The 144179-nt window shown below is 41.2% G+C and overlaps 7 protein-coding genes across 10 annotated transcripts in view; 1 reads left to right on the forward strand and 6 right to left on the reverse strand.

Moving 5' to 3' along the window:
* Positions 1 to 9240: 9240 nt before the first annotated feature.
* Positions 9241 to 22065, reverse strand: LOC139468274 (activating signal cointegrator 1-like). The gene is made up of 12 exons (XM_071250135.1): positions 21989 to 22065; positions 19583 to 19733; positions 19238 to 19375; positions 18749 to 18869; positions 17938 to 18056; positions 16848 to 17062; positions 16110 to 16446; positions 15081 to 15262; positions 14749 to 14870; positions 14013 to 14110; positions 12830 to 12926; positions 9241 to 11920 (listed from the first exon to the last, which is right to left on the reverse strand). The coding sequence occupies exons 1-12, from the start codon at positions 22063 to 22065 to the stop codon at positions 11850 to 11852; spliced, it is 1728 nt and encodes a 575-aa protein (XP_071106236.1). The 3' UTR covers positions 9241 to 11849.
* Positions 22066 to 28176: 6111 nt separating this feature from the next.
* On the reverse strand, positions 28177 to 51901 carry LOC139468278 (solute carrier family 12 member 3-like). Its single transcript, XM_071250150.1, has 23 exons — positions 51065 to 51901; positions 47836 to 47958; positions 46847 to 47018; positions 46415 to 46554; positions 45938 to 46051; positions 45616 to 45727; positions 44849 to 44973; positions 44097 to 44324; positions 43434 to 43541; positions 41717 to 41840; positions 41181 to 41282; positions 38226 to 38381; positions 37523 to 37622; positions 36898 to 37009; positions 35823 to 35957; positions 34339 to 34445; positions 32990 to 33129; positions 32232 to 32567; positions 31763 to 31877; positions 30657 to 30743; positions 29415 to 29526; positions 28710 to 28777; positions 28177 to 28312 (listed from the first exon to the last, which is right to left on the reverse strand). The coding sequence occupies exons 1-23, from the start codon at positions 51899 to 51901 to the stop codon at positions 28177 to 28179; spliced, it is 3789 nt and encodes a 1262-aa protein (XP_071106251.1).
* Positions 51902 to 69162: 17261 nt separating this feature from the next.
* Positions 69163 to 72092, forward strand: LOC139468287 (5-formyltetrahydrofolate cyclo-ligase-like). The gene is made up of 3 exons (XM_071250163.1): positions 69163 to 69283; positions 69798 to 70053; positions 70987 to 72092. The coding sequence occupies exons 1-3, from the start codon at positions 69170 to 69172 to the stop codon at positions 71238 to 71240; spliced, it is 624 nt and encodes a 207-aa protein (XP_071106264.1). The 5' UTR covers positions 69163 to 69169; the 3' UTR covers positions 71241 to 72092.
* A 1738-nt stretch (positions 72093 to 73830) lies between these two features.
* On the reverse strand, positions 73831 to 91126 carry LOC139469695 (tripartite motif-containing protein 2-like). 2 transcript variants are annotated; one of them, XM_071251977.1, is made up of 3 exons: positions 90992 to 91126; positions 87378 to 87452; positions 73831 to 78773 (listed from the first exon to the last, which is right to left on the reverse strand). In XM_071251977.1, exons 1-3 carry the CDS (start codon positions 91020 to 91022, stop codon positions 76684 to 76686), a joined length of 2196 nt encoding a protein of 731 aa, XP_071108078.1. In that variant the 5' UTR covers positions 91023 to 91126; the 3' UTR covers positions 73831 to 76683. The 2 variants fall into 2 exon arrangements, with proteins under 2 accessions (XP_071108078.1, XP_071108161.1); XM_071252060.1 differs by lacking the exons at positions 87378 to 87452; positions 90992 to 91126 and adding an exon at positions 82866 to 83088.
* A 5834-nt stretch (positions 91127 to 96960) lies between these two features.
* On the reverse strand, positions 96961 to 101316 carry LOC139468292 (immediate early response 3-interacting protein 1-like). The gene is made up of 3 exons (XM_071250175.1): positions 101214 to 101316; positions 99857 to 99952; positions 96961 to 98827 (listed from the first exon to the last, which is right to left on the reverse strand). Exons 1-3 carry the CDS (start codon positions 101302 to 101304, stop codon positions 98772 to 98774), a joined length of 243 nt encoding a protein of 80 aa, XP_071106276.1. The 5' UTR covers positions 101305 to 101316; the 3' UTR covers positions 96961 to 98771.
* Positions 101317 to 104735: 3419 nt separating this feature from the next.
* On the reverse strand, positions 104736 to 123638 carry LOC139469834 (perilipin-2-like). Of its 2 annotated transcripts, none has more exons than XM_071252174.1 (10): positions 123495 to 123638; positions 121713 to 121954; positions 121078 to 121160; positions 120456 to 120545; positions 119829 to 120036; positions 119244 to 119401; positions 118566 to 118703; positions 117418 to 117582; positions 116703 to 116825; positions 104736 to 106126 (listed from the first exon to the last, which is right to left on the reverse strand). In XM_071252174.1, the coding sequence occupies exons 1-10, from the start codon at positions 123521 to 123523 to the stop codon at positions 106016 to 106018; spliced, it is 1347 nt and encodes a 448-aa protein (XP_071108275.1). In that variant the 5' UTR covers positions 123524 to 123638; the 3' UTR covers positions 104736 to 106015. The 2 variants fall into 2 exon arrangements, with proteins under 2 accessions (XP_071108275.1, XP_071108357.1); XM_071252256.1 differs by lacking the exon at positions 104736 to 106126 and adding an exon at positions 109862 to 111718 and having other exon boundaries at positions 123495 to 123637.
* A 10575-nt stretch (positions 123639 to 134213) lies between these two features.
* Positions 134214 to 144179, reverse strand: part of LOC139468303 (PWWP domain-containing DNA repair factor 3B-like) — a 30587-nt gene continuing 20621 nt past the window's right edge. For both annotated transcript variants that reach the window (XM_071250186.1, XM_071250195.1), the window contains exons 10-15: positions 142498 to 142633; positions 142207 to 142378; positions 139585 to 139648; positions 138599 to 138724; positions 137098 to 137193; positions 134214 to 135653 (exon numbers count right to left, since the gene is read on the reverse strand). In XM_071250186.1, the coding sequence (XP_071106287.1) occupies positions 135447 to 135653; positions 137098 to 137193; positions 138599 to 138724; positions 139585 to 139648; positions 142207 to 142378; positions 142498 to 142633 (801 nt within the window). In that variant the 3' untranslated portion in view covers positions 134214 to 135446. The remainder of the gene's footprint in view (positions 135654 to 137097; positions 137194 to 138598; positions 138725 to 139584; positions 139649 to 142206; positions 142379 to 142497; positions 142634 to 144179) is intronic.

Here is a 144179-nt window from a genome sequence, read left to right on the forward strand (position 1 = left end):
ATTGATGTATGACAGATGTACTTCCGAGTTTCTAGCAGCGAATACCTCTGCTAAAGTGGATTGTTATGACAAACTATGTGTATGTTTAGAAAAATGGCAAATCAACAGCGATTTTCTCAGCGTTATGCCGTGAAAAGAGTTTAGAAAGAGCATGCTTTGATATACTTACGAGAAGTTAAAAAAACAGCTTTTGAAAAATTCAGTTTGCAGAATGTGACCGAGTGTAATTCATGAGAGGAGAGATGTAAGCATCTGGTGACTCACTGACGCGGTAGATAGCGGCTTGCCAGTGTTAAACCTGCTTGTGCTGTATCGACTATCTACCTACATTAGATAACGCTAGTGGGGAAAACAGGTCTGGTCAAAATGAGCGGGAGAACTTCAGATATGAAGAACGGTAGCACAATAAAAAAAAATACATGTGTTAGTTTCAACGCACGAAAATATGTTGTCATGTTTGTAAATAAAGCCCAAATTCGAAACCGTTACATTTTCCACATGGTTATAGTGAGGCTTCATAACAAGCTTTAAACCATATATGCCAAATTCTGTTTTACGCATGTTTTTTTTGTAATATAACCTTCTGGTGTGTTTACCAGTGTAAATGATACGAGTATAAATTAGGTAGATTCTTAGTCACCCCGCAAAACAAACTACACCGAATACTTCGAACATAAGGAAATCTATATTAAAATTTATATCACGTATACGTATATAAAACCGATTAAGTTATAAACCCAATTAATCTAAAAAATCTCAAATCACAGTCTAAAAATCCATGAAGAGATTCACAACTTCACAAATTTAAGTTTTCCATTCGGGTATTCGAAATGATAAATCTCTGGCAGATAAAGAATTTTATTCCTTGAATCATTGAATACCTAATGCTTCAGCTAACACCGCATCACGCTTCACATGTTTAAATCAGGAGATCCCAGCAACCGAGCCTGCAGACTGCGGCCTGGCGTCGGCCATACATCTCCCCGCTATATATCCTCTCAAGTCGGAGGAAACGTTATCGGTGTTGCAGACTACCCACGGGAGGGCAGTAAAATTTACATTTCCTCTGTATGAGAGAAACAGTATCATTGCAGAAATGTAACGTGCACTTACACGGGAACGAGATTTTACTGGGCAATAACCAATCATCCTCGGTTGATGTATGCATTTAAAAACTGCCCTGGGCCTCTATGAATAATACATGTAATTCATTGTTGAGTACATTGTAGAATATGGCGTAGATATATTGTTACTTTGTGATCTCTGGCAGAATGGTTCCTGTTTATACAAACGAGTCTGTCTCCTCTGTAGTCGTTTACATGTTCTCAACGGGAAGGTTGTTATATCCAGCTCGCGTCTAGTCCTGTAATGCCACAGTACCGTAGCCTCCCTAACGTACATGATGCAATGTAATCGTCCTCAATGAAGACAGTAGGGGGGTGGGGTGGTTATATACGCCTCGCTAAGTCTGATATTTCGTGGAATCTGTGACGCGGTGTTACCACACTCGGGCCTTATGCAATATGAGACACGTACTCTGAATGTCTTATGTCTACATCACAATATGTATACTGACGTTTATTTTCAAAATGAATCAAGTAATTAAACAAATCATAACGACTTATAATGTGCTTAGCTCAATTGCATTAGTGATTGTGAGTTCCACTGTTGGCATACACATTTCAGCTTTGTGTGCACGTGCAACACGCCCTGTTCATGCATACTGAGAAATTTCATTGTAATTAGATGTTGGTTCAGATGCAACGCCACGGTATTGAAAATTTACACCTCAACGATAGCTACATTCAAACAAAGTCTCTCTCTCTCTCTCTCTCTCTCTCTCTCTCTCTCTCTCTCTCTCTCTCTCTCTCTCTCTCTCTCTCTCTCTCTCTCTCTCTCTCTCTCTCTCAGAGCGCTCATCATGTTTACATTACTGACTACGGTACGTATAAAACGACCTTTAAGCTCTGTGGTGTGTGATTAATGTTTGCAAGCCCAGGGTTCCGATGGTTTACGAGACATGGAAATTACGTTCAGACATAATTGTGTTTGCAGCACGGTTTATGCTCAAATGATTTTAAAAGTTCACTGCCTGTTTTATTCATAACTGCCGGTGTTGACAGAAATATTTTCCTGTGAAATATTTTTTTACGCGTTGCACACGAAGTAAACGCCAAGTGTGGAAACACGCTTCTTAACTCTTCCCCTTTTGAAGAAATGGAAATTATGTTCTAATGCAAAATTCATATCTGCAATTCAACTCGTCTGTATTTTTTAATCTAAATGACAGAACGTGTGATAAATCAGAATTCTCCGGCGTCGTTTTTTTTTGTATTCTGAGAATAATTCTAAATGTAGTCAATTTTCATTTGACACAAATTGATGTTGCGTTTTACTCTATTTATCGCGTTCTCACAGTGCTAGTTAGCAACTGAAATCATTACTGCCGTGACAGTTTTACAGTTTTTCGTACAAGCTTATCTTCATGGCAAACGGCGTGTTTGTTTACTCTCCTCCATGCTATCTTCCTGGCGGGCACCTGTTGAACTAAGAGCTTTTTTTCACAGCCAACAGCTCTGTATATATGAAGATCCAGTGACAAGCGGGAACCTATGAAACAACGTTCTTGCCACATTCGTAGTCAGTCTCGCATGAAGTCAAGCGGTGTGCACAATGACAAACATGTATATATCACATTTTCACTGTTTCTTGAAGCACATGGTGACTACAGAGGGAGGGGTGGGGAAGGTGGGTTCGGGATGGGGGGAGGTCAATACGGACTGCGCACAGGACTTTATAAAGCGCTGAGAACTTTTTCTACTATTTTTACGTCGAGCTCTGAATTGGTACCCGATGTTCTTTGTGCGCTGGACTTGAGTTGGTGGTTTCGGTGGGGGCTCACTTGTCAATCTATGTCCTTTTCCTGTACTTTTATTGTTGCTTTGCGGGAGAGGGTGTTGGGGCTAGTGAGACGAAACGGTAATATGGAATTATAATTTACACACAAAACACTTTATAATGAGGTAAATAATATCTATGAATAAATTAAAGCATTAGTTTCAAAGTGTAAACGGCGAAACAGTGATGAGTGTAAAGTGGTGTGGACAAAACAGCCTCGAGGCAAGTTAAGGAGAGAGAGTTCAAGGAAGTTTGGGGAAAGAAGGGGTTTTACTGATCAAACGCCAAATTGAGGGTTTGGTGTAAGATAGAAAAACACGAGTGGGATTTAAAGTTAAGACTACACATTGATCAAGATTGGATTGATGTTTTTTGGTCTTCTAAAGAGGCGCATTTCAGTGGGTATGAAGTCAGAAGGCGGGGAGACTGAAATACGAGATTTATAACAAGTTCTAAAGATTTAACTGAAAGACGATCTGAACTTGTGTAAAAAAATTTGCCACCACGAACAAGAAGACTACTTCCAGAAAAAAAACACAGCCCTGTGATATATCACATTCTTTTTTACCAAAACGAAAACGCTTTCCATTTCCACACTAGATCTAAGTTGGCAATTTAGTAGTGTGTTACCATGTCAATAAACGCGAGAGAAACTGGCGCTGAACAAAATGGCCCATCTTTGATCTCAAAGCTTACAGGCCCCGACTAAAATTGAGCTATTTGATACCTCTAACCGCACATGAAGGCTAAACTTTTGTACCCTCGAGGCTAGAGAGATTTTTTCCCCATAGCCTCGAAGCAGAGCGTTTTACCACGTCCTTCGTGAACTCTTGAGCGCTGTGGGGGGCCCTTAAGAGAATTTGATTATCAACATATTGCTTTAATGTCTTATTACACCTTTCCTGAGGTTATTGATACAAAAGGACATGCTATGTCGACACCTCTACTATATATTGTTGGTTTGTTTGTATGTATACCGGATATTGATTTCTACAGGAAGACATAACATATGGTTGTGTTACACGATCAAAATAGCTGAAAAGAGTAATTCTCTTCGCTATTCAGACATCATAAGCGCCTTAAAGGGTATTGAATTTAGGTTAGGAAAATAATTCAATACAAGGTGAGTGGCAGCCGGTGCATTAAAGATTTTATTTCGAAAACTTTTGCAGGAAAAAAAGATTTATAAAGGTAAAAGCCCGAAACCAGATCAACAGGTCACATTTATCTCTTTTACAAATACTGCCTTTTCTTAAAATATTTTTGTAACATTTTTATTTCTTTTATCTAAGAGAACAGCTTGTCTCGTTTCTCCGTGGACTTGTCTCTTAATGCATTTGTTGAATATTTCAGTGTGTTTTACGTTTAAAGGCTAGCACGTGCATCCTTTCACGACTAATGAAGGGCTACTCCTTCAACTTGAGGTACATTTTTCTAAAAAAGTCAAAGAATGTTTAAAAATCGAAATACATTATTCAGCTATAATACTCACTATTCCCACAGACGCTAACGCGATTGTTATCGACCGTGACTCCCGCTGTAGTGGGAAAGTTTAGTGATATGGAGAATGTGTGTACAGGGAATCTGATGCATAAAAAAACAAATGTTCTCTCTTCACAAACATGATTAATACTAGATACTCATTTCCATTTACCCCTTGAACACACCTCTTTGATCCGGATGTTGTCTTTCTCAGCTAAAATGTCAAAACAAACACATTGTTCCCATATGATGCCCCTTATACATCTGTGTTAATTCCTCACAGTAAGACCCTTGACGATCCGGGTAGAGAACAGCTCTCTCTTGTCGGCAGAGGTTACAAACGGGATCGGATGGTCAGGCTCGCTGACTTGGTTGATGCATGTCATCGTATCCTATTTGCGTAGATCGATGCCCATGATGTCAATCACTGGATTGTCTGGTCCAGACTCGATGATTGACAGACCGCCGTCATATGGCTGGAATAAGGCTGAGTGCGGCGTTAAATAACAAACACAACAAGGGCCCGGGAAAAGGATATCGCTGCATATAGCAGTGATGAGTAACAAAGCATGCACATAGCTGTGTTTCGCCAGAGTGAGTGAGTGAGTTGGGTTTGACGCCGTTTTTAACAGTATTCCCGTTATATCACGGCGTGTTAGCTTAATGTGGGAGGAAAGCCCAAAAGAATGCAAGTCTCAGCCGTTTTCAACTTTGGTGAAACCCATGAGCATGGGCATGGTGCTTACCAACCTCGAAACAATCGGGGCAAACAGGGATTCGAACCCATGATAATAGGTTTCTGGTGTGACCAGAAGCCTCTCTTAAATCTTGATACGAACGGGCACAAAAAGTATTATTTGATATCAAAATATTTCTTAAATATTGTTATGAAATATCAATATATCTACATACCAAAAACTATATATTCCCCACAACTAGCCTTTTTCCTGGTTATCTATACGTTTGGACATATTTATGATCAAGAACAGAGTTGTGGTAAAATGGAGTGCAAATGGCGATTTATAAAACGTAACTATGAGCAAGTTAGTGGCAAAAGATGAATGTAATGGTTTGGGTACACTCTTTTCGACATCTCCGAACAAAATCAGCTTCAGCGAATATCATTTACACACTTTGGCCTCACGTTACATTTGGTATTGTTTTACGTGCAAAATATGGAAGTGTTGAAAAGAACAAAATCTCAATCACATTCATGTATGTGAACTTTCATTGCGATTTCTTAAATAATGTGGCTGGTGGGTTTTTTTAATAATAAAGACAAACTTGTGTTTTGGACGCCCGAAAGGCAAACAGGTTATGGTCAAAGGGAAGTAACTCGCAGACCAATTCTTCATCGGTAGAGCGAGCGAATCTGCGTATGCTCTGTAGCTCAGGTCGTGTATGCATAATTTATACACTAAAGATAATATAAATAACTCTGTTTGTACTAACATATACAGTTAACCAGAACGACAGTTTTGAAAATACCTCATATTGGAAAATATGACTGCTGTTGGAGAGGGTGATGACACCTGGCTGATCTGTTCGGAGCCTGGTCTAAGGGAGGTAATTCAGGAGTTCAGAGGTAGAGTGAGTGAGTCGGCTTTCATTCAGGATTTCAGTAAATATCACGGCGTGATAGCGTAATAGGAGAGAGAAACCTAAAGTGATTATGCAGTGTTTATCCGTTTACCATTTGGATGAAATACACGAGCACGGGCAGTGTGCTGGCAAACCCAGAATGATCATGAGAACAAATCTTTAATTTCTACCCACGCTCATAGGATTCCGGCACCCAAAAGAAAATAGTCAAAGCGAGAGCCAGTCAGTTTAAAACACCTTAGAAATAATTAAGCATCTCCATGTCCAAGTGTAATTTCCATGTAAAATAGCAATATTCTAAAATCATATCCTGCACTTCCGAAACATATGTGACACTCATATATACAGAAATTTAAATCGTATATGTTCTCTATAAACAATATCGTGTAACAATCCCATGTCAGTATTTATTAGTTATTTGACTCCCTTTCAATTTCCTTCCACTGCTTTTTTGCATCATATGATATGACCCAGTCCTTGTGGCCAGCTGGAGGAGCATTACAGCGTCATTGTTTCCCCAGTTCTGTTTGTTGGTAATCGTGGTGGGAAAAGTAGCAGACAAAATGTTCCTCCATCATGACTGCTGCCTCACTTGGGAGAAAAATGTGCCCCAGAAACATGTTTTTATGCAGCCTTAGAATGAACACTGCCTGAAGTTGATAATTCACCAGAAGATAAGAATTGATTGTGTGGAAGAAAAAACAGCACTAGTTGCTTCTCTGGTGGTTTTATTTTTGAAATGTATCAGCATGTATGGCAACAGTTCCTGGTTGTCAACATTACAAAGTGGGTGGGCCTTTCACATACAGACTCCAAGATTCATTTTCTCAAACAATGATAAAAAATCCCCTTATTATAACCACTGATCAAAATAAGTTCGTAAATTTACATTCATCGTCAAAGCAGGAGCTTGAGAAGAGACAGAAACATTACACAAAAAGCCACTGCCCAAACCCTAGCGGCTCCCCATCCGCGGCTCCCCATCCGCGACTCCCAATCCGCGGCTCCCCATCCGTGGCTGCCCATCCGTGGCTGCCCAACCACGGCTCCCCATCCACGGCTACCCATCCATGTGGTCGGCTGATGAACTGCTTCACTATGTTCACAATACATACCCTATGCTGGGGACAGGTATGTACACGTCTTCTGCATGTGCACTGCCCACACCACATGCACTGGTATGGGTAACTCAACACCCATGTGTTTTTAAACATATTTTTCACGTACATTTACATTGCCAACCATTATGTTCTTATATTAAAGAATGATTTTGAAACATCTGACGTGATGAACAATTTATGTAACTACTCAATATATGGAATGCATTCTATGTTTGAGAGACCACTGATTCACCTCTGAGATAGTTTCAGACACATCTATCAAACTAAATAATGAATATCACGGCACATTTGTGGAAATGAAAATAAATTCTAAAACTGATGTGACTTGAATTCTCTCTGTTGGTCACATTAAGTAGATTCCAGTCCCGTGAGTAGGACTGTAGAGTCGGTGTGGAGATACATGCTATTATTGGAGCGGGATACACGTTGTTATCAGTAACTGTTACTATTCAAGGCATTAGGATTCCCATTTTTGTCTTTGTGACCGAAGTTCACAACTTATTTCATAAAACGGACATTTTATTCCTATCATATATATATCACATATATGGTTGTCAAGAAAAGAGAAACAATCAATAAACAACTTATTATCTCACAACTTATTACAAGTTATCTTCATGTATATACATATATACGACACCACTTTTGATATGGAAATTATTTCCTTGCCATGATACACAAAAATGATTCTCATATGTCAAGTGTATATATAAATAGAATGACATATAATGTCCCTATCAAACATCTTTAACACATCTATCAAAAACTATATACAATATTTATATATACCCCGGGGTAAACCATTTTCTTAACTTTCAGAAACATTTTTCAAAAGACCTTGTGTCTGGCACACAAGTACTCCTAGTCCTACTTGAATATCTGTTACTACTAATGAGGTACCATATTCACTACAGTCTTTGCACTAAGTGGTACTGGCAGATGGGTTATGTACACTTCTATATCGGCTGATAAGAGGAATATGTTTATATCACAGAGAAATTATTATATACAGAATTTAGCCTCAGAAACTAGCACTATTCATGTCAGGAACCAACATGCCCAATGGTATATCTCATTTTATTTTTTTCACATTTCTTTTATTTGTAGTCAGCAGGTTTATAAACCCATGCTTAAAAAAGTCTGTCCTCAAGGTATCAACAGATTTCCTTGTATGCATCATCATAACTGAATTAGTTCTGCATGTTCTAGGGCTGGACATTTCTCTGGGGCCCCTCATCACCTGGGGTACATTCCTAAAAGCGTTTTTAGTGCTATAACTGGGTGGCAGTTCTTGCGCTAAGATCACTTTGTTGAACTGGTACCAGAGATGTTCACATACTGAATATGTTCAGGTACGGGACAAAGGAACACTCCCACGTGCACAGTCCAATATTTTAACATATACATAGCCTTCCTTAGATGGAACTTGTTACACACTGGAATCATGACTAAAACAATGCAAATAGCACATAAATTTGGTCAGTTACTGAGTCAGTTTCATATCAAACAAAACAATTTTTCAGTTGCTTGGGGACCAGTCATTTATTATAGAGAGGGGAGGGACAACAACACTTTTTGACAATTTCTAGTGGAGGGTCATAAAAAATATATATATACATATCTGGGGCTGGTCATGAAAAATAATACTCATATCTGGGGCGGGTCATGAAAAGGTGGACTTTTTATAATAAAATATAAACGTCTTTTCAGGGAGGGTCATGAAAGACAATGTACAACGACAAGGGGAGGTTCATCCAAATATATCCAAGCATTAGGGGAGGGTCATTAATATCTGTACATCAAAAACCTCTGACCCTCCCACCCCGCTGTAATAAATAACAGGCCCTTTAGTACAGAGGAAAAAGGTTATGTTATTAGTGACCATTGACTTTTAACCAAATATACATATTCTTCTGACAATGGATCTGAATATGTGGGTAGATCAGCTAGTTAGATGTGTGGATTTATCTACATACAATCCATCTTATACAGCAGATATCCCAACCAGTTCCAGAGTCATCAAGCCAAGCTGTGGCATGTAAACACAGCAATTGAGGTCTTGTTACAAGCACCTGCTCAATACATACATTCTTTATAACCAAAATCCTTTCAGTTATTTTTTAATGTCTTGTTTAAAATTCTTAAATTCATAAACCAAAAATACACCTGCAATTTTTGTTTTAAAAGAGCTGATTCAAAGGACGAATTTTGTTGCAAAAACTCCACCCTAACCAGAGTGGTTGATATCTGTATGAAAGTATTGTGAAGTTTAGCAGAATATCAATCGTTGTGTTACAGCAGAACTGTGAAGGGTGAGGAGTACAACATGGATCGTCTTACTCCTCATTAGAAAGTTACAGTAAACTATAGGTATAACAAACTCAAAGGGACCACTGACTTTAGTTTGTAATAACCGTAGTTCATTATAAGCATATATACAGCATATATACAACAAATGGCTGGAACTAAAAAATAGGTTTGTTATGTCGGTCAGTTCATTATAAGCGTGTTCATTATAAACATAGTTTACTGTACTGACGAAAACAGTTAACTGCAGAAAGACATATTTATGTATTTTAAGTTGTACCTCCGTGTTTTTTAAATATTCCTAACACCCTGTATATAAACATTCTGCTGCAAAAACACATGATTGTTTTTTTTCCTACTGTCTTCTCATAGCATTTGAAGATAAATACTCGAATAAATCTGTGATTAGTAGAACAGGCATCATGACTAAAAACTCTTGAAATAGGAAACTAGTTTATTTGTTAAAAATATTGCCAAGGATCCGTTTCTCACCGATTTCCTTTCCCAACTGACCAGATCAATGTTTATAATATCTATCATTGCATTGTCTGGTCCAGACTCGATTATTTACAGACCACCGTCAAATCACTGGAATATTGCTTGGTTGTGGCTTGAAACAAAACAAAAATAATGCCATGGTTAAAAAAAGAAACCCACTGTAGAGCATCTTCCCGAAGCAAGGGAGTTAACTGACCATGAATGTCCAGTTGCCACCCTTGCCAAACTAGGCTGGAATTATGGAGTTATATTTGGGCTGGACTAACGAGTCTATGCATAGTCCAATCAAAACAAATAACGAAATTGACATTCCCTTTGTAAACTGCCATGCAGATTTCGGTCGAGTGCAGGATTTGCAAAGCATGCATACTTGACATCAACAGATTTTCCAAATCGTTTCATGTTTTTAATCGAGCTGCTCACGTGATTTGATGCACTTTGCTAAATAGGACTCATTTTATTACAATTATATATCTTGATCATTGATTCAGATCGTCTTCACTGGGCACCATCATTTAGTTTTAAGCAAATACAAGTGATATGAGAGGTAGGATCTGATTGGTCCATAGGAGGGTCATAGAAGGGACATAAATCGTAATCACCACTGGGGGCGCTACGATTGAGCCCTGAAATTCCAGCCTAGTTTCGGCAAGGGTGGAAACTTGACTTCTTACAGTCAGTTATCTCCCTTGCCTCGGTATGATGACTGTGGAGCTACACATCCGACCAAAATGTCAGCTCTCTGGTCCTTCAGGTTAATAAGAAGATAAGCCTCATATAAGAATCATATTTAAATAAAAACAACTACATTTTTCGTTCCAAAGCCATGAACTAAAGTCATATCCTGATCCCACATTGACTTATGTTTCAGCTCTATGGGTGTTTCAGTTTGCTAGCAGAAGATTCTTAAAGATTTTAAATATTTTCATGACATTCCACTAAACGCTTATAGTTCCTAAGAACTATGGTTGGATAGATGGACATAAGATGGACAACCCACCTTGCCATAAGCTCACTTGGGCTTCCAGTCCTAGAGAGCTAAAAACCTACCGAATTTTTTTTTGTCGATATAAAAAGTATATCCTATTTTGTACAGCAAGATTGTCATGTCATATCCACAACCACATGAATCTGTTTGAAAACAAGAGGTTTGAAAGTGACGTATTAAATGTATGATGAGCAATGAGGTTATCCTAGGGTGATACACGAAGTGTCATAGAGGCCCAGGTGGATACACAGGTGTTACGAGTCCCTGGTCAATACACACTGTGTCAAAATGACTCCCTGGTTGATACACACAGTGTCATCGTGACTTTCTGGTCAATACACACAGTGTCACAACAAGTCCCTGGTTGAAACACATAGTGTCACAATGACTCCCTGGTCAATACACAGTGTCACAGTGACTCCCTGGTCAATACACAAGGTGTCACAATGACTCCCAGGTCAATACACAAGGTGTCACAATGATTCCCTGGGAGATACACAAGATGTCTCCCTGGTCGATACACAAGGTGTCACAATGATTCCCTGGGTTCTATACAAGGAGTCACAATGACTCCCTGGTCAATACACACAGTGTCATAGTGACTCCCTGGCCGATACAAAAGGTGCCACAATGACTTCCAGAGTGACCATAAGGTGTCATGATGATTCCTGGGTGCGACCAAAGCTACATATTGGATTTTTGAAAGTTAACAACCGGTTTGTATTACCAGCCATGATCTGTCAACCCATCAACTTCACGACACAACAGTTTCCTGACTGACACAGTGACAGATGTCAGCTAACCTTGAACAGGTCGATCCTGTTTCAACCGCATAGCATAATAACATAACAGTTTCCTAGCCTGTACATGTCAACCCGTTCAAACACATTTTTATACACCAGATGAACCAACATTAATTAAAATAACTAGCTCCTCTCTAAAATCAGCTACTGTCAATGATTTGATTGGCTTGACTGGCGGAGACCTTTCTTAGCAGCTTGGTGTATGCGACTGTCAAGTTTATCTGAAAATAGAAAACATTATATAACTAATAACATTAACTCTAAACTCTTTAACAAAATATACATTAAGAAATACTTAGACTTAGCAACATTTATGGAGGAGCAAGAAGTAGCCCTGAAAACATCAAAAAATAATAAGTGAGTGAGTGAGTTTGGTTTTACGCCGCTTTTAGCAATATTCCAGCAATATCACGGCGGGGGACACCAGAAATGGGCTTCACACATTGTACCCATGTCAGGAATCGAACCCGGGTCTTCAGCGTGACGAGCCAACGCTTTAACAACTAGGCTACCCGACCGCCCTACAATAATAAGGAATCTGTTATTTACAAATGTTTCATGTCTTCATGTTGTTCCAACTTCTAAATGCATATCAACGACAACTACCACACTGTCAGTAATTCACCTAGCCAGACTGCCTGGTCCATTTAGTCGCCTCGTTCAAAGCATGGGTTACTGAGGCCCTATAGTAAGTCTACATCCCCACTGGATCATGGTGGGGTGGGGGGAGGGGGTGGAACACAGTCTACTTACATGCACAACGTGGGGTGAAATGGGGTTTAATGTCACATCCCAGATTATTGCACTTATATGGCTTGTGTGTGTGTGTGTGTGTGTGTGCCTGCTTGTACTGGTCCGGACTGATTTTATAGTGCTAGCCCACTGAGATACCATGCCGCAGTTTCAACATGAATACTCCACTCAGGCACAGTATACTGACTCCAAGCCGACCAGTCCTTGTTTTATCCCCAAGTGCCAGACAGGGTAACAACAAGTAGCATATTTGGTATGACGTGGCCAGGGATCGAACCCTGGAACTTCCACTCTCCGGGCGGATGCTCTACCACTAGACTATGGGGGCGGTCCTCATGCACAACAAGAGCTCTGTAAGGAAGAAAGCCACTACTCACATATTTTGTGTTTTCCCTTGATTGGGAATTTGACGATTAGCTCCTGTGGGTTCTCACAGATGAACACATACGGTGATGCAGACTCGCCATCTGGGAACTGAGTAATGGAAGCAATACAATGAGATCACCTGTACAAAATACAAGTACAAGATAAGCTTCATGAAATCATGAAAAAATGCTAAGCATAGCTCATCTGCTTAATATGGGAGGAACGCTCAAAGTGATGCAGGCGTAAGATGTTATTCACGCTGGTAAAGCCTTCGAAGATTATAATCAGGGAAAATCAAACGATTCTGGCTTGCCTGAAGGACACAACTTCACATATCCTCAACATATTGTTATCATCAAACTTTCCCAAGGAACACATGCAAGTCGCTGCTACAATCAACATACGTCTTCATTTCATTACAATAAAAATCCAACTATCCTAACACTCTAACTGCCCTCTCCTTCATTCTATTCTTTCTGTTCAACCGCTTACCATGCAACGCATCCCCTTTCGTCCGCCATATTTGCTCTTTATCCTATTAGAGTTATCCCCCTTACACTGTCCGTACATGTATGGTAACATAAGTTACCTCCCCTTACACTACAATAAATTCAAACTAAGTACACGGGTACCTCCAACCAAACTACAAATGGCCTACGTGAACCATGCCCAAGAAGTAGGGTACCACAACTCAGCCCTAGTAACGGGGTAGCTCAACCAAGCCCTAGTAACGGGATAGCTCAACCAAGCCCTAATAACGGGGTACCTCAACCCAGCCCTAGTAGCGGGGAACCTCAACCCAGCACTAGTAACGGGGCACCTCAACCCAGCCCTAGTAACGGGGAACCTCAACCCAGCCCTAGTAACGAGGTACCTTAACCCAGCCCTAGAAACGGGGTACCTTAACCCAGCCCTAGTAACGGGGTACCTCAACCCAGCCCTAGTAACGGGGATCCTCAACCTAGCCCTAGTAACGGGGAACCTCAACCCGGCCCTAGTAACGGGGAACCTCAACCCGGCCCTAGTAACGGGGTAGCTCAACCAAGCCCTAATAACGGGGTACCTCAACCCAGCCCTAGTAACGGGGTACCTCAACCCAGCCCTAGTAACGGGGTACCTCAACCCAGCCCTAGTAACGGTGTACCTTAACCCAGCCCTAGTAACGGGGTACCTCGACATAGCCCCAGTGCATACCTGTTGTCTGTACTCCTCCTGAGAGAGGCAGTCTACGACATCCACACAGCCCAGCAGACAGCCCACAGGGTAGTTGCTGGGGAAGGATATGTTGGGATCTGAAACACAATCATGCATATCCTCACTGCAGCTGTGAACATCAACAGATTTTTTTCATTTATATTTTTAGATCATAATCAAGTATCATATTTACCTGAAATAACAAACAATCAACATATTATAAATCAGTATTAACTATTCTATGACATAAAGGGTGTACTTGGGACCTAGTCTGTCCTGGAATCCCAGCAGAGATACAAGCAAGAGGTACTGGGGACCTGTTCTGGAATCCCAGTGGAGATACAAGCAGGAGGTACTGGGGACCTGTTCTGGAATCCCAGCAGAGATACAAGCAAGAGGTACCGGGGACCTGTTCTGGAATCCCAGTGGAGATACAAGCAGGAGGTACTGGGGACCTGTTCTGGAATCCCAGCAGAGATACAACCAAGAGGTACTGGGGACCTATTCTGACCTTGAATCCCCATGGGGAGATACAAACAAGAGGTATTGGGGACCTGTTCTGGAATCCCAGTGGAGATACAAACAGGAGGTACTGGGGACCTGTTCTGGAATCCCAGCAGAGATACAAGCAAGAGGTATTGGGGACCTGTTCTGGAATCCCAGTGGAGATACAAACAGGAGGTATTGGGGACCTTTTCTAGAATCCCCACGGGGAGATGTTGGGAAGATCACCTACCTGTGTAGAGATACTGATACATCTGCTCCACTTCGTGTGTTTCCTGTGTGTTGGGGGACTTTGATGTGGCCGCGATCCACAGGCGGCCTCGGTGGGCTGTGTACCATGTCCGGCCTTCATGACTAGGGAGCACATTCAACACACACATCTCATTAAAGTCAATCTCAAAGTAAAATTGCTACGATATATTTATAGAAGTTTTCACATCAAAACAAAATCAACTATCAAAAAAAATTATTTTAGCTTATATTTAGAAATCACTCAGTGGCCATGGTGCAGAGAATATGACATGGAACATGTAAATAATTCAGAATACAAAAAGACTGACTTACATTTTGATTCCCTTGATGAGCAGTGATGCCCATGGCTGATGCATGCTCATGCACATGCCCTCGTCCGTCATCTCCAGCAACTCACGGTCCTGGATACGAGCTGATTTGGCATGAGGGTCAACGTCCCCAGAAGAACTCTGACCTATAACCTTCCGACTAAATGAAGACTGTTTTGAGACAAACTGTAAAAAAAAATGTAAATGAGATAAATTGAGATATAACCTAATTGTAACACTTTCTTTCATTTATCATATACACGTATCTGTTTTTCATTCCTACATGCTCTCATAGTCAGTCATAGATGAAACATAAAAAAACCTGCCATCTGTCATTCCTACTTTTTAAACACCAACTGTTTTCCTACTGATGGTGTTGTCCGGAGTACAACAGGGGATTATTTTCATCACTTGATGAGTCTGTCTCGACAAATATTATGCCAGGTTTTTATATCAGGTACAATTTATCAGTGTTTTCCAGAATGTTTACTGATCTCTGAATCATGTCTCAAACCTTCAATAAACATGATAAACATTACCAATTATTTAAAAAAAAGAGCAAAAGAAGAAATCTTGGACAATAGAACACATGCATAATAGATATAGTAACACATTTATCATGTTTATAGGCGACAACAAAAGGCACTAAAATAAGAAATATTGTTTGTGTTTTCCAAGAAAATACAGTACTATATATCATTAATCTCTAAGGGAATAACTAACCAACATAGAATTTGTTTGTTTGTTCGTTTCTTGTTTAATGCCACACTCAGCAAATCTGTAATAAATTGAGTCTGGACAAGACAATCCAGTGATTCCATCATCACGAGCATCAACATCATCAATCCACGCATTTGGGATTCGACATGCAATCAACCAAGTCAGCGAGTCTGACCCCCCAATCCTGTTAGTCGCTACTTGTGACAAGCAGAGGTTGCTGAAGACCAATTCTAACCTGGATGTTCACAAAGATAGGATTTGATAAAGGGTAATGTTGAAAGACCATGAATCACACTTATTGTAAGGCACTTACTGTTGGTGCTGGCTGCACTATAGTGGGGTTCAGTATATTCCCAGATTCCTGCAAAGTGTAAGGACTAGGTGAGTGTTTTGGTCGTGCACCTTGGTAAACTTGTTGCACCACCTCATCATTAGCATCATACATGTATTTTCCAGTGTCCGATTCCACATCAATCACTTGACGCCCAGCAAAGTCGAGTGTTATTTTCCTATCTTTCCTCGACGCAAACCTCTGACTGCGGAGCTCTGCCTCACGTTTCTTCAGTGCTTCCCTGTCTTTCTTGCTGAGCCACTTGGAGTCTGATGCAAAGTAGTCGCTTTCATCATCTATCACTTTGGTTCGTCTCACACTGAAGTAAACAAGACAGGTCAACATATATACTTGGATGGAGTGTGTCATAAATAGAGCATAATTTTACTTTACATTACATTACACCAGGGATCCAGAAAGCGATCTGTGAGCCGGACTTGTCCGACAGTGACTGCAAAATGTCCAGTTTGAAATAGGGCCAACCGGACATTTTAAAATTTGCCAACAGACAGTTTCGAAAAAAGTATAAGCCAGACATTACAACCTGAGACCGTATATCATAACAAAGGATACAAAATAAAGAGCTGCAACCAGACTGACATGTGTTTACATATTTGGTTTTCAAAAGGAGGGGTCCCCCCCAACCCCCCTCTGGATCCGCCCATGCACATCAGCCCTAACACCGTCAACCACATTCCTCCAATGCTAATACCAACACACCTGGTCCTATCATAGTCCAGTAGTTTCTCCTTGTGCTTGATTGCCTTTTCCAGTCCGTCGTTCATCTTGACAGCCGCCATGGGCAACATGCCTCCCCCTCCTCCCTCCGTCTCCAGGAACGGCACTATCGTAGCCCCCTTCATCAACTGCTGCCGCAGCTTTTCACTCTTCTTGGACCCTCGGTTCAGGACCTCCAGTTCCTCCCGCGTACACACCTGACAACATACAGCGAGATTACAACCACTACCTCTGTAACCACATAGAAACCCTTATCTGGTGACATTCACCTTCGCCTTGTTAGACTAACAGACGCCATCTTCCCCAAGGCAGCGGGAGTTAACTGACTATAACAGTCCAGTTTCCACCCTTGCAGAACCAGGCTGGAATTTCTGAGATTTATTTTGGCTGGCCTGACATGTATGTGCCATTGTCCAGGCTTATGTTGGTCGCATGAAACCACATGTACCCCTCATGATACTGCTACAACCTATAACAGCCACTTGTGGCACTACGATCGGGCCACGAGATTCCAGTCTAGTTTTTGCAAGGATGGAACCTGGACTTCTATAGTCACTGAACTCCCATGCTTCCAGGAGATTGCAGATGCAGTTGAAGATGCTGATTTCATTGCTTGTCAACAGAATGTGATGTTACATCATAGTCAGCAATATTCAACTACCAGTGTATATACTACGCAAAAAATGTTAAAAACCACCTGATTATCTCATATTAATGTAGTTAATCTGTATTGGCATGACGGATTAACTATAGTAATAAGGAGAACAAATGAGGTGTTCTTTAACTTCTTTTGGGTAGTATATTAAGACAGCATGTAAGTTATGAAGTATGGGCCAGGCGAAAACCAGTGGCTGATATCTCTACTCTTCTTATCAGGGTAACCATGGTAATGACTTACATCGGTATATAATTTTCAACTTTCCATTAGAAGTCTGATTATATACCCAAATAATTCAGCATCTGATCTTTTAACTTTAAACCTTTCCTAAAGTGGAAAGTTCCAGCTGGGTAAACGAGACTCTACAGCATGTGAACATATGCAGAATGGCGGGCCCCTTTCCCAGCGACTCACCAATGTCCCACAAAAGACACAGGGTCCTGACCCCTCCTGCTGACACACCACACGCCCACAGCCGGTACAGTTGTTGACAAGTGAATGCTTGGCGGCCTGGCACTCACATGTGTGACGACCTACAACACAGTGAGGGAATTAATCCGTAGGGTATAGTAACAAGTAACATGTTGCTCAGACCCAAACTAAACCACTAGAAATTGGGAGGTCAAGGTCATAACTCACCAGGCAACAGGAGGGCATGGCCATATCTCATCAGGCAACTGGCAGACAAGGACATAACTCACCAGGTAACAGGACAAGGTCATAACTCACCAGGCAACTGGAGGTCAAGGACATTAGTCACCAGGCAACTGGAGGTCAAGGTCATAACTCACCAGGCAAATGGAGGACAGGGGCATATCTCACCAGGCAAATGGAGGACAGGGACATAACTCACCAGGCAACTGGAGGTCAAGGACATTATTCACCAGGCAACTGGAGGTCAAGGACATAACTCACCAGGCAAATGGAGGACAGGGACATTACTCACCAGGCACCTGGAGGTCAAGGACATTACTCACCAGGCACCTGGAGGTCAAGGACATTACTCACCAGGCACCTGGAGGTCAAGGACATTACTCATCAGGCAAATGGAGGACAGGGACATAACTCACCAGGCAAATGGAGGACAGGGGCATATCTCATCAGGCAACTGGAGGACAGGGACATTACTCCCCAGGCAACTGGAGGTCAAGGACATTATTCACCAGGCAACTGGAGGTCAAGGACATTAGTCACCAGGCAACTGGAGGACAGGGACATTACTCACCAGGCAACTTGAGGACTGTTTTCTCCTGGCCTTCCTGACTGTAGAGAGGAACAAATTTGGATTTCTTTTTCACTGTGTCAGCATGGACACGAGAACTTTCTACAATGGAAGGAACTGGCATCTGAAAATGTAGAAAAACATGAACTGGATATGCATGCACAAGGGATGCAACTGGGCATGGTACATTGCACAGACAGAGATCATTCGGCCACCAAACAATGAGTGTGTACATTAGTGAAAGTTTCATTCAGCAGTTAGTAATACATGTATCCAAGCTCTATCATGGTGGCCTACAAATAATAACTGGACTTTTATAGTCGGTTAACTCCCTTGCCTTGGGAAGATGGGGATACTGTGTATCTTTTATTTCGCTGATATAAGCACAGGGTACCAAACACTGAACAAGACAAAATAGGCCACGTATGTGTTCTCTCTACACGCCGCAACAACATACTATAATGTGTAATGTGCCAAAAAAATTAATCTTACCTGGTTGTGGTCTATCACTCCATTAATATTTTCTGGGGAAGAATTGGAATTGTTTTTATTCTCTTGTTTTTGTTTCTTTTTCTTTGTTTTTTGTGATCCCTGAGTAAACTCATCACTGTCTTTTCCTTTTCGGTAAACCTGCAACAGAGTGAAACACAGCAATTACAAATGTTTCATTACTACAAAACATATGATAACAGTGAAAATGCTGAAAATCAAACTAGATATTGTTTGTGAATTATCACATGCACAATTCTCAATGTATCAATCACAATCAATTATCCTTGGAGAAGATATTCGATACTTATTGACATTCATCATCTACAGAACAGAAAGTGACATTACCAGCACATTATCAGGCACTTGCAGACTTGAAGGAGGGCGCCACCGATTGAGAAGCTCTTTCACAAATCTGCGCACTTTTGAGTCACTTGCATCTAGCAGATCTAGCATATACTCCTCCAGATCTTTGGCAGTTTCAATAGCAAGGATGTACCTGAAGAAATATATAATTGATTGAAATCAATGGAAATGGGCTTTCGACAGTTGTGAAAGTTTTAACTGTAAATGTCATGGTACATATACCGGTACAGTAACATCATCTGCAATCAACTTTAAAATGTTTAAGTTTAACTGTTCAATTTCGTACTGATTAATAATCATGATAATATATCTTGTTATAGCATAAGGCAGTAATTCGGCAAATTGGTTCCCAAGTACCGCTGAATGGGTTGTTGTCATGAAGGATACTACAACCAACTTAGCCCTAAGATCACTTTGTGGAACAGGGCCCACGAGTCACTGGATGAGTTTCAAAGGTACACAAAACAAAACAAGTTCCTCCGCACACTTCTGATGGCAAACAGTGGTAAAACTAAACAAGGCTGAACGCAGTCTGGATTATACATCTATAGTGTATTAGTTCCCATAATCATGTTAATACCCTGTAGACACCACCATAGGTTCAATGTAACAAATGTTATATTTGGGATAACACTTTCTTAGTAAAGTACAGATTCTCGTACTTTATACATTTGACCACTTTCTAAATGGCATTGTGTATTCACACCATAGGTTCATTTCGACCAACTTCTCCTTTTCTCTTATCATGCTTATCATTAAATTAGCACATAACTTCTCTTGCTCATTATATTGCAATCAACAACCATGTTCAGATTGATCCACTTTCAAAGTTGTGGCTAAACAAGTGAGCATGTAAGACTGTACATTACATACCCAACTTAACAAGGGCCCCTTCATCACAAGCACTTCATACTTGTCATATATGCTGAATAACATGGGTATCAGGTGCATGGTTACAAAACATATTTGCAAGGTTTGCTTTTATCGCAGTGTCAAGGCTAGTCACAACTGTGCCACAACTGTGATCAGTGAGTGAGTGAGTATTGTTTTACGTCACTTATCATTATTCCAGCAATATCACGACGGGGAATGCAGAAATGGGCTTTACACACTGTACCCCTGTGGGCAATCGAACCCGGTTCTTCAGCATGATGAGCAAACATTTTAACCACAAGGCTACCCCACCACCCCTAACTGTGATCATGGTCATCATGGTGATAAAAAAGATCAATTATTCAGGAAGTATAAAAGACAATTTCATTGAAAACAAAGTGATCCTATGTGTAAAAACAAATATGTCAAAGATATCAAACTACCAGTTACTATTATTTCACCCTCTAAGTTTATTATGTAACTCATCAGCTATTTACGTTATTGTAATGAACTTTGGGTGACTTACACTATGACGTTAGAGACTAAAGATATACATGAAGTAGTTGGCTGTTCATCATCAGATTATATGTTCGCTGTCGGTTTGGTTTGACTTGGAAAATAATCTTTGAGCTGTTATAAAAACCTCCGCACATTAAATCTTGGACACATGCTTTTAACTGCACAGGGAGATGGAAGCTGGGTTGTTCACATAGTGTGTGTGTCCCTTAGTCAAGGGAACATGTTGTCAGCCATAAGACCATACAGATAATTATGTTGTCATTTAATTTGTCAGAATCTTAAGGTTTCAGTAACATTAAAATAATTATGAATTGATTTGGACTGTGTTGACAGACTGTCCTTTTCTTGCACCTTGAGGTCACCACACATGCATTACGGCTAATATACGCTAGTGATAACACTGAAATACATTGTTTGTGTATTGTATTTGATATATTTAAGTGCATTCCTGAAATATTCTGCAAACATTTGTACCGTGACCCACCTTCAGCTCATTGTCACATTTTCACAGATAAATTATAAATTTGTGTGCAGTATTATTGTGTTTGGGTTATCACTTTTCAGCTCTTGATCAATGCATATGAGAGGGAAGCCATCAGGCTTGCCATGGATTTAACCACAGCCACAGGCTAAGTAACACATGAATTGGGACTTGTAGTCTGGTTAAGAGGACTTCAATACAAACAAGTTATTTGCTAAGTCAGCATCTTGACTAAATTTGCATAATTCTGTCTAATGTTTGTGTTATAGGCTGTATCAACATGGAAAACGCGTGAAGTGTGGATAATTCTTAAAAGTTAGAAACAAACATTGTCAGTTAATCGTTAAATTATATCCAACTTCTGAAGAGATAAATTGAAAGTAGATCACTGACATTGCACAACATATTGATATAGACGTCATAAATTCAAATAGAAAATTGTCAATGCAACATGAATTCAAAACGATACGTGTATAACCCTGATTGTATTTTTCTGTAAAATGTGACGGTCTTACCTTGCACTTTCTTCATTAGCATCAATTCCCAGTTTCGCTAACTCCACACACATCCAATCTTCTGTGGACGCCGCCATCTTGAATTATTGCTAAGGGGGGTAATACGCACACACATATTGCTGACCACCAAAAAATCTATTCTGCAGGGGCATTATCTAATTTGTTTTACCAAGGCCTCTTCGCTGTAGATCGATGTAAAACGCAATGGCGGTTGAACCAATTTGCGTATGTTACACATTCACTTTATAAACACTTAATGTGGAACAGTAATTTTCATATTTAGTTTAAAATTACAATACACAGGGGTTTGTCCTTGTATGTTTATTCAAGCTATCAAATGCCACCTAGGTTGACTGGAAACTAATGATTAGGTTTATATTTCTAATAGGAAATGATTACATAATTACGCAAACACAATTCTGTTTCACACCTGGCACTAATCACAAAGTCAAGACCCACAACGGAAACAGTGGGATTTTGAAAACCAAATGTAGTCTGTTGTAGGTAGGCAAACTATCTGAGAGATGATTTTGATATTTTGGACCCCTCCCCTGCTGGATCCGCCCTTGACAAATGAAAAGAAGTTATAGGACGCCCGATTATGTCATATTACTATGGTTAACCTGTCATGTAATGACACATTAACCATAGTAATATGCAGGATGGGTGTTCTTTAGCTTCTATTTGAGTACTTTATAAATATCACGACCTTCCAAAATAGGTATATTCCGACCCCATGCTTGCCGTAAAAAGCTACTATGCTTGTCGTAAGAGGCGACTAACGGGATCGGGTAGTCAGGCTCGCTGACTTGGTTGATGCAAGTCATCGATCCGAATTGCGTAGATCGTAGTCCATGATGTCAATCACTGAATTTTCTGGTCCAGACACGATTGTTTACAGACCGCCGTCATGTAGCTGGAATATTGCTGAGTGTGGCGTTAAACAGCATACAAACCCAAAACCAAAAGATATGTCAATCCACCTATAACAGTACTGTGGCCAAGTCGTCTGAGGTACCCCAAATCGCTGCGCGGAGTTGCCTCCCCTAGGTATACGTGTCAGAAACCAATGATAGTGGGTTCGAATAAAAGCCTCGCCTCGATTATGTTTCTAGGTTTCACTCCGGGCCTTCCTCCCACATGAAACTGACACGCCGTGATATACTAGTACAGTTCAAAGCGGCGTTAAACAGACTTCACCCGCTTCATAATACCCAGAAAGGGGCGGTGGGGTTGCAATATATTCCATTATCCATTCCATTCCCTGTTATATGTTACCTGAGCCCTCTCCTATCAAAAAAGCTGTATCCGTGGTTGATGAGGGGTGGTAAATCTAGTGTTCTGTTACAAATACATGTTATCAAATGTACGAGGGGCGTTCAATAAGTTTTGCAACTTCAATATAAGACCAAGTCACAGAATATCTCTTGCACTTTTATTTTTCAGTATAATCTCCATTGACTTCAATACACACACATATATATATATTGCCGGAAATAGTCAATGGGGGTTAAGTCTGTACTGTAGGGTGGGTGATTTAACTGTTCGAATCCCCATTTACACATGGCGGCCTGTGCAATTCTCGACTTGTGAACCGGAGCATGTAAGGAATTTTATTACAGCCCGTTGTTCAGTTTTGAGAGAATCAATGATTGTGACCACACGTGTCAATCTGCCACAAGTTGACATTGTTTGTGTAAACACAAATGCCCAAGTTGCAAAGCTTATTGAACGCCCCTCGTAGATGCGTTTTATTGTTGTATCAAGATTATTTATTGACTTTGTGTAAATACAATTATTTACTGTTTCAGTGAGGAATAAGTATTATGTATGACAAAATGTAAGGAGATTTAAATAGAATTCAGGACCATAACTGATACACAAGATGTTGCATTCAAATATTATGATGTATGAAATGTGGATAAATATTTGTGTGAAAACAATGTGTAGTGTCATATGATTTCATTTCTGCTATTCCTATATTTCTTAAGTGCTAAAGAGAGCTAGACTATTTTCTGAAAACTTTACAATTTTTACAGACAAAATCACAGCGAAAATGGAAAAAAGGACCCCGTAATATGGGATATTTGAGATTTAGATGTCGAAACTTGTTTTATTTGGAGGCATAGCATCACAGGTTCAGTCATGGTGGAGGCAAATTATGTGATTCAGGGACTGTGAGACAGACTAATAAATAGCATGTAGATGAACATGTACAGCGACATGTAGGCTGTCACACAGTCCTTAATCACATTATATTTTTTACAAAAGACTTAACTAACTTGTAATGCTATAGCCGAAATGAAGCAAGTTCATATTTCTTTCTGATTTTTAAAAATTCTGAAATATAGGGTTCTTTTGTAATAGTTTTTTTTATGAAGTAATTGTTACACTTTGCAGAGTCTTGGCATCAGTTCAAAGCTAAAAATGTTATCAATATATTATAATATACATGTTGTACACTTTTACAAAAATAAACTTCTGTTCAGAATAACAATAATATGACTGTGCATGGGTTTTTTTCAAGTTTTATCTCTGCCAGTACAGAATTAGTGCTCCAAGAGTCAGCCCCATGGTCCAGCTAGTTGAATTAAAAATAGATATCTCTGACTGAACTGTAACCTGATACAAAAACTGCTGCACGCTGACACTGTTAGGTGGGGGATAGAAGGTGGGGGGGAGGTTGGTTTTAGCACATGTGTGCATTTGTGACAAACTCGTGTTATTCCGGGACAAGCTTCTTGCAGGTTACGGAAAGGGGTGATTGCTGACGAATGGGGGACGAGTCTTCTTCCAGGTTACGGAAAGGGGCGAGTGGTGACGAATGGGGGACGAGTCTTCTTGCAGGTTACGGAAAGGGGCGATTGCTGACGAATGGGGGACGAGTCTTCTTGCAGGTTACGGAAAGGGGCGAGTGTTGACGAATGGGGGACGAGTCTTCTTGCAGGTTACGGAAAGGTTTTCGTGGGTTTCACCAAAGTGGTAAACGTCTGGGACATGCATCACACCAGGCTTTCCTCTCACATTAAGCCAACACGCCGTGATGGAACTGCAATACTGTTACGAAGAGAGGTTTTGTCCACAGGCGAAGGGGGTCAACTTTTTAAACTGAAATCGACCTCTTCTGGAGTGTTCTCCAAAGACCGCTTTGCCAGATATCTGACAAACTTTCTTGCATGGAGATGATGGCAGTGGTAGTGGAACTGGCAGTAGGGGTTTATGGCATTAGGTAGGGTAGAATCTGCCGGAGTATCTGGGTAGGGACTGGCCATCAAATTCTTTAGGCTCCCTCATGAAGGATGAGGATGTCCAATCATTACTGGCAATGGCCAAATCCATACAACTGAAGGGCAACTGATGGAGAAATATCAAGATTGGAGCCATTGATATGTCTACCATGTCCCCAGGAGTAGATCCAGGATAGATGATCAGTTTGGCAAGCCAAATCAGTGCTGTCTGGACCGGATCCAGACCCTTCACCACCTCAGTCTGCCCCTCATCAAAACAATGGGGCAAATGGCTCATCCGGTATTGCCTGCAATGCCTTGTCCGTGTGTATCAACCAGCAACAAAACAAGGCGAACCCTGTGCAGGCAAGACACCCAAGGCGGTAGCTGATGTTTGGGTGTTGTTGTATTGTTATATAGGCACTGGATTGTTGTATCATTTCTCCAATACAAATACCTCTTGTATCCCTTACACAGAACAAAATACACCTTGCGATCTACGTAATAATTGTATTGTTTTCGTGGTATTATTATGATGACGAACATAAGTCTGTACATATACTTAATATTACTATTGACGTGTGTTGCCTTCGTGGCTCTGAGCACACAAAAACTGTTGATCATAATACAACAAATGATATACGGAGGGTAAACAATGATTAACTTTTCAGTCGTGGCTATTGTCCTGTTGTCTTTAACACAGTATCAGACTGCGTAGTGTGTAATGTGTGGCTCGGTGCAGGAAACAACAAGGTAACACAGTAAACCAAAGCAGACAATGGAGATCTACACATAGTGGAATACACATGTACAAGAGACGTTTTTTTACTTGGTTTCAAAAGGAAAGCCTAAAAAAAACACGTTTGATTTACAGCTGATGTATGTCTCTTTGCAGGCCATAAGTGTCCGTTATATACACGATATACACACTATATACACACGATTTACACACTATATACACACGATATACACACATGTCGTCCAAAATACTAGTATGTGGGAATATATTCTTTGTGTACTGCGACTGAGTTTGGAATATGTGTGGTGTAAATGGCGACTTATTACATCCAAGTACTGAAGTAGTTTCAGGGTTGCTGTTTGATAAAGCTAATGTAACATATTTTAATTTAATTATGAGAGTAATTTGTTATATTTAGATTTACTACATGGATAGACTCTGAGAAATGGCTGTATTAACGATGTACCTATATTTTAAATTGTATTCATATTTTTTCAAAATGAATAAATTAAAACATTTTGAATGTTTGTGTGGAGGGTATTTGTGAGTGTTATTCAATTGCAAAGTGATCCGTGAAGGTCCAGCAACCCATTCTTGCCGTAAAAGTCGACTATGCTTGTCGTATAAGAGGCGACTAACGGGATCGGGTGGTCAGGCTCGCTGTTTGTTGTTTAACGCCGCACTCAGCAATATTCAAGCTATATGACGGCGGTCTGTAAATAATCGAATCTGGACCAGACAATCCAGTGATTGACATCATGAGCATCGATCCATGCAGTTGGGATACGATGACATGCATCAACCACGTCAGCGATCAGTGATCGATAGAATCCATGTATGTGAGTTGTTAGTAAACATTTCATGGACGACTATGTCTCCTTACCATGTGAGGAAGGTTTCGCAGAGGTCATCAATGGTGTCAGGAAAAATGGAACTTTCCAAACTGCCCATGTGCAATCGACGGATTGCATATCCCTAAAATTGGCCCAAGAGAGGCACATAGAGATTACCCAAATCGCCAGGCTTGGTATTCATTGATAATCGAGAGTCTTTGCGTTAATCGGTATGTTTTTAGAAACATAAACATAGGATGGCCAGGTCGAGTTTTTACCAACTCTAAACTGCACGTGTAAGTTTAGTTTCACATTTGCAGAACCTCTGGACTTGATGTAAATTTGGCGCAAATTTGCACATATATGCAGTTGCGTTCACATGACAAAATTACACAGACGTGCATATTTTGCAAACGTATGTATATTTACATGGGTATGCAAACAGGTGCGTGCGAAGATGAAGATGAAGACTTCAATGAGGCTGGGGCATTGCTAACGAAGTCAAAGGTGATTATATTGAAAACTAATGTGCTAACAACTTTGCTTCTCAACGATATTCTATGTGAGACCACCAATTTTTTTATTTACCCTAATAAACACGTATTTTACAAGTATTCTATGCCACTGTGTATAAAATATTTCAAGCAACTGGTCTGTCTGTTGCTGACTGGCCTGAAATAACATTCACTCACTCACACGTCATGCCATGGCAATCTTGTTTTGTTTCATGGTCAACAGATTGTCAATGTACTTTGTATTTTATAAAGCATTGATTACGGGGGTTTAATGCTACTTCCCCGAAATAAACAAACCAGAAAAACGACTTCCATTTCTAACGTTTATATGAGCATGGAAATATCCTTTACAAAACACTATGTACACGCACTTTAGTCAAGAGACATGTCAACTTGTCAAACACGTTCAATGTGTTCTCATTGTTATGAGGACAAACATGACCCGGAACTGGAATATCTGAGATCTATACCCCTTCAAGGTCCAGCAAGTCATATATGATAATGAGTGTGATTGAGCTGGGTTTACCACCGCTTGAACAGTGTCATGGAAAGAGCCCATTTCTTGTCGCGATGTTGCTGGAATATTAATAAAAGGGGGGTAAAACCGTACACACCCACTCGGTTACTCACTAATGTGGGGGACCTTGTTGACCCACAAGAAAACAAGAATCGTAATCAGGGCGAATCTGGGATTCGAGCTCATGATCCTGGTACTGCTAAGGTACACAACTCTGTGCATATTGTTCAAATGATAGTCACAAAAACAAATACAGCATGGTGCTTTCTCTCCTCAATAAAAGGACATGTGAATGATTTTTCTAAACGAACTCAAAGCACTGGTTGAGGACATCTTGTTCTGTGTTGACTGCAGTCACTAAGAGAAATAGGTGAGGACGCTCTCCTGGTTTCCGCGAAGTAGTAGTGTGGGAGGGAGGTTGCTCGTCAGGATCTCCAGCCACGCCATGTACAGCCCCGCTGGGCACGACGTCTTGCGCAGCACGGGCAGGGTCCTAGAAACACATACCAATATTTAACAGACTTACAATTGATGGCATGTGGTAGCATTGTATATTAACTATGTAATGTGTTACTCTAGTACCCAACGACCTTTGCTGATCGTAAGCGGTGAAAGGATACGATCAGGTGGTCAGGCTAAATAACTGGATTGAAAGGGTGTCGTCGTGACCTGACGTTATAGGATCTTGCTTATCATATCATTCACCAGTATGTCTGGTGCTGACTCCATTATTTACAGACGCCATCATATAGCTGGAATATTGCTGAGTGGGGCCTTGTACAACAAACAACTCGGTGTGGCGTGTCGGCTAAATTTGGGAAGAAATTCTCCCAAAGCAGGTTGAGAAATGGAGCAGACTAATTTACACACTGAAGGAGAGAAATACTTACATAACTATGAGCGATGCATCAGTGGAGTTTTCTAACAAGAGCTCGCGGAGACGGAGTTTCATGTAGGTCTGGAATAAAGATAGATGGTCAGTCTCTAAACACGCTTCAATGTAGGAACTATGAACTATATGGAACACACTTAAAGACAGTATCATGCAGAAAAGATTCTGTAGTCTAGCGGTTTATCAGGTGAATGTAAATTAAATTAAATTTAATCTTTGATTTGTATACCAAATTCAAATCCCGGTAAGATTCTCCTGTTCACTTTACCTTGTCTGGGTTTCAACAACAAAGTGATTGAAAGCCGAATCAGAACAAGGTAAGTCATATTATGACTCAAACATAGAAACCAACTTACTGGCATGCCCTCTCGTGAGAAGCTTAAAATATACACTCTGAATACAATCGGTCACTTGAATTCAGACTTTGCAGTTACGGAAATGGCCGAGGTTTGCCGATTGCTACACATCGTGTTGAACTGTACCGTAAATTCCTGTGTCTATCATAAAATCGTGGAGTTTATTTACTTCGGAAGGTCCTGAGGCGTTATTCGAGGGACGAGTGCATCCAGGTCATTTAAAATGTGTTTCAAATGCCCCTTCTCAATGTTTCATGAGTTTTAAAAAAGCGGGTATACATTTATGATCTGATCTCATTGAAGAAAGGTTTTTTATACAAGTCTGTGCGGTATGGATGAACAGCTACCTTATGTTTCTGTGCTCTGAGATCCGAGTCAGTTATTTTCCAGGGTAGATCAATCTGAGATTCACCCGGACGCAGCCTCCACCTGTAGATCATGGACTCGAACTCCTTGTAGCTGAAACAAAGCATTTGCATACTTTTTATACATTGTCTTCCTCATTTTATATTTACGATGTTTTCGGGAACAAGAACATTGGTTCACAGGAAGAGAAGAATATGTTGTGGTTAGAAACACGTAACGACGTCAGCCTGGAGAGGCGAATAACGGGATCGGGTGGTCAGGCTTGCTGACTTGGTTGATGCACGTCATCGTATCCCAATGGTGTGGATCGATGCTCATAATAACAATCACTGTATTGTCTGGTACAGACTTGATTATTTACAGACCGCCGTCATAAAGCTGAGATATTGCCGATTGCGACGTTAAACAACAAACAATCAAAACATAAGAGTCTAGACCAGGACAACAGTGGTTGATAGCATGAGCAACAACCCACACAGTTTACCCTTCAAACAGTTCACGTATTGTGACCACCCAATCGTCTTCAATTGGTGGCGGGGCCTTTTCTGACCGGATATTCTCACAGAGCGTTTTCCCTGAGAAGATCCGGGTTGGTCGTGGTCTTCAGCAACCCATGCTTGTCGTAAGGGGCGAATGACGGGATCGGGTGGTCAATTGCCGAGATATGTCATTTTATCCCCATTGCCAAGCTGGATGCTCATGTTAATCACTGGATTGTCTGTTCTAGACTTGATTACTTAGAGACCGCCGGCATACAGCTTGAATATTGCTGAGTGCAGCGTTAAACAACAAACAAACACAGGGTGTTGATACTTGTCATACTTGAGTTCAGACTGCTTTGTGAAAATAGTCTCTCATGAACTCGTGTCAACCAAGTGGAGTTGATGTTCTCCATCGTGTCGACCCGTGAAGATTCCGGGGTAGAATAGGTCTTCAGCAACCATATGCTTGCCGTAAAATGTGACTATGCTTGTCGTAAAAGGCGACTAACGGGATCGGGTGGTCAGGTTCGCTGACTTGGTTGATGCATGTCATCGATCCCAATTGCGTGGATCGATGCTCATGATGTCAATCACTGGATTGTCTGGTCCAGACTCGATTATTTACAGACCGCCGTCATATAGCTGGAATACTGCTGAGTGCGGCGTTAAACAACAAACCAACCAACCAAACACCAAACTCCATCGTGTCAATAATGATGGTACAATTACATCCGTGTTTACCTCGCCCTCTTGGGTTTCTTCTTTAAGTCTGGTATCACAGTGATCTGGGAATAGTCGATGCGGAATTTACTGAGCAGCGACGCCATCCTGCAAGAAAGTTTACAGTGAATGCAGTGTTGCGGTGAATGAGTTGGGTTCAACGCCAATTTGAATAGCATGTCCGCTTTATGGCATCGTGTCAGTGGTGTTGGTCGTGGACGTTCATCACTTTCGACGTCTAGCAGTATGGGTTTAATGCTGACAAACCAAGGATCATCACCTGAGCGATGCTGGGATTCAAACACACCATGCGGATCCTGGCTTTTACATAAATCTGCCTAAAACCACTGGGTCACTTGTGCCTTAGTATATACCACTTTCAATAAACCCACTCCATGCCTGAGCCTTTTCTTATCGCAACTATTTTTAATCATTATTCATGTTATCACCATAACACCAAGTTTTTAAAATATATTTCGCTTCACCATGCGGGTCATTTCAAACATTCCGGGTTCACACGATCGATCATGTTTGTTTTGTCAGATTACAAAATCTGGTTTCGATTTTATTTCTTTGAATATTTTCCTGGTTTAAACACAAGCGTTATCATTGTTTTCGGTCACGCTTTCTAAGGTAACCTGTCGGGCAGAAAAAAGTATACATCCATGTTTGATGGTGGCTAAAAGGAAACAAGGAAGAGATGGTTATTCCATGGTATTTGATACGGGCTTCAAAATTGTTTTTTGGCCCTTAACTTTGCATTGTTTCGACGACTCTTTTCTGCCGAGTAACGTTTTGATAACGTTTGATATGTTTGGGTCAAATCCAATTTTCAAGTGTACACTTGACAATGGTATAAGGATCTACACCAAAACGTCACCTTTAGAGTAAATAAAGAAGTTGTTATCCATAAATTGTGTCTATTTCGTCATCCGTCAAGTTCGAAGTTATGCCTATCAAACAATTCAAGTGTATACTTGTTTGTGCCAGGCAGTTTACAAAATATACTTTTCAGTCTACTGAGAAAAGGGGCGGGGAAGACTGGCGAACTGGTTATTTTGAAAATAATCTGCTAAAGATAAACCTTTCCATGTCCTTATCCGTGGCACAACAATTTGTTCGCCTACCTGCGCTGGTCTTCGTCCATGTTGTCTCGCTTGGTTCCTGCACAGAACACCCGGAGTTTGCACCCCCGCCACTGTTTCCGGGTAGACAGGATCTGAGGCAGGAGCAGGGTGAGGCCTGGGGCAAACATATACGTACGTATGGTTTAAGTTTTTATCAGTTTCACCGCTATTTTCCCTTTTACACCCAAAGAAAGCTGCGCTCGGTGGATAATCGTGACTTTTATTCTCCGGCGTCGACGTTTTTTTATTCAGTAACGATCCAGATAGCGCTGTTTCCGAAGGCTCATACGGTAAAATATGTGTGACGTCACTGGCCTTCGTGAATAGCTACGACGCTGGCATACACATTGCCTTGATGTTTTTATGATTTCGTAACACAATATCAGTGTATTTGTTAAAAAAAAGAATTGTATATACAAGCATAACGCCTTCGACCAAATATTTGAAGACCAGGAATTATTCAAATTACCTCCGTCATCAAAGAGCCACCAGACGTCAATAGTCCCGACCTGGCGTCGGCGGAATCGGTTCCCAAGGCGTTCGTCGTCGACAGATATCCCCTTGATGAGCTGGGCACGTTTCCGGTCGTAGGCGCTCTGATCTATCCTTCCATCGGAAATGGACTCGTCCTCCCCGTATGTGAATGCTTTGTTTATTTCTCCGTCTAATTTCTGTGCGAGTTTTTCCAGCGGCATACCGTTAACTCCGTCAACGACAACGGATGGTACTGGTGTGACGTTGGACCTAGGTGTGTGTTTCTCATCATGATCGCTTTCCTCATCATCAGATTTATCTATATTGATTTCTGAAATTAGAAGAATTCCTTGAACTTATTCCTGAAGATTTACGTCAGATGCAATGAACGTAACGTTGATTGACCAGTGGTAATCAGACGAACGCAGATCTTTTCCGTAAAAGCAATAAATAGATAAATCATTACGTAAGCAACAATGTAAAAGAAGGTCAATGTCACGATATAGACGTTAAACGGGCACCAAGCCGTCATAAATGGCCAATGTAGCTCTTCAAGGAATACCTTACATTCATGGAAAAGGTACGGTTGTGTATCACCAGATGTCCCCATGAAATGTCACATTTTACGTATCAGACTAAGTTTGACATACACGAAAACATTTGAACCTAGGAACCACGTGAACTAAAATCAATACACCTGGTCAACGTCATTTCAATGGAAACTATTAAGTACTGTGTTCTGTCCAAACCCACCGTCATCAGAGAGGTCAGGGTTCATCCATTCGCTGATATCTTCGTCCGTGGCAGAGAGAAGTTCGTCGGGAACTTTGTGGATGTCAAACCCTTCCACAGACCGCAGGATCCCCACACCGTACCTCAGGTCACACGCGTCGCTGTAAGTATAGTACAGGGGTCATCACACAATATCAAAGGCGCGTTGTGAGCCACCAATCGCTTGTGTTAGAGTTTCATCACGAAACAAAACTTCCAGGGACTGTTTATTGTGTAACAAGCATGCCTTTGATTATGATAATCACATCATATTACATTGTGAAGCTCTAGTGCAGGAAAGGAATGAACTGTTTTAAACTTTTATTGACCTGCTTGATGTTGAAACCTATGTCCAGTTGGAATTACAAGATGAAGAAGATATGTTGTCATTTTTCTTTGGTGCTGATACTCACTTCTCACAATGCATTGATATAGTTAAATGGGAATCTGTTATACTGATATTTTCTGCTTATGTACTTACACTGAAGCCTTACCTTGATTATGTCATCTGATCTAACCTTTTGTACTGTGTGAATGGCATGACACTGGTGCTACTGTTTTGTATTGTATATATGTACAGGTAATATGAGTTTGTGTGAATACGTTTGATTAATTATGTATAATCTTCGGATTAACTTCTGGAGGAAATAAAGAATATCTCTCTCTCTCGCTCTCTCTCTCTCTCTCTCTCTCTCTCTCTCTCTCTCTCTCTCTCTCTCTCTCTCTCAATATCAAAGGCGCGTTGTAAGCCACGAATCGCTTATCGAGTAAGCAAATTAATCGCTCATTCGGGGCCTACAACAGCTGGAAGTGCTTGTGTACTCTTCCAAAATGGCGGCGCAACTACCGCTTGGTTGCCTTGCCCTAATGAAGAACGTAATAGAGCAGGCGCTATGACGAACTGATGACTACTTTGAAGATGTGGAGCAGACTGAGAATGGTGGGGTCTTCGCTGCCCATTTCCCAATTGATCCAGTCAAGAAATTCTTGTTCCGCTGATGAACGCCGCAATTTTGGTTTGAGAACAAAGCGACGTCTGTCAGCGATTGGTACGATTGCAAACGGCTGAACGTTAGCGGCCAGTTGTAAGGCGAATCGTTGTACATGGCTTGCAAGCGTTTCGTGCTTTGCAACGCACCACAGGTTAAATGTAATCACAGAATTACATTGCGAAAGGTGACGCAACAAAAACAGCTCAGTGGTAACATATGTCACGCTTATTTCTTACAACAACGTACAATAATCAGGCTTTAAACCATCTGATGTCTCCTCGTAATACGCTGGATAATGAAGATGATACACAGCTGATAACACGAACGATGTCAACCTACTGTAGAACACAGAAGTAGTTGAAGACCACCCTGGGGTCGTCCACCTGCCAGTCCCCCTTGTACCCGATGATGAGGGTGTTAGGTCGCAACTTGCCTACGCCCGATGTCTGGAAATACAATGTTTGAAATCACAAAATACATACATACAATGTTTTATTGTTTGTTTGTTTGTTTGTTATTTAACATCGCCCTCAGCAATATTCCACGTATATGACGGTGGTCTGTAAATAACTGAGTCTCGACCATACAATCCAGTGATTGAAATCATAAGAATCGATCTACGCATTTGGGATTCGATAACATGCATCAACCAAGTCAGAAAGCCTGACTACCCGATCCCGTTAGTCGCCGCTACAGGCTGACGTCGTTATGTTTCTGAACACAACATACTCTTACGACACGCATGTTTTGCTGAAAGCCAGTTCTAAACAGGACCTTCACGTGCATGTGCGGGTGGTGATTTTTGTGTATCATTAGGTAGTAACCGAATCGGCTGAGCAATACGATTGTGAGGTCACGATCAGTGTCGAGCGGCAACGTATTGGGTTTATAGAGGTAACGTGAAAACCGGTGTGCCCACTGTAAATCCGAGTATCTTATGAATAAACACGTAAACAATAATAACCTCCGAGTATTTAATAACTTACGTTTATGTTATCATTAACACACAAGAAATCTACATAAAATTCAGTACCATCGTTCAGGAGACTCATGCAACATAAGTCCCGCCCATTCTTCTATCAGCCAACCAGGATTAAAATCAGATCTAAGTTCTCGCTGCCGCTAAACAAAGATCTGAGTACATCCCATTACGTGTCACGTCAGGACGACCTTTCGCGAACTTTGACCGTCCAATGGAATGACTAACAAGAAGTCGACATCAGCCAATTAGAAAGCAGCTTTCTTGAGCTTTACGGCACTCGTTTCAAACTGGCGAATTCCATTTCTGTCTACGCTTGAAAATAATATTGGCACAGTTCTCGATTAATATTTTGAAAACTGAACAAACGAACATTCCGGAATGTCTAATATATGGTTGAGAGTTATGACTGTGCTTCCTACGTACTGTAACTGTCGTTAGGAATACCCTGTGTTAACGTTTCCTAGGTTGCATGATTAGAAAATACATTCCGACTGTCACTTTCATGATCTGGTAAGCGACGCTTTGATTGGTCGGATGAAAGGTCGTTCTGACGTGACCCTTAATGGGATGTCCTCAGATCTTTGTTTAGCGATAGTGAGAACTAGGATCTGATTTTAATGAGATTGTGCGTTAGTGGGCGTGGCCTAATTGTTTTTAGGTTATGGATATAGCCAATATATATGCAAACGAATATTAACCTGGTCCCATTGGTTAAAACGGACGATTTCACCGGGAATGGGTCGTCCTGATTAACGAGGGTCCACTCTGTATAAATATACGAATGAACGACAGTAGGGATACTGCATTTTATGTTACACCCTTTGAATGAAGGACAAAGTACCTGTAATATAGCCTGGATGCCGATCCTCAGATTGGGGGCGGCGATGTTTGTGTAGAAAGCGCGGAGGTTTCTGTTGTTGAACCACTTGTAAGCTGCCGTTGATCGTATGTGGGTCACGTGATCAGATAAATCACCCTGATAAAGAAATAACGATATCCGTAAAACCTTAATTTCACACCTTCACATCGTAAAGAATTTATCAACTTTGCAATATGTCACAAATTACACATAATTCATAATAATGTAAATGTATTGGTCAAAGACAGTGTCATTGTAGTATACCTGTATCAATGACTACTTTTTAGTCTCCATTTTAGAGTAGAACAGCAACTTAGTCTTACAACCGGAACCATATTACACATAGTACATATTACTTGAATACTGGTGATTAAACTGAAAACACACAAATATCTTGACATATGGAGTGAGAGAGATTAACGCCGTTTTGAATTATTTTTTTTCAGTGATGGATTGTCTGTTTGGTTTAGGAGGAAATTAAAAAAAACGCAGGTCTTACAAAATGATTAGTTTGTTTGTTTGTTTGTTGTTTAACGCCGCACTCAGCAATATTCAAGCTATATGACAGCGGTCTGTAAGTAATCGAGTCTGGACCAGACAATCCAGTGATTGACAACAAGAACATCGATCTACGCAATTGGCATCGATGACATGCATCAACCAAGTCAGCGAGCCTGAACACCCGATCCCGTTAGTCGCCTCTTGGGACAAGCATGGACGACTTTTACGGCAAGCAGGGGTTGCTGAAGACCTATTCTACCCCGGATCTTCACGCGCCTCTTACAAAATGAAAACGCGCTGACAAGCCAATGATCTTCATCGGGAAAACATTATCAACCAAATGAGCGGATCCTGGCGTGGCAAAGGGACGCAAATCGCGGCGTTTTAGCCCACTGAATCACCCGTGCGATATTTGACCTATGGAATTAAATTTCAGCTTCTTTCTGGCCCGAACACCTTTAAAAAGCTAACATGGGTGTCCTTAACATGAACCCCATCAGATCTATGTTTGAGCTAGTGTGGGTATATGTAATCCTAGATACGGGTCAGCACTGACCAGCAGCACGTGCGCACAGACGAGGAGGGACTGTTTCTGTGTGAGGGTGGACACGAAGTCGACCAGGGCTGGCCTGTTCCTGGGATAACCACTGAGAACCAGTATCTGAGGGCTGAAGTACAGGTATGTGTTAGACATAGAGGATATAATATGGCAGGTTCCACATGTGTATATCACACCCCTTACCAACCCTCGATCCCATATCTGATATTGGGGTCTCGGGTTGATATAAGGTGTGATATGCAATATAATAACCCTTTTACCATATAACATAACATCAAGTTGTAAAATGTATCTATGGGTAAGTGAATGCAATACATTTTCATTAGGGCTGGGACGAGTCCAAATTTACTACCCGGGGACCCACCCCATTATTACCCGACCCTATCCCGGTACCCGCTGTAGGTCTCATGAGATAGGTACAAATGTCCGGTTGGGAATAGTTTGACCATAGCCCTGGCAAAATATATGTAGATACTCATAGAAAACGATCTGGTTGTGCATACATTGAAGTTGACTGAAGTTTTATCTCTATTTAAACATATAAAGTCAGACGGAATGGGTGCACAGTCAGAATGAAATTCGAGAATTAGTCACTTATAGTGTAACCGTGTGTTCAACTTACCGAAAGTTTTTAACATGTTCATCTGTATCAGCTAGTTTAAGTGTGCCTTGTAAAGCGTCCTTGTACGCATGCGCCTGGGTTGAAGAACCCCAGTTTACATCTGTAATAAAGAAGGGTGGTACACCGTGAGAGGGGTGAGACTAGACACAAGCCGCTATCAGAACTAGTTGTAGTGGAGCACGGGTGGCCCAGTCGTCTAAAGCGCCACATCTTGCCGGAAACTTATTATCGTGGGTTCGAATCCCCGTTCGCCCCGATTATTGTTCCTAGGTTTGTCAGCACCATGCCCCCGTGGCCGTGGGTTTTACCAAGAGGTAAACGTCTGAGACCTGCATCTCTTCGGGCTTTATCCCCACACCAAGCAGACACTCCGTGATAAAACTGGAATTCTGCCAAACCACACTTATATCAACCACATGTTTGCACGGTCCGATTATTTCAAGGGTGATGTGGTATAGGTCGGAGGCGGTGGGGTAGCCCAGTGGTTAAAGCGTTCGCTCGTCACACCGAAGACCCGGGTTCGATTCCCGACATGGGTACAATGTGTGAAGCCCATTTCTGGTGTCCCCCGCCGTGATATTGCTGGAATATTGCTATAAGCGGCGTAAAACCATATTCACTCACTCACTGGTTTAGCTCGACTATTGCCGACTACAGTCAGCATTCATTCCCTCAGTCACCCACTAGTGTGATAATACGTCACCTGGTTTTCTGTGCTTGAGAAACAGGTACAGCGCCGTGATGACGACGAATGTAACGAGGGCTGCCCACCAGTTGATGAGGAACATGACTGCCAGACAGAGCAGGGCTCCCAGGAGGCTGACCCACTTGTTGTACAGCTTGTAGGCGGGCCGGAACCCTGGGGAGAAATGAGAGCATCAATACGGATGAAAACAAGCGACTTCCGGAGGCATCGAAACAGGAGAAGTCGATATAACTTACCAGGGTAGTTGGCGAACGAGACATCGAAACAGGAGAAGTCGATATAACTTACCAGGGGATTTGGCGAACGAGACATCGAAACAGGAGAAGTCGATATAACTTACCAGTGGAGTTGGCGAACGAGGCATCGAAACAGGAGAAGTCGATATAACTTACTAAGGGAGTTGGCGAACGAGACATCGAAACAGGAGAAGTTGATATAACTTACCAGTGTAGTTGGCGAACGAGGCATCGAAACAGGAGAAGTCGATATAACTTACCAGGGGAGTTGGCGAACGAGGCATCGAAACAGGAGAAGTCGATATAATTTACCAGGGGAGTTGGCAAATGAGGCATCGAAACTGGAGAAGTCAATATAACTTACCAGGAGAGTTGGCGAACGAGGCATCGAAACAGGAGAAGTCGATATAACTTACCAGGGGAGTTAGCGAACGAGACATCGAAACAGGAGAAGTCGATATAACTTACCAGGGGAGTTGGCGAACGAGGCATCGAAACAGGAGAAGTCGATATAACTTACCAGGGGAGTTGGAGAACAAGGCAACGGAACAGGAGAAGTTACCAGGGGAGTTGGCGAACAAGGCATCGAAACTGGAGAAGTCGATATAACTTACCAGGGGAGTTGGCGAACGAGGCATCGAAACAGGAGAAGTCCATATAACTTACCAGGGGAGTTGGCAAACGAGGCATCGAAACAGGAGAAGTCGATATAACTTACCAGAAAAGTTAGCGAACGAGACATCGAAACATGAGAAGTCGATATAACTTACCAGGGGAGTTGGCGAACAAGGCAACGGAACAGGAGAAGTTACCAGGGGAGTTGGCGAACGAGGCATCAAAACAGGAGAAGTCGATATAATTTACCAGGGGAGTTGGCGAACAAGGCAACGGAACAGGAGAAGTCGATATAACTTACCAGGGGAGTTAGCGAACGCGGCATCGAAACAGGAGAAGTCGATATAACTTACCAGGGGAGTTGGCGAACGAGGCATCGAAACAGGAGAAGTCGATATAACTTACCAGGGGAGTTGGCGAACGAGACATCGAAACAGGAGAAGTCGATATAACTTACCAGGGGAGTTGGCGAACGAGGCATCGAAACAGGAGAAGTCGATATAACTTACCAGGGGAGTTAGCGAACGAGACATCGAAACAGGAGAAGTAGATATAACTTACCAGGGGAGTTGGCGAACGAGGCATCGAAACAGGAGAAGTCGATATAACTTACCAGGGGAGTTGGAGAACAAGGCAACGGAACAGGAGAAGTTACCAGGGGAGTTGGCGAACAAGGCATCGAAACTGGAGAAGTCGATATAACTTACCAGGGGAGTTGGCGAACGAGGCATCGAAACATGAGAAGTCGATATAACTTACCAGGGGAGTTGGCGAACGAGGCATCGAAACAGGAGAAGTCCATATAACTTACCAGGGGAGTTGGCAAACGAGGCATCGAAACAGGAGAAGTCGATATAACTTACCAGAAAAGTTAGCGAACGAGACATCGAAACATGAGAAGTCGATATAACTTACCAGGGGAGTTGGCGAACAAGGCAACGGAACAGGAGAAGTTACCAGGGGAGTTGGCGAACGAGGCATCAAAACAGGAGAAGTCGATATAATTTACCAGGGGAGTTGGCGAACAAGGCAACGGAACAGGAGAAGTCGATATAACTTACCAGGGGAGTTAGCGAACGCGGCATCGAAACAGGAGAAGTCGATATAACTTACCAGGGGAGTTAGCGAACGAGGCATCGAAACAGGAGAAGCCGATATAACTTACCAGGGGAGTTGGCGAACGAGGCATTGAAACAGGAGAAGTCAATATAATTTACCAGGGGAGTTGGCAAACGAGGCATTGAAACAGGAGAAGTCGATATAATTTACCAGGGGAGTTGGCGAACGAGGCATCGAAACTGGAGAAGTCGATATAACTTACCAGGGGAGTTAGCGAACGAGGCATCGAAACAGGAGAAGCCGATATAACTTACCAGGGGAGTTGGCAAACGAGGCATTGAAACAGGAGAAGTCGATATAATTTACCAGGGGAGTTGGCGAACGAGGCATCGAAACTGGAGAAGTCGATATAACTTACCAGGGGAGTTGGCGAACGAGACATCGAAACAGGAAAAGTCGATATAACTTACCAGGGGATTTGGTGAACGAGACATCGAAACAGGAGAAGTCGATATAACTTACCAGGGGAGTTAGCGAACGAGGCATCGAAACAGGAGAAGCCGATATAACTTACCAGGGGATTTGGCGAACGCGGCATCGAAACAGGAGAAGTCGATATAACTTACCAGGGGAGTTGGCGAACGAGGCATCGAAACAGGAGAAGTCGATATGAATTACCAGGGGAGTTGGCGAACGAGGCATCGAAACAGGAGAAGTCGATATAACTTACCAGGGGAGTTGGCGAACGAGGCATCGAAACAGGAGAAGTCGATATAACTTACCAGGGGAGTTGGCGATCGAGGCATCGAAACAGGAGAAGTCGATATAACTTACCAGGGGAGTTGGCGAACGAGGCATCGAAACAGGAGAAGTCGATATAACTTACCAGGGGAGTTGGCGAACGAGGCATCGAAACAGGAGAAGTCGATATAACTTACCAGGGGAGTTGGCGAACGAGACATCGAAACAGGAGAAGTCGATATAACTTACCAGGGGAGTTGGCGAACGAGGCATCGAAACAGGAGAAGTCGATATAACTTACCAGGGGAGTTGGCGAACGAGGCATCGAAACAGGAGAAGTTGATGAGCGCATACGCCATGAGGAAGAAGTTGGAAATAATAGGAGCAATGATGTCCAGGGCGCCTGAAACATACAAGCGGCATTTGAACCAGGGACTTAACAGTTCACCAGTTTCAGTGCATCGCGACATTTCAGTTTGGATGATGGGCTAACGCCGAAGCCCAGTTACCGACGCTTGTCGTAAATGTCGTCTAAAACTAATAGGCTGGTGAGGCGCAATGAGTTGACTAATTGCGTCGACACGAGGTCACGTGATGGAAAAGAACTACAGTGTACTATATCTGCCTTTTTTAACCAAATATGGTATAGTTTCGAGTTTCCATGCATCGAAATGAGACCAGAAGTATCGTTACTCTTTCCTACTGGTAAATATCCCATTGTTACTAGACAGAATAGTTGGAATAAATTGAGCATCATGTTACAATTTGTAAAATAATTCATCGTTATTATTATTCTCTTACACTCCTTTTACACCACTCAATGTAAAGTTTACTTACCGACGCATGTCATTGCTACACATATACCAAAGGTCAAGAAGTAGCCTCGCTTTGGTTCTCCAGATTTGCCGAAACCTTTGGCAAAATAACCAATGAATGGAAATAAACCATCTTTGCCCAGCGCCTGGAAGAGCAGTATGGATACATTTAACGACGAACGTTAGATCGATCTAATTCCTATCTATAGAGGCAAAATCAGACTTCAAATTCTTTTCAGGTTTCTTATTTGAGTTTTACGTGATATATGATGTAATACCTCCTCCAAAATTAAATTTATTACACTTGTCTGTGTGAAGATGTCGGGCGTTTCATAAAAGTTAGAGAAAACCCTGACATGACTTAATCTGGATTCAAACGTGTGACAACGTGCTTAGTGAAGCTTGTGAGTGAATGAGGCAAAGAGGTTCAAAATAATATGTGGCTTTAAGAAACCCTTAAAAGTCAAGACGGAATATTGGGACAAATGGCATGTATTGAAGAATCTGAGTGAGTGAGTGAGTTTTGTTTTACGCCGCTTTTAGCAATATCACGGCGGGGGACAAGAAATGGGCTTCACACATTGTACCCATGTGGGGAATCGACCCCTTGCCTTCGGTGCAACGAGCGAACACTTTAACCACTAGGCCACCCCACCGCCCATTGAAGAATCTGAATTTGCGTGATTTGTTTTATATTTCATCAGTATATAGTGTATGACAAACATAAACACCAAAAGACACCGTATTTAATGTATTAAGAGCCGGTTTCTTATAATGTCAAGACCAAAAGTTTTTTAAATAAGAGCCAGGGACCCGTTTCATAAAACGATCGTAACACGACGACTGTCGTTTAACATAACCTTACAACAGTCCTAGTACTTAGAAGGACCGGGGAGGCTACATATCATGTGGTCTGTCTGAATACAATAAAGTTTCAAAACCAAACTGTCCTATCTCGTCACAAACGAAATGGATAAGGACCAGGACCACGTTCCACAAAATGATAATGGCGCTAAAATGCTTAGACGATCTTAACTCCCAATCTTCCCGAGGCAAGGGAGTTAACTGACTGTAAAAGTCCAGTTTCCATCCTTGCTGAAATGGGCTGGAATTTCGGGGTTCGATCGTAGCGCCCCCAGTGGCTGTACGGGTTATGTCCCTTCTATATCCCTCCTATAGACCAATTCGATTCCACCTCTCATATCACTTCTTTCAAATTTATAACTGCATTTACTTCAAACAAAATGGCGGATCGATAATCCAAATCTATAATGTGATAAAAAGTGCATCAAATCTCATGAACACCTGGAAATTAAAAACATGAAAAAGTTTTGAAAATATCTGATGACGCCGAGTTGGCGGTACACATGCTTTACAAATCCTGCAACCGACCGAAATATGCACGGCAGTTTACGAACTTGATGTCGATATCGTTTTTGACGGGGTTTTGATTGGACTATGCATAGCCTCGTTAGTCCAACCAAAAAAACACTACATAATTGCGGCCTAGTTCGACAAGGGTGGAAACTAGAGCTTTCTAGTCAGTAAACTCCTTTGCCGCAGGTACATGGTAACGCCCATACTTTAACATAGACGTACGACTGTCATAACGCTACGATCGCTTTGTAGCACTGGGCCCTGATCTCAATGAAAACTTAAGTGAATATGGGTCCAGGTTCTTAAAGGAAGTAAAAGTGTATGTCTAGACTTAATGTACCAGTGACGTTGGCGAGACCCACCTGGAAGACTTTAGGGGCACTGACGATGCTTGCCAGCGCCGATGACAGGGTTGCAGAGAAGATCCCGGCCAAGATTAGAGGCTTGAAGGCAGATGCGATACCTACCGCCTGGCAGGGAGAAACAAGAGTACATGAGAGGGTATCAAGCTTGAAATGGTCATCTGCACACAAAACATGTAATTGTCCGGGAGATAAGATCTCCAGTCAGCAGCTAATGGGCACCCGGTAGGAGGAGATGATATCGTGAAGGAGACACCATAGAGAGTTCAGATTTCACTGATACACTGGCCAGTGTTATAATGCCATGCGATTTACGAGTGGTCTGACCCATGAAGATCCGGGTTAGAACTGGTCTTCAGTAACCCATGCTTGTCGTAAGAGGCGACTTAAGGGATCGAGAGGTCAGTTCGCTGACATGGTTGACGCATGTCATCGTATCCCAATTGCTTAGATCGATGCTCACTGAATTGTCGTTTCCAGACAATTATTAACAGACCGCCATCAAAATCACTGCGGGACCTCCAAAACCACATCCTCATAATGCAATATTCATATACAGTAGTGCTTAGTGCAGTTTCCCTCGTTGCGCTGTCATCGTTACTGAATACAATTTATCCAAAGATTAGTGTTGGTAGAAATACAGGCCCCGACACCTTTTCATACCCCGTTGTCGTTTTGAAGTCCATATTGGCACGTAGTGTTTGCACACTGAGTGACGTTGACGACGCTGAGAGCAACTTCGCTGATGTTGCCGGATGCCGCTTCAAGAACGGAGAAACCAACCGCATCCCTGAGGAGGCAGCTGCCACACGCCCACGCAATCCCGAGGTAGATGATGGTTGTCAGGAAAATAGCCATGAAGGTACCGCGGGGGATTGCAGATGAGGGGTCCTGTACGAATGTGCAATGCGCATTTAAGAAATAGTAAATGTATAGGCACCATCTGTTGTCTTTTATAAAGTCTTGTTTAAGTCACATCCTAACAAAATGACGAGCACTATTGCCTAGTGCCTATTGACTATTTTACCCTTTCATATGAAAGTCATATTCTAAACTTATCACATAAAATGTTAACTGACCCACACGACATACTAAGTAATCCTATATCTTCTGGTTGACGGTACCTTTTGCCACGTTTTAGAACAAATAGAGCTCTTAGATCGTTTATCCCGATTAAATTTAGCAGTCGTCTTGCTATTTAATCTTTATGTCTTTCTTTTATGTTGTGCATGTCAAATCCTATGTGGTTAATCTGTTGACAAGTTCACATGTACAAAGAAACCCCTTTTCGGGTAATGAAGTACATTACACTGTCAGTCGAGACACGTCCACTGGGTACGATACCGCCCGGATAACAGGATGTCACGATACATGCATACAGCAATTCTATATACAGAAGACAATTTGTAGCTCACCTTTAGGTCCCCTGATATGTTGGCCCCTGCCAGAATCCCAGTAGCGGCGGGGAAGAAGATTGCGAATACTTGAAAGAAACTCGTCCCACGGAAATCAGGCCCAAAGTTCTCCACCAATAACTCGCCTACAAAGGAACAAAGTGTCCACACCTACTAAGACGGATGGTATGGTTAAAAGACTCGCAATTAAATATTTCAATAGAGAGACGTTTAATAGCTTAAAGGTGCATGTGAAGAGTAAGATAACAATGCCATCAGGTTCAACTGACTTCACAGACAGTTCGACAAAACTGAAGTTAACAAGAAGTGAGCATCACCATCAAATGTTCACCATCCTCGCTTGCTCGCATATCGGTACACCTACACAAAGCCGCCCTACTTTTCATTAGCCAATTTGATTTGCTACCCAACTCTAACGGACCAATCACAATGCGAGTTCAAACCAGCCTCAATGTTGGGTTGGCCATGTCAACAACATGGCGGCAGTCCCCGTAATTATGATGGAGCTTGCGAGAATTCCAACATTAAAAAACTGACTGACACGCAAATGAAAGCCCTCAGAAGTCTGTCTGATAGATGACGCCTTCATGTCCTTTAGAACTGGTGGTGGCAAGTACTCCCTTACCCATTTCAATGGTCAGTAAAATGTTAATGAAAATCAAGGGCGGGTAATTTGAGATCGGGAATGGATCCAGGGGTTTGTGTAGGTTTCCCGAAATGCGAGCCCTGGAGTAACAGGGGATGCGGGGTCACTAGGCTTAAGTTACCCGAGTAGCCGACGAAGCCATTGGCTTGTCTCTCTGGTGTGGCGGGGAGGAAGGTGCCCACGAAGAAGTTGACTATGGCTGCCATCAGAACCACCAGCAGCACCAGCTGAGCCTGTGGGAGAAGAACACCCCAGTACACGTAATCAATCGGATCCACTACGTTAATTCCTCTACATACAACATACCCTGGACAAAAATAAATAGTTGGTGAATCAATACTTATAAATTAAAAACAACGCCCTTTTATGTTTCACAAAATTGTCCTCCTTTAACTTTGAAAGCGTGACAGTTTGACAAGGTTGTGTGTCTGTAGTTCCCGTACCTTAGATTCAAAGTCTAGCCCAATCAGCACGATGCCCAGGATGAGGAACGACGTGGCGACGCCGATGATGCGAACCTCGTTGAGGGCGTCCCCTGTTATGTACGTTCCATGCTCCTGCAAGAAGTTCATTGGGTGAAACGTCCGTCAACACATTGAGTCCATTCAGTCAAATGTACCTACAAGTCTCATACATTCACGACAGGAATATACAGAAACAGCTACTATCATTTTGCATTTGGAAATACAGGTGTCTTTGTGTCCCGTTGTGTAAAGAATTCTTTAATAGTGAGTTCAATTCCAGATTTGCCCTAATTATGCTCATAGGTTTCAAAAAAGTGGTAAAAATGTAAGATCTGAAACAATTAGGTTTGCTTCCACACTAAGCTGATGTGCCGTGCTAATCCTGAAATAATGACGTCAATAAAATGACGTTTAACTAAACCCACTAGCTCACCAGAAATTCACACAACAACTCACCCACATCAAGTCGCGCACAGTTTCAGCAAACCCCACCACGTACATGGCGGCGGCCACAGCATTAGCCAGGGAGAAGACAATCCCAATAGCTCCCCCGAACTCGGGGCCCAGGCTGCGGGATATCATGTAGTAAGCGCCCCCTGGGAAACGGCAAACAAATATATCCAAGTCTGATATAAATCACAGGACATGAGGCATGCTTTATAACGTCCTGCATAGAAACGTTTGACAATACTGGCGGTTTCTCAAACCTATGTTTGTCTCACTGAGATGATGTTCAATATGTACATTTGAAAATAACACAATACAAACAATTACATTAAACAAAGTGTTAGATATCACAACCAGGATAATGCCTTTTAACCCGCCTGTCGGCTATTACTAGTATGTTGCAACTAGCCAGGCCACAACATTGGCATATTGGTGACTTACCTCCCTTGACCTCTCCATTGGTACAGATGGCGGCCATGGACATCGTGGTGATTGAGGTGACGAATGCTGAGAGCAGGATGATGACGGACGCCAGCCCGATCCCTGACCTCCCCGTGATCCACGTGAGGCGCAGGAACAACATCACCCCGAAGATGTTCAGCAGGCACCTCACCTACAGCAACACAGGCTGTCAATACTTGCATACGGTTGCTACGTACTCAAACTGACTTTGACTTGCCTTTGCATGTGTTTGTAATGGGTGCCACCTGTGGGACAGTATGCGCTCTCCTTTTTATGCGAACACCTGGCATCATCTATGTTTGATAGTGATACATAAACATATGTCATAGTCAGAATCGTACGATAGGTACTGCTTTAAGAAGAAATGTCTTATGAGTTTGAAAGGTTCAGTGTTAACAACATTGGGTGCAATCCGGTTACAGTACATTTTACGACGATGTGAGCACCTGTCCAGCCATATCACGCCGGATGAGAACATGAATTGTATTCGTGACCAACTCGCGTCGTTCCGGGACAAGCCGATGGCGATCTTGTCGGTTACGTAAACATCGAGAGGTGACGAATGCAAAATTGGGGATTGTACCTTGTAATCCCGCGGATCAAAGACGACTGGAAGGAAAGCTATACTGAAGATATCTCCCGACAACATTGCATTTAAAGTTATTACTCATATGCATACAGAAATTGAATATAGTTGACTTTAATGGTCATATAAAGTTTGTGAAACCTGCGTTGACTTACAACGCAGCATAATATTCCCCTTGAGATACTGATCTTCACAGGTGCCTTGAGTCTTTGTATTCGTGGCTACTGTTACAGATTCAGATCTCAATGTGCTTGACGTTGCCCTTTAAAAGTTGCTATGTCAAATGTTATGTCAAACCAAATATCATTTACATTGACCGGTGCTAATATTGTCGCACACGGTCATCTGACTACATCATTCAGTGTGTGTCCTTCTTACATACCAAAACCCCCTGGATCCATCCTAACTTGGCGGCTAGGCGTGTCTTGACCTCTGCCTTCTTCCCGGTACCCCCCGACTCGTCCTCATCACTGTCAGGGAGGTCCTCGCCCAAGGGAATGGGGGACTGGAAGTAGAATTCATTGGAGTATCTTAACGCACTTGTGAAGCCCTTAGGAGATTGAATAGAATATTCAATACTTGTAAATTAGATGATGTTCTGTGCCAGTCAGCAATTTTCGACGCGTGTAAAATTCGACTTTTACAGGCAGACCAGTGATTGACTGCGTGAACAAAGTTACACCCGTCGGGCACAATATGATAATACACAGCTCCCTTTGTAATCATGGGCAGCGTCTATCTATATCAGTGAGTGACTGAGTGAGTTGGGTTTAACGCCGCTTTTAACAGTATTCCAGTCATATCACGGCGTGTCAGCTTAATGTGGGAGGAAAGCCCGAAGTGATGCAGGTCTCAGACGTTTACCACTTCGGTGAAATCCACGAGCAGGGGTATGGTGCTGACAAACCTAGAAACATAATCGGGGCGAACCGGGATTCGAACCCACAATCATAGGTTTCTGGCGTGCCCAAGGGACGCAACTCTGCACAGCGAATCGCGGCGCCTTAGACGACTGGGCCACCCGTGCCCCCCTATCTATATCAAACAGGGCGCCCTTTAGAAAGCTCGGTTTTTCATGCCTCCCACAGTACCAGTACCTTCTTATAATTCATTTCTGGCCCTAGTCTTCATCAAACCAATCTATTTTCACTCAACATTACCCAGACACACTTACTTTTTGTGTGTTGCAGGACTGAGTGATGGTTAAATAGACATAATCACATTTAACAACAGTTATTTCAATATTCAATTACATTTTAAAAAATCGGTATACTTTCTTTTGCTCCTCAGTTTAGTTTTATTTGCCACTCTGTCGTTAGTGGATTTGAAAAATAGATGTCGACAACTTGTGGATGAGGGTTGGAATTAATTACAAGTTAGGTAAATGTAAATATTCCGATCTCGCTCTTATAGTCGCCTGGGGTAGCTTTATAAGTGTACTTCAACAATGACGGAGGAGAGTCATTGAGCTTAGGCTGTTTGGGGGAAAGGGTCCCTGGCTCCAACACAGCTTACCCGGCTAAATGGGTTCAGTTTGGTGCAGTTGTACGGGTTAAACAGGTTGTTGATTAGCGGCAACCGGTAATGACTCTCTCTATCAGAGTTCTTAGTTCAACAAGTGAAATGGTGTGTCAGGAATTAGGAACAGCAAATACCGTAGAGAAATTTCATTTCGCTTCAAAAGTGAGTGAGTGAGTTGGGTTTAACGCCGCTTTTAACAGTATTCCAGTTATGCAGGTCTCAGACGTTTCCCACTTCGGTGAAACCCACGAGCACGGGTACGGTGCTGACAAACCTAGAAACATAATCGGGGCGAACCGGGATTCGAACCCACAATCATAGGTTTCTGGCGTGCCCAAGGGACGCAACCCTGCACAGCGAATCGCGGCGCCTTAGACGACTGGGCCACCCGTGCCCCTTCGCTTCAAAAGGGCATGTCGGGAAACATTGACGTTTGTTCCTTGACTAATGACGACAACTTTATATTTGTTGTATACAATGTATTACTCCGTGGAAACGCGTGTACGATACCCTTTGGTAACCTAAATAGATAGACTACATTATACTATCTATTATAATTATATCATATAATATTCTACGAGATATATTGACTTTTGCAACAGGTAGACATCTTTTTTAAACCATATAATCAATTGATCACAATATGCAATTGTTTGCCATTTAAATTTCTTAAGAGAAAAAATATGAAATGACGACGAGTTTGCTGATTCCTGTAAATTTTACCGTTTGAATATTTTTTTAAATTATTTTATCAACCAGGTTTTACAAAAAGATATTCTTGAATTCGCGTCATGAGATGCCAACGAGAGAAAGGACTATCCAAACATAATTAGAATTCAGAATAAGGAGCTACCCCAGTGAAGTTATAGGTCCATACAGACCAAAATGCTAGATTTTACAAACACTGTCATGCAGTTATTTTGATCAAACACCTTCAATCTGAACATATACACTATAGCAGCAGCACCTTAGTTCTAAAGTCTTGCTCATCCATCAATATGTTTTTCTGGTGTAGGAAATCTCTACCGAAACGGCTACCCTTGAACTTGAACGTGTGTGAGGGAGAGTTTTGATGGCGCCAGACAGGGCTTAACAGTAGAACCGGTTTGTCGTTGTCATGACTTTATTATTTCACTCCCTGGAAGCTGGAGGTATTCTGGTTGCACGCCAATGTAGGGCACGCAGGGTCATCACACACCGCGGCAGGGTCCCATCGGTACAGAGGTATATTATTCATATATGTACGAGTCGCGGACCAACCTCAAACATCTGTGTTAATTTATTCTTTTTGTATTATTATTATTATTATTATTATTATTATTATTATTATTATTATTATTATTATTAATAATAATAATAATAATAATAATAATAATAATAATAATAATAAATAAAAATATTATTATTATTATTATTATTATCATTATCATTATTATTATTATTTATCAACATGGTTAAGCAGTACATTTTGAATAATTTAATTTCATTAAAGTGTCGGGTAACAAATAACATTTCCAACGATCGTGTGTATTGCAAAACAAAGTGTTGTTTGTTGAGTTGAATTAAATTAACAAAACTATTAACTTAACAAAACAACTTAACTTAACACAAGCATAACATACTAGTTGGTAAGCAGGTATTAACGCCACTTGCTGTCAGCGTATTGTTCCAGGCAAACCATGGGGAAACATGTGAGAGCAAAGGTGTTGGTGCTGACAGACCCAGGACCATAATCTGACCGAATCTGAGATTCCATTCCACAATCAGCGGATACTGGCACCGGTAAAGGACGCGTAGCTGCATAGTGTATCGTGGCGCATCCGTCGTTTTATAACAACCTATTCGACGCTGGGGGGGGGGGATCAACAAGCAAATGTCATTTGAGGTAAAATAAAATCTCCAAAAATGAGTGAGTGTAGTTTTACACCACTTTTTGACAATACTTAAGCAAAATCACACGGGGTACACCAGAAATTATTTTCACACATTGTAACGTGTAGGGAAAGGAACCCGAAATCCATGACGCGCGAACGCGTTACCCTCTACGCCACCCTCATTTTCAAAATTATGTTCTCTTAATCAAATCATACCTGTTCTTCTCGAAGTTGTTGAAGTGTCGGTCGTTGCCGGAAGTTGTCGAACGCGTTCGTGACATTCTTGTAATGATCCGCATGCGGAAGAACTTCGAATGGATCCCGGAACGTCCTATCGGACTGGAAACTCCCCCTGCTGGCCTGGCTGTACATGGAAAACACCGACATTCTCGGTGACATCAGGTAGTTGTTGTCGGGACCGTTCGGGAACGTTCTGTCATGGGGAGCAGAGAGGTAATTTGAAGGCATGGAGATAATCTCAGGCTGTTCATCGATCAGCACCGTGGAACCTTTCCGACTCGGGACGATAGAATGCGCATGCAAACTTTGGTCCGACCCTTGTGAATATGCCGAAATCTTTCTTGGATTTGGGCGCCCTGCACGTGTGTGTCTCTCATAGCTTTGATGAACGGGGTTACGTTCATGGCCTGCATGTTGGTCCTTGGTGTCGTTGTCCTTGACAACATCCCTCTCCTCGTCCTCGTCCTCGTCCTCGTCCTCGTCCTCGTCCTCCTCAACGTCCCCAGCGTCTGAATCCGGCGCCGTGATGTTAATGGTAACTGAATGTTCTCCCAGTCCATCTGTATTGGGTAACTTCGGGACATTTACGTAGTCATGGTCTTCATTACCGTCATTCTCGCCATTCTTCAAAGACAGGAGCACTGTTGCATCCATCTCTACGTGCCCCTTCCTCCGTGTCGGACTTGAAGGAGAGGATGGTGCTGGTATAGTTGTCCCAGAGTTGGCCATGTCTGTTTCACAGTCCTTTTCTCGACTTGCACCATGGCTTAAGTTTAAAACCGTCCTACACAACCCCCCTTTCTCCAGCTCCATAGCCCAAGGTAGTTAACCAAGGTACAAACTCTACTTCAACAGGATATAGCCAAGGTGGTACCTTGCACATCAACAGCATGAACGACAAGCCTATTGTTTCGTAGTCTTGTAATTATGCCCCCAGCATCTCGAGTGACAGCCAGGCTCACTTATATAGCCCTCTTGACGTCACGGCTACATGCATGGGAATCTCATGGGTGTTCCTATCTCCTAAGGGTGATAAAAATCGCCATTAAGACTCGTTGAATAATTATCTCCATATGCAAAACAGTGGACTGTTCTAACGTAAGCAATGCCTCCTTACGTATTAAGATGTGGGTATAATTCGCAAGGCAGAGTTGGGGACGGCGTCGCTAATTCACTCCTTGTGTACGGAGATCATTAATTTCTTACGTGTCACACAGGCTTTTTCATCGTGACATATCTAGAACACCAGAGAAGCCTGTGGTCCCGCATGAATCACATACAGGGATCTATGCATACATGTCTGCTGTTATGTCTGAGGTTATAAACTCCCGGGCTAAAGAAAGTATACACCCATGTTTTTGATGGTGACTGAGAATGAAACAAACAAGAAGTGGTTATTCAGCGGTGATGTATTTACGGGTATCATTGTTGTGGTTTTGTCCTTCAGTTATCAGTGCTTCTGCGACTGTTTTCAGCCTTGTAATATTTTGATAACGTTTGTAAATGTTTGGGCAGATCCAATTTTCAAGTCTATATTTTCTTTTGCCCTGCTGTTTACAAACAACGGCTCCTTTGTCTTTTTACTATATATAACTAAATTGACGGACCTGTTTGTATTAATTACAAAGTACCTGATGAATTGTTGGATAGGCATTACTTAGAAGTTGACCGGTGACAAAGTTGACACAATTTATGGATAACAACTTCTTTAATATTTTAGAAAGCAACGTTTCGGTATAGATCCTTACACCGTTGTCAAGCAAGACTGGTTGACAACGGTGTAAGGATCTGTACCGAAACGTCGCTTGTTACAGTATTAAAGCAGTTGTTATCCATAAATTGTGTCTACTTTGTCAAAGTACCTGATGAAAAAGAGTCTGAATGCAGACTTCTGTCACGGCTTCATGGAAGAGGTGAAGTGAAAAAGGGGTTAACGTGGCATTCAAGATTATTGCACTTATAAAGCAACGTGTGTGTGTGTGTGTGTGTGTGTGTGTGTGTGTGTGTGTGTGTGTGTGTGTGTGTGTGTGTGTGTGTGTGTGTGCTTGCTTAAGTCCCTTAATTCCGAGAGTCAGGCAGGGTAACAACAAGTACCATCTTTTAACGTCTTTTGGTATGCCGATCGAACCACGTACCCTCCGCTATCCGGGAGGACGCTCTACCACTATACCACGGAGGCGGTCCTTTATGGAAGGTGGTGAGGTGAAATTGGGTTAACGTCGCGTCCAAGACTATTGCACTTATATAGCGACATGCATGCACGTGTGTGTGGCTGCTTGTACTAGTCCGGACTGATGTCGATTTATAGTGCTAGCCAACTGAGATACCATGCCGCAGTTTAACATGAATACCCCACTCAGACACAGTATACTGACTCCGAGCCGACCAGTCCTTGTTTTAGTACCATCTTTTAACGTCTTTTGGTATGACGCGGCCGGGGATCGAACCCCGGACCTTCCGCTCTCCGGGCGGACGCTCAACCACTAGACCACGGAGGCGGTCCTTAATGGAAGAAATTCTTCGAAATCAACAATATTTACTAAATCCGATTATGAATGTAAGTGTTTGTGGTTATATTCAGTGTCTTGGTCTTTTCATTGAACGTACGTGTGATTTGTTAGATTTTCATTATAAGATACGAAGAGATACAACAAACTACTCCTTTCTTAATAAGAGCTATGTTTGCTCATTACGGGCCTATTAAAAGGGCAGGTAATATTTAAATGACCAATAAATATTCTCGAGTTGGTCCTTCATTCCAACATGAAAGGCATACTTGCCCAGAACATGCATTTAAATTAAGAATTTGTATAGCGCATTTTCCAATTAACACCTGCTCAAATGCGCCTAGACCATGATTGATCTAGACAAAGGCTCTCTAGAGACAGGTTTTGGGTGTCTTTTTTAAAGTTGGTCAGATCTTCTGTTTCTCAGATTTCTTGTGGCAGATTGTTCCATAGCAACGCACCAGCATGTTGAAATGACCTATCGCAAGTGACTTTGGCACCACTAGCAGATGTTGATCCTTTGATCAAAATACACAGGGAATACAGATGACGTGCATCGCGCAGGGGCAACTCACACAGTGTTATCACAGTTAAGCATAAAATGCTTGAATATTATTTTTAAAGCAAATGCTGGTTAAAATATATTAGTGTTAGGTTCTTTGAACTTTAGCCTTTCTTTAAACAGGTCTCACCACTCTGCCCCTGCGTCTGTGCCTGGGGAGCTGATTTTACCAACCAGCATTAAAACGCAATACTAATAATCACCGTGATAATAATATATTTCATAACCAGGGCCTAGGTTTGTGCTCAAAAGGTGATACGACGCCGCGCCCCTGGTCTAACTGACCAGTTCAGCGACAAAGCGCCTCTGGGGGTAATTAATTATTTCCACGATAAGACACCGTAGATAAACGTGTACACATGGTATTATGTAACTGTATTCAATATTCTACATGCATGAACACGTGGTCATTTGTTTGCTATACTTCTAACCTGAGTGAGTGAGTTACGCCGCTTTGAACAGTATTCCAGTTACATCAGGGCCGGTCAGGTTGATTTGGGAGGAAAATCCCAAGTGATGCAGGTGTCAGGCGTTTACCACTTGATGAAACCCACCAGCACGGTATGATGCTGACTAACAGTACTAACAGATTAATAAAATGTGAGAGGCCTGAGTCAAGGTCACCACATTTCTGTCAACCAAGGGTGACCAGACTCAACCAGTTAACCAGTGTGTTAACCAAGGACAGTATCCGAAATAAGACGCATAAAAAGCAACCTCAGATATAAAACAAAACGGCTGCCGGTGTCAGAGAGTGGAATTTCCCCCTAGCCTAATTTCCCCCCAGAAAAAAAGGGTTACATAGCCAAATTTCCCCCGGAAAACTGGCTATATAGCCATACTTCCCACGGATAGAACACTATATGGCCATATTTCCTACCCGGAAAATACACTATATAGCCAATTTTCCGCTTTGAAGTCAGATTTCCTCCATGATTAGATATATGTCTATTATCAAAAGTACCTAGATGTACAGTTGGCTGATGGAGTAATTTACAAGAGAAACCATGATTAAAATCTTGTGTTGTTTTGCGCCATACATTCTTAATTTTAATAAATAGAGGATAATTCATTTCGACAGTGAGATATGGCGGATCTGTCACTCGACAGATCAGATCAGCCTTTTGTCACTGACGAAATGATATGTTTTATTTATTATATATTTATTTAGTAGGGTATGTGTTTTTTGTTTTGTTTTTTTGTTGTTGTGTATTTGAGGTAAATCAACGAATCTAAAATCTTCCAACTGTCTTCAGTAACAATACGTCACATTGCTAGTTGGAACACACTTTGCTAGTTGATTTCTATCAGGTCTGCACTGTAAACTTGAACGGCAGTCGTTCTGCTTATCATGGTTGCAGGGACATATCACTTTTCTGTCATCGAGAATCCTCAGTCGCTCACTGCCAAGTATATTATAAAGTATATTTACAACGTATATAGCGCATATATATGTGCGTGCTCATGGCGTTTCTTGCCCCTATCGGAGGTCCGTATATTTTGCATTCCAGAACTTCCCAGCTACATGTGAAATATGCAACCAAAGCTGCCTGTCAGGCGGTAGAAGATTACCCATTCAGATTACCATTACCACATTAACTCCTTGGTACCCATTTACTGTTTGTGGACAGAGGCATGCATGAACAAGATCACTTGCTAAAGGTGACGCCGCAAGTTTTTCAACTCGTGTTTCAGTGGGAGATATATACGTGAGTAATGTTTCCGTCATCTGTTCATTTACCAACTGATGAGCGGATTCTGTTTAGTGCACAGGGTTGTGAACTGCAGGCTATGCTTGCGACAACACTTTTAGGACATGTACTAATGTCAGCCCTTAGGTTAAATAACTAAAATGACTACAGTGGCTAGCAAAATCTCAGTATGCAAATTCAACAGTCTGGACTCTCTTTACAATTTACGTGTTTTACAGCTTACAAATAGAATTTTAGACCAACCAAATCACTTTTTATACCCTTGTTATGACGTTTTACCATCTGGAAGAAGATATCGTGTACCTTGTTTTAAATCAAATAGAGCCAAATCTTCATTGTTCCCGTTAGTATTTTATTTTTAAATGATGAACCAAGTCAACCTGTCTCTTAATCATTGTTTAATTTTTATGTGCTAGTGTTAATTCATATTTTATCTTCTTTAATAGTGCATATTTTGTTGCTTTATGTTATGCATGTATGTTCTGTGTGTATGTTTGTATGCATGGAGTGTTATGTAAGTTTGCATGGAGTGCTATGTATGAGTGCAGATATATGTGTTGGTCTGAAATTGTATTGCTCGTAATGAGTATATGTACATGTATACTCTTTTCACTTCAAATATAATCCAAATTCCCCTCGGTGTAATAAAGCTTTATTCTAAATAACACTAACGGGGTTAGAACCTGGGACCTCTTGCTCTTCAGCATAATAAAGGCGACAGTGAAATTTCCAGCACCATTAAAACCATAACATTGGTGAACAGAATAACAATGTAACAAGAATTTTATTCATTTTACTGAATACTAATGGAGTTGGAGTCCAAGCTGGTCCATTGCGCCAGAAACGCAGGACAAAACTTTGTCCAGAAATTCTAAAATATAACTGTCTTCCACTGTTTTGCTGTTTGTTGATTCCAACACACCTTTAATCACTGCATTGTAGAAAATCACTGACGTGAAGTATTTACTAGTATTCAGCAACAGTTCATATATAAGTTCTCTGGCATGAATAACAAGTGGCAAGTCGGAATCGTCTATGTTTTCAACACTAAACTTGTTATACAGGATTCCTTGAAGCTTGTTTTCAATTGAGACACGTTTATCTCCAATTTCTCTGTCAAATATGGCATGCAAGAAGTTCGCTTTTGCCATTGCTGTTTCATCAATGTTTGTTAAATGGTGCAGTAGGTTATGTTTTTTAATACTGCATTGAAAAATCTGAGGGATATAGGGGAAATTCTGCTGTAAAACCATACTTCCCCCTTGTGTTAAGGGGGGAAATCTGACTCTAAAGCGGAAATATGGCTATGTAGTCATTTTTCCCCGAGGGAAATTTAGCTCTATAGCCCTTTTTCATCATCAAAGTTCTATTTTTTAATTCTAAAATATGTATATCAACAACCGAAAGTTAAATTTCCCTTACGTATATGAGAATACCTCTATACTGTCAACACCTCGTTAAGTATATTCATTAAAATGCTTTTGTTCTTGACTGAATCAATAAATGAAACTTATTAGCTTTAACGATGACGTCACGGCGGCTGCTTACCAGAGCGTGGCACCTCAGGGGCTCAGTAGGTATGGGCAACTTAGGTCAACCCAAGTATGACGAACATGAGTTAATTACCTGGGTCGACCAGTTTAAATATCGAGGGCAGGCCTGAAACAATGAGTCTGGGATTGCTCCCACCATCACAGGTTTCTGCTCCCACAAGGGACGCAACTCTGCTCAAAGACTGGACCACCCGAGCCCTCTCCGTTTTAAATACAAAAATACTGCCTTTTTCGCAGATTATGGTAGCTGGGTCTTTTGACACACGCATTTTTTAGATATATTATTTTGATCACACAATGTTTTTAATTCACATCTCATCATGGTTCATTCACCATTTGGGGGCACGGGTGGCCCAGTCGTCTAACGCGCCGCGATTCGATGTGCAGAGTTGCGTCCCTTGGGCACGCCAGAAACCTATGATTGTGGGTTCGAATCCCGGTTCGCCCCGATTATGTTTCTAGGTTTGTCAGCACCATACCCGTGCTCGTGGGTTTCACCGAAGTGGTAAACGTCTTAGACCTGCATCACTTCGGGCTTTCCTCCCACATTAAGCTGACACCAGCCGGAGTCCACACACGATAGAGATGTTCCACCAGCCGGAGTCCACACACGAAAGAGATGTTCCACCAGCCGGAGTCCACACACGATAGAGATGTTCCACCAGCCGGAGTCCACACACAATAGAGATTGTTCCACCAGCCGGAGTCCACACACGATAGAGATGTTCCACCAGCCGGAGTCCACACACGAAAGAGATGTTCCACCAGCCGGAGTCCACACACGATAGAGATGTTCCACCAGCCGGAGTCCACACACGAAAGTGATGTTCCACCAGCCGGAGTCCACACACGATAGAGATGTTCCACCAGCCGGAGTCCACACACGATAGAGATGTTCCACCAGCCGGAGTCCACACACGATAGAGATGTTCCACCAGCCGGAGTCCACACACGATAGAGATGTTCCACCAGTCGGAGTCCACACACGATAAAGATGTTCCACCAGTCGGAGTCCACACACGATAAAGATGTTCCACCAGCCGGAGTCCACACACGATAGAGATGTTCCACCAGCCGGAGTCCACGCGTGATAGAGCTGTTCCACCATCCGGGTCCACACGTTATAGAGCTGTTCCACGTGGCGAAGACCATCCGCGTTAGACCTGTTCAGTCTGACGGAGTGGGAGAAACGACAAAACACAAAACCGGTGCAGATCTTATAGTATACCAGTATTGTGAGCCCATGAGGCTAGCATGGTGCAGACAGACCTATGACCATCATCAGGGCGAATCTGGGATTCAAACCCACGAGATCCAAACTCTGCATAAAGAATTGCCTAGTCTACCTAACTACCCAGGCGTCGGGGTATTCAAGTGGTTAAAGATTTCGCTCGTCACGCCGAAGATCCAGGTTGGATTCCCCAAATGGGTGCAATGTGTGAAATGCATTTCTGGTGTACCCGCTGTGACATTGCTTGAATAGTGCTGACAGCAGAGTACAAATTCACTCACTCACTCTTACACTCTCACTCAAATTCTACCCACGCCCCCAGTCACCCACACTCTCTCTCATATAGAAACATTCGAATAACAATAAACCTAAAACGTGGGTCTCCATTCCGTGGTTATACGTGTTATGACATAGTAGGGTATTTGACGCGAATAGCTGCAAGATTGATGAAGCGGCGTCAAGTATCATGTACTCAACCACTCCCTAATACTTTTGGGTTAATTCAAAGTGAATGAATATTCATTATACGAATATTTAGAAGTTTTGAATATATGAATGAATAAATAGTTATTGACAGTAATAGTCAGGCTATATTGATTAAATTTTAATGTCCTGCTTTATGAATTAACGGAAGCCTTTTAGGGCCATTTGTTTTTTTTAATATTTTTCGATTTTTTTTTTATAAAAAACAAGTGTCCCTAAAAGGCTTTCGTAGGATCTTGAAATTTCAAGATTATTCACTTCAAACGTATTTTTACATCTTAGGATGTTAACTTATAATCTTGAATTTTCAACTTATTATCTTGAAATTTCAACTTAGTATCTTGAAATTTCAAGATAAGTTGAAAATTCAAGATAATAAGTTAACATCCTAAGATGTAAAAATACGTTTGAAGTGAATAATCTTGAAATTTCAAGATCCTACGAAAGCCTTTTAGGGCCATTTTGTTTTTTTATATTGTTTTCGATACTATCTTGAAATTTCAAGATACTAAGTTGAAATTTCAAGATAATAAGTTGAAAATTCAAGATTATAAGTTAACATCCTAAGATGTAAAAATACGTTTGAAGTGAATAATCTTGAAATTTCAAGATCCTACGAAAGCCTTTTAGGGACATTTGTTTTTTATAAAAAAAAAATCGATACTATCTTGATTGGTTTCCTGGTGAAACGATCACCTGTTGTGTTTTCCTCAGATTATAGCATGATTGCGCTCTAAGGATCGTCATGAACCAAATTATATTATTGCAAGCCTTTTGTACACAAGGCCTGTGGCCTATATGTATTGGAAATAAAATGATTGATTATTGCAAGCTCCGTCTTTCGCAGGTTTCTGTGAAAATTATGACGCGTTAATTCGCCTTTTTGTGTCAAGGTGTCACTGATTTTGATAGCTTTTATATATCTCATGAATGATAACTTCTGAACTATTAAGATGATCTAGACTTTCAGAAGCTGTTATCTGTGTTCACCAGCGGCCAATTGCGTGAATGTCCAACACAGCAATCTATTAGTAACACCGTGTCATTTATAGCCCTAGTCGTGTATACCCTGGGCAGTGTCGATAATCACCTCGTTGTCTCCTCGTCTGTCCCTACTAAAATGCTGTTAACATCTATACTGCTTCAATCAGACAGTCTGGTGATCCGATAGCACCTGTAGATACAGCCGCGAGTTGTTTACCCTGCTTGCTGCAGCCTGGTTCCCTGGGTTTGCTGCCCTGGCGCTACATACCCAGGGAACCGGTCTGTGAATGATGCCCTTGTTTCTTTGGGTGTTACCTACAAAAGAAGTTCGAACTTGTATCCGAATTATTTTATTTAACTCATTTTTTCTTTGCATTACTTTACATTCGGCGGAATAAATGAAATGTCTTGTTAAATTCATACGGAAGTCTTTTAGGGCCATTTGTTTTGTTTTTTTGTTTCGATACTATCTTGAAATTTCAAGATACTCAAGATACTTAGTATCTTAAAATTTTAACTTAATATCTTGAAATTTCAACTTCTGTATCTTGAAATTTCAAGATAGTACCTTGAAATTTCAACTTCTGTATCTTGAAATTTCAAGATAGTATCGATTTTTTTTTTATAAAAAACAAATGTCCCTAAAAGGCTTTCGTAGAATCTTGAAATTTCAAGATTATTCACTTCAAACGTATTTTTACATCTTAGGATGTTAACTTATAATCTTGAATTTTCAACTTATTATCTTGAAATTTCAACTTAGTATCTTGAAATTTCAAGATAGTATCGAAAACAATATAAAAAAACAAAATGGCCCTAAAAGGCTTTCGTAGGATCTTGAAATTTCAAGATTATTCACTTCAAACGTATTTTTACATCTTAGGATGTTAACTTATTATCTTGAATTTTCAACTTATCTTGAAATTTCAACTTAGTATCTTGAAATTTCAAGATAGTATCGAAAAAAATATTAAAAAAACAAATGGCCCTAAAAGGCTTCCGTTAATTCATAAAGCAGGACATTAAAATTTAATCAATATAGCCTGACTATTACTGTCAATAACTATTTATTCATTCATATATTCAAAACTTCTAAATATTCGTATAATGAATATTCATTCACTTTGAATTAACCCAAAAGTATTAGGGAGTGGTTGAGTACATGATACTTGACGCCGCTTCATCAATCTTGCAGCTATTCGCGTCAAATACCCTACTATGTCATAACACGTATAACCACGGAATGGAGACCCACGTTTTAGGTTTATTGTTATTCGAATGTTTCTATATGAGAGAGAGTGTGGGTGACTGGGAGCGTGGGTAGAATTTGAGTGAGAGTGTAAGAGTGAGTGAGTGAATTTGTACTCTGCTGTCAGCACTATTCAAGCAATATCACAGCGGGTACACCAGAAATGCATTTCACACATTGCACCCATTTGGGGAATCCAACCCGGATCTTCGGCGTGACGAGCGAAATCTTTAACCACTTGAATACCCCGACGCCTGGGTAGTTAGGTAGACTAGGCAATTCTTTATGCAGAGTTTGGATCTCGTGGGTTTGAATCCCAGATTCGCCCTGATGATGGTCATAGGTCTGTCTGCACCATGCTAGCCTCATGGGCTCACAATACTGGTATACTATAAGATCTGCACCGGTTTTGTGTTTTGTCGTTTCTCCCACTCCGTCAGACTGAACAGGTCTAACGCGGATGGTCTTCGCCACGTGGAACAGCTCTATAACGTGTGGACCCGGATGGTGGAACAGCTCTATCACGCGTGGACTCCGGCTGGTGGAACATCTCTATCGTGTGTGGACTCCGGCTGGTGGAACATCTTTATCGTGTGTGGACTCCGACTGGTGGAACATCTTTATCGTGTGTGGACTCCGACTGGTGGAACATCTTTATCGTGTGTGGACTCCGGCTGGTGGAACATCTCTATCGTGTGTGGACTCCGGCTGGTGGAACATCTCTATCGTGTGTGGACTCCGGCTGGTGGAACATCTCTATCGTGTCTGGACTCCGACTGGTGGAACATCTTTATCTTGTGTGGACTCCGGCTGGTGGAACATCTCTATCGTGTGTGGACTCCGGCTGGTGGAACATCTCTATCGTGTGTGGACTCCGGCTGGTGGAACATCTCTATCGTGTGTGGACTCCGGCCGGTGGAACATCTCTATCGTGTGTGGACTCCGACTGGTGGAACATCTTTATCTTGTGTGGACTCCGGCTGGTGGACCATCTCTATCGTGTCTGGACTCCGGCTGGTGGAACATCTCTCGTGTGTGGACTCCGGCTGGTGGAACATCTCTATCGTGTCTGGACTCCGGCTTGTGGAACATCTCTATCGTGTCTGGACTCCGGCTGGTGGAACATCTTTATCGTGTCTGGACTCCGGCTGGTGGAGCATCTCTATCGTGTGTGGACTCCGACTGGTGGAACATTTCTATCGACTAGTCATGATATCAGTCACTGGATTGTCTGGTCCAGGGTCGATTATTTACAGACCGCCGTCATAAAGCTGGAATATTGCTGAGTGCGACTTTAAACAACAAAGAAACAATTGTCGACAAAGCCAGAATGTCGAACTACTCAAATACGAGAGGACACATTAGTGGCAGTAGTAGTATCATCATCATCATCATAATCATCATGCTTAGTAGGCGTGTCATGCACATCATCACCGTGCGCGTTACATTAAGGAGGATGAGTGGGTGAGTGAGTGAGTTGGGTTTAACGCCGCTTTTAACATTATTCCAGTCATTAACATTATCACGGCGTGCCAGCTTAATGTGGGAGGAAAGCCCGAAGTGATGCAGGTCTCAGACGTTTACCACTTCGGTGAAACCCACGAGCACGGGTATGGTGCTGACAAACCTAGAAACATAATCGGGGCGAACAGGGATTCTTAAGGAGGATGAACTCTGTGCTATGCTATCAGACCGCCTCCGTGCTCTAGTGGTAGAGCGTCCGCCTGGAGAGCGGATGGTCCGGGGTTCGGTCCCCGGTCGCGTCATACCAAAAGACGTTAAAAGATGGTATTTGTTGTTACCCTGTCTGGCGCTCGGCCTTAAGAGGCTGAAACAAGGACTCAGTATACTGTGTCTGAGTTGGGTATTCATGTTAAACTGCGGCATGGTATCTCAGTGGGATAGCACTATAAATCGGCATCAGTCCGGGCTAGTACAAGCAGCCACAAACACCAACCCACACACGTGCATGCACGTCTCTATATACGTGCAATAATCTTGGACGCGACGTTAAACCCCATTTCACCTCTCCTCACCTCCGTGCTATGGGAAGACGTGTGCTATGTGTAATTCACGTCATTGGGGCTAGCATGGCTGTGGAAATGGGCATCGGACTTTGATTTATCATCATTATGTTTTGAATAAACATGTTTTCTACTGTAACAGCTGCAGGGCTGTACTGAGATCAGCTTCATGTCAGGATGGGTGACGAACTTATGTGGTAAAAGGAAGTCTTAACACATTTTTTTCTGGTATATTTTTTCCCCGTGTATGTCTTTTTCAAACCAGTAGGCCTCTCCCATGACGTCAGTTCAGCCCCCCATCACCACCTGTGTTAGGTTGTTGGGCATACCAATGAAGTCACAGCGACCCTGTGTATACAGGACCCGTGTCTGTGTCACGTTCTGGACAAACCCGACATCATCGAGTACGTAATAGGTGCATGTAAACGCTTCAGGTGTGTTGCAAAACATAGCTCTAGAAGTCGGTACAGGCTTCCGAACGTTTGATTCAAGAAACGTTACACTAAAAAAAACACAATACATTGATATTTGAAGTTTGCAACTTACTGCTGGAAATTAATCTGGTAACCTTTGGACACTACATGTTTTACAGAAAGATGACAATCTTCGTTGCCTCTCATTTAATGGAAAGATGCATGTCCGTGTGAAAGTATACTGACGGAGAAAATTTACGCAACGGTATTTATGCACGGTTATGGCTGATTTGATACGCACCGAGAACCAGTGCATTTGAGAAGACTTTGATATCATAACTTTAGAGTTCCATTCTAATGGCCAATCATGGCGGCCCGATCAAGGAAGAATCCTTTATATGGCATTTATCGGTTTCCTATTTTATTGTCCATGAAAATGTGGTCAGGTTACTTTTCAACAGTAAATAATCAACGTCCATATCAGAATGTGACCCATCACAATTACTGAACTGCAACAATTTAGAATTGCCTGTCTGTTCCCCATCATGACCCCTTGTTTCAGAATCTCTCAATAAGCACGTTACTATATGGATGTACATGTATACATATGTGTGAGGCTTGTGCGCGTGTGTGCGCTCAGAGAAATATTACCCGGATTCTTTCTGAACGGAAATATTAGTCATACAATATAATCAAACCTCTTGGGCCTAATATGTCAGAAACGTATCATTTTATTATTTCTACACTTAATCTAGCGTGCGTGAATGGTGCCAGATGGTCCGGAGACCAAGTCCGGATTGTTGGTTTGAGAGGCGAAGTCCGGGTTTTACTCTGTCCATTGCATAGCTATGCTTTTTCAAATAGCTGAAATCAATATTTAAATTGGGGCTAGTGGGACGTTTGGTGGGGAAAGCGTTTGCTCGTCACGTCGAAGGTCCGGGTTCGATTCCCTACATGGATACGGTGTGTGCAGTCACGTTCTTAATGTATTGTCATATTAATATTGCTAAAGCGGCGTAAAACCCAACTCAGTTACTCATTCCAAAGTTAGTTTAATTTGATTCCATAGCATTTAATCAAGTACCATTTGTAGAAACGGTTAGTACACAGCTGAGTGGTGAGGCGGCGAGGAGAAGTGGAGTTAACGTCGCTACTATTGTGTGTGTGCGTGTGCGTGCGTGCGTGCGTGTGTGTGTGTGTGGCTGCTTGTTCTAGTCCGGACTTAAGCCGGTTTTATAGTGCTAGTCTCAGACATACCATGTCGCACTTTAACATAGATACCCCACTCAGACACAGCATGCAGATTCCAAACTGACCAGTCCGTGATTTATCCCCTTAACGCCGAGCAGCAGGCAGGGTAACAACAAATACCATCTTTTAAAGTAATTATATATGACGCGGCCAGGGATCGAAACGCCGACCTTCCGCTCTCCGGGCAGACGCTCTCGAGGCGGTCCACATCAAATAACCATGGTCGTTGACCTCGCACCAGTTGTTTTTGTATGAGACCTCTTATTTGACAGATTGTACCTCCCTGACCTGAATACAAACGCATTTATATAACAGAATATTAACGTGCCCAGTCCATGTCGTCACGACTGAGGCTGGGACATATATTTACACGCATTCCTTCATCCAGGTGTGAACGTCATTTCATCATTGGTGTAAGTGATTTTGGTTTAACACCACTTTTAGGCTGTATTTCAGTTACATCACACCACTTGTCAGCTTAATGTGAGGAAATACCACAGTGATGCCGTCGTTGACGTGTAAGTTTGTGATGCCTTCGAAATGGTGAATGAGTGAGTATCGTTTTACGCCGCCTCCAGCAATATCACGGCGGGGGACACCAAATATCATGATCGGGACGAATCTAGGGCTCGAACCAGAGATCAGCGGATCCTGACACGACCATAAGGGACGTAACTTATACACCACTTTGCCTGTAACGGGTGCTGACAAAACTAGAAACATAATAAAGGCGAATCTAGGATTCGAACCCACGATCATATGATTATGTTAATCCTAAGGGTTGTATTGCGAACTTCGGTGCTTTAGACGACTGGGCCACCCGTCCAGTCCCGTTGCACGACAAGCCATGGTTGCGGGAACATGAACAAGAGAACATGAACAGCAGCACCAATGCCCAGGTAAGTACGACAACGTCTATTAACTTTAACCCAGATTTGTTTACACGGGCCTAGTATGTCTGCACCGTTTCAGATAATCTATGACGTGTGCAGCAAGTTTTTTTTATTTAATTTCACGAACAAAATACCGACACACGCGTATTCAAATTTCCATAAGATTGATTCTTTTGAAATGAATATTACGCATTACGTAGTTTTTGTTTAGAATGCAATGTGTTTGTAATTTCGGTTACAATGCGTATTCTTACGTAAATTGAAATTCGTCATAAGATTCGTGCATTTACACACTTGAAGTACGTTGACACAATGTAATCTTCCAGTGTCACTGTTTTGACATAAATGCAAATCAGAAATACCATAGGCGAAATATGCACGACATAAATATTTTAATGTATTACTTTAAGGAAGGAAATACAGAAAATGTTTTGTTAAACTCAGACAACAAAACTCAATCTTTCAACGAACTAAACTCAGAGTAAACCAGTAACTTAATTCTTTCAGCTTGATTTTTTTGTCATAACAATAACTGCATTTTAAAGACTGTTTTGTTGTGACAGTGTTTTGTGGTTTATGTTGTACACAGTTATTCTGTCGGTATTTACGACAGTTAGGCGACATGACCAGCATATTTAGTGTTTTAGGAACACGGCGGCCTCTCTGCTTGGCTGGTTTCTTAACAAATGACTTTTTATGGCGAATATGTATGACATTTGTTTCAGCTAAAAATTTCCGAGAAACGAGGTCAGAAGACACTGGACATATTTTTCCTTAATTCTAAACGCGAACTTTGAAATTCATTCGGAATGTTTACATTGTTCTGATAATATATATTATTTCCTTTATGTTAATGCATTTAATAACATTCGCCAGAAAAGTAATTAGATCGAAATTATATCAATATGATATTGCTGCGAGAACAAACGTCGAAACATAATTCGTTTTTATATACTACCAGCTGAATTTCTGTAAATTATACTACAGAACCACAACTATTTCGTTAACACCACACACACACACACACACACACACACACACACACACACACACACGGGAATAAACACAAAGGAATGCTTATTATTATATGTACAATAATCACAAGTGTACTTGTTTTTGTCGATGTACATGACGTGTTCGTGTTTTTTCTCTTTTTACCGCGTGCAAATTATTATCAAAAACCTAAAAAATGAGTATTTTGAAGTAAATAATATTTGGAAGACCATGGAGTAAATCCACTTGCTTGTTATGTTGTAAAAGTCCACATGAATGACATTTTCAGTCTGTTTATGATTCGTTGTCTCGTGAAGAAGGATCTTCTAGGATTAAGGTTCGGGATACATTTACTGAACGTGTTCGGGCGTTAGACCTTCTTCAATAAAGTTAGTGAGTGAGTGAGTGAGTTTTAACGCCGCTTTTGACAATATTCCAGTTATATCGCGGCGTGTCAGCTTAATTTTGGAGGAAAGCCCGAAGTGATGCAGGTCTCCGACGTTTACCACTTCGGTGAAACCCACGAGCACGGGTATGGTGCTGACAAACCTAGAAACATAATCGGGGCGAACCGGGATTCGAACCCACAAAGGGACGCAACTCTGCACATCGAATCGCGGCGCCTTAGACGATTAGACTTATGTAAATACCACTGTTGACGTAATACAGACAACATTGTAGACGTCTTGTTTAATGACGTCACACTAATAATGAAGTCACAGCTTGCACTGGGGTTTTATAAAAATGCAAATCAGAAACGAACTATACACAATATAAACATTTATGTATTTTCCTGGAATCACAAGAATGTTAACAAAATAAATATTTCCTTCAGCTTGTATTTTATCTCATATCACGAGCTCTTTAAAGATTGTATTGTTCTGGAAGCGTAAAATAGTGGTTCATGTTATTACGTGATTTCCTTCGCATGTGTATCTACTGATTTGGCAAACTCGTGTAGGAATTAATGTACACTGCTCTCGCTCTGGACAGTTCTGCATGACCTCTGGCACTCGTTTAACGTAAACACAATAAAATGATTGAAAGGGGTTTCAAGTTGGTTTGTTGTTGCCAACACTTCGCAATACCAGAAGTGACAGAAGGATTACGCAGATTGGCAGCCCTGCGAAATTAAATTTATCAAAGCACAAGATCCTTCAGCGAAATTCATGCATATTCATAGACCAACCCGCCCTTTGAGGCCGACGGTTGGTTTGGGCCCTGAAAAAGCATGAATTTCGCTTAAACGTCCTGTGGTTCAATAAAAGCGACAAAACACTTTCCATATATCGATACTACGATTCCGACCGTATCATGAGCACGTGTTTACATCAAATAGTGAAGATACCAGGTGTTCGCGAATAGGTGTGCATATCCTGCCCTTACGATGGCATTCGTCACAAACACATGCATAGGCACGCAACTGTACACCTGAAACACACGGAAACATATGGTACAAGTCAAAATAGGGAATTGCATCGGACGTCATTGTTGTCACAGAAGCGTCAAATTAGGAAATGTTCTACATGTCTACCGTAAAATATTTTGAAAGTTTTTACTGAGACGTTGAATGTTGTAATTTGATAAACAAATTTTCAGCAAGAGAAATATTTGTAGAAAGAACATGCTCGATTGTACCTCAAAACGTATAAAATGTATAGACACCAGTCGTTGGCGCAGCTGGAATATTGATTAAAAGGGTAAGTTGACTATTGGAAAGTTGAAGTCATCCATCTTGTCGAGAGTCTTGTCACTCTGAATCTTTATGAACATGAAAAATGAGACCGCCTCAAAGGTCTCCTTTATTTTTACTTCAATGGGTAAATCAGTTGAAGGGATTCGGTTATGTGATGGTCATTGAACGATACCAGATCATCCATATACCTGAGCTTAAGTTAAACATCTTAGCCAAATAACCTTGAAATTACGGTTCTTATGCATAAAGAAACAGACCAGGAAGAAGGGAGGGGGGGGGGGGGGGGGGGGCGCACTGTTATGCCCGACTCAAATTTGATGGCTATCGACCTACATATGATTACACTAATCATACAATAACACGTGTCTCATTTCACACCCATGACCACATGTATACTTAACCCGTGGTGCATAGCCCTCAAAGCGATGGCTATTTTTTAATACCAGTAGTCAGAAGGCAATATAGGTCATATTATGTGCTGGGAACAAGTCTGTGATTACAGAGTTACCTCCCCTCAGCACTGGGACACGATGGCGGTGTCGGTACGCCAAGCCAAAGCGTTACTGAGAAAAGACATGAAGACAAAACTGTCAGCTGTACCAGACCGACTCAAAGTTATTCAGTCCCAGATTGTCACAAAAAAGGTGAGTCATGACACGCATTCGTGTTTCTGCTTACGTGTTGAGCCGAGACGATATCCTTCCATCAGCTGGTGCGATGTTGGTGGTCATTGGGATATACGAATTACCTCCCTTTGACCACTAAGACTGCGCTGAGACGATTTTACCAGTGCTTCAACTATATTCTGGAAAGCAGAAGGTCGGTAGTTCGATATCCGGGCGAGGCGTTTCAAAAAGCTGTTAAAAGATGGTACTCTGTTGTTTCCTTGCCTGGCACCCAGCATTATGGGTACAAAATATGGACTGGTGGGCTCCTAGTCAATATACTGTGTTTGGGGAATCCATGTTAAATTGAGGCATGGTATCCTAGTTGGCTAGGTCTATAAGACCAGTTAGTCTGGCCTAGTACAAGCACCAGCACGCATGCACGCACACATGCGCAAACAACCACACGCAGGCAGGCATGCACACATTTGCATGCAAGTCCCAGTAGAAGTGCTACAGATAAATGACCACACTCAACCTGACCTCCCTACAGGTCCTTGCACTACCAGTCTTCCAGACCAGCAGGCGAGTGTCTGTCTACCTTAGCATGAAGAGTGAGGTCAGTACAGATGCACTGGTGCAACACGTCCTCAACTCCAACAAGGCTTGCTTCATCCCACGTTACGACGGTGTTGGGATGTCCATGGTGCGACTGGCGTCATGGCAGGACTACCAAGACCTTCCGGAGACTAAATGGAAGATTAAACAACCCCCCGTTGACGAGGTGCGAGAAGACGCTCTGGACTCAGGTAGGGAGTAGGTTTGTGTATGCAATAGTGGAGTGAGTGAGGTAATAATGATCTATGTAATATTCCTGCTTCACAAGGCGACTTTTGATAGATTGCTTCTCATGAGGCAGACCAGTGGTTTGTAGTTTTGGCAATGTACCTGACATCTGGAGGCCGGGATACACAATCAGATGTATCACACATTGTAGCTGCCCGACAAGCATGGGTTACTTGAAACCTATTCTACCTGGTATCCCAAGAAGCATTCACCCAGTTACTCACCTACTCATACATCCCCACATATTCTAACTTAACCCTATAAACTAACAATGAACTCTACTCAACCAACCTTCAACTCAAATCAACCAACCATTAACCCAATATCCCCAGCAACCAATTAATTCATTCACGTCCTCATTCGAACACTGCTCACTTCCTCACTCTCTCAATTATTCACTCACTCTCCCAAAAGTCCCCTTTCTCAATCACCATCTGAACCAACAGAATACCAACCCACTCACTCACTCACTCACTCACCCACCCAAATAATCCTTCCTCAATCACCCACTCCACCAACCAAATACCAACCCATCCACTCACTCACTCACCCAAATACCCCTTCCTCAATCACCCACTCCACCAACCAAATACCAACCCATCCACTCACTCACTCACCCAAATACCCCTTCCTCAATCACCCACTCCACCAACCAAATACCAACTCATCCACTCACTCACTCACTCACCAACCCAAATACCCTTCCTCAATCACCCACTCCACCAACCAAATACCAACCCACTCACTCACCCACTCCAACCAAATACCAACCCACTCACCCACTCATTCACCCACCTACTCAAATGCCCCCTTCTTCAACCATCCACTCAACCAACTCACCTCCCCACTTAGAACACACCCCTTGTTGACAAATACGAATCCTTGTCCCCTCGCAGGTGGTTTGGATGTCATCTTGACCCCGGGCGTGGCCTTCACGCCCCAAGGAGTTCGGTGCGGGCATGGCAAGGGTTACTATGACAACTACCTGCGTCAGTGTGAGGAGAGAGGCCACAGACCTGTCACGGTTGCCCTTGCCTTCCGGGAGCAGATCTGTGCGGACATCCCGGCTACGGAGGCAGACAGAAACATCGACTATGTCATCTACCCCACCAGTACGGAAATACAAGATGCTCTCAAGGACGTAACATGACTTTCTAAACAAATACACTTTTAGACACTAATCAGGAAGCTGTATTTTTGTATCATCACAGGAAATTGTTGAACTGCTCATATTCATGATCTGTTGATTGATGGTTGTGGAATAAACACAAATGAAGTGGAATTGTTTGAAATAAGTTTCGTTGTACTTGATATTTAGATATGCCTGCTCTGGCATAAGTTTTATCAAGATTTTTTTTAAAATACTATTTAGTTATGTTGAAAAAAGTTATCCTATAATCCTTTTTGTTTTTTTAGGGTTTTTTATGTGTAAGTCCCGATCCCAAGAAAGATTTATATTCAGAGCTATAATCTGTTTGTTTAGACAAGGTAGATAGACAGTAGTCCTGCTTGTCCTAGGGTGGAGATGCAAGTCACTTCAGAATGTGTACACACAACTGTATTGAAATAATAAACATAGACCTAGTGTGTATATCCATGAATGTGGTTTATCAAGATATATGTCTGAGATCCCAGTCTTTTCAGAATGTGTACACACATCTATATTGACATGATGTATTCATCCATGGATGTGGTATATCAAGATACATGTATATGTTAACATCAACCTATATGTCAAGTGAGAATGCAATGCTTGGCTCGCCTCACCCTGCAGTATTAGTTAGTGGTGTTAGGAAGAATGCATCTTATTAACTCACACTCATGTAACAGCAGCTTTAGCCTCCAGTTATAAACATTTGCTGTTCTTGTGAATTGCGTTATATATTTCTATTACTCATTGAGATTCAAGATGTACAATTTGTTGAAATAAACTCTGATTTGTGATGAGAAACAGCTGGTTTAACACAAGTACTCACAAAATGCAATAGTGACTGTGCTAATAAAATACCAGACAAGTTTTTATTGGTTGTTTGTTTGCTTATTTTGTTGTTTAACACCGCACTCAGCAATATTCTAGCTCTATGACAGCGGTCAGTAAATAATCGAGTCTGGACCAGACAATATGGTGATTGACATCATGAGCATCGATCCATGCATTTGGGATACATGCATCAACCAAGGGAGCAAGCCTGACCACCCGATCCTGTTGTTGCCTCTTACGACAAGCATGGGTTGCTGATGACCAATTCTAACCCGGATCACCAGTCAAGTGGGTAATGTTTCTTTGTTTAATTGTTGTCTAACACCGCACTCAGCAGTATTCCAGCTATATGACGGCGGTCTGTAAATAATTGAGTCTGGGCCAGACAATCTAGTGATTGACATCATGAACATTGATGACTTGCTTGTGATATTGGGATGTCTTGTACTGGATACTGCTGTGCTCGGTAATAATCTACTATGTCAATAATGTTAAGATGTTGATAAATAAAACTTTGTGAATATTAGATTTGAACTGTCCTGATAAGCTCCGACGTGTAGTTTGTTTGTTTATTGTTTAACGCTGCACTCAGCAATATCCCTGCTGCATGACGCAGTCGGTAATAATCGAGTCTGGACCAGACAATCCAGTGATTGACATCATAAGCAGCAATATATACAAAAGGGATACGATGACCTGTATGAACCAAGTCACCTAGCCTGACCACCCAATCCCATTAGTCGCCTCTTACCACAAGCATGTGTTGCTGAAGACCAATTCTAACCCGGATTTTCATGTGGTACACTCAAGACTGCTGGGTAATGCATGAACCAGTCACCGGGGCCATTAACCCTTACAATCACCCACTACCTGGAACAGATGCATGGGAGGCCTAGTCTTTAAAGCATTCACTCTTCACGCCAAAGTCCCGTGATCGATTCCAATCATTGGTAGTTGGCCCACTGGAATACTGCTAAAATCAGTGTAAAACCCTACACACTCACCCATGCACCGGTTCAAAAGAACTACATTTTTAAAATATTCTGTGAAATTTATTTTTTTCGTGGAAAGTAGAAATTGAAATGTATAGTATCATGGTTGTTAGAGGAAGAATATATTGAATAAGTACAATATATAATACATGAAATTGCTACCAGACAATCAGAATAATGGTTTAGGTATATGGGTCTTCCTTATGCAGTGTAACTGTGTTATCGTGCGTGCGGTTATTACAGCTGTTTGACGGTAAGTGTAAGTCAAGAAATATGTAATTGAAACCGACTATAGGTAAATTGTGTTGAAACATAACAAAAAAACGGTTGATGATATTTCTGTTACATCTCTTGACCCGTGAAGATTCCAGGGTAGAATAGGTCTTCAGCATCCCATGCTTGCGGTAAAAGGCGACTGTGCTTGTCGTAAAAGGCGACTAACGGGATCGGGTGGTCAGACTCGCTGACTTGGTTGATGCATGTCATCGATCCCAATTGCGTGGATCGATGCTCATGATATTAATCACTGGATTGTATGGCCCAGACTCGATTATTTACAGACCGCCGTCATATAGCTGGAAACCAACCTGTTACGTCTCTTTGATAACTGTTACTTAACATAACATTACCATGCTCGGTTGAGATTTGCGTGTATAATATTTGAAGCTTATTTTTAAATTGATAGTGCATGTGACATTTTGAAAATGAGAACATGTGTAAGGGCAAACGTTGTTTACTAAGTATTGAAAAACTTGTACATCTCTTTGATTTGGAGAAAAGGCGGAAAACGCTTATTGCGTTTGATTGATATACGTCTTTATTGAGTACATGAGTTAGCAGCAAAGGCTTAAGGAGTGGGTAATGCTACTGTGTATAATATTGTCAGCAAACACAACAGATTCAGAGACCATCACATCAGTACAAACAACAAGACGGAAGAAGATTCTTGTTTCTTTTGATACGCAATGGCGGACTAGCATTTTTAAAAGGGAGGGCTGACCAAAATTTGGTAATCTCTGACAATCACCTCTTCCGGGTTCAGGGTCAACATTTAGGACGTGGTATGTTTGTTTGCTTGTTTGTTTGTTTGTTTATTGTTTAACGCCGCACTCAGCAATATTCCTGCTGTATGACGGCAGTCAGTAATAATCGAGTCTGGACCAGACAATCCAGTGATTGAAATCATGAGCATCGATCTACACAAATGAGATACGATGACATGCATCAAACAAGTCAGCAAGCCCGTCCACCAGATCCTTCTAGTCGCCTCTTACGACATGTGTTTTTTTCAAAATTTAATTTCATAATATTGTGATTAGAAAACGTCAATGCCTGAGAATAATCAGTCTCGTTTATCTGCCGAAACCGATTCCACTTGGCTTCGACTTGGCTTAAGAGGCAAGGAAAGGCCTTAATACCTCCAGCTGAGCTACTTTTCAAAGCGATGAATATGGCGCTAAGATGATCGTAACTCCCATTGTTTAACTTGGACTTGCGACGGTTGTAGCGCGAAGATGCCTACGTGAATCAAGGACACGTTCAATGCATCATGGCGGCTTCATCGGTACGTAGTCTCATCCATGCTGTAAACGTTTGACGGCTGCGGGGCAAGGACGATTCACGCATGCACACGTTTTTGCTTGAATCACCTATTACAAATAACTTTGTCGTATTGCTTTATCAAATACAGTATAAGTACCTAATCTGATCTTTGCTGTAAATGTTTAACGTTTTACGGCCGAAAAGTTTATAATTTACCTGTAGTATTACAATTACAGTCAAACGACGGCATACAAAAAAATACAAACGGGATATGAAATAGTTTACAAGATTTTTTCCACAAAAGATCAGGTTTCATAAACAGCTGACATGTCTTGAAAGTGAAACATATTCGGAGAAACATGTAAACATGCGATGTAAGCAAAACCTTTACAAATTACAAATCGGTCAAAGTAATCAACTTTCATAAGGGAATGGTCATATATTAGGGGAGGAAAGTGTGATAGCCAAAGAGTGAGTGAGTGAGTGAGTTTGGTTTTACGCCGCTTTTAGCAATATTCCAGCAATATCACGGCTGGGGACACCAGACATGGGCTTCACACATTGTACCCATGTCGGGAATCGAACCCGGGTCTTCGGCGTGACGAGCGAACGCTTTAACCACTAGGCTACCCGACCGCCTCTGATAGCGAAAGAAGGGGGCCAATATTGATCACAACTATACAGGGAAGGGGGGGGGGGGGGGGGGGGGGGGGGATTTTTACATTTATTGGGGACTGCTCGTTTTATGTTATGGAGTGGGGGCTATGGAAAAGTGCTACATGTGGGTGTGGGGTGGGGAGCATGAACACATGTTACATAAAATGGGAGGGGGGAGAATCAGCAAATTATGCTACAGTCCTTAGGCCAATCTCACCTTCCCCTCCTCTGTCATAAATTACCAGTCCCTAGTTATTCTTTCCGTGATATGTATTCCACAAGTCACACATAAATGAAACACTTTGATTTGATATACTATCGTTATCACCAATCTTGTGACCTTTACTGACACCAGTTAGCTGTAAGAGGTCATATTTCATGTTCAACTCGGACTTGTGACGGTTGCAGCCAATACTTAGAACATTACTTCACAGGGAACAGGTTTCCATTTTGAGTCCTTCTGCCAAAAGCCCGCGCGCCTGTAGGAGGAAGGCGCTGTCGGATCACAGGGTAATGCGCATGTAATTATTTTCAGGCAGATCTGTCACGTCATTGTCAGCTATAGACAACTCTTAAATACACACTGGGTAATGATCAGTCACAAATATTACATGTACAGCTGCTTCTCATTCAGGGCATCTCCCCATCAGAATCACCTTGGCTCCTTCTGGATAAAAGGAACCTCATTATATGCTGTCATTCCACTGTAAAAGTGTGCATGGTTTACGACGTCAAATGGACCGTCTCCGTGGTCTAGTGGTAGAGCATCCGCCCGGAGAGCGGAAGGTCCGCGGTTCGATCCCCGGCCGCGTCATACCAAAAGACGTTAAAAGATGGTACTTGTTGTTACCCTGTCTAGCGCTCGGCATTAAGGGGCTAAAACAAGTCATTATACTGTTCTGAGTGGGTTATTCATGTTAAACTGCGGCATGGTATCTCAGTGAGCTAGCACTATAAATCGGCATCAGTCCGGACTAGTACAAGCAGTCACACAAACACACACACGTACATGCACGTCGCTATATCAGTGCAATAATCTTGGACGCGACGTTAAACCCCATTTCACCTCACCTACCACGTCAAATGATATGACGTCAATAGTCAAGAGCGCAATAGTCTCCACAGTCAGTGTCATTTAGATTGAAATAAATCTAGAGTGTTATTAGGTTGTTGTATACAGAACTGGTCAAATGGCTCGCTATTATGTCCACTCAATATTCAATAAGATTTTACATTCTTTCGACTGAAAGTCATTTGAACTCCCGTTCAAAGACTAACGACAGTGGTAGGGCTACTGCGCTTTGTGGAGGGTCGTGTTGGACGAGTTTGTTGATATTTCAAGTAACCATTCCCATACGCTTCCTGAAAGTTCAGTAGTCACAAAACAGCACAGACATTATCATGTTTCACCACTGGTGCCGTTAGCATGCTTCAAATATATCCAGCACAACTAGTTTCGATCTTCCCCCAATGACGACACGCCCCGAAGGATCTATGCACACACAGCGGGCGTTTTCCAGTCCCGGGATGTCCGCGAAGGAGACAAACCTTCTTAACCGGCCCCCAGCCGTCAAAACATGAAGTCCGTTCATCATATTGTCCACTACAAGAATTTGACCACTGTCGTCCGTGCATATCGCCTGCAGATCGTGTCTACCATCCACTTCATAGTCCTCCTTCACTTCACCAACGGATGACATGATCTTGATGGTCCGATGGTCATCGCATACAATCACGTCGTTGTTGACGTTGGTGGCGACGAAGATGGGGCCTTGGAAGAGGTAGTTGTCGTTCCAAGACTTCAGTTGACCAATGATGTTGCCTTCCATGGACAGGATCTTGACACATGTCTCGTGTTCATCACACACGTACAAGCGGCCAGAACGGTCAATGGTCACCCCTGCTGGCGATTTGACGTTAGCTGCGATCACCTTTATCAGAGTTCCTGCCGGACTGAACAGCTTGACTGAACCGTGGCCGATGTTGTCGCCACAGTCGGTGATGACGAATGTGTTGTCGTCTGTGAATGCGACGTCCCAAGGTCTAACCACCTGTGCGCTGAGGTCACGGATAGGCTTTCCAGTCTTGTCGTACATCACACATTTTCCTTCGTGATAGGACGTGCACACCACCTCTCCGTACACATTCGCTGCCATCCCCGACACATTTTCCAGAACATTGAAGGTGCTGAAAACCTGTGGCGTCTTAAAGGCTGGATAGTTCCCTATCTCTCGAACCTCGCCGATATTTGAGGAGGTGAGTATTTGACTAAGCCGTGATGATGTCAAGAAAACTATATCGGAGTCAAAAGTCTTTTGTCCGGTGCCTCTCTGTCGGAAGTCTTCATAACTCTGTTCACAGTACGACAGGAAAGTGAGGGCGTCAAGATCATTGGACTCCTTGGTTACCGACAACAGCATTCGACGGAGATGTTGAGAAGACTGGAGTCTTTCCTCAGTCTCCCCCATCACTTCCCGAATCTTCTCCTCTTCCCGTCCTTTTTGTTGTCTCAACTGCGCCTTCATCGACGTTGCTGCTTGACGCATACATCGTTCGGTTTCGTTGACAACTGTGTCAATTCTGCACTCCATCGCTTCGAATTTCTCGTTCAGTCTTTCTTTTCGACATCGCGCTAAGGTTTCCGCCGACTTGGAAGACAATATACTCTGTTTAACCTTCCGCTCCAATTCAGCAGCGTTCCTTTTCATTCTGTGCCTCACTTCTGCCACTGTTTCGATCTCGTGATCTTGGTGATACTTCGTTAAATCGGTATGACACAGAAACAGACCACAGGGAACGCAGCGGTACGCTATAGCCTCATCATGTTCTTTACAAATCACCTGTCTCTTTCCGGCATAGATGGACAGTGGTGTTTCATTGGCCTGGCTTAGCGGCAACACGGTATGCTTTTTAGTGATTTTTAAATTTGCATGTGCTACTTGACAGGGCTTGCAGATGACCACGTTGCAAGTCGTGCAGAGGAACTGTGGGTCGTCATTCTTCTCGCACGCTTGGCACATAGACGGTTGGCTCTCCGATCGTTTCATGGTCTCAAGCAGGTCCTCGTGGGTGTAGCTTGGCGTCAAACCTTTCGACCCGTCTCGAGGTTTTGGTTGGCATGTGCGACAGTAGCCACAGATGACGTAGTCTGTGTCGACTTCTCTGTAGGTCTGGATACACTTTTCACAGAAGGTATGAAGACAAACCAACAGTTTTGGTTCATCAAAGGTGTCATTACAAGCAGAGCAGGTCAGCAGTTTCTTCACGTCCTCGACGTTCGGGCTCACATCGGTGTGTGACATGTTCCGGAGAGTGCCGAATCCTTCATTGTCGGAAAGTAACGTCGTGTCGGTGTCCCCAGCAGGGCTGGTGGTGTTGCTGATGTCGCTAGACACGTGGCCGCTGCTGCCGTATGAGGAGAGGCTGACGTTGTCTGGCGTTGAAACGGCCCCAATCGTGTCCGAGACACTAGACGTACTGTCCCGAGTCGATGTTTCGCTCATCGTGTCACCTAGCAACACAAACACACTTTCATTAGTGTTATTGATTAAAATACAACCAATACTGAAAACAACAACGGACAAGCCCTTCGTAGATGTTTAAAGTAATTAAGTTGCCTCAGATAAATGTTTTTTTGGACAGATGTGACTTAAATAATATTATGATCATAATTACGTGAATTTGCAGGTGACCAACTGTCCGTGTCAATTCTATTCCTTGCTACTGTTAGGACAATTCTGGAACTGGTGTCGATGATTCCGAGTGCTGTCATTCTAGTGAATGTTGTGATGATTGTCATCATTAAGTTAGGGTATTCCAAGTTTATATCAGTTTCCACCGAATGTGATTTCTTCAAATAACGCTGCGGGGAAAACCACCACGTCACACCAGCCAATTGGGGCTCTGGTGAACTGTTTCATAACTACACTAGGCCAAGAAGGAATGGGAAATTTTGGGTAGCAGGAAAGTACTTGCAAACAATGACCCTGATACCGACAGTTTCATTGTCACGGATGTGACGTTGTTCCGTTTATTATTGTACAGAATGTATAAAGAACATTTATGAAATAATTCCGGGTGTTCTTATATCCTGTCGGATGTTTCAATGTGTGAATTTGTGACTTGCAATGCATTTGACACAATTTCCTGTTGGGATTAATATGAACGCTGGTTTCATTCAGAATAATTCCCATGGGTCGGACGGCATCAGTACATCAGAGTATGGGGTGTTTGGTCAGTGTTTGTTAATATGTTAGGTTTTGTAGGCATGCGTCTATTGGGTTGATAATAGTGGTGTATTGCGTAGGGGTGGTATATATGCGAGTTGTTTTTCAAAGTGAGCTGAAACTAAAATTCGGAAAAGTAAAATAACACCATACTGTTCCAATTATTGCAATGTTAGCACAAATATAGCGGGGCACGGGTGGCCTAGTCGTCTAAGGCCCCTTTTTAGCTGTGCAGATTTGCGTCGCTTGGGCTCCCAAAAAAACTATGATTACGGGTTCGAATCCCGGTTCGCCCCGATTATGTTTCTAGGTTTGTCAGCACCATACCCGTGCTCGTGGGTTTCACCGAAGTGGTAAACGTCTGAGACCTGCATTACTTCGGGCTTTCCTCCCACATTAAGCTGACACGCCGTGATATAACTGCGATACTGTTCAAAAGTGGCGTTAAACCCAATACAATTTATAATGGGCCCATTTGTCTCCTCATGCCATCATCGGCCTTCTGACGTGCCACCAATATATTATACACCAACGCCTTAATTGTAGTGGATATGTTGTCAAACGGGATGTTGACAGGGAAACTATATATAACTCATTTCGAAAACAAGACGCACTCCTTATAAAAAGGTACAGAGACAGGTTACCGAACGATCTAACCCGGAAGTTGAAAGTCCAGCTCGTGGTTGATCGCACGTATGAAGCCGAAAATCAGAATGAGTGAGTGAGTTGGTTTAACGTTGCTTTGAACAGCACTTCAGTTATATCACAGCGTGTCGGTTTAATGTGGGAGGAAAGCCCGAAGTGATGCAGGTCTTAGACGTATGCAAATGGTGAAACTTACGACATGCTGAAAAACCTAACCTGAGACTCGAGTATAAAGTATTTTACGTGGTTTATATAAATACAGAACATGAACAGAGAAGGTGTAGCCATTGTGCAGCACTCGATAGTGATCAAGTATGCCCCTGCTGGCCGGACGATTGTGACGTAATAATCATGGCACTTAGATTAGCATGTGGCCAATGTACATCCCATGCCATTGTCGTTCGAAAGTTTAACTACTTCCATGAAGTGTGGGGGGCACAGGTGGCCCAGTCGTCTAAGGCGCCGTGATTCGATGTGCAGAGTTGCGTCCCTTGGGCACGCCAGAAACCTATGACTGTGGGTTCGAATCCCGGTTCGCCCCGATTATGTTTCTAGGTTTGTCAGCACCATACCCGTGCTCGTGGGTTTCACCGAAGTGGTAAACGTCCAAGACCTGCATCACTTCGGGCTTTCCTCCCACATTAAGCTGACACGCCGCGATATAACTGGAATACTGTTAAAAGCGGCGTTAACCCAACTCACTCACTCACTCCATGAAGTGTGATTGCCAACAACTGAAGAGCCAAACGGGTCAAGCCGACATGAAAAGGATTCTTGTGTAATAAGTTTGACTCTATTTTTACTGATACTCGTCATGTGACTATGTGTTTCTCGGCAACCACCAGGCTCATTTAGAACTGAGAGCACGCCTTCCCCAAAGTCTACTTCCTGGTCTTATATGGTCCTAAGTGCATTACTCAGATAATTATCAACCATTTTTACCCTGACAGGGCCCCTCACGCTCTTCACGCTTCAGAGTGAGTGAGTATGGTTTTACGCCGCTTTTAGCAATAGTCCTGCAAAATCACGGTGGTGGACACCAGAAATGGGCTTCACACATTGTACCCATGTCGGGAATCGAACTCGGATCTTCAGCGTGACGAGCGAACGCATTAACCACTAGGCTACCCGACTTCAAAAGCGGCGAGGCAGCCTAGTGGTTAAAGCGTTCGGTCGTCACAGCGAAAGCCTAGGTTCGATTCCCCACATGGCTATGTGTGAAGCCCATTCTGGTATCCCCCCGTTGTGATTTTGCTGGAACATTGGCAAAGCGGCGAAAAACCATACTCACTCACTTATAATTCGAATCGAAGTTGGCGTTGTCTGAAAGGGTCACGTGACAATGGGCCAAACTGCGCGTAGCTTTCTGTAATGTGTATTACTGCGCTTCTAAGGTAATAATAATTTTGTTAATTACAATCCCGTTTACACGAAGCTGAAGAAGACAGCCTCCGTGGTTTAGTGGTAGAGCGTCCGCCCGGTGATCTGTGCCATCGACCTTTGGCTCTCCGGGCGGACGCGTTAAAAGGTGGTACTTGTTGTTACCCTGACTGGCGCTCGGCATTAACGGCTAAAACAAGACTGATTGGCTTGGAGTCGGTGTCCTCCCATTTGTTAGACGTCCCAATAGTTAGACAGCTTATAACAACACTTTAAACGGCTGAGTGCACACTAATCCAAACAAAGCAAAGCAGCTTTAAATAGATACTTTACTATTATACTAAACATTTAATGACACTTTACATTTGAAAAATTTTATACAGTTTGTAACAACACTTTGTGATAGTTTTTGGTAATGTACACTTAACATTAATAACTTTTACAGTTTATTTATCCCAGACGAAGCTAGTGTCCACAAACATCTACTCTCTTTTACGAAGATTGCTGACAAAGTTCACTCTGGTTTCATCTTCAGGCGGATGGTTATGTTCCGACTGATTGCGAAGAAAGTCACCGACAGTCGTACATATCCCATTGCACGTCTTGACGACACATCTCCAATGTGTGCAGGTTTGCCTCTCGCGGTTTCTGTTGTAAATATATCCATCTAATATCAACTGCTCACTTCCACGCCGAGAGGTGATGATGTACTCTACTTTCCTTAAACCAGCCATATCGATACTGATAATGATACGTACCCCAAGATCATTTTTATTTGTTTGATGAGTAGATAATCTAAACTGAACTCCTTCAACTGATCATAAAGTAAGACAATTAAGCTACTCCATAGTTTACACAGTTAATCTCATGCCTATTGAATCTGTGCTGAGAGTAAGGTAATTTAGGTTGATTAAACGAAATTGTAACATATATACTCACTAAACTGTGAGTCCCCTATCCCTACTCAGTACTTTAATCTAATTAGGACTGATCCATTACACCTGTAGGTATATTCCCTCTTTGCCTAAATGAAAATGTCTAACAATTGGGACGTCTAACTAATGGGATATAACCTTGGAGTCAGTATACTGTGTCTGAGTTGGGTACTCATGTTACACTGCGACATGGTATCTCAGTGGGATAGCACAATTAAATCGTCCTTAGTCCGGACTAATACAAGCACACACACACACACACACACACACACACACACACACACACACACATATATATATCAAATGTACGCGACGTTAAACCCCATTTCACCCCACCCCGAAGTTGAATAGGAAAAGAGAACAAGATGTCACCAGGAGACCTAACCTACAACTTAACAAGAAGACGAGGTGGCTTACCTGTGCTTAGGGGCACCCGCGACTTACGTAGCAGTTCCCAGATTAACCACACGAACACACATTTCATACACAAGTTTTCAACCGTCTGTTAAAGGCAACAATCTGGGCTGCTATCACGACTACGTATAACGCCCAGGAAGTGCAATACTTGTGTTGTCCCGCGCTGTGTTAACATGGCCGTGGATCAACAACAGCAGTCTACTGCCAGTCACACAGATATTATAAAGGATTTTCTCTTTCATACACATTCCTTTGAGCGTAACGAATAAGGACGCTTCAAATCTACATAAAGCTGAGGCTATGCATAACAACGTGCACACGTCACTTTGGGCGTGGTTGAACTTGTGTGATAACCCGTGAACATTTTTGATAGCTCGTCTAATGGTCCATGCAATGCAATGCAGTTAGTCTATCTTGTTTTCGAGCGAAATGATACAGGAATTTATTTTGTGGGAAAAGCGTCTACAATACACAGGGCCCCTTTACTTAAAGTGATATACGATGACCCTTTAACATTGAGTATGGTTTTACGCCGCTTTTAGCAATAATCCAGCAATATCACGGCGGGGAACACCAGATATGTTCTTCACACATTGTACTGATATGGAGAGTCGAACCCGGGGCCTCAGCGCCACGAGCGAACGTTTTAACCACTACCCCACCACCTTACATTGAGCGAGTGAGTGAGTGAGTATACTTTTACGCCGCCTTTAGCAATATTCCAGCAGTATCACGGTGGGGGACACCAGAAATGGGCTTCACACAGTGTACCAATGTCGGGAATCGAACCCGGGTCGTCGGCGTGACGAGCGAACGCTTTAACCACTGGGCTACCCGACCGCCCACATTGATTATAAACAAGTCGTCTCGAAAAGGGAAGGGGGCCCGGATGATTTGTCGTCGCGAGTGAATGCCTAAACCGCCTTCCCCGAGAGAACATACATTCTATAAAAGACTTGGTTGATGTACGTCATCGTATACCAACACACGCAGGTTTTATTAAGATTAGGGGGCATGGGTGGCCCAGTCGTCTGAGGCGCCGCGATTCGCTGTGCAGAGTTGCGTCCCTTGGGCACGCCAGAAACCTATGATTTTGGGTTCGAATCCCGGTTCGCCCCGATTATGTTTCTAGGTTTGTCAGCACCATACCCGTGCTCATGGGTTTCAACAAAGCGGTAACCTGCATCACTTCGGGCTTTCCTCCCACATTAAGCTGACACGCCGCGATATAACTGGAATACTGTTAAAAGCGGCGTTAAACCCAACTCACTCCCTAACTATTTTAAGATTACCCTCACGTTGACGTAATCCACATTGGCAGGCATGTGTGATCGCAAGATTAATTCCAAAACGAACGCAACGGAACTCGCATTTTTGCTCTTACTTATTTTGTATAAGGTTAAATATATATAACTCTCTAAAAGAGCCATCGAGTTTTAAGGGACCCCCAAGGCTCTAGAGAAGAAAGGGGGGTGAATGGAGGCTGATAGAGATGAGAGAATGATGGTGCTGAATGGTTTATTAAATTATGCTGTGTGGTCTGTGCGAGACGCCATGCAACTGGTATGTTATACTCGTATTAACATTATAGTATTAGCCGGCCTGCTTACATGACTGGTGTGAGGCTTAGTTTATTAATATGTATCTGTTACACCAGATTGAAGGCTTTTTATTGGCTAATTCTAAGACGTGTACATGACAGTTTCGTTGGCAAATAGCCGAAGCTTAAAATACCTTGATTGTTGATTCACAAAGAGATTAAAGAAGGCTATATTTAAGCTTCCGGTAATCTGACACATAATATATCCATGCTCTGGTCCGATGTTCTAAGCAGCTGATAGCTGATGTGCAGGGTTTATCCTGATGTTGCCACCACACTACAGGGGATTAACAGTTACTGTGGACAAGCACACGAGTCATGCCAAATAAAAAAATCATACCAAAAGTTACACTAAAGTGGCCACCAACCAGATTCTCTCAGGGGGACGCTTGCCTCCAGACAAAAGAAGTATCGAGAACAAGAACACCGCTTTCTACCCGAGAAAGAAAATCTTAGCTAATATCGAGACGCCAGTAGAATACTAGTATGCTGATTCGGTATCTCACATCATTGGACTTTAGTTATAGGTGGAGCCTATGTCGTATGTGTTGTATACGATAACTTTACTTAAATGGCATGAATGATATGAATCTGAAGAACACAAATATTGACATTATAAATTAACATTGTCCATTTTAAATGATAGTAGTTATATATGATTATAGTTCTGTGGACGTGTAGCTAATGTGTTTGATATCTATAAAGACTGGCTATGGGAGAAATTACTTCAAAATGGTATTAACGGTTGGATTTGTACACCGTTAAACATGTGTTTAAATATAAAATTATGTGATATGGTTAACGGTTAGATAAAAGATCCTTTTCGCGAGTGATGCCAGAGTACGACAAGCGGAAAATTTATTTTTCTCAATTTATCGAAATGATCTAAAGTCATCTAAATGAAAATCAGTGTAAGGGCTGCTGTCTACCCGCTGGCGAGGATAATACATTTCTGTATGTTAAATTAGTACTTCAGCTTTGTGATGATATTTCGGCGAGAGTCCTGATGTTCACAAAAGTCTATTGACGCTGCGCATCATTGCTGCATTAAATGGAAATTATCAGTTAACAGTAATAAGAGTAAAATTGTGATGTTTGGGTCTGGGGCTTCTAAAGGTGTAAGTCTGAAGTGTTTATGCGTTGAGAATGAACTTGAAGTCGTTAGTGATTACAGTTACCTTGAAATTAAGCATCACGGGATCCGGCGCCCATTAAGTGCCATTAAAGGTTTGTCAGAAAATGGTTAAAAAACAATGATTTCTTTACTAAATAAAAGCGCGGGATGGGGTAGCACTAGAAATAGTGAACATTTTGACATTACTAAACCACAAGGATACAAATATGTGCATCAATCACAATCATGACACCCAACAAGCCTAACAAATATATGGATGTACACTCAACCGGGAGTGGGAGTGCTCTTTTATGATACGACAGGCACTACTCCATGTATTAATATCACAGAGGCCTGTAAGTAATCGAGTCTGGACCTGAAAAAAAACGGGTGATGGAAAAAAATCAGTAGGGTTTTGCGTGAAGGAGTGGGGTTTTACGCTGCTTGTAGCAATATTCCAGCAGTATCAAGGACATCAGAAATGGGTTCACATATTGTACACATGTGGGGAATCGAACACGGGCCTTCGGTGTGACGAGCTAACGCTTTAACTATAAGGCTACCCCACCGCCCGCTATTACCTAATCCTAACTGGGAACACGGTGCCTTGTATGGCTTATATATAGCTTACCCTATACTACCAAAACACAACGGTGTATCATTGGGATACCGGCCCAAATAGATAAACAAAAGAGTTTGTCTGGGCCCTGACGTCACACCGTCCTAGGCGATATGTCGATCATTTGTTTGTTTGTTGTTTAACGCCGCACTCAGCAATATTCCAGCTATATGACGGCGGTCTGTAAATAATCGAATCTGGACCCGACAATCCAGTGATTGACATCAAGAGCATCGATCTACGCAACTAGGATTCGATGACATGCATCAACCAAGTCAGCGAGCTTGACTACCCGTTCCCGTTAGTCGCCCATTACGGCAAGCATTGGTTGGTGAAGACCTGTTCTACCCCTGATCTTCACTGGGCGATATGTCGCCCTACTGGAGGGATGAGGTCTCGCATGTCAAGAAGTAGGAATAATTTGAAACGAGAGAAGAATACATTATTTACTATGAAAGCGTATTAGCGCCACAGTCTAAACAAAGTATCATTTACGTTGATGACAGTATCATCTACATAGAGGACACTTACATCTACGCATATGATACTTACATCTACGTAGAGGACACTTACATCAACGTAGAGGGCACTTACATCTACGTAGAGGATATTTCCATCTACGTAGAGGACACTTACATCTACGTAGAGGATACTTACATCTACGTAGAGGACACTTACATCTACGTAGATGACACTAACATCTCCGTAGAGGGTACTTACGTCTACGTAGATGATACTTACATCTACGTAGAGGATACTTACATCTACGCAGAGGATACTTACATCTACGTAGAGAATACTTACATCTACGTACATGATACTTACATCTCCGTAGATGATACTTACATCTACGTAGAGGATACTTACATCTACGTAGAGGACACTTACATCTACGTATCTGGATACTGAGACACTGAATATCAATAGTATACCTGATTTGTGTATCTGGATACATGGACACTGGATATTAATGGTATATCATATCAATAGTATACCTGGCTTTGGTATCTGGGTACTGAGACACTGAATATCAATAGCATAAGTGATTTGGGTATTTGGGTACTGAGACAATGTATATCAATGGTATGCCTGGCTTGGGTATCTGGGTACTGAGACACTGTGTATCGATAGTATACTTGGCTTTGGTATTTGGGTACTGAGACAGGGGATACAACTCACCGTCTTTCTCCGTGTCCTCCATTTTGGGGCTGGACAGCTGGACGATTCCCAGTAGAGAACAGGTCCACTTCAACCCTGCAGTGAGAACACAAGTGTCAACCGTCTATCACCTAGCTTTTTCACCTAGGTTTTTCCGGGAACTAGCAGAACATTTGAATGAAGCTTTTAGTTTCGTCTTCCCGGTGTGACGGGTGAATCGATAACAGTCTGCCCTATTATAGTGCTGCTGTTGACTGCACACTACGTGGTAGATACATACAGTTGGGGCGATGTAAGATTACTTGCGTGGCGTGAACTTACAGGACTTCTGTAAAATGTATTTGGTTGCCTTGCTTGTAGACGGGTACAGTAAGGGGTGGGATTTGGCAGTAGACGGGTACAGTAAGGGGTGGGATCGCAGTAGACGGTTATAGTAAGGGGTGGGATCGCAGTAGAGAGGTACAGTAAGGGGTGGGATTTGGCAGTAGACGGGTACAGTATGGGGTGGGATTTGGCAGAAGACGGGTGCAGAAAGGGTGGGATTTGGCAGAAGACGGGTGCAGAAAGGTTGGGATTTGGCAGTAGACGGATGCAGAAAAGGTGGGATTTGGCAGTAGACGGATGCAGAAAGGGCTGGATTTGGCAGTAGACGGATTCAGACAGGGCTGGATTTGGCAGTAGACGGATGCAGAAAGGGCTGGATTTGGCAGTAGACGGATGCAGAAAGGGCTGGATTTGGCAGTAGACGGGTGCAGAAAGGGGTGGGATTTGGCAGTAGATTGGTGCAGAAAGGTTGGGATTTGGCAGTAGACGGATGCAGAAAGGGCTGGATTTGGCAGTAGACGGGTGCAGAAATGGTAGGATTTGGCAGTAGACGGATGCAGAAAGAGTTGGATTTGGCAGTGGACGGATTCAGACGGGGCTGGATTTGGCGGTAGACGGATGCAGAAAGGGTGGGATTTGGCAGTAGACGGATGCAGAAAGGGCTGGATTTGGCAGTAGACGGATGCAGAAAGGGTGGGATTTGGCAGTAGACGGGTGCAGAAAGGGCTGGATTTGGCAGTAGACGGATGCAGAAAGGGTGGGTTTCGGCAGTAGACGGGTACAGAAAGGGATGGCTTATGGAAATAGTTGTGTTCCTGTGCCTGGGTCCGTTGTTTGTGGGTTCGAATCCAATATTCGCCCTGATTGTGACACATGGTCTGTGAGTTACACAAACGGTAAACGTCAACGACGTTATAGTAAGAACAATGTATATACACGTGTGTTGTTATAATGAATCAATGCCAAAATTTATATTGTAAATAAATTTACATGTTTATGGTCCTTGTAGGTGAGGTGAAATGATTATTGTGTTTATCGTCACGTTTAAGATTTTGGCACTAATATTGCAATGTGCATGCACAGTAGTGTGTGTGGCTGCTTGTACTAATCCCGACTAATGTTGGTTTAATAGTGCTAGTCTACTGAGATACCATGCCGCAGTCTAACATGAATACCCCACTCAGACACAGTATACAGACTCCGAGCCGACCAGTTTTTGTTTTAGCCCCTTGATGCCGAGTGCCAGACAGAGTAACAACAAGTACCATCTTTTAACGTCTTTTGGTATGACTCGTCTCTGGGTGGACGCTCAACCACTAGACCACGGAGGCGGTCTGTTGTCCTTGTAACGAAATAATGCATAGATATACATGTGTATTATTTACAGTCCGGCCAAGCGACAGCGAAAACGAAAAGACATTGGGAATTTGAACACATTGGCCTCATAGTCACCTCCTTGTTCGCTTTATACGTCCGGAGACAAACAAGTTCAGTTTCTAAATGAATCACGTAATACATGATTACCCCACTTACATATATACTGAACAAAAAGGTAGGGATCAGTATAGATGATGGCTCAATGACAAGGCACACAAGGCAATAGTTAGATCTGGATCAACACTTGACAGGGGACCCGTGAAAATCCGGGGTAGAAAACCCCATGCTTGAGAAACTCATGCTTGTCGTAAGAGGCGACTAACGGGATCAGGTGGTCAGGCTCGCTGACTTGGTTGGTGCATGTCATCGTATCCCAATTGCTTGGATCGATGCTCATGATATCAATCACTGGATTGTCTGGATTATGACTCTGTCATCTAGATGGAGGTTGCTGAGTGCGGCGTTAAACAACAAACAAGCAAACAAACAAACTTGACGGGGCCTGAGTGGGCGTCAACACCGGCTCAGTCAGTCAACCAGCATTGCGTATTGGCTGACGGTGATCCTGGGAGCAGATACTACGAGCGAGTGAATGTTGTTTAAAGCCGCGGTCAACAATATTCAAGCGATATCCCAACAACCCGAAAACATGAGCAACGCTCCATGCTGTCGGGGTACGATGACACGCAATCAGCCAAGCATCCTCGAGTGTCCAGTGTATTTTATATCTATTATATAAGGTTAAATACCCTGGACCCATTTGCTCCCACAGCTTCGTTCAGGGTCCGATTCGGTTGGTTTAACTGAAAACGTAGCCATCCAATCAAAATCTCTCAAGAACGAGATGAGTATTGTGCTGTATTATAGGGATAGGAGAGGTCAGATAGTTACATCACGTCAGAAACGAAGCTGTCATTGCGAATGCGTCCAAGTTAAACATCGTAATAGAAATAGAGATATAAGGGACTGCTATTTATTCGGGTCTTACAGCGAGCAAAGGGTGCTGGGAACCTACTGATTTTGATCGGCTTGTGGAAGTTGGAATAACATGAACATTTGAAACGAAAAGGAGAAATATGCAGTCGATATATGTTGTTCATTTGATATCGCTTCCTTAAAAGACTAGTCCAGAAGACTAGTTGAAACTTTACTTTACTACTTTACTAGTCGTCTGCGGGTAGACCTACTTGAACAAAACAAAAATGTTTACTATGTTTACATTTGCTGTCAATTTTCTTCAGTTCCGATTTGTAGCAAATTAAAGCCTTGAGAAATGGTTCAGAATCGTGTTCTCCGTGATGATACACAGGCAGATGGCAAAAGTCCGGTTGTTATACATTTGTAACATAAGCCATGAACTCGACAATACAATACAATTGTAATCATATTTTTGAATTCAAATGTTGCTTACCAGGCACTTAGCCTATAGTTACGGTGTCTTGTATGGAGGGGGCACGGGTGGCCCAGTCGTCTAAGGCGCCGTGATTCACTGTGCAGAGTTGCGTCCCTTGGGCAACCTATGATTGTGGGTTCGCATTCCGGTTCGCCCCGATTATGTTTCTAGGTTTATCAGCACCATTCCCGTGCTCGTGGGTTTCACCGAAGTGGTAAACGCCTGAAACCTGCATCACTTTGGGCTTTCCTCCCACATTAAGCTGACACGCCGCGATATAACTGTAATACTGTTAAAAGTGGCGTTAAACCCAACTCACTCACACTCTTGTATGGAAAGTGAAACTGACGTTCATCTTCTGACTGAAGGTCACCGATCAGGCATATGTATTAATTTACATTCATTACTTAACTGGATGCATCAACGAAGGCAAACGACCCTCGTGATGCAAACTACTTATCCTGACATCAGTATTCATCCTTGATATTGCTGACCATCTATTAAGACATGTTAACGCAGTAATGAAACATGGGTGCCGTACCTGAGTAATAGTTCTGCTCAATGTCGGACATCGAAATACTCTGCTCAATACTCAATACTCGTACACCGATCCGTTACAGTAGGTCCTGCAGGAGACTCTAACACAACCAGCATCCCCCTTCATGTATCCCAGAAAAGTGGAATTAACAAGAAGATGCTTGAAATATTTCCTCAAGTCCCCGGAACTCGTCTTTCCGGAAATAAACTCTTGACCTGTCAATATACATGTGTCGGGGGAGGACGTTCGTGGTTGTCGTACTCAATGGCCTACGTCAGTAAGCAGATGCTGTTCTATGGGGTTCTATGTAGCAAATTTAATTCACTAGTTTCTTCCACTCTCTGTGTCTACTTTTACACAATTTCGTTCAATTTTAAACACTGCCGAAAATTATAAATGTTAGTTTATTAATTGTTATTTTTTTTTATTATTACAAATAAACATTGATATCTCCATATTCCCAGTGTTCCATAGTAAATCGGCGTACACATTGTAACCATTTTGTCCCAAAGTTGGTATCAGTGTGGTGATGTAGTTCTCTGAGAAAAATATATACTGAGTTAAATTAAAACTTTCACATTTTTAAAAGTAATTCTATATATGATATACAACGGACAAATGTATCAGAGAAGGTAATTTTTAATCATTAATGTCCAAAGAAGGATTTTAATTAAAGGTGGTAACCATAATTTGTTCCAAGCACCTACGGTATTCGGTAATAACATCAGCAGTTTAAATCATAAGTCCCAAGCACGAGAATCTGATGGCACACAAGTTCAGTAGTGTGTATGGCCACCATGTGCGTTGACAACTGCCACACAACGCCTCCGCATGGACCTTGTGATGCTAGTGAACACATAATTGGGAAGACGACGCCATTGTTGCTGCAAAATGGTGCCAAGATCTTGCAAATTCTGTGGTTGGTTCTGGAGAGTGCGCAGACTTCTGCCAAGAGCATCCCAGACGTGTTCGATGGGATTGAGGTCGGGAGACCTTGACGGCCAGTCTATGACGTTGACTCCCGCATTCTGAAGGAAATTCCTTGTCAAAATTGCTGTGTGGGGTCTGGCATTGTCGTGTTGGAAGATCAAACCGGGTCCATGTGCTGCCATAAAAGGCAGAAGTTCTGGTGCCAGTACCTGGTCGCGGTAAGCAGCAGCGTTGAGGTTGCCATGGATGACAAGAAGCCTGGAACGTGCAGTGCCACAGAAAGCACCGCACACCATGACACTTGCGCCTCGAAATCTGTCAACTTCCTGTACACAACACTGGGCGTAACGTTCATGACGGCGCCTCCACACCCTCGCCCTACCATCAGCAAATCGAAGATTAAATCGGGATTCATCACTGAAGACGACTTGATTCCAATTGCTCTGAGTCCATCGTAAGTGTCGCTGTGCCCACAATTGACGTTGACGTCTGTGTAATTGAGTCAGAATCGGCCCGCAATATGGCCGTCGTGCTTGAAGGTGAGCCGTTCTCAGACGGTTTCGAACAGTTTGCGCGCTCAGTCTACCCCTAAACAGTTCATTTCTGGTTGATGTAGCCGTCAAAAATCGGTTACGGAGGTGACGTAAGACAATCTGACGATCCTAGGCATGTAACGTCACACGTGGTCGATCTGGCCGAGGGCGATCAGCGGTGGTACCCGTTTGCTGTAGACGCGCCTGTAAATCATAAACAGTCCGTCGACTACAACCCATCGTCCTTGCTACTTCAGCTACGGACGTTCCCGTCTGTGCAGTTGTCTTAAATATCTTCAAAATATCTCGGTAGTGTGGGTGTATTAGATTAAACCAGTTGATACTTTTAACGCGTGTGTGAATCAGCCAGCGAATTGACAGAAGCTGACGAGCAAAAGACACGTTTGAAGGAACAGACGTTTTGACACGTGGGGTCCCAACACACACACACACACACACACACACACACACACACACACACACACACACACCTCAAGTGTTAAAAATGGTAGTGAATCAACCGCCCAAACAATTCGTTGAGTAATGCACGTGATACAATACCTAGATCAGTTGAAATTGAATTTGAGGTGAAAATGTAGCTGCGCGTACAGTAGGCTAACCAACAAGGATACAGGTATAAAAGTAACGATGTACTCACTGTAAATTCAGACCCAAACCGTTGGACAGTGACAAAAGAGAGGACCAGACGTTGATGGATACCCGGGGAGCAACACATGTCCACGACGCATGGTGTTTTGACTGTAGCTAACCGAATTACCAACTCTAGGCTCTTGGCCCGTTGCAGGCAGAATTGGCGGACGGGAGACAGGCCTAGGAGTGGCAGACCTCTTGAATCTTGGATTACAACAAATTGTTTGAAAAAAAATGGAACAAATATTATTCGTGATTATTTGACAGAAAGCAAAATTTCAGAAATCAGGAAATCAGACCCAGCTGCACGTATCTCTGTCGGAAAGGTTGTGATGACACAAGTACGGACAGTTTAACATTTTGGCGTTTTTATTGATGAACATCTTAATATGACAGTGCAAGTGTCACATATCTGCGAAACAGTTTCTCTTCATCTTCGTAATATTGGCAGAATAAGAAATGATCCCAGTGTATATGCAGCAGTGAAAATCACGACAGCCCTCGTTGCATCTGGAATGGACTACTGTAACAGCCACCTTTGTAATGTTGTAAAGCAATCTATCTCAATACGTTTCTCTAACATTTCATTTACCTAAATTCCCTAATTGTTTCAATGTTTCCATAGTGTTCCGAAATTATATCTATGTCTGTCTGTCTGTCTGTCTGTCTGTCTGTCTGTTTGTTTGTTTGTTTGTTTGTTTGTTTGTTTGTTTAACGCCGCACTCAGCACTATTCCAGCTATATGACGGCGGTCTGTAAATAATCGAGTCTGGACCAGACAATCCAGTGATTAATATCATAAGCATTGATCCATGCAATCGGGATCGATGACATGCATCAACCAAGTCAGCGAGCCTGACTACTCGATCCCGTTAGTCGACTCTTACGACAAGCTTAGTCGCCTTATACGGCAAGCATGGGTTGCCGTTGAATTCTACCCAAGATCCTCACGGGTCTTTTGTCTGTTTAAAGTATACAGCAAACATTCGGCAAATCCCCTCTAATCATAAGCCCCCCCCCCCCCCCCCCCCCTGTATACTGTATAAATGCTGTTGCTATATAAGTGTAAATAATATTACATGTATTATTACTAAGTCAAGACAGATCCGGTGATAATGGAAGACAATATCACCGGACAGAGGCACATGGACCAAGTGTTCCGCCCCGTTGTACTACCGTCCTTGTAACAGAACACCCAGACCCCCTTTCAGTAAGATAAAGCAAGGGCCAGTGCAGAACGTCTTGTAGGAATGTCGTGAATGTCGTGTCATGGCCCGCACGATTACCAGACTTATCAAACATAGAACACTTGTGGGATCACCATGATGGTCAAATTAGAGCACGCCCAGGTCGCTGTTATAGCAGGTATCAGTTAGCACAGACCCTCCGCGAACAACGGCGTCGAACCCCATTTCTTGGGATCAAACGTTCCAGTCGTCGAGTTAGGGCGTGCATTGTTGCCCGTTGTGGGCATACACGATACTGATTGACAAGCGTGTCATTCTGAAGGTTTAGGGGGTTTCCTGTGCTGATCTGTCTGGATGGTTGGTCGATAACTGAACAAGTGACCCTATCCTCCAAACTGTGGACATAATACCTACATTTTTGTTCTCATTCGCGGCACATTTTGTAACCGCGTGTGTTTTGACAATGGAAGTACGTGTATGGTCCTTGATATTGGTCCTGTTTCGTGTTTAGAAACAAACAATGTTAGTTGGTACCATTTCTTATGCTCGTCAGATCACTTGATTATCGTCCTGTACGGATTAGTCGAACTGAACGAGTACACCAAGTCATTGGTGAAAGAGTCTTCGTGTGGACGAGTTGACCATAACCCCAAGAATCCTAGTTGGCGAATTTGGGCTCAGCGGGTACTGACATGACTAAGGGGCACAACTCGGCGCGTTTTGTGTGTCTGCTTGCTGAACGTTAATGGGTGATTTTGGTTTAGCGCAGGTTTGAACATTATTTCAGTCAGTTTAATGTAAGATGAAAGTAGATGATGCAGTTCGTTGTACTCAGCTCCTTTGGTGGAACCCACGAGAAAGCGAGTAAGAATCGAGGGGAATCTGGGACTGTAACCCATCATCGGATCCCGGCAGGGCTAAGAGGGGTACCCGGTTAAGGGGTTAAAAAACAACACGGGGAGCGTTTTGTGGGTCTGACTGGCTACAAGGAAAGCTTATTACTCTCATGCACAATGGCGGAATATTTATCTTTTTAGGTCTGGATATAATCGACGTATCTTCAACACTACCAGGAAGAGCTCTAAATATGTTTCAACGTACGCTGCATATAGCTGGTAACGTAACAAAATATCCATAGGCAGCAATGTGTTTGTTTGCTTTTTTGCGTGGAAGACTTCCCTCTTCCTTCGTAACGTTATGTTTACAATCATATCATTGTTGACTGTTGACTGTTGACTGTGATGTTTGCATAGTTAACTCCTTCTGTGATAACAAACTGAAATTATATCTTTATGTCCGGTTGTTCCTGAGACTATTAATTGTTTTGTAGCTTGCTATCTCTATATCCTGGAAATAATAATTTCATGTTCCTTCGACTGCCCTTCGCCATTCATACTTGTTTTAGACAACCCTTATTTTTTGGAACTGGATATATACACATGAGCATTAATTAGGCACAACCGGATTCAAAATCCAATTCCAAAAAATAATGACAAACCCTGATCTTAACCCAACTGAACACATTTGGGAATATCCTGGCCGCCAAGTGCGAGCGGGAGACCCTCCTGTAATAAACCTAAATGAACTGACCCGAGCACAGCACCAGGAATGGCATACAATCCCAACGTTGAAATCAGACGTCTGGTCAGCAGCATGAGGAGACCCTTCACGAATGTCATCCGTGAGAGGGGTGGCTACTCCAGATACTGATTGCAGAGTCAGTGGTGATTTCCAGGTTGACAGTAATCGTTTTCACTGCATAATGTGACAGTCCGATTCTTGGTGTGGGCTATAGGTGATGGTACTTTCCAGCTTCGTTGAAACGAACGTTTTTACCCTTCTTCGCATAACGCAAATACATCGGTACCGATTGCTAATTTATGCTTCATTATTTGTGTCATGTTAGTGCCACATGCTCTGTCAGTTTACTACTCATCTGTGGTGTTTCTAACAAGGAATAGCACCAATCATACTTAATATAGCACATGTCAGACAAAATGGTCGGTGCCTAATTAATGTCCATGTGTATATGCATCAATGATTTGCGTGAGCCTTCCATCGTTTATGTAGACACTAAAACCAATGCCCATTTGCAGTTTTGAACTAAAAAGTAATATATACTCAAAAGAAATTAAAAAACTTTTTTTTCACATGACTATAGCTAATTTGTCCAGTCTGAAGGGTATTGCAACACAGTCTTCCAATTGTTGGTGTTCTTTAACTTGTTTTGAGTAGTATATTACTCCCATCATGACACAAAAGGCAAAATTGGATGAAGAAGGCTGAAGCCACTATTACTATGACTCACTCAAAGAATAAAAACAACTGACAAAAGGATCAAACATAATGAACCTTTAGAGTAATAAATGATGGGAGCATGTTGACCAATGTTCAAGGTGTCCATGGATGTTATATGCATACAAGGACAAGCTGGGATGTCAATCATGAAAGAACAAGTCCCCAACATATTTACTGCAGACAAAACAGGTTTGTTTGGCCTTTACCTTGATCTAACGTTGTCAAGGAACTCTGCACCTCAAATTAGTGTTTTCTTCTGAAACTATCTATGTGTTTGTTCCCAGACCATCCAGTCACACATCAAGATAAGCAACACTATATCTAAAAATATGGACAAACTATCTGTAATATGTATATATATATTTTTTTAATTTTCACATGCCTATTACCAGGGAGTTTATAGAAGCCTGGAATCCCCTGATAATACAAAGTGTAGTGTAAACATGGTCAATACAAGCGTTTAAGAGTGAGTGAGTACGGTTTAACGCCGATTTAAGCAATATTCCATCAATAACATGTCAGGAGCTTCATTCATTGTACCCATGTGGGGAATCAAACCCGGGACTTCGTCTTGACGAACAAACAATTAAATCACAAGGCAACCCCACCATCCAAGCGAATAAGAGCCTTCATGCATACCAAACTCCAAATAACAGATGATGTTGGAATCCACAGGGCATGCAGAGGATGGGAGGACCAAGGGCTTCCAGTCCCTACCTTAGTAAACATCACAAGTACATCTGTCATTATGAAGGTATATATGGACACCGAAATGGCTGGATGCTCCACCCTAGCAAACTACATTATGATGAACTATAAAATCAATTATGTTGGAAGTTCAGGAAATCTTGATTTAGATTCTGTTTTCAAAGTGACATAGTTAATGAAAGGACAATATGTATGTCACAGCTGACAAAGAACTGTATATTGCAATGGTACTGTACTGTACATTAACAACAAAATTCAATGAAATATAATATAAATATATCATAATACCTTATTACAAGTTTAGTTATATCATTAAACATAAAAGTGTTTACATAGTTTATTTCTGATGACATTTGATGTGGTGATGTTTCCTGACTAAATGAAAAACGTTGACTTGTAAAATCCTACATCACCGTAGCACATAATCTACAAATTCTGTATTGGATCAATTCAATTTTTCAAATTAAACCTTTAACAGTGCTAACATTTAAGTCTGCAGCATATGTACAGTCTTTCTTTACAATAACTGTAAATTGAGAAGACATTTGGAATTTGACATGAAATGTACATCCATACAGACTCCACAATATGCACAATCACTCAGAATGATTCGCTATCTTAGAACTTTTACACTTACACATGATGAAAGTCATGCAATTGGGCCCACATCTTTTTATTTACAACATAGCAATCAATATAATGTATTGACATGCTCCACAATGTACTCTTTGCTTATATATTCACCTAATATCACCACTATATGCATGAAGAAAAGGATTATTTGCCAAGGTATTTTCTTCCAATTTATCATGAACCTATCCTGCAAGTTTGTGACTTCAAACTATGCTTGATTCTCTGCAATAAGTATGTTCTTCCTGGTCAGTTTAAAGTTTGAAATGAATGAAACTTGCCATTACTTTGCAAGACACATTTGTGTTCAAATTTCAGCCCTGAACATAATGAATCCTTTTACTTGGCACAAAAGGTAACATTGCAATCGGAATTTTAGAACAATGTCACTGGTTTCCTTTCAACCAAAACAATACATCAATTATCTGATCCGAAATAATGTTGATGAAAATGGCATATCAAATCAATATAGAAAAGCTGTATTTCTAAGAAAGAACATGATATGATTTTTCTTTATTCTTCTCCAGCATTCTCTTCTTTTTGCCAGCCCATTTGCAATCTGGCTTAATATCTTTTTATTTTGTCCCTGTGATGTTTCTTGAGCATTTCCGTTTTCTCAAAGAGGTCTTCAACAACATAATTAAGATCATACTGTCTTTACATTATCATAGATTCATCCAAAATTAAGAAAAGAAAAGTGTTAATTTTATTAGTTGTCACAATCATATGAAAGATGAAATTATTTTATGATTTTCCTAAAAGGCACACCGATGAATATTTCTCATCCAGTACTTGCTGGATGGGTGCAAAACAATAGTCACATGTAGCCACTGGAACCTCTTCCTGTTATCCAAACACAAGCTTCAGTAATATCACAGCTACGTTGATTCCTATTAAAGGTACTGAAAAAAAGAAAATATACAAAATCAAGTTACTGAAGCAACAAGTACTGACATTTTCCATGTTCAATACTAATCTTTGCACAAGTGTGAGTGACTGAGATTTGATTACAACTGCATTTGCAATTCAAAGTAATTAACGTCTATGCTTAAAAATATTGGTCGGGATTGGTATGATTGGAGAAAATATTTTGGAAACTTAATTGACAAAAAAAAAAGACAGATTCATGAGAGAGTGTGGTAATGTTATATTATTTCGCGGTTTCAGATAATTGGAAACACTTCATAATCATGATATATCATCACTATTGGGAACAGAACAGATTATCGACCAATGTTTGTTCATAGTTTCTAACTTCTTGTTATATCTTATCACCTAGATTAATATGTCAATGTGGTAAAGAACCTATAATAACCATGATATAAAAACTTTTGCTTATTTTGTTTGTTGTCTAACTCAGCAATCAGCAATATTCCAGCCATATCAGGTCTGCCTGTACATAACTGAGTCTGGAAAAAACAAACAAGTGACTGATATCATGAGCAACGATCCATTCTATCAGGGTACCATGAGACACAATCAACCAAGTCACAGAGCATGTCCATCCGATCATACCACCTGTTACCGCAAGTATAGGATGCTGGCAACCAAATCTATCCTGGAATTCTCATGGGGCCCTGATCAGTGAATCAATCATGGACATCTACCAACCAGATATGAATAAATCAGCAGCACACAAGCTGTATCATGGCAGCCTCCAAACCAGTGATTGATAGCATGTGCATTGATCCGTGAAGCCAGGGTACAATGACACATAATCAGTCAACTAGCCACCACCCCATCCTGGCTGGCTCTTAGGACAAGCAGGATGTACCCCTTGTACCATGGCCCTATTTCTTCCCAGAATCACATAGGTTCTAAAAATGTAACTTTCATGAAAAATATTCTGGTAAATTCATATCAAAGCTTAACAAATCTTTCTTGCATTTTCAAACTCAACGCATTTAAAAAACAACTGTTAATGGACTTACTCCTCATAACAGTTCTAATAGATCTAATAAGGTTGAGCATTTGTGTCTTCATTCCTGGTTCCTCTCCAAACCCTCGCTGGTCAGCACCCCATCCAACTGGAACATGTTAATGTTTGATTCTGATTCATGATCACTTGTGCACATCCTTCTTATAATGTTTATTGTGGACTGGGAAAGATTACCTTACTATATGCCCACCTATCCTTGCATAACCTATTTTTGAACAGTTAGGATTACATTGCTGATAGTGATATATCAAGGGTTACCCGATTAGTTGGTACCTTAGCAGTGTTTCCATGAATGAACAGCAGTGTATGGTGCACAGACATCAACATAATTGTTGCAGGTTAGAATAAATCTTGAAAAGTAATTGGAAGTTTGAAAGCATATTCACAAAATATGAATGTTTGTCAAATCATAACATACTGTTACAGAGAAACGTTCACACAGTTTTACTCTTCCTTTCCTCCAGGGTGAGCACCATTGGTCATCTCCATTTAGTCAATTTGTTCAATTCAATTCATTCTAGAGGTTTATGTAAAACAACTAGATTTTGGATGAAACCAACCAGTTCCTCAAAATTTTCACTTGTCTCAGACTGACATACTGGAGGCCGTGTCTATCCCTGATGACATGGCCACCAAAATTCTGAATAAGGACTGACTCTTCTTTCAGGAGAACAGTAATTTACATGAACCCAATGTTGACAGGTCGAATGTGTTCACTGTCGTAATCAAATTTTAATACATCACACCTCTTTTCTATAGTCACCGTTAATCTGTCTTAAAGACCCTGATACAAACATATCAATTACAGCCCATACAACTCTATAATGTTTGGCAAGTCTAGATTACTGCAGTATCTGAAAATGAGAGTCTCTGGGCTCCCTTTTATCATATTATTATTAAGATAATTGAACAACTGTATTTTTTTCTGAACGATATGTTCATTTCAGAGACTAGATGTTAATCTAAGTCACCGTGAATAGCTGCAAGATTGCTGATTGATAATTACTCCCTTTATTTTATAGGGCGCTATTTTAATTTTTTTTAACACATGACAGTCTTACAACATATGACAGGTACAACAACAATTAATGTTTTCAACATAATTTACGTATTGCAGTCCTAAATGATGAAGTACATATGCTACTTAGTCAAACACCTCGTTGACGTGTTTCAGCAAAGATACCATCTATCATCTGGCATGCAAACTAAAGTCAAAGAGATCTCCAGACGCCAGTGGCTATTTTTCATGTTTTCACTTTGTTTATAAACATGTCGCTGAACATACATTCTTCGACTTTTATGATACTCGTAAAGTATTTAACAACTCAGGGACAACCTGAAATATATACCTTTGGCAAGAAACCGTTCCTCGTGTAGAACACACACTGCATTTAAACATAAAATCACAGCCTCTATCAAACTGTACAACGTGAACGCCATGTTGGCAGCGGAAGTATTCGTCTGCAAAGGAGAACTTATTGTTCCTTTTCTTTACTTAACGTTTACAGTGAGTGATATATCACTATGAATTTAAATACAGCATATAAAGTATAGATTATTTATTATATTTTATTATGAATTGATATCAATTATTTTTCTTTGATATTTTAAAAATGCAGCTGAAATAATCGTTTGCATTTATTATCACGAAGTGCTCCCTCATCTGACCGTGTTTTCGCGACGTGTTCTCTTGCCGAGAACAAGTTTTGGCTACAGATCAAACATGGGATGCGATAGTCGCCATGAAGAAAATCTGTGAAATAGCACGAACATAAATGCGACTCAAACTATTAATTAGTGAAGTGATATATGTGTTACTATGGTCACTGAATAAAACACCCACCTGCACATGTCTATGCAAATAAAAGAAATTAATAAAACAAACAGATGAGTTAGGCTGTCACTGCAGCTACTATTTGTCCTGAATCATATCCGTATTAAAAAATCACATATGTTGTCCTCGTAACTTATTTTTAATCCAGTCGATTGTTCTGAGTGTGTTACTGTATGAAACACCTGGGTTTCAAAGCATGGTATTTACGAATATGATGAGTGAGTGGCTACAAATGTACTACAACTATTGAATATCTTTGCACTCTTAAGAGGTTAACTTAGCAGGCACAAAGCATTAGACAATATAAAGAAGCTGTATGTCCTATTTGTGATAAGGTCTTTAGTGAAGATGAATTTACTGCATTTATTGTTCGTGAAAGTATAAATCCATTAAAATTAGTGAAATATATATTAGACAATTGGAATGTGCTCTTGGATTGGACCTTACATTGCCAAATATCTTAAATTTACAAAATAATCATGTTATCGTTCTTACTGTTGTGTATATTTTCCACACTCGAACGCATAAAAAAACCAAATTAAATATGCATGCCATATGTAAGTCAACAAGTGAGGCCAAATGATGGGGGCGGTCGGGTAGCTTTGTGGTTAAAGTGTTCGCTCGCCACACCGAAGACCCGGGTTCGATTCCCGACATGGGTACAATGAAGCCCATTCCTGGTGTCCCCCGCCGTGATGTTGCTGGAATACTGCTAAAAGCGGCGTAAAACCATACTCACTCACTCTAAAACGATGACAGAATATAATGCTATTTAGGGTAAATCAGTTTGCAAGCATAGCGAATCAACACGCTAATTTTCGCTTGGAGAATGATTGAGTACAGTTCATGTGAGGAATCGAACAAGGAATTTGCTTGAAGCGAGCAGGAGCACAATGTATACCCTCACGAAAAGGCGTTGATCGCTCGAATTATGTCACTGACTCAACACAGCTCATTGTGCAAATATTCTGACTGTGTTGAAATCTGTCATGTGGAAACCATTCTGTTACCATACATGTCACACGCCGAAGACCCGGGTTCGACTCCCGACATGGGTACGTTGTGTGAAGCCCTTTTCTGGTGTCCCCCGCCGTGATATTGCTGGAACATTGCTAAAAGCCGCGTAAAACCACACTCACTCACTCACTCACTAATACATGTCAAAAGATGGCACAAAACAAAATTCCATTATTACAAAAGATATTATCAAATTTATGGAACTACACAGCCAATCTTCGGTCACATATTGGGATCTGGGTTACAATTGGTCACCAAAAGCCTTTCAGCAACCTGTCGTACGGGGACGAAATGGGTTGGATAGTCAGACTCAGTGACTTTGGCGATGGCGTGCCTTCCTATCCCGACAGAGAGGAAAGATGATCATAATATCAGTCACTGGTTAGGCTGGTCCCGACTCGATTATTTACAAGTCCCATGCTTTAACGTAGACTTAGACAGTCGTAGCGCTAAGATCGCTTTGTGGAACGGGGCCCCAGTGATATTGTTGATGGCGGCGATATGCGCAGACACAGATCATAGATAAATGCCATGTCAGCAATAATCAAATACGCCGGTATTACAAGTCGACAAATCGACATGCAGAGGTGCGGGTGTACATTAGCGTACTGCAGCATACAAATCATGTACTTTTCCATTATATCATTCCTCTATTGCATTCAGTACGGGCCGTGTTGTTAACAGATAAACATGCATTTACGTGCGTTTAGACAATAAAATGCTGGTGTAGATCTTTCCTACTTCCGAACTATTGAACACATATCATATTCAACAGTGGCCATGATAAAGTACTAATGAATGCAACGCATACGGAATACTATCAGTGTTGGCTAGCATTCATATGCAGATAAACCCTTTCATAGGGTAGTATGGGCGTTGAATGTGATTTACACTACAGTTGGTGTAATCTGGTAACGATGTTTTTGACATTTATGTAGTTATAAACTGTGTGTCAATAAAATAGGAAAGGAAATCAGAGAGCGTATTATAAAACTTCATACTTTATACACAGCAGACAATTGTAAATGTGTTTACTGGGACGAAGATTTTCTGAGGAATCGGAAGCCTGCGATACACGCTCAAGTGGATTGTTTGTCAGTGTCATCCTATAATTCAGTGTTTTATAGTCCCAAAACTTCCCGGTAAACAATCGTATAAGCAAACTGTTTGTAAATTGGGCGTTATAACAAAATACATACAAAACTCTATGCATTTACTAAGCACTCACTTGATGAAGGAGCAACAAGTAGCTCTGAAACGTCGTGACAAAGAATAAAAGGAAATGCTTTCCATAAAAAGTGTCAATTAAGTATTCATGAATACTATTATATGGTTAATCGGCTACACACTCGTTTCACTGAATATGTACAAGGAAGAATCCGAAGTACAAATAGTTTATACGGTCTTTAGTATGTTGAGCTGTCTTATAATATAAAATAGATAGGGCGAATGTAGACATCTTCTATTTCACCTCCCTGCATACTGAAGGCATCTATGCTTGCCTAAGTATTATTGACTTGCATTGGAGATTTGGGATATCGTTGTTCAAAGATCTGTGTGCAACTGATAAAGGGGATTGTGCGTGTTAAAAATATACAGATTAAGTATTGAACTTAAGCATCCTGCCAAACCATTTCCTTTGACACTGATTTCTCCATACTCTTGTGAGGGACACGAAGCCGGAATGGTCATGGAGTTGTTAAACGGGTAGTGCATTTGTCTTTAGTGGGAGCGTTCACCTCTGAACTCCAGATTTTCTTGTCTACATTTTGACTCTCCCCGAAGTGTGTCCTTGGTATGGGCATTCGGGAGTTTGTCTCTAACCTGCACCCCTAAGTACGTATCGACCCGACTTTCCACGAGATGATCAATAACTCGATAATGAGAATCAGTTACTTTAGAGTGGAGTCCTTTGGTAAAAAGTTCAAGGTCATCCATGTAATGGCGGTGAGTACGGGGTGTTGGGGATCTGTGCTTTGATATTGAAAACAAACGAAAACACTAATGGGAATATAGTGTTTATTACATATCAAAACTCATAATTCGAGAAGTCCTTGGTAAAGATCATACTTCAAAGGTATCAAATGATGGTATTAGTAGGCTCATGTTATTACTTTAACTAGTTCTACTGTATGAACCTCTGGAGCACATCACAGAAATCAGAGTAAGGGAAGCTACAGCTTAAAGTGTCACATAGTTGCAACTTTATGTGACATTGAAGAGATTTTCACACATTCCGTGTCAAATTATTTTGTATATTATGCGTTACAAAATGCGTATACGCTCGTTAACATTTGTGGGGGCGGTCGGGTAGACTAGTGGTTGAAGCGTTCGTCTCGCCGAAGACCCGGGTTCGATTCCCGACATGGGTACAATGTGTGAAGCCCATTTCTGGTGTCCCCGCCGTGATATTGCTGGAATATTGCTAAAAGTGGCGAAAAACCATACTCACTCACTCACTCGTTAACATTTGTGTAAAATCCTGCGTAGTGTCAAGTAAACAGTTTCTTCTTGGAGTGTTCGTGTGTGATGAAGGACAGCTGGGGGAGGCAATGACTGGAGGCAATTCTTTCAAACATTCTTGCCTCCATGTTCAGATAATTTCATATTCAAGCCTCTTTCTTCATTACATCGTTTACGGATGTGGATGTTGGAGGATATCCCGTATATATATATATATAGGCGGCGAAATATATATATATATAGGCGGAAAATAATATATAACCATATATATATATATATATATATATATATATATATATATATATATATATATATATATTATTTTCAAATGATCTAAATACATATTAAAACTAATTTCCGAGGAGGGCAACTTAGCTTCTGATAAATGAATAAAAAAAAAACCCACGCATACAATGTCCGATTTCAAAGGGAACGTGATTACTTCCGCTCTGTTTCAATGTCACAGCAAATGGACATTGCTCTGATCGGCGCGGGTTTCTGAGGATTACAGTTTCCTTAAAACAACTTTATCATTCACAAAAAGATAACAACTAATCAACAATTCACAACATTGATTTGCTAAGCTCTAAAACCCATACGGCAATACATGTGGATTAATAAAAACATGCGCAACCTATCCCGTGTTCACTAAACCTTACTAACACATGACACAAGATATTACAATTTAGTCATGCGGTATATAAACTATATATTATTCAAAAGTAGTTTTAGAACACCCGATTTTCATGACATGACAGATAATCTAAAGTCATATGAAATGATTGGATGTTCTTTAACTACTTGTGAGTAGTATAAAGTGTGTTGAGGAACAAGGAATCACTCCAGCCGAGCACTGTCTGGTCCAAGTGCTGGGACGTGGGGAAGCCCATTGCTGCTGATGAATTCCGGGTCCTCCAAATGAAAGTCATGCAGGTCAAGGTCAAGGCTCTGAAATAACGATAAACTGTTTATAGTCATTTTGAAACAAAATACGCATTGATTTCTGGACTACGTCAAACTTTATAATTGAAATAAATGACGAACATACATAAATACTGATAAAAGGAAGCATTTGACATAACTTCCCAATGTACCCAAAACTAGCTGCGATATAATTGGTCAATTTGTGACCAATAAATGTCAGTAAAAATTTTCATTATTCGGTTTACCGATTCGACCCTACGAACAAAAAAAACACTGTAAAAAAACATCTTATTATGACAACTGACAACACCTTCTGTGAAAGAGGAAAAAATTAAAATCTTGCCGCTTAACCAAAATTAGCATGCGCTCCTCTTGGTTTATTCTCCCTGTAGTGTTTTATTGTACGATAAACAACTCCCACTCGTGGTTTATTTCTTAAATAACATACAACCTGTGAATGCAACATCCATATATTCAGACTCTTCAAGCATTTTGGGCTTTGTAGATAAGACAAGACAAACTGACAGAAGAGAGAACAGAGATAGATATTAACAGTGTCTTCAGTATCTAACAATTCTTCCACCATTACGTCCGTGACGGTTTCAAGATTCATCTCAAAATGATAAAGACAGTTTATAATGGTTTGGTTAATTAAAGATTTAAGTCCTCATTATTTTTTAAAAAAAAGATGGTAATGCTTCTGAGAGAGTTTAAATATAATTAAGTGAGGTGGCTTCGAACAGTTTTAACTTTATGTGGGATAGATTTTCAGGGCGTAGACGCAAAACAATTTGAACATGTTCCTAACAGACGAGCCCCGTGGGGATTCCGGGTTAGAATTGGTCTCCAGCAACCTGAGCTGGTCGTAAGATGCGACTTAATGGATCGGATGGTTAGGTTCGGTGACTTGGTTGATAGCGTATCATCGTACTCCGACAGCATGAATCGATGGTCACAATATCAATCACTTATTTACAGGTCACGGTCATATAGCTGGAATATTGCGGAGTGGGGCGTTAAAAAGACAAACAAGCACGAAATGTTGATGACAGGTCAGGTTAATGTGACTTCTTTGAGAGGCATTTAGAAGTTGGAGCACTAACGGTGTTAGAACCTACACCGAAACGTCGCTCCTAATTGTAATAAAGAAGTTGTTCATTCATAAATCTTATTCTTACTTAGGTTAAAGTGGATGAAAGCCGGGCAACGCAGGTCGTATAGCAGGTTACCATACGCATAGGCGACGTACATTGACACGGGTATGGTGCTGACAAACCGCGGACAAACGGTTCAGGAAAGATAAAATGTGATGTCGCAGGCAATATTGAGGGAGCCCCTGACTCCCAAATGTTACCTTTATAACATAAATCTCTAAACCACATACTAGAATTCACTCCACAAAGGTTAAAGGAAAACCTACAGAACACGCACCTAGGTGATAAAAGGGTGCGATTTGAAGAACTTACTGAGGAATATCGAAAAAATATAACATATAGGAATTAATTTCGTCCACCATCATTTTATTAACGCTAAATGAATATACCAAATACGATTGTATTTGCGTTCCGCGTACCACATGGCTAAGTTCCGCATAACCTCTAAATAGATTCCCAAAACCCATCTACCAAAAGCGGGGTCGGCAGGCTTAATATTAATATAGTCCAGTAATATTGCCACTGGTACAGTCCCTCGGTCAATTCTTAATGTAAGCGAGGGAAACTGGTTTGATTCATTATTTAGCATTATGAATCAATCGCGTTGAGCTCAAGAAGAATGGGTGTAACCTTTGTCTACCTGTGAAGAGCTTTGGCTTCAGCCCGTGGTCGATATATCAGTCCTAACGGATATATATGTTATTCTTTGAACATGCAAATTGTATCAGATGTCCACTTCGGAAGTATAAATATAACACACATCTATCAGAAACGTTTTTAATGGCAGGAAACGACGTGAGGTGTTTGGTACAGGAATATTAATGCTGTAACATCAGATAGAGCAAGTACTCTCTCTTTCGGCAAGGTCAGAGGTTTGTATTTGGTTCCTTGGGTCAAAAGGAGACACTGTCCCAGGTTAATTATGGCCAGAGTTTTTCTCTTCTTTTTTATTTTGGTTTAAGGATTTGTATTTCCTCAAAATGTGAAGTAGGTAGGTGACAGTTTGGGTCGAGAGTTTTTAAGAAAGAAATTCAACATCTTCAATAACAGTATGTGACATTACAATGTAGCCATTGGTTCCTTAATTTAATCCGGCCCATAAACCAAAGTGCAAGTGAATGAGTGAGTGAGTATGGTTTTACTCCGCTTTTAGCAATATTCCAGCAACATCACAGCGGTGGACACCAGAAATAGGCTTCACACGGGTCTTCCGCGTGACGAACGAACACTTTAACCACTAGGCTAACTCACCGCTCCGCAAAATGCAAGTAATGCACTTTGTTAGGGGATGGGTTTCACTGTACGCCTTACAGTTTGTGTTGGCAAAGTGTTTAAACAACTTAAATCAAACTTGGTTTGGTTGCTAACTGGTATTTCTCATGTACACCATTTGTCAGTCACACAGTGAAAAGAGTTCAGTGATCTTGTTGATACTGGTCATAAATTAACCCTTCAACAGACCAATGCCCTATGCTATCCGTCCTGGCCGAGAGTCCTTCTTTAGAGGTCATCACTGCTTGTGTCATGGGCTTCCTTCCAATTCTTGTGTCTACCTCATTCTTAGGGTGCAAGATTAAACACAAAGTCTATTTGATATTAGATCTATAATGTACAATTTACTCTCCTCCCTGTCTGCAGGTATCATTTGTTTGTTGTTTAACGCTGCACTCAGCAATATTCCATGTATATGACGGAGGTCTGTAAATAATCGAGTCTGGACCAGACAGTGATTGATATCGTGAGCATTGATCCACGCATTTGGGATACGATGACAAGCATCAACCAAGTCAGTGAGCCTGACCACCCATTCCTGATAGTCACCTCTTAGACAAGCATAGTCGCAAACATGTGTTGCTGAAGCCCAATTCTACCCTGCAGATCTCCAACAATAAAGGTGAGGTGAAATTGGGTTTAACGTCGCGTCCAAGATTATTGCACTTATATAGCGACGTGCATGCATGTGTATGTGTGTGTGTGGCTGCTTGTACTAGTCCGGGCTCCAACAATAAAAAAAAAAATAGCCAATCACAACATGGCAAAATATAGATTCATGAGAGAAGATAAAAAATGCTGTTGGTGCTAAAGAGATTATACGGCTACAGGAAACCATAATGACTATCAAAAATCATGTAATACACTGAGTAAGGATAAGAATTTATGGATGAACAACTTCTTTATTACAATTAAGAGCAACGTTTCGGTGTAGGTTCTAACACCGTTATCAAGCAAGTGATTTACATAGTGCAGTAAGCAAGTATATATACACGTAGGAAGCAATGTTTATTTAGTAGGGTAGATATTGTATACTGGAGTAGTTTACATTACTCCTTTGTATCATGGCACTGACTTCACCCATGATCATCATCACTGCCCTTGTGTGTACACAGCAGGCTTCGCTACTCCAGTATACAATATCTACCCTACTGTATAAACATTGCCTCCTACGTGTATATATACTTGCTTACTGCACTCTGTAAATCACTTGCTTGATAACGGTGTTAGAACCTACACCGAAACGTCGCTTGTAATAAAGAAGTTGTTCATCCATAAATTCTTATCCTTACTTAGTACTCCAACTTCTAAATGCCTATCAAAGAAGTTAATACACTGAGTGTAAGAAAGGCTGTGGCAGCATGTGACACATTTTGTGTTCTTGATCTGTCGAGATTAAATCGGGTTTATTGTCATCTTCACAATTATTTCACTTACATGGCTGCTGGTACTAGTCCCTACTAATGCCAGTTTTATAGTACTAGCCCACTGAAATAACACCTTGCAGTTTAACATGAATACCCCACTCAGACACAGTATACTGACTCCGCGCCGACCAGTCCTTGTTTAGCCCCTTAATAATGAGCGCCAGGCAGGGTCACAACAAGTACCATCTTTTAACATCTTTTGGTATGAAGCGTCCAGTTAAACCAGCAACCTTCCACTCTCTTGGCAGCAACACAACACTTCTAATAAGAGATTATTTTATTCATTGTATACGAATTACATTATCAATGTTTGACAAGCACAGCACATATGTCGATAACACCACCATCTCTCCACTGATGAACACTTACTTACAGTGCAGGAATTACAATTTGAGTAGGATTGTTATAGTGCAAGTTCACGATTTAATATGAAGGCATGCTATTAGCCATGATTAAAGACATGTAGATTTCTAGGGCATATATTTGTGATTATGAGATTTGAATAATCATTCTTTACTGTAATAAATCTGGATTAATAACTTTTGACTGTGCTTTGAAACCTCTCTGGAAGCCCTGAATCTTAAATAAATCACATTCTTTCAGACAAGCAAACTTTACTGACAATGGTCTTTCCATGACCAGTAAAATCTACCGAAGAAGATGCTGGGAGGATTTGGCTGGTAGTGTCACCAGTGTTTGGCAGAGGCTGAACTACGATGAGAGGAGACTGATTTCACAATCAGAGGTCCCTTACTTCCCTGAATCCGAAATATAAGGCCGAAAGTTCATTGATATATAATCCCTTATTTGGCATTTATTAGCATAAATTTAACATTTCAATTCATTTAACAATGGTCAATTGTGAATTTATAACAACTTCTTTGCTACGCAAATGTGAGTATGACTTACAAGCTCATATAAAATCATGATGATAAAATTCTCTAAATGTTAAACATGACGTGAAGTCTGTAAATGCATCCTTGTCAAGAGGTATCTGGTAAATGTTATCTTTTGATTACAGACCATGATTAAAAAGTAGAAAAATGTCATTAAATGATCTTTCTCTATGCACATATCAATGAACTTGTATGCAATGACATCATCAACACAGCGTAATTACTGTTTCTGTGAAATTACTGCCAGGAAAAACAGGTTATATTACATTCAGACGTGTAAAACAAGGCAGTTTCACAATACAATCATGCTCCAGCTTGTCTCAAAGCATGCAGAGAACTTTTCAAAGATATCTGTAACAAAATACATTTTATTGTTTCAAGTCACATTACGTTTGTTCTGAAAGCCTTTGTTTTACCTTATACACGTACATCAATTTGAACACGGTACATATCTTTCAAATATCATGAATGTAAGATATCCTTGAAAAGTGACTTTGAAACATGCATTTAACCCTAATTCTTCTTTTGTTTGTTGGTATCTTTCAGAAGTTGCAGGTAGGTGTACACCCTGTCCATAAACACCCACAGGAGAAGTTTATAACCAGTCACCATGACAACAACTGACAGATACAACCACTGGAAACCTTAATTTTCTATGTAGAACGTAAATTTGATAATGACAAAGATGTATGTGCTGCAAAGTGCCTATTGACTACAACGACTTTCACAACACGAGAGTCTGACTGAAGCCTAGGACACTACAACGCTCCAGAGGCTGAGACGACTGTTCTATTCTCTCCGACTACTGTCGCCATTCAAGGCATTCATTTCCATCTCTTCTGTTACTGCCTCCTTGGGACGAGACACCTGTCAAGATAAAACACATGCCATACTAACTCCTCAATAATGAGGGCATCAACCACCGGAACACAGATTCCTCTTTCGAGACAAACAATGACGATTACACCCACTAGGAAAAATAAGCTATTTGCATGCCCCTGACATTTAATTGACATTCACCAAGAAGGTGGACTTCTAATGCATTATCAGCTGGGAGAAGGAGCTAGGGAAATTGTTTTGAATGGGAAGAGCTGGCAACTGGACCGAGGAACACTCTAGGGATCTCAGGAATCTGGGTAATGTCTTCACAGATACGAATGTTTCTGGAACGTCTGATCAGGAATTTGCCAGATAAGAGTGACAATTGTGGACAAGCAGTGACCCCAGTATTGTTTCAGCTTTATGATTAATGTAAACTACTCCTGAAATATATAAAAGATAGTCCATCGAGGTAGTGCACTCACAAGTTACTATAACCACAAAGTGAGGAAAAGACTGCCATCATCACCCAAAGCTTTGATCAAATGACCAGGTCATAAGGCTTGTCCTTTGTATCCTCAGTAGACAAAAAACATGTTTCATTGATAGTAACCCCCATCACTGCATGGTTGATGATTTATCATTACACATAATACGTCCTGATAAAAATCTCGCTGAAGCCAACCAGTCATTGACAAGGTGAACATCTACACATTGTAAATACCTCTGATCTGCATTTTAGTTGACTTTAAGGACAAGCCCTGGGTACTTATTCTGCCTCAGAAATGATAAGCCATAACCTCTTCACATTATTTTTAATGAACATCGAAACATAGGTGCTGCCTCATAAAGTCAACAGTGTGACAGAGAAATTGTCTACTGAGATCAAGGCTGCACATTACATGCGTTACATGCTTTGACTGTCCTGATATTCAAACCTACTGACATTCCCATTGGACAAAGCATTAGGAAAAAGGTGACATTCAGCCCTCCTGTGTCCAGGGATAGACATGTCCACTAGTCCATTAGTCCCCGACTAGCAACAACTAGATGGACTAGTAATTTTACACAACTGCTTGTCCGAGGTGAGTGAGTGAGTTGGGTTTAACGCTGATTTTAACAGCATTACAGTTATATCGCGGCATGTCAGCTTAATGTGGGAGGAAAGCCCGAAGTAATGCAGGTCTTAGACGTTTAACACTTCGGTGAAACCCACGAGCATGGGTATGGTGCTGACAAACCTAGAAACATAATCGGGGCGAACCGAGATTCGAACCCACAATCATAGGTTTCTGGCATGCCAAAGGGACGCAACTCTGCACAGCGAAATGCGGCACCTAAGATGACTGGGCCACCCGTGCCCCCTTGTCTGAAATGAGCTGTGGAGAAGTTGGATATGACCAATGGTGTCTACCCATGCTGTCTGTCCACCAAGCAGGACAACTGTATCAAGGACATTTCCTATAACTCTACTACAAACTACATGTATCAGCCTTGACTGGTCACACATCAACCACTGCAACACACCAACGCTATGAATACCCTACAAAGAAATCCAACAAATTAATCCCAACTCCTACGACCCGGGCTATTTTACCATTACCATGTTGAGCATAACGCGACAACCTAGAGGACAGGAACAATCCACTTGGCATGCTCTCTCCCTCGTGACATTCCGCAATACTGACAGTGAAGCAACATGCCCTATGCTGAGCCTGGTGTACTGTTACCTTGTTAGTGCATGCGTTCAGTGTCATGCTAGTGGCAACATTATCTACCGGTAATTTGTTGCATATTGTAACAGTTAATATAATACAGCTATGTGATAACTCGCAAAGAACAATGAAGAGCCAAGTGTGGTTTATTTCACAATAAAACATTGTTCTGTCACGACAGCATTTCTGGAGATTCGAACAAGGGATAGCAACTCGATGATTGGATATTGTTATTTTTTAGAGGGGAGTGTCTAGTGAGTTGTTCCCCACAGATGTAGATGGGCAACGCAGATAAATGTGATGGCCGAACGTTTGCGGGAGAGATATGACAAACAGTATGACATGATTGTGAGACTAAGTGGGAAACATCCACCTGTGCATTTTTGGACTTGTCCGACATTGCCAAGGTCATATTTTATTGAGAGAGTCATCATCATTAAAATTTGGGTAAATATTTTTAGGGCTTGTACATTTTATCATCATCCAAAGAGGTGTAAATAATGTTGAAATCTTATATAAGAAATTAACCAGTGTTTTATTATAGATAAACGACTCCCATTCGTCATTTATTTCTTAAATATGGGCGAAATAAAGCAGGGAGTGATGTGATTATGCTGGTGAAACCAACGAGCATCGTATGGAGCTGATAATACCATGGACCATGAAGCCTTTATCTGGGTTTGCAACCAGTGGTCTGGAAGACCGACTGAACCAAGTGGACAAGCAGGTGTACTGTACACATACACGGAGACCGCAGTTAATTAACATGGGACATATAGGTAGTTAGTCTCAGCAGGATATTTACAACACTTTAACCAACGGTCTATTACTTCTCCTGCAGTGAAAATGGACATGTTGGAAGACCATAGCTGACAGGGCTTTTCACTTTGAGTGAGTGGGTATGGTTTTACGCTGCTTTTAGCATTCGTCGTCATCACGGCGCTGTACCTGTTTCTAAAGCACAGAAAACCAGGTGACGTATTATCACACTAGTGGGTGAGTGAGTGAATGAATGCTGACTGTAGTCGGCAATAGTCGAGCTAAACCAGTGAGTGAGTGTGAGTGAGTATGGTTTTACGCCGCTTTTAGCAATATTCCAGCAATATCACGGCGGGGGACACCAGAAATGGGCTTTACACATTGTACCCATGTCGGGATTCGAAGCCGGGTCTTCAGCGTGATGAGCGAACGCTTTAACCACAAGGCTACCCGACCGCCCCTCATCACTTTGAAGCTGCACTGATTATGATGACTGTATGTACTTCTGTTTAACAATTAAATACAAGTTGGACCTTATGTCGTGTATATTTCCAGGCACTAGAAACTGTGCCCAACATCAATGATGCATCACTTGCTAAAAAACATGCAATACATTGCATGCCAGGTTAATATGGCAGATACATAATATTGTATACCATGTTTATATCGCAGATACATAATACTGTATACCATGTTTATATCGCAGATACATAATACTGTATACCATGTTTATATCGCAGATACATAATACTGTATACCATGTTCATATGGCAGATAGATCATACTTTTTTGTACACCATGTTTATATGGCAGACACATTATATTGTATCATGGACATGTCATGTTTTAAGTAATTTAATATCTGTATTTACGATTTTCTATTTGAACTACAAATGAACACATTTTACAACAAGTTTGTTCTCTTACAGGCTATACTCATTAATACAAAGTTTTACAAGTTTGATCAATTTTTATCTCTTTTGATTATTACGATTCTCATTTAATTAAAGGTGGGGTTCGAACATTGATATGCTGATTGGATCATTCAAACTACTTTTCTGCTAGGTCATGCAGTTCTGCACTTCACATTCACCTTTTGACTCTTTTTGAGTGCTGAAGCCATCAAAGCTTGTAATACCTTACAGTTTAGTTTAATTGTTTACATTTGTTTACATTTGTTCATAAGTGTGGATATTTTGTCATTCTAGTACTATACAAGTAAATTCAACCCAAACAAGGCTAACTCAAACCTTAGCTTAAATCATTGTTCAGTCATAGAGCATCTACCGGTACCCAGTTTGTTTGTTTGTGTTTTCTGTTGTTCTTACAGCAAGCATGGGTTGATGAAGACCTATTCTCTTCCTTGTCTGCCCAGAGAGCAGGAGATCAGTGGTTCAATGCCAAAGTGCATCATACCAAAAGACGATAAAAGATGGCGTGTTTTTGTCCTGTCTGGCACTAGGTATTAAGGGGCTAAAACAAGGACTGGTCGGCTCAAAGTCAGTATACTGTGTCTGGATGGGGTATTCATCTTAAACTACAGCATGGTATCTCAGTAGACTAGCACTACTAAACCAACATTTGGCGGGATTAGTACAAGCAGCCACACAAACTAATGTGCATGCACCGTGCAATATTAGTGCCAAACATGATGATAAACACCATGATGTAATGACAAGAAACTTCATGCAGCTATCCCACGTAAATTGAAGCATTCCGTCACACACAGACATCCTATGTGTATATGTGTAATGCATAGAGGCGACAGTAAGCAATGGAGTGAGTGAGTGAGTGAGTTGGGTTTAACGCTGCTTTTAACAGTATTCCTGTTATATCGCGGCGTGTCAGCTTAATGTGGGAGAAAAGCCCGAAGTGATGCAGGTCTCAGACGTTTACCACTTCGGTGAAATCCACAAGCACGGGTATGGTGCTGACAAACCTAAAAACATAATTGGGGCGAACCCGGATTCGAACCCACAATCATAGGTTTTTGGCATGCCCAAGGGACGCAACTCTGCACAGCGAATTGCGGCGCCTTAGACGACTGGGCCAACTGTGCCCCCAGTAAGCAATGGAAAAGTGAGACATTGAAAATGATGTGACAGAGATGAGGGTTTTGAAATACCATGCCAAGCATGTGAGACTGTCAGAACAGTTGATTTCTTAACCTTAATTGTCCTTCACAAGGTAAATATTCTGTAAAGACACATCTGCACACTGCTTACACAAAATACATAAAAGTTCTTTATCTTAGTGTCAAGCAGTTTTACTCTTGTTCTAGGGAAACTTGCTACTAATGTAGTTATTGTGCAATGTGTTGTATAACTCACATCTCCAGTTCAAACAAATGTTTAATACAAATGAACCGAAAAGGCAATACACAAACTATCCTGTTACATTGTGCTTATAAGAGGCCATTATCAGATTTTCACAATTTCTTTCCCAAAGACATCCATGATGAAAAGGTCAAAGAGTAGATGACAGAGATACAGAACAAGTATAGATACATAGAGGCCAGTACAGACAGAGCCAGCAGAGTAACTGAGTCAGGTACTTACCAGCCAGTTGAGGGGGGTAGAAATGAGCAGATCAGTGGCGAAGCTCAGAGCTTCCTGTACGTAGCTCAGTCTGTCCTTGGTCTCGTTCAGGAACCAAGAAGGGAGGTCTTCAAAAGATTTAGCCTGGAACAAACATGAGCACATAGATAAACACCCTGAGTTTGTCACATCAATAAACGCCCTGAGCATGTCGCATCGATAAACACCCAGAGTATGTCACATCGATAAACATCCTGAGCATGTCACGTCAATAAATACCCTGAGCATGTCAGATCGATAAACATCCTGAGTATGTCACATCAATAAACACCCTGAGCATGTCACGTCAATAAACATCCTGAGTATGTCACATCCATAATCACCCAGAGTATGTCACATCCATAAACACTCTGAGTGTGTCCTCATACCATTTGCACACAGAACTGAGCAATAATTAAAAGATGTCTTAATCTCAGAAAAAGATAATGAAACCAAAATCTTGGACTCTTGATTTGATACCTCTTTCTTGAGATTGAGAAAATGAAATAACAACTGTAACCGTCCAGTGATAATAGTAAGCATTCATCTACTTGCTGGACACAATTTGCATGTGTAACGGTACCCCGAAGTTACAGGCAGATTCTTATTGTTGGCTATCAGCCTTTTTGCAAGCATTATTTGGTGGAGAATAAAGAAATATATATCTTGAATGGGCAAAAAGGATTATAATACAAACCTTGGAAAAAGTTGTGTAGAGTTCTTCAACATATTTTTTGGCCTGAGCAATAGATTCTCGCAGATGCTGAGGTTGAGAGGTGACGTACTGGGACACTGTGTTGGTGCTGTTGCGGATCTGGCGGGTGAGGCGGCGCGCCAGGAGGATGGTTCTCTCCTCCAGGTTCTGGTGGCAAACATTGAATATTTGGAACTACTGGATCTCGTCAAGTCATATGCAAATGTGATACTTGGAGACCCGTGAAGATCCGGGGTAGAATAGGTCATGCTTGCCGTAAAAGGCGACTATGCTTGTCATAAGAGGCCGCTAACGGGATCGGGTGGTCAGGTTCATTGACTTAGTTGACGCATGTCATCATATCCCAACTGTGTGGATTGATGCTCATGATGTCAATCACTGGATTGTCTGGTCCAGACTTGATTATTTAACAACCACCATCACATAGCTAGAATATGGCTGAGTGCAGCATTAACAACAAACATACGATACTTGGATGCATGAAGCTACTTTTGCTAGCTGTCCACAAGGAGGGAGTGGGTGGACGAACTGTTCGGGAGTATCGTAGTGGGGAACAATTTTGTTATCAAAACTACATACAGTGTCAATGATTTGTTAATCCGGAATGTGTTAATCCAGATGATTTTATGAGGAAAAGTATAAGGAGGTTTCACCGACCCCTGTCTTCAGCATACAAAGCAGGACATCACCAAGCTACCCATAAGTAAGGTAATCAACACAGACACATCCTGAAGTTTTGTGCCAACTTCTTTTTCAATCCTAACATTTTGCAGGCTTCAGAATCCTAAATATTAGGCCATACAAGTATAGCTTTTTGTTTAATTCTTGATATTCATCAGTTGTTTTTTTTAGTGGACAAAACAGAACAAGTTGATCATGTTGAGTGCCCTGAAGAAAATGTGTTCACATGGCCTATTTCACTTTTTTTTCTCAGCTAAGTGATCATGGATGCAGACATGTTTTCAGCCTACCAATGTCCACTGAAAATAAATCAGGAGAAAAAAGACATCTGTGATATGGCCATTTTGAAAATACTCTTCTGATAAGAAACATTCCATTTTGTCCAAATCGCAAACAAATGAGCTCCCAAGGAGCATGAAGAGGTTACAGTCAATGGGGTATTGTCTCACCTGAGGGTTCTTCTCTTCCCCCTCCTCCTCCTCACTGGTGATGCGGGTCCAGGTCTCGCCGACCTTCTCCTGGACGGCGGTCACACCATCGCCTACAAGGGTCCGGGCCTGCTCAATGTTGTTCTTTGCATAATCAATCTGGGGGTAACACATAACAGTCAGTAATTAATTCGGAAAAGATACAGTGGTCATGATAGTATGATAGACTGTTTATCGCCACAATCAGCAGTATTCCAGCTTTAATATGGTGGCTGTTTGTAATCGTGTCTGGACTAGACGAACCAGTGATTGATATTGTGAGCAACTTTTCTTGGGTTTGGTGTACAATGACATGCAAGACAGAGAGCCTGACCACCCCATCCATTCAGTCACCTCCTACAACACGCATAAGCTGCTGGGGACCTATATTGCCTGGAATCCCCAGAGGGACAGACAGTGGTTGAAAATGGGGCACTGTAATTTCATAAACTTATATCTAAAATCTTACATCAGCCAGGTTTGTCAAATTATAACCTTGGACTAAAGTGTGGACAATAACCCCATGGTCAGCAATATGTCAGCTAGATGTGTTAGTAAGGTCTGCCACAAAACAAGTCACTGAAAGTGTGGAGCCCCTATGGTTAGTCAGGTCACAATGACAAAGGTAGGGAGGGACAGGTTGAGGCACTGGGTACCTACCAGGTTGACGGTGAAGTTGAGTTTGGAGAGGGCATCCTGGCCCTTCACCTGGACGCCACGCAGGTCCCGCATGGCTCGCTTGTACATGCGGCGGCGCACTTTAGACGTGAGAGACGTGGCGCGGTACAGAGGGTTCTTCTCAGGCTTGTCAATCTCACCTGAAGAACAATTCACACAAATGAAATATGTCATATCTTGGGCTGTTCAAACTTACTGCAGATCCAATGCATCGCGACACATTGTGCCAGTTAGTTATTTGGTATGAAAATGAATTGCAATTGATGACAATTAGGAAGTTTTCAGGTATCATACTGCAGTGGAGTATGATAAATAAACAAATGTATCGCTAATAGCCCACCCTACATATTTGAAATATATCCTTCCATAAGAAAAGTCTATGTTAGAAATATCTCTTTAGCTGAACACATCTTTTGCAATGTAACTAGGACGGTGCCTAGAATGACAGCCGACCATACCTGCAACTTATTCACATTTACTAACAATACTGACTGAATGCCTTCATCTTATCCTGAGCACTATCAGACTCAGGAAATGTTTAACAAATAGGCTTTAGCGTCAACTTACCATCTTCAGGGGGCAGATATCTGTCCACCAGATGTTCGGATGTAGACAGCACACCATCCAGCCCAGACACAGCCAGCTGGCCACACTTGGTCCCGAGGGAGGCGTCCAGCACACCTTGACCCAGACTCTGGACACGAGCGATCTGGGCAGTGCTGTAGTTCTTCACACCATTGACCGTGTCAGTACCAAACTGACCAACGCGAGTCACCTGCAAGTCATTATGTTCATAAATATTTGCCGAACAGGGTTTAAAATCAACTTAAGTCTGCTAGTTCGAAATTAGTACATTCAAGGACTACTATCAACAATGATCAATCCACATTATTCCAAATACCACATTTTGTCACTTCATCGATTGCCACTGTAGCATGTCATTGTCACGGAAAAGTGAAAATATAAACTAATTTGTAACCAGACTAAAGTGATTACTGTACATAAGGTGAGTGAGTGAGTATGGTTTTACGCCGCTTTTAGCAGTATTCCAGCAATATCACGGCGGGGGACACCAGAAATGGGCTTCACACATTGCTTACTGTACATGACTTTTTTATAAACAGGATCTAGTCATAAGGTTCCTGTTTTTCACGTGGTTTATGATTGGTGCACATGATATATGCTGTGACTGACCTGCTGTTTGCCGACATTGTAGACCCCACTCACGGTGCTGGTGACAGGTTTCAGGTATTCCTCACAGGCTTTCTTGCTGCTGGCATACACCTGTAATTAAACAGCACCCGGTCAGGTCGATTTAAAAATTGACTTCAATATAGTTTGTTTAAAGACAAGTCAACAGTAATAATGCCACAGATTGATTAATAAATCAGTAACACAAAAAAATGAAGACAACAATACGAAATCAGTAAAATTATTAAGCGCAATAATGCAAGACAAGCCACATCCACTCAATAATTAGCCAATCAGAAACCATTAGTTTGTTAGTGGGTTTGGCCTATTTCTTTTTGCGGTTAAGTGAAGCATAAATTCAAACATAATTGCTTGGTTAGCAATCAAATGACACAGAATACTCTGAATGTATTTGTATCTGGTTACTCTGTGACTGTTTGAAGATCTAAGTGTTAAATATATTAACATTACCATTGAACTATGCCGTATGCTGAGCGCATGCTCTACAAGCAGCAATGTACTAATTTATTGACGGTAATTATGTAATTTGAGTCCTCTTGGGAAACAAGCCATCTTTCTTACATGACTTGATTATAATTATACAGCAAGCATGACCAACACACACCTCATCAGCAGGCTGGGTGATGACTGGGTACTTGGTCTCCAGGTTGTTCAGTTTCTCACAGGCGTAATGATTCACCACAGCAACTGGAAACAGCAAATTGTAATCTACATCACAAATCTACATACCTGACAACTCCATTCAGATTAATACTGACATTGTCATTTGTACACATGGACTATCACAAGGGTTAGTAGAAATTCAGGCATTTTTTCAAGCAGGACCACCTCCACACCTTGAGGAGTGGTGGGTGAGTATGTTTTTTTGCCGATTTTAGCAATTTTCCAACAATATCAAAGCCCGGGAACACCAGAAATGGGCTTCACACATTGAACCTATGTTGGGAATCGAACCCGGGTCTTCAGCACGACGAGCCAACGCTTTAACCACTAGGCTACCCGACCCCTCCCCCTACACTGAGGGGTAGTTAACTAAGGCTTACACATTCCTCTGGACTAGTCTTTACAAGAAACACAAACTTCTAGGCTGTCTTAGTCGCAGCTTGTATTTCAATTTTCAACTGCTCAGCCAGGTAACCCTACTAAAGGATACCACTGACATTATGAATGTAAACTTGTTTTGCAAGTGTCTTCACTCTCTTGATCCTATCCTGTCAGTACTGGGATTAATAAGCTTACTCTGAGGCTGGACCTTGTCCACGAGAGGCTTGGCAGTTTGAGCCACTGTTGTGACACTGCTCTCGGCCAAGTTGAGGGCAGTTTTCAACAGGGTATGCCTTTCTTTGGTTTTCTCATAGGCACTGAAGGCAGTTGTCCATGCCAGGTTCACCATTGGCAGGTTCCCAAGCTTACTTATGAACTGTTCGTCTTCCATTCTTGTTTGTTGTGCCATGAGACTTTGTCGGTACATATAACTATTGCTGAAAGAGGAAGAAAAACTCATAACAGGACATGATCATGATGACAGTGATTTAATTACAACCCTGAACACCCTGGTACTAAACAAAGAATAGGTCGGAGATGGGATCAGAACCAACCTGGAAACAAATTATCCCAATCAAAATATAAAAGACAGAAACCAGTCGGTGCCAAAATCTTTGGAGATTACAAGATAGAACTTGGCTCTTAGCATCATTTTCTGTAGAATTTAGTGTTATTTTATGGATTATCATAATCTGAGCTAACGCAACCAAACAGAATTTTACTGGACACAGGATTCGGACAAGAAGTTAAAGTTGCAGAATGATAAACAGTCAGGGTGACCTCTTTCTTTATTTGGCTTTTTGAGGAGGTCAATTTTCATATAATTTTGGAATTCAAGCATCTGATTTTACACAATTATTCGCATTTGTTCATAAATAAAGTGTAAACTCTCCTGAACTATTTAGAGACATAGACCGTTATAAATATATTCATGGTGATTGTATTAATTTCATTTTGAAACAAAAATAACAGTAATATTGTCTTAGAGAGAGGAAAATATCATAAACAATATAGTGAATGAGCAATGTGGGAGTGGTGAAAACTTTTAACCACTAGGCTACCACGCCACCAAACATGATCATGATTTAGGGTAGAATGTATCCAATCCCTATCTTTCTGTACTGTTGCAAATTATATACCCTTTTGAAAAAGACCAACTATTTGTGTTAGACAATAATGTATGGAAGTTGTGAAGGGGGTCCAAGGGGGGTGTCCTTCTTTTCATGTCTATGTTGATATGAAGGGTATATGAAGGGCAGGGACTGGTCATGTACAGACATTGTGGGCTAGTTTAGACATTACAAGGAGCAGAATCCCCATCTAAAGTATCTTTTCATCATGTTCATACAACACAAAACTTGAATACGGAAAATAGCACTTCAAGAAAACAAAGGGTCACTGATGCTGTGAACTCTCTCTAAAATTCTCAGTGTATGATGGATGAGCTCACTCAAACTGAGAGTAAGACCATGGTTACCACCAAGGGATGTCCTGACCATCTGCTGCCCTGCCTGTTCTCGAATTGAATAATCTATACTATACAAAAACAAAGGCCAGTCGGGGATCACCATGGGGACACACTTGGGGTGGGCAGCCTGATGTTCAGACTGACCCATGTAACTCGAGAGGGAACAAATTGCCCATTCTTCGAAATACGAATAATTTCTTTCACACGAAATCAAAGTGTAAACTTGAATAGATCTAGATCTAGTTAATGTTTACATAAAAATCAGCTGAAAAAAATCTCACAAAAGACCACAGAAACATAGCTGTACATGAAATATATATTTACATCGTTGTCTACCAACCATTGAAGTAACGAATGAGATCTACAAACAGAAATCTACACACGTGATTAAATCACTGACATTTTAGCCAAGGCCTAGCTAGTTCTGACATGAAACTGTTGTCGACTAAGCCTTTTCGCCGATCAGTTGATAACAGGTAAGATTTTCTAATCAAACTAACTCTCCTTACCTCAGTATAATGTGTGAGAGCTCCAGCATTTAGCGAACTGTAAATGAACCTCAGTCTAAGGGGCTATCTTTATATACCCCGGGCAGATTACATCAACCTACGGTTCAAAGTCCACTTGCTGGTCTGCGCGTGACACGCCTTGACGTGTTTCCCCAAATAGCTCTTGTGCATTCAGAGCCGCCTGGCGGTCAAAGTGCGTGTCTACTAGGTCATCGTGACCTAACCTTTACTCTCCCACTTTGCCCGACCATGATTTAACATTTCCCCTGGAAGTCTGGTCAAAAGTATTGCATAGATATAGATGACTTGATATGATACAGCATGCTGTTTAGTCACGAGCAACGTTTTATTATTATTCACATTATTTGGCTTCTATACATGTTTATTGTAGTTAGTTATGATTATCATAATAATTATCATCCTAATCTGAGTCCTACATATATTTCTATAATTCTTTTAAATTATTTTGTCATGTTAGATAATATAATCAATTAATTGTTTTAAGTGGGCTGAGGGCTTGGCTTGGAACAGTTAGAGCAATCTCGAGGCAGGCCGTGTCAACATGCAAACGTCTGTTGTTCCAACCGTCCCAGAATTTAACCTCTTCAACAAATCCACGAACACGGATGTTGAAAGACCAAAGTTAATAGTCTGAATTAATCCAGTGACGTAGCTATACTACGTAGCACACGAAGTCAGAGCTTACACTTTGAAATCGTTACAAAAATGAAAAAGAAATTTGATATCCTTGTGATGTTTCTGGTTTAGATAAACATATTATATTATGCGGGCCTGCTTGTGTTTGGTCTGTGTTTGTTAAGCGTAAGAAGAAAAATATACACTGTAATGTGTTTAGTTAAATTTTCATTTCCTCTAGCTTCCCCTGTGATACATGTACTTGAAAAGGTTTCAACTTTGTATCCTTACAGACCCACTCGTGACCAACTCGTGTTACTCCTCTTGCAGGTTACGGAAAGGGGCGAGTGGTGACAGACCAAGACCACCGGATATGCATTATTTGTAGTACTGTTACTATAGTAACGCTTAGTCTAAAGAGTAATCATCTTGACCACATGATGTTGATCTGCCACGCAACGAGCTTTCCATTATGTCATATCTCCATAAGAGTATTAGTGTAAGAGTTCTTTAATGCTATAATCAAGGCCATGGACTTAGTCACATCCTGATATCACGTTATCTCTGACATTGTGGTGGCATCTGGAAATGCGCAATTTCATTTTTTCTCGTAAACAAAATTAAGAAAAAAAATATTTCCCCTTGACCTCATCTAAAACAAGTATCCGAGCAGTCCATTCAGAATAAGGGGACCCAAAATGAAAACTCATTAAATGGAAGATGGTTTTAATGCAATCACGCCAACGGAACTGACTCATCGGCTGGGAAAATGAAATAAAACTTATTTTGGTGTTCACAGTCTGTATATATGGCCGAAGAATAGACTCGCTCGGTTAGCGATATTTGGTTTGTCAACACTATGCCAGTGCCTATTTTCACTATCGGTCTTGACGTTGAAATTATATAGTGTCACGTGTGAATCATGAAAGATATCAGACAAAAGACGTAACACTTTACTCGAATCAGAATCCAATACAATATTCTGGATGTTGGTTTCGTAAATCAGTGTCTGTCACACACACACACACACACACACACACACACACACACACACGCAACATAGAATGTAGAATCATATCGTTTGGGGTATGTCTGATGAAACATTAACAAAAGGTTTCATTCTATAAAATGGTATACTCTGCAGATTTGAACCCATGTGTGTGTGTGGTTACCTAAAGAGAGGGGTATTTGTATACCTGAACGAAAGCTGAGAGAATAACACGAATTGTGACATGATGTTCCTAAAACCGACAGGGTCAACAATGATTTAAGGTCTGAACAATTCCATTTAATCTGGGAATAGACACGAATACCATGTTAATCCCATGAAGGACGGTTATGGGTTTGACACACCGCCTTGATTCTAATCAAACTGGGCGGTCGGGTAGCCTAGTGGTTAAAGCGTTCGCTCGTCACGCCAAAGACCCGGGCTCGATTCCCGACATGGGTTCAATGTGTGAAGCCCATCTCTGGTGTACCTCGCCGTGATATTGCTGGAATAGTGCTAAAAACGGCGTAAAACCATACTCACTCACTCTAATCAAACTAGACACAAATTAATGGCTTCACCCAAACGTGCATATCAAATGTATATTTGCGTAGTATTTTCCATTCAGGTCTGTCAACAGGATTCGTAATGTGTTATTGTGTGTTCGTCAAAGCGATGTATTAATCAAATGCACTGGTTTCTGTTGAAATCAGTTACTGATATTTTATATATCAAAATATCATTTGAAAATGGCCAACTGGTTTTGAAGCTTAAAACACGGATGCCTGGAGTAGAAATGCGTGCCGAAACTCACAACCAGCATGGATTGAAAACTGAAAATTACATTCCATGTCTATTGTGCACATGGACTTTGGACCCTTGTCGTACATATTCCTTGACAACGTAGACGTCTGGGGTCACGGCAGCTGATTAGCACAGCGAGTGCACGCAGCAGTCCACCGTACACGAGCGTATGTGGGACATCGTGATAGGGATCGGCACATGATCTTCGGCTTGTCGGGACAGATTTATTTATACACATGGGAATTCCACTTTTGTTTGACATGTTATAATATAAGTGGACCCGTTATGAGAAACAGAAATGACAAACATATCGAGGTTCTTAGGGACTGGTAATTTATTAGAGGGGTATAAGGGGAGGGTCACCAAAAAAATATTGCACACATTTGGGGAGGATTAAAAAATGGTCATTTTACGTCGTTTCAGGCTGGCTCATTTAAAACCTCATTTGTTGTTATCCTGCCTGGCTGTCGGCATTAAGGGGGCTAAAACAAGGACTGGTCTGCTCGGAGTCAGTATACTGTGTCTGAGTGGGGTATCCATGTTAAACTGCGGCATGGTATCTCAGTGGCCATAGGCTAGCCATCTTCCCGAGGCAAGGATGTTCACTGACAATTAAAGTCCAGTTTTCACCTTTGCCGAACAAGGCTGGAATTAAGGAGTTATATTTTGGCAGGGCTAATGAGTCCAATCATAATCGCGTAACGAAATCGACTTCAACAGATGCTTTCCAAATCTGTTCATGTTTTTAGTTAATGCGCTGACGCGATTTGATGCACTTCGCGAGGTAAGACCCGTTTTATTACAATATAGATCTTGATTATCGTTCGATCGTCTTGACTGAGCCCCGCCAGCAAATGCAAGTGATATGAATAGGTGGAAACTGATTGGTAAATAGTGAGGAGATAGAAGGGACGTGACTCGTAATAGCCACTGGTTGCGCTACGATCAAGCCCAGAAATTCCAACCTAGGTCGGCAAATGTGGCAACTGGACTTTTATAAATAGTCAGTTAACTCCCCTGCCTCAGGAAGGTGTAGGCTAGCATAATAAACTCAGCTTTAGTCCGTACTAGTACAAGCAGCCACACACACACACACACACACACACACACACACACAATGCATACGTTTTTTAAACAGCCACAAACATCACAGTATGTCAGCTAAATGTGGTAGGAAAGCCGGAAGTGATGCAGGTCTCAGATGTTTACCACTTCCGTGAAACCCACGAGCACGGGTATGGTGCTGACAAACCTAGAAACATAATCGGGTCAACCGGGATTCGAACCCACAATCACAGGTTTCTGGTGTGCCCAAGGGACGCAACCCTGCACAGCGAATGGCGGCGCCTTAGAGGACTGGGCCACCTGTGCCCCCTTTTTTAAAAACGATTAGACTTATGAACACACAAAAATAATAAAATTGCATTCATAGGACTAAGTACACAGTTGCATTTTTCCTGAAGACTGCTGCCACAATTTTCCTTACATGCCACTGGTGCAAAGTGCTCACCGGAGACGCCATGCCAAACTAAGTACCAACAACACAAATTTGTCATGTGAAAATTGTGTTGGCAAACATTTTGGAGTTTGCCCACCTTTGTTTGCTAATGTTGGCTGTGTGAAGCTGCCTTTAGTGATCAAGGTTGAATACCAGTTCTTATTTGTGACCTGGCTGACCGTGTGTATGATCGTACCCTGGTGGTGAAAGTGTTGGACACAGGCCTGTCTACTCCATGTGTGATTTCACAGAAAGATCAAAATGACACGACTGCACTCAGCATATATTTATTTCACACTTCATAAATGCAATGATGTTACAAGGCTTAAAGTCAGTTGATCTTCCAACCAACAAACCTTAGTCGTGATCATACATACATTGAAACCAGTCACAAACACTTCCAAAAAAAATCAACATATTCACCTTATGTCAAATCTAAATAAAAATGAAGCTGAAACTGAAAGATGATAATAACTTAGAGAGTGAACACACTATGTACAATTGACTGCTGATCTGTCCTGTCCTACATGCACAGGTTACATTATTTCAAAGGCTAAAATCTACACTGTAAACTTTGTTATCTATCCAATGATTACATAAAGTTGTTTGAAAAATTAGATTAATCCACAGGAAGTTTGAAATTGACCTTCATGGCTTTTCAGCCAAACACTTCTTGAGAAATATTTGCCACAGTAAACGAGAATGAAGAAGGATGGGAAAGATTGCATGTGTTGCTAAATTGTCCTTTTCATTTTGTCCTTAGCTTTACCATTCTAATAAAAAAAATAAAGTTAACTTTTTTTTGGCATTACCTTACACTAATATTGACTTTTGCAATTGGTAATGAAGCAGGTAAAGAATGTTGCCAATCAATCTCCCCTAATTTGAGAATTTCAAGTGTGTGGCTCATTTGGCGCTAATTATGTTGATCACTGTAGCTGTAGATTGAACATTCTTGTGCATTCAGTACTGGACATGACCTGTTTTGTGCCTTGAGGATAAAACAATTTTGAGCCTAATAAAATCCAATACACAAATATCATACAGAGCACACATATCTTGCTTCACATTTTACATATCAGATTTGATAAAATTCAAAACTATAAATGTGATTTTCACCAAAAAAACCAAGCTATTCCATGTTAATATTCCTTGAACTTGTGGTTTTACACTTTCAACCTAAACCTTCGAGTCATGTTTTATCCTTAATATATTTCAGGGTGGAAACTAGATGAGAAGAACTGTTTTCTCTTCTCAACATGTTCATGTTACAATCTGACTGAATACATATATATATTTTAATGTAAATAAGTACAGGTGTGCCGTTTAGTCATGACTGCACATTTTTTAGGAGAACTATATGATTTTTACAAATACATTTTCGAAGGAATCTCTCTATGAATGCAATGTTTTCATTCTGCAGAAACATTTCCTAATATTATTCCATAAATATCTGCAGTCACGCTTCTGAAATCACAAGATGTGATATAACTGGAATAATGTTAAAAGGGGCGTTAAACCCAACTCACTCACTCTGAAATCACAAAATAATTAATTCAAATGGACTTCATTTTAGTAAAGAAACTGTTTATCACTAACTGCTAAGAAAATATAGAAACATCATCAATGAAAACAAATCATTGAAACAAACACTATTAACTAAATTCTGTGTGAGTGGAAAGCAGTAACCACTGTTCAGCTAAGAACATGTCAATAATATTTTGATTGTCTGCAGATTAAAAGACAAGGAGTAAATTTTGAATAACACCACCTTCTTGTTGTCCTTAACAAGCAAGAAAGCAACAGACAAGTAGAAATGTTTGACATTTCAAATTGGGGAAAAAAGAAAATCACTTCCGTAAAACAATAAGAAAAGAAAGTTTTTTAGAGACTTTTACAATTCAGAATTATTACAAAGCATTACAGAAAGTTAAACAGCACTTTCATAATTACTACTCAAAAGAAGTGAAAGAACATCTGATTCTCTTGCTACTGTTGTTATTCATAGCAGATTATAGCATAACAGATGAGCTTGGGGTAGTTTAACTTGTTTTCAGTGGTATACATTATGATTGCAGTCGAATGGGCCTAAGTAAGATGACCAAAAATATCTTACAAAAGCAGAGATACTTTGTGTCCAGTGAATGAGACAGTGTTAAGGGCACAATTTCTGTTTTATATTTGTTAAAGAGTACTTCCATGTCTTGTCAGAGAAACGTCCAACTCTCTCTAGTGCTTTTTTGTAATTAGTTGGTTGATGGATTTGTTCTCTCAAAACTTGAAGTCGGTGGTCGAAAAAGAAGAGAAGAAAAGAAAGCCTTTTCAATATTTTTTTGTATTTTGTGCAGACATATGTTGGGTAGAAATTTATAAAATATATGTATATAATTTAATGTCATGATGACCACTGACGGAACAATTACTTCAACATGCTGTCGTGGTGAGTTTAATATCTTTGGTGGGACATGCATGAAAACAATGTGATTTATTTCATTGCCAAATGGGGTTTTCAGACTCATTAGCAATAAAAAAAACCTGTCAATTGGGAATTTTATCAACAACTGTAAAAGACAAGTAAAGTGTTGAAAGTACATTCCATGAACTAATAAACCAAACAGCAGCAGTTTTCCGTAAAGTGTAACATGGTATATCACAAACTTAAAGGAAAGATAACTCTAATTGAAAATATAAATTGCGGAAATTATGAATGGCTGATTAAGGAACCGGGAATTAGGTTAAAAGACCCACACGATGATAAGAAACATTTCATTTACTTATTTGGGCCTTAGTGTAATCAGAATGGTGAAGGGATTTGAACTGCAGGCAACGACATATGGCATTGCATCACCGCAGAGCACTGGACAAAGTGGATGTACTCAAGTCTGGAACATCATTCAGAGAAACATGCTGAATTCACATAAAACACTTCAATCACACACATACACACTATGTCAGTGTAATAGCATAAGAAGGACGATTGTTATCACATTTTATTCACAGGATGTTTATGCCATTTTAATGGATATATCACATACTCATTGTACATGGCCTAGTTGATAAGACCCATGGCGCTGTTCCATCAAGTGATCTTAGCGTAAAGACGATCTTAACTCTATACCTTTAACATAGACTTGTGACAATCATAGCACTAAGACCACTTTGTGGAATAGCGCACTGGACTTAATATACTACTCAAAAGAAGTTAAAGAACACCCAATTGTTTCATATGACTACAGTAAATCAGTCATGGCTGGTGGGTATTGTAACAAAGCCTGTCAATTGTGGGTGTTCTTTAAGTTTTGAGCAGTATATTTTTTAATAGCAGCATCAAAACTAGGAAGGCTTTCTCTGCTACATAAGGCCTGAGCCCCCAAAATACACCAAGTTATCCCCAGTGTAAGACAAGCTGAGACAATGCTAGACCACAGTGAGGAGGGTACAGACTGGAACATACAATAACATGACTTACACAAGCTAATTAAATTACTACATTACCAGGACATCCCCTACATCATGTGGGGGAAGGCCCAAAGAGGCCCCTGACGTTCACCACTTACACCTATATAACCTAGAAACCAAATATAATTACCCAGTTTATCCCTGTGGTGTGTGTGCAGGGAATAGGGAATCTGTTCTATTGTAGCATAAGGCTGTCCCATGGGACTAATCATTCTGTCTTCTGTGGGGGTGGGGGTAGATATTTCCAAACACTGAGAAAACTGAATAATTAACTTGGCTCTGCATTGCAAAGGATTTATAAATTAAATCACTAAAACTGGGGTCCCTAGGGGTATATGGACACTCAAAACACTGCAATCTTGGCTGGTGCATGATTTGCAAAAGCATAAAAATAAAATTGCTCTTCCCCTCTGAAAAAAACCCAACAAGGTCAATTCTGAAAGAACTGAAACCAGATTATTACAATGTATTTTCCTATTCTCTAATTATTTTCAGACATGATGCTGTATGTTCTCTAAAGCAAACAGGTACTACTAATCATACACAGCACACAACCTAACCACAATAAACACCTAGTTGAAGTGCTTTCATGCAAGGTTAGTCATGTACAGCCATGACAAATACAAACACAAATTGTCCGTAAAATCATGTTCCCTTTAGATCATTAACAATTGCATTGATTCACACACACCATGTCCAATTTTTCATTTCATGATAATTCACATACTTTTTACAATAATTCCTATACAGCAGATTTCATCTGCGAAATTCCAATAAACAAGTCTAGATTACAAGGCACTCACACCAAGCAATTTGACATTTTGTACAATAATAGGGCGAAGTGTGAGAAACAAATTGTTCACCACATCAACAAGCCTTTGTCGCACCAAAGGGGGTGTCTGCAAGCTCATATAATGAATGACATTCAACCGCTGGAAAGTGGATAACAGATAAACACAATCAAACTGTAAATATGGAATCAGGACAGCCACCGATTGAAGCATGAACTACACAATCAAGATTAATGAATTTCATCCAGTCAGCTCTACAATATTGGCAGCACATTCTCCTAGTGTCGGTGGCTCAGGCACTCTATGACTGATTACACAGGACAGCAATTTCTATGGGGGTTTTCCCCTGCATGTTTCATGGTCTGCTTCAAGGTCAAACTAATGTGGGTGGTGAATCATGTTAAAAAATAGCAGGAACTGTTATTCATCTATTTCTGTATACTGTATTACTTACACCACGGGAGAAATTTTGAAAGAAGCATGATGACTTTGATGAAACATTTCTTTTCCATGGCCTCACCAAAACATTTTGAACAAGAAAACAGCGTTATCACTATTCCCCTGCCAAGGGGCACATTAGAATTTTGTTTGTTCATATAGTTGTGAACTATAACCAAGAGTCCTATAAAGCCTTAACAAGAGATAGACACTTTATGTCATCAGGAAAAATGATTAAATGTGACATTAATACACACAAAAGGCCCCTTCTCTTGAAAAAAATAACTCAGTTTTGATAAGTATCTCGTAGATAAGCTAACTTCAGTAGTTTCTGAGAAAACTTGTTCCCATTGCAGACAGTATGCACCAAGTCAAATTACATGGATCAAAAACTTTGTAAAAAAATTAATGACAGGACCAATTTTCGAACTCAGTCTTGACAAGTGTCTCTTAGAAAAGAATGCAAACTTTCATTCAAGTAACTTCAGCAGTTTCTGAGAAACTTGTCCCCAATTAACGCAGTATGCACTAAGTTAAAAAGCATGGAGCAAAGGCTATAACTCTGTAAAAAATGAATTTTCGACACCAGTTTTCGAACTCATTTGAGATCATGACCAGTAACATCAGGGTGTAAAAATTTCATTGGTGTGATTTAAATAGTTTTTCAGAAGACTTGTCCCTTTCTAAAAGAGGACGGACGGACGGACAAACTCAGCACCTATATCCCCCGCTCCACTTCGTGGTGGGGATAATAAAGTGATCAAACCACTCTCTATTTGCCATGCCTGAAGAACACACAAGACATTGATGGCAATCTAGGGTTAAATATGAAAACTATGTACAAGGTCAACGAATGCTTATGCTGCCGATGCGAATTCAGGTATCTGTAGTGTGTATATGACGGCCTGAAGTACCCATGCCTGTCTTTGATTCATACTCTTTGAGCTCATGCTGCCCGATTTGGATAAGAAAGAGGCACATTCAAGACACCTTAATATCATGGTGGGACTGAAATGCATCAGTAGTATAGTCAGTGGCGGTACAGTGACACTTTGCACAAAATGATATCATGATGCGGCCGACACTAATCTTAACACAAATAAGTAGGTGATAGCTCCAGATGAGTTACGCCGGCATCAATCAGTATGGCAACACTTTACACATGCAGCCTGGCCATATCATATATTATCAAGATGCTATCCTATATCAATGAAACAATCTATTCTTAATCTCCTACCAGTTCTTTGGGTTTGATGTCGAATACTTGGTACGCTTATTGTCTCCCATCTTCCCTCGTCTTACAAGAATTTGATCGAATATAACGTTTCACTGCATTGCATGTAGTGAGTTCTGACAATATTAAGTGGAACTCTCCTGATATCTTACCATCAGCTAATGCCATTTAGATATGATCCCCAATGCTATTTAACTTTGCTCAGCTAGTACACGAATACTGTCATGTTTTAATGCTTTCCTTTGTCATATTGTTTCTTTCTTTAACCAATCCTTGGCAACATCTTTAGCCGCTGCAGCTAGTTTTTGTATTGCACCATTACCCTTCAAATATCCTTGTGGAAAATAGTACATTTAATCCATTATAGTTATCATTGATGTTCATATAATACATGTACACAGAATATTACACGTAGATAGATGTTTACATAAGTGTATAACAAAAAACAATTACAGGCTAACAAAAGAAGAATTTGAAAACAAAAACGCCAAAGCATTTACTTCCCAAGACAAAACTTTTAAAAGGAAAGAATTAACACAAGGTATATTTTATCATGAATGTCAAGACATCCAAATATCAAATGTTTCTTTACAGTGAAGAAGATAAGGGTATTCAGTCCGGACTCCTAGAAAAATGAATGAAGAACTAAACAAAAATGTTGAATATAAATATGTTCAAAAGAATATTATGAGTATGAGTAATAGTGATGGAGAATACTTTCATTACAATTTGATTTAGCATGGCATCTTGATAAATTATGTGGTGCCATACCGATTGATCCCGGACTTCCGCATCTGGAGGTACCACATAATTTTTTGTGTGAAGGCTAGTGTCATGATATAATTTTGTGCAAGTGTCACCGCACCCCCGCTACTATGGCATCAGTACATTGTGAAACCCCATTCTTTGAGACCACACTTCCTGACTATTACTTTTAACATATCACAATATTACAAAAAGGTCCTGGGAAATCAGATTGGTACTTTTGACCCTAAGAGGTGATATTAATCTGCATCTGATCTGAGGAGGCTGTGTCAGGTGAAGTTATTTATCAACCAATCAGTGTCAAGGCATCTAAATGCTTGGCACAAGTGAGCGTTCGGAAAAGCATGTCTGATTTCTATCTCTCGATAAAAAATATAATCAAGAAAATCTGAAAGTGACAAAAATCAATGCAGGGCCATTATATTATTGTGGATGTGTTATTCATCTTTCTTTGTGAGCGCCAAGACATCTATACCTGGATGGGTGTCCTAAAGAGGGTATATTTGTGTTCACTGGCGGTGAACCTGGGCAAGTGATCAAAATTTCTGAATCGAGGCAGTAAAGAATTGAAGCTGAATAGGTTTAGAAAGCTGACATCTGATTGGATCAAGAACCCATGTTTCCTTCATCTTGATTGGTCAGTCCATAGCTTCCTGAGAGTTCACAAACGTGAAATTCTATGGAGGTGCTCTCAGATCATGACACAGACAGGTAAAAGACCTGACTAAAAAGATTGCACTAACCTGTCTTAATCTGGATATTTTCCCTTTGAACTTTCTGGATGGTCAGGGTCTCAATATATGATGGGCAGACAGTCTCTGCATGGTACGAGGATTAGGACGAAACTATTGCAATTTAGCTTTTATTACTTGGCTTACAGATCCACTGACCCTTAAAACATGGATGTGAAAAAAATCATCATTCCAGTTTAGGGGGGTCATAACCCGCTGATAATCACACTTCTGGAGATAATTGATCACAAATTATTTCCTGCCTGCCAGGACAAGTGATACATGATCAATAACCTACAAATGGTCACTTTAAGCTTGAGATGAAGCCATGACAAGCACTACAGCTAGCCTCACTATTACTCCAAACAGTAAGTGGCTTTAATCCTATCGGAAAACCATAAAATGATCTTAACATTCCTGTAACATTCAATGAAAATGCCACATGAAAAACTTGAGAAAACAAAGCTGTACTATATTTCTAAATTTACTGACCCTACCTTTTTTTACCAAAAAAAATTAAAGCAACTATAATTATTTTTATATTGAGCACTGAACTGAGGTTTTGAGGAAGAAAATCTGTAAAGCAATTGATAAGGCCTAACATGAGTTCATGTGGACATAGTGAGTTGTATGCGCTCCTGCAGTCGCTCGTTGTACAGGCGGGCATCTGCGGGGGAGATGTTGCGGGCGGTTTCGATAAGATGCTGATGTATTTGTCGCTGCTCCATCTTGAAGAGTCGACATCCTTTGTTGAATGCCTCCCATGCTCTAGACCTCCCATAACTACGTCGCTTTATCATACTGTACACGACAGCCTGGAAAACAGAGCATGCATCATAGCTGCTATAGACTCTGACTCTTCCATAACTACAAGAAATACTGTAAAAATAACTTTCCAAGAGATTTGCATCACTAATTCATCAAGGACAATTGTAATTAATGAGTCATGAACAATCATGAACAGTACATGACATGAACAATTTTTGATGATGACAATCTGTACATAATCGAGTCTGGACCAGACAATCCAGTGATTGATATCATGAGCATCGATCCACACAATTTGGATACAATGACATGCATCAATCAAGTCAGTGAGCCTGACCACCCGATCCCATTAGTTGCCTCTTACGACATGCATAATAACCCTTTCTAGACCTATTCTACCCCAGTTCTTCATGGGTCCATGAACAATGCATGACATGAATAATGCACAACATGACAAATGCATGACATCATGAACAATACATGACATCATGACCAATGCATGATATGAATACATGACATCAAGAACAATACATGACATGAACAATACATGACATCAAGAACAATACATGCCATCATGAACAATGCATGACATGAACAATACATGACAAGAACAATACTTGCCATCATGAACAATACATGTCATCATGAACAATGCATGACATGAACAATATATGACATTGTGAACAATGCATGATATGAACAATACATGACAAGAACAATACTTGCCATCATGAACAATACATGCCATAATGAACAATGCATGACATGAACGATACATGCCATCATGATCAATGCATGACATGAACAATACATGACAAGAACAATCCTTGCCATAATGAACCATACATGCCATCATGAACAATGCATGACATGCACAATACATGACAAGAACAATACTTGCAATCATGAACAATACTTGCCATCATGAACAAAACATGACATGAACAATGCATTATATGAATACATGACATCATGAATACACACCATCATGAACAATAAACAACATCATGAACAATACATAACATCACCAGCACAAGAAGCTGACTCGTGAGTGAGTGTGATGGGTTTGAGGATGCCTTAAACAATATTTCAGTATTCCAGGACTGTCATGGAGTAATAGCGTATTGTTTGTGGAAGGCCACGGGTGACAGAAATCCCTGAGGTTGACCACTGAATTGCATGAACACAGGTATGGTGCTGACATATTCTGGTGCCTTTGACCTTCATCTTCTCAGATTAATCCCACCCAGCAGAGGAGACCAGAATATCAAAGAAAAAGTTAGTTTCAATAACATTCTGGTCATACTCTCTATTTGCTGTGTGGTAAGGTGACACCTTTATATGAAGAACGAGTGAGTAAGGTTTTATGATGCTTTCAGCAATATTTCCAAGTCTCACAAATTGTTTGGAGAAGTGCTACATATCATTTACAGTTGAGACCCTGTCTGTTCTACTGATATTTCCTCACTACTCTAGAGCTACTCTACTTACTTCGGGTATCCATACATCCAGTATGTAGTCAATGTCTGCTGACGGACAGGCATGGTCCTTGTACCATTCCACAAATTTGTAGGTAATTTCATCTTGCTGAAACACAATTCAGGCATAAATTAAATTGTAAATGCTTTTTTCAGCTTCCCTCAGTTGTTGAATTAATTTGTCAAATTTCATGGTATTAACTTCTCTAATTATGTTAATCACCATGGCAACACAGACAAACTCACCTGACAGGTCTTAATATTGCATACCTTTTAATCTTTGTGATTGGTACACATGACAGTAAGTCTGTGCAGAAGCCAGACCAAATTAAAAATATGTATTTTTTATCTAATAATTTGCTGCAAAAATAACATAGTGATCACTTTTCAAAGGAAGGGAAGCAACTCTTTCGCAATTGTCACTTGTCATGAGCAGAAGTATAAATAATTTCATTGGATGACTGCTGCATCACTGTTAAATCATTTCAGTTTTGCATAACTGAAAATGGGGCTTAGCCGAGGCCAGTTTGTGGATTTTTATTGTTGGCGTTTCTCGTATGGTTTTGCACAATGTCAACAAATTGTTTTAGCCCAATGATCAATGAAGCTTAGGCTTAAAAAAATAAAAGAATTGGTTCTCAGGCAATGACTTTTGAAAATATAGTGCGGGCATGCAGTAGTTTTTATTTTTGCTTGTTCAAACTAGTGATTGAGCATGGTGTTACGCCACTATTGGCAATATCCCAGCAATATCACAAGGGGAACACAAGAAATGGGCTTCATACATTATACCTATGTTGGGAATTGAACCTGGGTCTTCAGCATGACAGTGAATGCTTTAACCACTAGGCTACCCGACCACCGTTGTTCAAACTAGTATGTAACCAAATAAACAGTTGTGTACCATCAATCTGGGAAAGAGCCTCCCTACTTAAACAAGCATACTACTCCTTTTGCTGCAATGACCATAATACGAGATGCTCAGTAAAGCAGTCCGCATGTAAAGGGAAGAAATTGCATGTTATATAAGGATTTTTTACATTTTTTTAAAAATGGAAATAAAAACAAAGCAGACTATATGATGCGGCGGTGCCTGAGAACCAAGACTATTATTTTTTTATAGCTTTAATGACACAGTTGGTGATTTGTCATAGAATATCATGGAGTTGCAGAAGTAGGTTTCAGAGTTGTTACACCAAAGTCAGGAATATTTAACATTTTCATGGTTTGTTGTTTTTCCATCTGTCATCCAACCAATATGACCCGAGGCGCTAACATTATTACCCCGGTCAAAAGATCTGTTTCCACTCGATTTTCATTCTCAGCTCTCTTGGGAGTACACAACCGAACCTTTCATGCTAATAGAGCCAGAACTTACACATCAACCTTTTGGATCAAAGATAACATAACATTGACCAAGTTCCCTTTTTCACTTTCAACAATATTCTATTAAGATGAGATCAGATCAGTGTAGCAGACAGCTACTTAAATCACTGACAAGAATGTCGGCCCACCTGCTCTTCATCTGCGATTGGACCAAACCCAGAGTGACGGAGTTTGTCTCGCTCCCGAACTGATGAACGGTACTTTGTATGACGTTCACTCTTCTTCGTCCCACTGTAGATACCAAGTAAGTATTCCTGAAACAAGCATGACACTAACATATACATCTTCCAGAGGCAAGAGCATCCACTAACCTTTTTATCAAGTCTTGTTTCCACTCTTGCCACTCAAGCCCGCTTTCCTGTGCACATATCGATAGTCCAATCAGAGAATGTTTCACAAAATCAACACCGTCAGACGAAAATGATTTACACGAATATGTCTTTTTCATATTTTAAACCCCCCAATTATTGCCTATGTTTTTATGTCTGGGATCATGAATGTTTTCGTTATCTGATCGACTAAATTGTCATCTATGGTAGTCGCCATCTTTGTGAAGCTAAATGAGATAAGAACAGCAATCTGATTGGATATTACATTTACATTATAAGGGTCAAACTTGTGGTCTACGCGAGGTGGTGCCAGGGTCAAGGCAAGAAAAGCGGCCTTGATGTGGCAAGGGTAGAACCTAGGCTTTGATATAGGCTTGTGGACACGCTTGCCCCAAGATGTACCATACAGTGATGAAGTCCCTGAGTAGTGTCAGTATATTACACTCACAGTGAGATTACCCCTACTTCTTCATTGCGGTTTAACATTGGTACCCCACTTAGACGCAAAAAAATGACTCTGACCTGTCCATTCCTCGTCTTATCCCCTTAATGCTGAGCCAGGCAGGGTAACAAGTATCATCTGTTTAAGGCCTTGGATGGAACCATCTACCTTCCACTCTCAAAGGCAGACACTCTTTCCACTAGGCCACAGACGTGGTCTAAATGAACATGAAAACGTCATGTCCACGTGTGGTTATAAACAATGAAGTGTTGTAACTCTCTCAATGCCAACCAAAACATATCCACATCAAAGAGGCACGTATCTCAAGACCATGCATCCATACCTTCATTTCTTCAGATATTATGAAGTCTAAAAGGACTTTATTCTTTTTCTTTCTTCTTTCCTTCCTATAAAAAAAAGAAAACATATCATTAAAAAATCTTTTAGAATCTTCAGTGATAAACCCTCCCTCTTTCCACAACACATAAACATCAGTTCTATTGAGAGTGGGTTGTTTTATTTTGTGTTTCATGGAGCAGTCAACAACAGTCCAGGGATAAAACGATCCCTTGAGACTGGGCCTAACAACCTGTGACACATGAGCAACGTAGCACTGCAATGACACACAAGCAACCAAGACACTGACACTGACCATCCAAGCCAATTTAGTGTCTTCAGACAAGCAGTAAGGTGCCCTTGACCTTCTCTAAGCCGGGGCCCCAAGGGGTGTGAGTTGGTGAGGTGGTAAGTAGTACTATATTCAGTTCTTAATCAATACAAGCAGCTTCAAGTACAGTTTCAATGGATGACATACACTATGATGAGCCCTTAGCTCACATTCTACCCAGAATCCTTAACTGAAGAGTGAGTGAGTGAGTGAGTATGGTTTTACGCCGCTTTTAGCAATATTCCAGCAATATCATGTCGGGGGACACCAGAAATGGGCTTCACACATTGTAACCATGTCGGGAATCAAACCCGGGTCTTCGGCGTGACGAGCGAACGCTTTAACCACTAGGCTACCCGACCGCCCCCCTTAACTGAAGAAGGAGACAAGGTAAAGTCCTCAGTTGTCTTATTTTGAACAAACAGAAACACAAGGCTATTTTACTCACCATTGCCCCATTTCACAATGCTATGACTACCGCATGTCACAGTTAAAGTATGGGAGTTATGATCGTCTTAGCGCTAAGATAGCTTTGGGCAAAATGACATTTCAATATGGCTGAATTGAATCAGTATTCTCTGTTCATTTTAGATAGAATCACAAGAGCTGTGATGACATAGAAAAACTGTCAGCTTCATAAACCTTGCTGTTTGAAAGATGTAAATTATGTGAAAATCAAAAGCCATAACAGAGGTAACAATGACAAAATACCTAAGTATGTTAACATAACTCTGCATATCATATACAGTAAACTACGGTTATAACAAACTCAAAGAGACCACTGCTTTTAGTTTGATATAACCGTAGTTCGCTATAAGAATATATACAGCAAATGTGTGGGACCAAAAATACGATCGTTATATCAGTCAGTTCGTTATAAGCTAGTTCGTTATTAACACAGTTTACTGTACTGACTAACAGGTAAAAAATACAATTTTCAATATAGCTGCACAGCAGTCAAGTTAATCATTGGACCATATTTCATTGAATTCTATTGCTACAGTTTTGGAGATACCACATCTGGGATAATCTTTGCAATGTTTCATTTTCATTGACCTTGTGGTTTCAAAGAAGATGTTGAAAATGTAACAGGTTACAATGGACAGGGAACAGACTACACCCCATAAGCTCACTTGAACTGAGAGATTGAAAGCATTCATCTCCAAGACAGAATAGCGTACAACAAAGTATGAGTGACTTTCCTCCTGTTTAGCATGGTCTGGTTACTTCATCTGACCAGTGTTTACATATGACATGTCTTCAAATTTCATTGGGTCTAATCTAATCATAATATTTGGTCACAAGAAGCCGTCACCCAGACACCAGGTCAACCTTAGTTGTAGTCAAAGTAACTCTACATCTGTCTACAAAATGTAAATGATAACGCTGGCTGTTTAATGAATACCTATAATCAATCTCATCAAAGTCAGACCTTAGTTCTTGTTAGAGTTCAAACAGAGATCTGAGGACATCCCATTACGGGTCAGATCAGAACGACCTTTCATCCGACCAATCAGAGCTTCGCTTACCAGATGAGGAAAGTGACAGTCGGAATGAGTTTTGTAATCATGTAACCTGGAAACACTTAACACAGGGTAATCCGAACCCCAGTTATGGGCTGTATGATTGAATCAGTCAAATCATCGTCTATCTCCTGCTTCAATGTGATAAACATTCCATTGGAAGAGAGTTTGCATAGCCCAGGGGAAGTGCTGCCATACAGTCTAGGCCATCTATTACACATTCCAGAAAGTTCTTTTGTACAGTTACAAATTTTACATAGAAAAATTCTCAAAATATTTTTTAAAGCGAAGCCACCAGTTTGAAACCAGTGCCATATTGCTCGAGAAAACGGCTTTCTGAATGGCTAATGTCGACTTCATGTTAGTCATTTCATTGGTCGGTCAAAGTTTGTAAAAAGTCGTTCTGACATGACCTATAATGGGATGTCTTCAGATCATTGTTTCCGAGTAGCATAAACTAAGATCTGATTTTAATGAGATTGACCAACAACAAATTTGGAAAAAAGTCTATCAATTCTTGTTTAAATGCTAATTTAAAAATCAAGCAAATTGTGTATGTTGGACCGGGACATAGAATGAGTGAGTTTGTGAGTATGGTTTTACGCCACTTTTAGCAATATTCCAGGGACACCAGAAAATGGGCTTCACACCTTGTCCCCATGTCGGGAATCAAACATGGATCTTTGGCATGACAAGTGAACGCTTTAACCCTAAGCAATCTGACTGGGCATAGAATGCCATTCTGATAATGGAATGTAGGTACTGGTTATCGTACATGACACTAAGCACTTGTAAGCCATGAGCTTGTCTCCCCATGCACTTCTTCACAACTTGAACTGGGGGAGTGGCCAGCTTGCTGCCTTCCACAGGACCATTTACTGGCACATTGGACTGTGACTGACTAGATTCTCCCTCCGCAATGCTATCGCTGGTGTCACTGTTATAGTCTGAAACATAGAAGATATTATTTGATAACAACACTTTCAAAATTGCAATGGCCAGATTAATCTTATTCCCCTTTATAGACGGTTGAGTCCTCAGTGAACCACATCTTTGTATCACGTACCTTCATCAAAAAAGCTCCCTTCTTTGTTGGGCGGCAGAAGACCCAGGGCCTTCCTGTTGAGGTACGTCTCCACTTCCTGAAGGCTGGACATGAACCTCTTCCGCTGTTCCAAGTCTGCGCTGGTCTGTCCAGCATCCTAGGAACATGAGAAGTCTCCATACAGTCTACCATGGGGACAGAGCAATGTATACTAGAAACATCACAACTCTCCATACAGTCTAACATGGGGACAGACCAATGTATGCTAGAAACCTGAGAACTCTCCATACAGTCTAACATGGGGACAGAGCTATGTATGCTAGAAACATCACAACTCTCCATACAGTCTAACATGGGGACAGAGCAATGTATGCTAGAAACCTGAGAACTCTCCATACAGTCTAACATGGGGACAGAGCTATGTATGCTAGAAACATCACAACTCTCCATACAGTCTAACATGGGGACAGAGCAATGTATGCTAGAAACCTGAGAACTCTCCATACAGTCTAACATGGGGACAGAGCTATGTATGCTAGAAACCTGAGAACTCTCCATACAGTCTAACATGGGGACAGACCAATGTATGCTAGAAACATCACAACTCTCCATACAGTCTAACATGGGGACAGAGCTATGTATGCTAGAAACATGAGAACTCTCCATACAGTCTAACATGGGGACAGAGCTATGTATGCTAGAAACATCACAACTCTCCATACAGTCTAACATGGGGACACAGCTATGTATGCTAGAAACATCACAACTCTCCATACAGTCTAACATGGGGACAGAGCTATGTATGCTAGAAACATCACAACTCTCCATACAGTCTACCATGGGGACACAGCTATGTATGCTAGAAACATCACAACTCTCCATACAGTCTAACATGGGGACAGAGCAATGTATGCTAGAAACATCACAACTCTCCATACAGTCTAACATGGGGACAGACCAATGTATGCTAGAAACATCACAACTCTCCATACAGTCTAACATGGGGACAGAGCTATGTATGCTAGAAACATGAGAACTCTCCATACAGTCTAACATGGGGACAGAGCTATGTATGCTAGAAACATCACAACTCTCCATACAGTCTAACATGGGGACACAGCTATGTATGCTAGAAACATCACAACTCTCCATACAGTCTAACATGGGGACAGAGCAATGTATGCTAGAAACCTGAGAACTCTCCATACAGTCTAACATGGGGACAGAGCTATGTATGCTAGAAACATCACAACTCTCCATACAGTCTAACATGGGGACAGAGCTATGTATGCTAGAAACATCACAACTCTCCATACAGTCTACCATGGGGACACAGCTATGTATGCTAGAAACATCACAACTCTCCATACAGTCTAACATGGGGACACAGCTATGTATGCTAGAAACATCACAACTCTCCATACAGTCTAACATGGGGACAGAGCAATGTATGCTAGAAACCTGAGAACTCTCCATACAGTCTAACATGGGGACAGAGCTATGTATGCTAGAAACCTGAGAACTCTCCATACAGTCTAACATGGGGACAGAGCTATGTATGCTAGAAACATCACAACTCTCCATACAGTCTAACATGGGGACAGAGCAATGTATGCTAGAAACCTGAGAACTCTCCATACAGTCTGACATGGGGACAGAGCAATGTATGCTAGAAACATCACAACTCTCCATACAGTCTACCA

The sequence above is a fragment of the Haliotis cracherodii genome, unplaced genomic scaffold (assembly GCF_022045235.1).
Source record: "Haliotis cracherodii isolate W230 unplaced genomic scaffold, xgHalCrac1.p SCAF_1, whole genome shotgun sequence".
Classification (NCBI taxonomy): Eukaryota; Metazoa; Mollusca; class Gastropoda; order Lepetellida; family Haliotidae; genus Haliotis; species Haliotis cracherodii.

Coding starts and splice junctions, on each gene's coding strand:
- LOC139468292 (XM_071250175.1), bottom strand. CDS start 101,304: ATGGCGTTCACGTTGTACAGTTTGATAGAGGCTGTGATTTTATGTTTA. Junction 99,953..101,213: donor GGAACGGTTTCTTGCCAAAG/GTATATATTTCA, acceptor AACATGTTCCAG/TTGGATGGGGTGCTGACCAG. Junction 98,828..99,856: donor TATTAGAACTGTTATGAGGA/GTAAGTCCATTA, acceptor TCTTTTTTTCAG/TACCTTTAATAGGAATCAAC.
- LOC139469834 (XM_071252174.1), bottom strand. CDS start 123,523: ATGCTGGAGCTCTCACACATTATACTGAG. Junction 121,161..121,712: donor GGACAAGGTCCAGCCTCAGA/GTAAGCTTATTA, acceptor TGCTGTTTCCAG/TTGCTGTGGTGAATCATTAC. Junction 119,402..119,828: donor ATATCTGCCCCCTGAAGATG/GTAAGTTGACGC, acceptor ATTGTTCTTCAG/GTGAGATTGACAAGCCTGAG.
- LOC139468278 (XM_071250150.1), bottom strand. CDS start 51,901: ATGGAGCTGGAGAAAGGGGGGTTGTGTAGGACGGTTTTAAACTTAAGC. Junction 38,382..41,180: donor CTCGTTCGCCAACTCCCCTG/GTAAGTTATATC, acceptor ATTTCTCCCCAG/GGTTCCGGCCCGCCTACAAG. Junction 32,568..32,989: donor CCCTGACCTCTCTGATGACG/GTGGGTTTGGAC, acceptor TTCTAATTTCAG/AAATCAATATAGATAAATCT.
- LOC139469695 (XM_071251977.1), bottom strand. CDS start 91,022: ATGTCCGACATTGAGCAGAACTATTACTCAG. Junction 87,453..90,991: donor TGAGCAGAACTATTACTCAG/GTACGGCACCCA, acceptor TTCTCACTGCAG/GGTTGAAGTGGACCTGTTCT. Junction 78,774..87,377: donor GGAGGACACGGAGAAAGACG/GTGAGTTGTATC, acceptor TTGTGTTGCTAG/GTGACACGATGAGCGAAACA.
- LOC139468287 (XM_071250163.1), top strand. CDS start 69,170: ATGGCGGTGTCGGTACGCCAAGCCAAAGCGTTACTGAGAAAAGACATG. Junction 69,284..69,797: donor CCCAGATTGTCACAAAAAAG/GTGAGTCATGAC, acceptor ACCTCCCTACAG/GTCCTTGCACTACCAGTCTT. Junction 70,054..70,986: donor AGAAGACGCTCTGGACTCAG/GTAGGGAGTAGG, acceptor GTCCCCTCGCAG/GTGGTTTGGATGTCATCTTG.
- LOC139468274 (XM_071250135.1), bottom strand. CDS start 22,065: ATGGCGGCGTCCACAGAAGATTGGATGTGTGTGGAGTTAGCGAAACTG. Junction 15,263..16,109: donor TAGTGCAGCCAGCACCAACA/GTAAGTGCCTTA, acceptor TTTTTTTTACAG/TTTGTCTCAAAACAGTCTTC. Junction 11,921..12,829: donor CAAGGGAAAACACAAAATAT/GTGAGTAGTGGC, acceptor TTCTATTTTCAG/ATAAACTTGACAGTCGCATA.